At 37.1% G+C, this 121896-nt stretch overlaps 6 protein-coding genes and 1 long non-coding RNA gene across 11 annotated transcripts; 1 reads left to right on the top strand and 6 right to left on the bottom strand.

Moving 5' to 3' along the window:
• Positions 1-42867: 42867 nt before the first annotated feature.
• On the bottom strand, positions 42868-44464 carry LOC113056910 (uncharacterized). Its single transcript, XR_003277764.1, has 3 exons — positions 44409-44464; positions 43341-43602; positions 42868-43224 (listed from the first exon to the last, which is right to left on the bottom strand). It is a non-coding gene; the product is annotated as an uncharacterized LOC113056910 (long non-coding RNA).
• A 3394-nt stretch (positions 44465-47858) lies between these two features.
• LOC113056909 (potassium voltage-gated channel subfamily S member 3-like) lies at positions 47859-51400 on the bottom strand. The gene is made up of 2 exons (XM_026223831.1): positions 51266-51400; positions 47859-50246 (listed from the first exon to the last, which is right to left on the bottom strand). Exon 2 carries the CDS (start codon positions 50165-50167, stop codon positions 48659-48661), a length of 1509 nt encoding a protein of 502 aa, XP_026079616.1. The 5' UTR covers positions 50168-50246; positions 51266-51400; the 3' UTR covers positions 47859-48658.
• A 1324-nt stretch (positions 51401-52724) lies between these two features.
• LOC113056908 (WD repeat-containing protein 35) lies at positions 52725-72467 on the bottom strand. 2 transcript variants are annotated; one of them, XM_026223829.1, is made up of 29 exons: positions 72218-72241; positions 71893-72010; positions 71682-71753; positions 71493-71585; positions 71232-71360; positions 68896-69029; positions 68561-68726; positions 68333-68481; positions 67618-67743; positions 67355-67540; positions 67188-67232; positions 66110-66166; positions 65935-65995; positions 65210-65354; positions 63982-64051; positions 63620-63673; positions 63429-63538; positions 63090-63306; positions 62520-62600; positions 62086-62222; positions 60379-60582; positions 57658-57804; positions 57259-57391; positions 57017-57127; positions 55745-55909; positions 55441-55581; positions 55031-55187; positions 54039-54279; positions 52725-52988 (listed from the first exon to the last, which is right to left on the bottom strand). In XM_026223829.1, exons 1-29 carry the CDS (start codon positions 72239-72241, stop codon positions 52838-52840), a joined length of 3624 nt encoding a protein of 1207 aa, XP_026079614.1. In that variant the 3' UTR covers positions 52725-52837. The 2 variants fall into 2 exon arrangements, with proteins under 2 accessions (XP_026079614.1, XP_026079615.1); XM_026223830.1 differs by lacking the exon at positions 66110-66166 and having other exon boundaries at positions 52838-52988; positions 72218-72467.
• A 481-nt stretch (positions 72468-72948) lies between these two features.
• LOC113057522 (matrilin-3-like) lies at positions 72949-77763 on the bottom strand. 3 transcript variants are annotated; one of them, XM_026224945.1, is made up of 6 exons: positions 77351-77763; positions 75893-76282; positions 74531-75106; positions 74105-74236; positions 73609-73710; positions 72952-73351 (listed from the first exon to the last, which is right to left on the bottom strand). In XM_026224945.1, the coding sequence occupies exons 1-6, from the start codon at positions 77523-77525 to the stop codon at positions 73302-73304; spliced, it is 1425 nt and encodes a 474-aa protein (XP_026080730.1). In that variant the 5' UTR covers positions 77526-77763; the 3' UTR covers positions 72952-73301. The 3 variants fall into 3 exon arrangements, with proteins under 3 accessions (XP_026080731.1, XP_026080730.1, XP_026080732.1); XM_026224946.1 differs by lacking the exon at positions 74105-74236 and having other exon boundaries at positions 72949-73351; XM_026224947.1 differs by lacking the exon at positions 75893-76282 and having other exon boundaries at positions 72953-73351; positions 77351-77762.
• Positions 77764-77935: 172 nt separating this feature from the next.
• On the top strand, positions 77936-80280 carry LOC113056911 (uncharacterized protein C6orf203 homolog). The gene is made up of 4 exons (XM_026223833.1): positions 77936-78036; positions 78424-78860; positions 79113-79185; positions 79342-80280. The coding sequence occupies exons 2-4, from the start codon at positions 78433-78435 to the stop codon at positions 79522-79524; spliced, it is 684 nt and encodes a 227-aa protein (XP_026079618.1). The 5' UTR covers positions 77936-78036; positions 78424-78432; the 3' UTR covers positions 79525-80280.
• Positions 80281-82034: 1754 nt separating this feature from the next.
• LOC113056912 (BEN domain-containing protein 3-like) lies at positions 82035-87294 on the bottom strand. Of its 2 annotated transcripts, none has more exons than XM_026223835.1 (4): positions 86877-87294; positions 86134-86188; positions 84847-84998; positions 82035-84710 (listed from the first exon to the last, which is right to left on the bottom strand). In XM_026223835.1, exons 2-4 carry the CDS (start codon positions 86183-86185, stop codon positions 82458-82460), a joined length of 2457 nt encoding a protein of 818 aa, XP_026079620.1. In that variant the 5' UTR covers positions 86186-86188; positions 86877-87294; the 3' UTR covers positions 82035-82457. The 2 variants fall into 2 exon arrangements, with proteins under 2 accessions (XP_026079620.1, XP_026079619.1); XM_026223834.1 differs by having other exon boundaries at positions 82036-84710; positions 84847-85001; positions 86877-87293.
• A 1745-nt stretch (positions 87295-89039) lies between these two features.
• Positions 89040-120164, bottom strand: LOC113056913 (decaprenyl-diphosphate synthase subunit 2-like). The gene is made up of 8 exons (XM_026223836.1): positions 119938-120164; positions 110210-110344; positions 102344-102542; positions 95648-95722; positions 94096-94257; positions 93825-93953; positions 93307-93342; positions 89040-90904 (listed from the first exon to the last, which is right to left on the bottom strand). The coding sequence occupies exons 1-8, from the start codon at positions 120162-120164 to the stop codon at positions 90749-90751; spliced, it is 1119 nt and encodes a 372-aa protein (XP_026079621.1). The 3' UTR covers positions 89040-90748.
• Between the last annotated feature and the right edge of the window lie 1732 nt (positions 120165-121896).

Here is a 121896-nt window from a genome sequence, read left to right on the forward strand (position 1 = left end):
ATATTTGAAATAAAGAAAATTGGGGAAATTATGAAAAGTTAATGGCTTTAATGATGCTTTTCGAAGCGGTGCCACATCAGCGACAGAATGCCAAGCTGCTAAACAAAGTGATGCTTTGATTACTATCACATTAAGTTGTTTCACCTCCTTATTTTTTTCTATTTCGTCCTGTTTTTCCTCCTCCTGAAGACAAAATATCACTCAACAAATGCCCAAAGGTATATAGAAATTCATGGCAAAGCCCTTGTATCTTATCTCGTGGTTTGGCTTTAGGTAAAACATTTCTCCGGTTGTGCTGCTTTTCTCACCTCAGCTCTGCTTCCCTCCATGTACAAACCTGCAGCCAGCATCCTTTCCCACCGTTTAGCTAGACATCCCGTCCAACTTAAACACAGAACTCCTCTCTCGTTTATTATCGTGCGTGTTTGTTTTCTGTGATGGGGAAAGGAAGGGAGACACAAATGCATGTTATTTTTCCCAGTAAAGAGAGTTTCCAGCCTCGTGAGTGGTTGAGCAACTGAAAGCACTGCCAGGCTGATGGCACCAGAATGTCTAAAACGTTCAAAACAATTGTATGTGAACTGAATATACAAGTAAGAACGTTCATTAAAACATAAACATTGATAATATGCATTATAGAACATACCTGTAAACAAACAGTAAAGTCAATAAAACAACATGAGCCATGATGTCCGATTCTTCATCATATGACTCTTATTGGTTCTTTTTATGGATAAATATATTCATAAAAAAGTCTAGCAGTTTGAATCAGAATCACTCAATGCCTTAACTTACTGCAATCTTCGGTCATGTCCGATTCAAAATGAACTAAACCTTTTCTGTTGTAGGGTGTCCTTTTAATTAATTGCAAAGATTTACTATTTGCTAATAATATTTAACGTGCACAGATTCACTCTTAATCATGCCAAATACAGTATGTCGAAAATGCTTCCGTTAATGTTTCTTTCACGTCACATAACTTAAATTACTTAGCCATGTAAAAATTTATATTTTCAATTCGAAATTCGACACAAAGTCTAACATTAGTTTATATCAGATCATATTACTAGCAGTCGTTTGACATTTTTATTATCGTAAACATTTGTAAAATATTAAATGTTTGGCCACTTACATCCAGGCGGCAAGGAAGTCGACCGGAAGTTGAAGTCGGCCGGGTGCCGCCATCTTTTAGCAGAACTTCACTTGCGTTAGCATTCCCATTGACTCCCATTCATTTTGGCGTCACTTTGACAGCGAATAACTTTACATCTGAGGCGTTTAAAGACTTAGTTTGTCCATTATTTATTTCTAAAGATACACGACAATGTATAAAGGGCTCCATTACCTTCTATGTTACATTATGGCCCCGTAGAAACTGTTTTTGTAAAAATAGGCTAACGATTTCATAACCACTCGCGATTCTCTGTCGCATCACCGTACAGACAGGAGGAGAAGCTCGCAGGCAATTAACTTAATATGGCATACTGGCGTTACATTTTAAAATACTATACAAAATAATTAATCAGAATACTTACTCCTGCTCACTCACGCCAAAGAACTCCCCGCTCAAGCTCGCCGTCTCTGCAAGATTAACGATGGCAGTTTTCACGCACAGCTACTAGAAGATTTACATCTGTCAGACAGGTTGCTGACGTCATCAAGCTTAGTTTGAGTCTGCGCGTCAGAAACGCTTCAGATTCAGGCTAACGTTACGCCTTGTTTGATTTGACTGGCCAGTCACGTTAAAGTTGACAAATGCCATTAGAAAGCTAAAGCAGAATTTTAAACGACTTTTAAAACCTTTGTCACCTGTAATTAAATATATATATTCAAGTTTTGAATGAATTAATATTGTATAGGCTAAAAAACAGGCCTACATAATCTATAACATATGAGGTGTTTGGATGACATATTGGATACATTTTAGCACAAAGTTTTATTTTTTACTTTTGTTAACCTAAAGAATTGATTTGGTTCCTAAATATTTCATTCATTATCATAAACGGGTGTCCTGAAAAACAATGATAAAAATGCAATAGAAGGCTACTTGATACCCATAGATTAAGTGTTTTGCTAAAGGGCACAATGAAAACAGAGGGCCTGTGACTATGGTAATTCCCCACTTTCTTGGTCCTTACCTCAGATCAAACCCGTGACCTTTGTGTTTTCAGCCCAGCCTGAACCGTTCCTCCGAATGACTGCATAAAAGCTTTCAAAGCTTGAGAGAAAACACTTTCTATGGAATGAATACAGATCTCCTGGCACAGAAGCTGAGTGAGCAGTGAACAAAAACATCTTTTTAAATTTATTTATTATTCTTTATTTTAGCAGGTAATTTGATTGATTGCTTGGTCTTCTGGAGCAGTGACCTGGCCGTGGGTTCTGTGTGTACAGACGTATGGTAAAGTCTTTCCCCTGAGGTGGAGCCCTGTGTTTTGACACACTCTTCAAAACAGAAAGAGTTTTTCTCCGGGTTTAGAGAAATATTTTTGGTATGCAGCAGTATAAGGAAAACATTTCAGCATTTTTCGGCATTATTCGATCACATTATTCACACATGGAAATGATTCCTGAGGTGTAAATCTCTTCATGGGAAATGTGTAGATTTCTTGAAGCCAAACTTAAACTGATAACTCAAGACATTTCACAGATTGCACTAGTAGTTCATTTTGGATGGGTTCCTGGGGCCTGAGCATGAATTTATATGCTGACCAGACTGTTGAATCCAAGAGATTCTTGACCAGCAACAATGTAAGGTTCAAATGCTCCCTTTGGGAGTGAAGTTGACATTACAGAACGTTATTTAAAATGCAGCTCCTGAATGATGTCATCTATTTGACTTTTGCACGATATGTCGGGATTCGCTGCGCTAATCCATATTCATTGTTTTAACAGATCATCTTGAAAATCAGAAGCTAAATTATGGGTTCTGACTTTGCAACCAAACTGACCTTAGAATCTCTACAGCCTGGATTAAATAAAGTGGAAGTTACCCCTGACAGTGTAAGTGATGTGAGTCAGTGATGGATTCACAGCAGAAATTCAATCTAATAAAAAATGTAGCAAATCATGAATAATCATGGATTATATATGAGAGACCACTTTATAATTGAATGCTTATCTGCATCCAAACCTCTCATCAGAACTGCTAGGAGATTATTATGATCCCGTATGGTACAGTAGAGATGAACTGTCACACAGACCTCTGAGTTGAGTGCGGGGGGAAAAAATTGTCAAGGATCGAAACATAATTTTACAGGAAACTCTTAATATCGCTCGATCAAGTGCTCTAAAGTGAGGTCCGAGCCATTAATGTAAACTCTGGGGCTCCATTTTGTCATGATTTACAAATGCTGAACATTGCTGAAGATAGAAATGTGGAAGGCAGGATGGGTGTTTTCCGTCCAAGTGCTTGTGAGAGTAAAAACATACGAAGCCTCCAAAACAAGCACAACTTAAGTTTTAAATCTCACTCTGAGAATAGTTCGAGCAGTGCATGAGAATGAAAGAATGAATTTCAGATTCTCTATGTGGTTTTGGTTGAGTGCATGACCAAGATGTTTGTAGATAAGAAAAGGGATGGACTGGTCATATTGTAGGGAGCCTCGGGACTTTTCAGGGTGGCCCAGTCAACGCATGGGCCAGCTTGCCGAACCCAAATTTATGTAATGCAAATATACAAAAATTTAAAGAGAGAAAACGTTTGTGCAGTTGTAGGTCTTGGAATAGACAAAAACATAGGATTTCTCTATGGGGTGGCCAAGGATTCATACAGGTCAAAGTTAAGCAAAGTATAATTGCAGGCACCTTGCTATTTAGTTTACCAAAAAAAAAAAAAAAAAAAAAATCAAACTTTTTGTTGCATATTAACATTTTAAAATATTTTGTTTGTGTTAGCACAGCAAAAATAAACTAAGTGGCAATGTTGAGTCTAAAATGTGCATTACTTAATATTATTTAATTGTTTCATAAATGCAATGTAATATTGTGTTCTTTTTTCCCAAATATCACAGCTGTGGACTGTGCTGTAAGCTCAAGACTGAACACATTATTATTGTGATTTTTCCATTACGTTAAATGGACTGCAGTTCCCCCATCAGCCCTATGGGGTACTCAAACAAAACAAGGGCCCTACCTTGTCACTTTCCTACCTCACTGCTAGAGTGGCTGTGGCATTTTGGGTCAAAGTGGCAGATGACATGCTTCTGAAGGCATTCAGTGTGACTGCAGCAAGCTGTACTCATCCTGTGCATGATGATACAAAGCGTCTCTCTATAGGACATAAAACAGAGGCACTTCAAACCCAAGCAGGATCCTGGACATGGGCCGCAGCTGCTGTGGGAATGAGCTCTGACATGGGATAAATTACAGACGGTGAATGAAAAGCCTAATGGAATGCTGTCTATTGCAAAGATTTAAAGCACAACACATGAAAGCAGACCTGAGAAGAGTCCCACATGCCATGCACAGGAAAGAGAACTTCTTTATGTCATGATTTTTATTAAAATTCACAGATTCCTTTTTAAAAATATGTATTTGTTTTCTACATTGAAAGTCACATTAAATTACATTTTCTTTTCGAATTTAGAGTATAGAATCTTATTTAGTCTAAAGAATTTAATGTATAGTCTAATGAATTCTATAAATCCAAAACTATATGATAGTAATGGGAAGTCATGGCCTAGTGTTTAGAGAGCTAACTCCTAACCCTAGGGTTGTGGGTTTGAATCTCGGGCCGCAATACCCCGACTTATAGGTGCCCTTGAGCAAGGCATTGAACTCCCAACTGCTCCCCGGGCGCCGCAGCATAAATGGCTGCCCACTGCTCTGGGTGTGTGTTCACGAGTGTGTGTGTGTGTGTGTGTGCGTGTGTGTGTGTTCACTGCTCTGTGTGTGTGCACTTTGGATGGGTTAAATGCAGAACCAAATTCTGAGTAAGGGTCACCATACTTGGCTGAATGTCATGTCACTTTAATATGAATTTAAAAACGATGAAATTAACATTTGCAATGAAGATGTATTAATGTATACTTTATATTATGGTAATCTAATTTCGGTTATGCTTTTGATTTCCACCTCAATGATTACAATTCCACTGTGTACTGGGTATTATTTTTTTTTTTTTAAAGGTAACTTACACATACTATACTCACACACACACATATGGCATGGGTGATATATACAGTATAGAAAGCGAGAAAGACAGAGAGAGACACCCATATGTATTTGCAATTATTGTCGTATTAACGCAATGCAGAAGGTGCAGCAAACCCAGAATGGTAAATGAGTCATGAAATATTTATTTTTGTACAGGTAAGATTTGTGCATTCACAGTCATCAATTTGGCTAGGTTTCTCCTTTTTGTGGAAAACAGTTTGGAACCACAATATTGTAGTTTAGTATCTCAAAATAACTCCATGAAATAGACTCATAGACCAACAGGCTCCTCTGAAAACCACAAAGTCTCTGAAAAGAAGCAATATCTGTGAGCAGCTCAATGCGTGCGGCTTATCACACTGTGGAGCCGCTGCGTCCTGCCAGACAGAATCCACGTTCCACTGAAATCGTGAATTACACCATCAGAAAAGCCAGAGGTGGTCAGGGCTGCAGATTAGGAGCAAAATTGGTAGCAGGTTTGAGGAAACGCTCCTAAACACCAGCTGTGGGTGGTCTTGTGTTTCTATGTTGAGCTTCGCTGCACTACCTCAAATTCCTTGCGTTACAATGTGAACTGTTTAGTGTTCAAAACTGTCAGATACTGCCCTAAAAAGAGCTATTTTGTTGTTGTTTCAGCTTCTGTTGTCTTGGATGGAGCAGATCTCCATCATTCTGTAGAAGCATTCCCTGTCATCTGCCTCATTCACGCCTTTTCTTACTTTCCTTTCTCTACTGACTCGTTTGGCCTTTCTCTCATTCTATGATTAATGTTCCGGTTATTTATCTCTGTCTGTCATCATCTCTCTTAATGTGTCCTGGCCATAAGCCAGATCCATCTCGAGGAGAATGAGAGAGTTAGAGACAGCCGAGGCATGTTTGGTTTGGCCCCATGTCCTTCTCTCTTCCACCATCCCTCTCCGAAGCACCCAGAAGATTCTCCCAGCTGAACTCCTCGACCTTTGGCCATGTTCACAACAAATTACCCCTCTCTGCCGTTTCTCATGTCCTTATTGCAGCTCAGTGTTGGGTGGCCATTAATAAAAGAGAGGGTTAAAGTAGACCCCCTCGCTGAGTGATAGGAGCGCTAAAGCTCAGATCAGCTAAGCGAGGAGTACTCCACATCCTACAGATGCATGTGGACACACACGCGCTTTCCTCTCACACAGATAAGATGCACACAACCATCCAAGAGAAATTAAATGCGTGCCACAGAAAAAGTGAGCAGGGTTTTTTTTTTTTTTTTTGATTTCTTTTCAGTCAGCTAGTCCAATTGATACACTAGCCTGAATTTGGCTAAACTGAATTCTTAATTGACTAATAATTTTGAACAAAGTCTCAAAAAGTACCAATGTTAAAACAAACACTGGCATGACTATATATATACAGTGGGGATCGAAAGTTTGGGCACCCCTTGCAGAATCTGTGAAAATATGAGTAATTTTCAAAAAATAAGAGAGATCATACTAAATGCATGTTATTTTTTATTTAGTACTGTCCTGAGTAAGATATTGTACATAAAAGATATTAACATTTAGTCCACAAGACAAAAGAATTGCTGAAATTATTTAAATAACCATACTCAAAAGTTTGGGAACCCTTGGTTCTTAATACTGTGTGCTGTTACCTGATGATCCTCGGCTGTCTTTCTGTTTTGTGATGGTTGTGCATGAGTCCCTTGTTTGTTCTGAACAGTTAAACTGAGCAGCGTTCTTGAGAAAAATCTTTAAGCTCCTGCAGATTCTTCAGTTTTCCAGCATCTTTGCATATTTGAACCCTTTCCAGCAGTGACTGTATGATTTTGAGATGCATCTTTTCAGACTGAGGACATTTGAGGGACTCGAACACAACTATTTCAAAAGATTCAAACATTCTCTGATGCTCCAGAAGGAAACAAGATGCATTAAGAGCTTGAAGATCAAGGTAAATTTTACTTAATCTGTGTACCGGGAAACATACAAGTATCTTCTGTTGCTTACGAAGGGCAGAACTAAATGAAAAACGATATTTCAACAAAATAAGAAAAATTTGGCCATCTTCATCGTGTTCAAAAGTTTTCACCCCCCAGCTCTTAATGCATCTTGTTTCCTTCTGGAGCATCATTGAATGTTTGAATCTTTTTAAATAGTTGTGTTTGAGTCCCTCAAATGTCCTCAGTCTGAAAAGATGTATCTCAAAATCATACAGTCACTGCTTGAAAAGGTTCAAATATGCAAAGATGCTGGAAAACTGAAGAATCTGCAGGAGCTTAAAGATTTTTCTGAAGAACGCTGCTCAGTTTAACTGTTCAGAACAAACAAGGGACTCATGCACAACCATCACAAAACAGAAAGACAGCCGAGGATCATCAGGTAACAGCACACAGTATTAAGAACCAAGGGTTCCCAAACTTTTGAGTAGGGTTATTTTAAAAATTTCAGCAATTCTTTTGTCTTGTGGACTAAATGTTAATATCTTTTATGTACAATATCTTACTCAGGACAGTACTAAATAAAAAATAACATGCATTTAGTTTGATCTCTCTTATTTTTTGAAAATTACTCATATTTTCACAGATTCTGCAAGGGGTGCCCAAACTTTCGATCCCCACTGTATATATCCCTAGTAACTTAGAAAGTTACTGTTTGTTGCATTTTTTCTACAAAAATTAAATTCATTAAACAAAAAAAGCTACAAAAAAATTTTTTCTACAAAAATGACGAATAAAGAATGCACATTCAGTGTATTATGCTCTTTTATACTTTTGTGTTTTATTTTATTTAGGTGCTGTAAACTGAATTATGTACTCTATCATAATTGTACAATACTATTGTATTTAGTACATGCAATTTAGTTTTATTGAGTTTTAAAGAAAATTCAGAATTTTCCATTAATAACATTGTGGTGCAGTTCATCTGCATTCAGTTTGTAAATATAAAATAATATTAACTGTGATTGAGCACTTCAAATGTCAGCAAACTGCATTTGCTGTAAGTGGTTTTTGACCAGAATGCAATGTGGACTTTATGCGAAGATGTTAATTATTTTTAAGATGTAAAACGATCACATTTTGAAAAAGAAATGTACTCACCCTCAGGTAATTCAAGATGTAGATAATTGTTTCTTCATCAGAAAAGATTTGGAGAAATTTTGTTTTATATCACTTGCTCATCAGTGGATCCTCTGCAGTAAATGGGTGCCGTCAGAATTAAAGTCCAAACAGCTGAAAAAAAACAGCACAATAATATACAAGAAGTCCACATGACTCCAGTTCAGAAAAATCTGTGTGTTTGTAATGAATAACAAATCCGTAATAAAGATATTTTTAACTTCATCGCTTTCAGCTAAAATAATGCTTTCTCCAGGGAAAAGTTGTCACATCTGAATCAGTAGAGAAATGTGCACAGATCAAGGACCATTTACAAGCAAAAAACAGTTCTGAACAAATATTTTAGTGTAGTTTGAGGTAAGAACACAACAGGGGATGGATTTTTTCACTGGAGGAGCAATTATTATGGATTTGTATTTTGGTCAGAAGCGACAATTTAAATTAAAATGCTTTAATAATGGTTTCGTTTCTAATAACCATGCATGTTTCCACTTCACAAGACACTGGTTTACTGGAGTTGTTTGGATTACTTGAGGATTAGTTTGATGTCCTCGTTCTGACGGCACCCATTCACTGCAAAGGATCCATTGGTGAGCAATCAATGTAAATGCATTTTCTCATCTTTCATTCTTTTTTCTAATCTTTCTTTTTTTTTTCTTTTCGAAATGGGATATATGCATGCATTCATCCTGAAACACACACTTACACATATATTACATTGCTGTCTCTTTTGCACTCTCCAGAAACACACACATGCATTAATCTTCGTCCGCCTGCTGAAAGGTCTCCTCTGCGTCCTGATGCACTGAAGCAGGCCTAATGTTTAAAAGGAGAACAGAGGAAAGACTGAGTCTCATTCGCAGATCACTGGAATTAATCAGCACGAAGAAACAGAAAGCAGAAAAACACAGAGAGAGCCTCTGGGAACAGAACAACAGACCAGATGCCATCAGAGTCACTTATGATGGGACTCAGAGGATCTAAGAGCAGCAGGATGCGAGAATATGTGTGTGTGTTTGAAGAGGGAGGAGGGAGTCTTTGATCCCTGACATCAGCAGCTTCAAACACTGGAAACACTGCAGTACGAGTCTGTCAGTGTCTCTGTACACGAAATCCACAGGATAAACTGGTTGTTTTGCCCCTTAGGGAGCAGTACACAGCTGCTAGCTGCAGGTCTCACGGTATCAAACTGAGCCGCACTCACTGCTTATTTATCAATAATACTCAAGCTTCATCCTCTCGGTCACACTGAGCATCACTGAACTGTATTTATTATTAGTCACAGTTAGATTCGGGCTGTCAGGGGGCCTGACTTCACTAAACCACAGCAGCCTGCTTAGTGTCTTTGTCCCCAGAACACTGCACAGAGGAGCCAGAGCTCCATACATCACAGAAGACAGATGAGCGGAGAGGGAGTGCTCTCTTTAAATGTTTAACTAAATGTGCATCTGTATGTGCTTTCTTTGGTTTACATTTGACTTTTTAATGCTCAGATTTCTAAATTCAAAGCTCAATAATGTATTTGGACACCTAAGCCACAATTACAAATGAAAATTCGTATTTCATCATTTACCCGCACACTGTTGTTCCAAACCTGTATGACTTTCTTTCCCCTTAAGCAAATTAAATATGATCTCGAGAAAAAGTCAACTCTTTGATTATCAACATTTTCCAAATATCCTATTTTGCATTCCACAAAAGAAACATGCAAATGCAAATTCGGAACAACATGAGGGTGATAAATTACGACAGGTTTTATATTATCGGGTAAACTAACTGTTAAAAAGTCAGAATGTCACTGCATTAGACTAGTAAGTCTGTTGAAGACCCTAAGCAATAAAAAGTTTTGACTTGTCATACCATATGTACTGTAGACACACAAGACACGTACTGAACACCCAACAGAATCAAAGAGAACCCATTATAATTAGTGGTATAAACTGTGTACACTGGATTCGGCCTGGCGTGACGAGACACCGACAGTAAATTGATGTCCTGTTCTATTTCAGACGTACTCCATATGCTTGCATACTTCCATTACTTTGCATTAATGGCGGAAACGGGAAGGTTTCTTTTTTTATGAATTTTGCAAACAATCACAACATTATTTTTATTAAACAAATAAGCGTTAGGATTTCAAAATCATTTGATGAGTGTCCACCTTAAATTATTCAGAAAAAAAAAATGTTCAACGAACAATTTTTTGTGCTATCCTTTTGATAATGTTAAAAATAACAGCTATCAGTGTCACTAAAAATAACAGAGCCTGAACAATAGGCAAAGAGAATGTTAAGCAAACATTAGTTGTAAAGATAATGTCCAACATAGACATAACTTTATACATGATTTTGTTGCAATATATTATAAAATGTACACAGATAACTGACTAAAAGAATCAAACAATGGCTGCTCTATTTGAAATGTCAGACTGCTCTCTCTGCTGTCGCTGCACTTGCCACACTGAGACGGGAGACGAAAAGGTTAAAAAGGTTTTCACCGAGCTTTTCAGGAGACCTTCACACATCAACAAATTCAGTCTTGCCAAACCGAGTTGAGATGTGTTTGTTACTCACGGTACATATACCACGATATATGGCTAAGTCTGAGAGTCGCACACTGTGGTTTCGCCGTGGAAACATAAACAAGCAGCTAATAAACCTTTGGCTACAGCATGTAAAACGCTAGCTTCACTCTTAGCTTCCTAAATCATTTGCTGAATCATTTTGCACTCTCAAAGAGTATAAAAACACATCAACAAAAAAACATAAATCCAAAGCAATTAAAAGCTTGAATAAATCTCAACTGCATCAAACCTTGATTATCTTGTCAGTCTGATTAATGTTTCAATGTAGAACCTACCTGGAGTCAATGGTTCATTTATTGCCATATTTGTCAAGATCTGAATGGATAAATTGCTGGTAATCAAATTCTACAGTGATTTTTCACCTGCAATCACCATGTTTAATCCTCCAAATCACTCTTATTGAAAGCTGTGTATCTTCAATCACAGATACCTCAGTTCAGGGCATGCACCTTTCCTCTACAAACACATAGGATCCGGTTGCAGCCAAAGTAAATGAGGTCACTAACCACTTACAAAACAAGTTGGAGAGGCATGGCGATGAGAGGAACCTCTTTTCTTGTTTTGCTTATCTTTGAAGATTTATTTTGGGATTTTTTTTTTTTTTCTTAACGCTTCTCTGTTGACTCCTGCAGATGTTTCCAGTTTACGGAGCAGAGGGTAGGCACAGTGTCGGGCAGCAGACTGACCTCCCGCCTGTGGTTTTGACCTTTGCCCTTTGCGAGGCATAACACCTGATGACCTGACCTCTTTGCAAGCAGTGTGACGTCATGATTGCGGTAGGAAGCTGGAGGGAGCAGCTGAAGTCGATTTGATGTCTGAGAACATTTACTGTACAGCCAAGGCCAAAAGTTTTGGAAGTGATTTTGTGTTTTGCAAAGTTTACTCCTTAAGCTATTGTGGTGTTCATGCACATCGTCTCTAGATTATTGTGTAGAATTATCAGATGCATTTTAAATAAGTGCTGAAAGCGTCATTGGCCAAAAAATGAACTGTTTTTGGTTCTGACACAAAACAATCAGCTTACATTAATTGACTAATCATATCAGCAGCATATGTGAAAGTGTGAAATGAGTACTAGTCAGATGTCATACTAATTAGATTGAAAGAGCAGACTGATTGCTATAAAAGGAGGGAAGACTACAAAGTGAACACTACGAGTCCTATGTTGTGCCAACAGTGAAGCATCCTGAGACCATCCATGTGTGGAGTTGCTTTTCAACCAAGGGCATGGGCTCTCTCTTAATTCTGCCCTAAAACACTGCCATAAATTAAGAATGGTATAAACGTCCTGCAAGAGCGACTTCTTTGATCCATGAACAATTTGGTGATGATCTGTGCATCTTCCAGCATGATGGAGCACCATGTCACAAAGCAAGAGTGATAAAGAAGTGGCTCAAATATCATTACATTGAAATTTTGGATCCGTGGCCATGCAACTCCCTGGATCTTAATCCCATAGAGAACCAGTGGTCAGTCCTCAAAAGATGAGTGGACAACCAGAAGCCCACAAATTGTGATCAGCTCTGAGAACTAATAAGGCAAGAATAGATCACTATGAATTGATCAGCTAATATTCAGCATGCCAGAGCGAAAGTCTTTAAAATAAAAGCCTTTAAAACTTGTGATATGTTTATCATTGTTTTTCAGTATAGCATAGAAACGTTTGGGGAAATCATCTACAAATACTGAAGCAGCAAACTTTGCAAAACAATGTATGTCCCTGCCAGAACTTTTGACCACGACTGTACACAAACACACCTCGGAGCTCGTATGCGCAAATCTGGGCATGTGGCACCCCCTGCAGGTAAGAGAAACAATGTGAATCTAAAATGCAAACTAAAAGTTTGAGAAAATGGATGTAACATTTTAAACTACAGTATTGTAATTAACCTGAGGGAACACATTAGGGAAAAGTATTGCTTGAGATAAGAGCAGGTGTTTTTTCATTTTTTTTTTCTTTTTTGAGTTGTGAGTATATCAGGGATATTTAGGTAGGTAGGTAGGTAGGTAGGTAGGTAGGTAGGTAGGTAGGTAGGTAGGTAGGGGTAGGTAGGGGTAGGTAGGTAGGTAGGTAGGTAGGTAGGTAGGTAGGTAGGTAGGTAGGTAGGTAGGGGTAGGTAGGGGTAGGTAGGTAGGTAGGTAGGTAGGTAGGTAGGTAGGTAGGTAGGTAGGTAGATAATATGAGAAGGTGATTTTGTATTATTTTTGGAAAGAAAATAAAAATAGCCTAATATTTTTAAGAGATGAGTTTTTAAATACATTTAAAGCCATTTTTATAAACAGGATTTTTTTTAACTAAAGAATTGAATGGGGGAAAAAAATGTATCATCAAGATTAAAATTATAAGAGACGTTAGCTTGTATGCAACAGACTTTAGTTCACATATATTACAAAGATTTAATGTAATATTACACAGAATTTCCCCACAAAATCAGCACTGAAAAAAAAGTCATGGTCAGATAACATCTGGGTCTATTTATGTCTAAAACCAAATAGTGAGAATAGACTTATTAATACAGACAATTCTGTTCACACACACAGCAGACAATAAAAACCTAGCACATCTTACCTCTTAACCAGACCCTGAGGGATATTAGAAGAACAACCTCTGTCTCTGTTCTGCCTAAGGAATGAAAATCAGATCGTGCAGATGGAAAGAAACACCTCATTTTTTCCATGAAATCATCACTCACGTACGTGCCAGAGAATTCTGATTATTTGTTTATGACATGAACAAGAACAAGACCCGAAAAAGGGTCTTGGCATGTTGTTGAGTAAATATGTGGTCTAATAAAGAACAGAATGACTCTTGAGTGTGAGTGGCATGTCTGCTGGTCTGACACCAGTTTAACTGTGTGATGTGAGGCTAAATACTCAGACTTCAGTAAGAGAAACCGGTCCTAGACCAGTGTAAACACAGTTTCTGTCTCTCCTAACAGGTTGGGATGGGCTCCAGGCCAATAGTATTAGCATTAAAGTGGCTGTAAAAGAACATGCTAGTTTAATGACTTGGATTTGGCCCAGTGCACCTGCAAAACAGAGCATAAAACACTAACAATCATACTTATATATAATTAAACACACTAAACACATGGTGTTTGAGACATGGTCTGTTAGGCTGAGGTATGTACTGGAGTAGCATGTGTGTTGTTCTCCTTGCAATGTTGCAACAGCGCTACCATTCATGCCAATGTCAATGACACATTTATTAGTTTTTGAGCAGTGTCCTGTCAGCAAAATGCAGTGTGTGTTGTACAATTTTATTGCTCTGAAAAATGGTTTCACACCACAACTGGCCGTCTATCAGTATCGTTCTCTCTCCCTTTCCGTTTCTGATTTATTTTCTGTTTTCATAAGCATAAAATCTGGACCATCAGTTGTTACACTCTTCTGCTGCCAAACATCTAAACTCACAACATATGCAGCTAAACAGCACTCTTCCCTTTACTGTACAGCACAAACTAATTCAGGCCTGCACGTAAATGCTCAACTTTGAACGTACACACACGTGCAACTCTGCACAAACACACATTCCTTGGGATATAAACACTTACACACGAACACATACTCACACATACTTTCAGAAAAGAGTGTAAAAAGAAAAAACAAGTAAAGATCTTTCCTGGATTTTGTGACGCATTGTCTGTACATGATTTCATAATAAGCCTTTATTTATTATTGTACCTTATAATCATGAGGGATTTAAACAATTCTGAAATATTTATTATTTAAATTGTATATAATATTTAGGATTTATTAAATAAAACACTTAATTTATTTTACTTCCACATTCTGCCATATTTTTCAATATTGGTCAGTTGTTTAGGTCTATTTTTCTCATTTTTAATCAATTTACTTTTCCTGAAGCAGAATTTTTTTAATCACTTTTCTTTGTTTTTCTATATATGATTTCATAATGAGCCAGTATTTTACTGGATTTCACATTTCTGTCTTTTTCATGTTTATTAACTTATTTTTCGAAAGAGGATTTTTTTTAAATCTTTAGTTTTTTGTTGCCATGTTCATAATAAGTGAGCATTTATTATTGTGCTGATTAATTAGGATTGTGATAGATGGGTTATTGCTAAAGATGACTTGAGTTTGTTTTTACATAATGCCCTGAAAGTCTCAAATGAATTGATGGCTCTTATATATACTATAAAATTTGCACATTTCCTTCTTCATTCAGACAGGCAGAACTTGAAGGTAACACTAACAGTAAAATGATGAGTCAGGAAAGGCAACAAGAGACAATGACAGATTAAGAGTTCACTGCAGTACATTTGCTTCTAATTGATGGAGGTCTAGGCAGCTTCTGATGCTTTATCTGACAGCACCACTGCAGACTTTTTGTGTTTCACAGTGCTGTACTGTCATCTAGTGGATGTACATGATAGAAGTAACACAATTTGAGGGCAAGAGACATAAATACTGTATAGACGTTAATAAATCATATCAAATATTTTATGTGTGTGTGTGTTATAACATCACCTCTGAAGACTAGACAGAAGGACACAGGGAAAACCCCCGAGATTGATGATTCAGTTAAGTTATAATAAACTATTACCATCTGTGACATTTACTGCTTATGAGAATTCAGACCTGCAGCCACATGAGATTTAATGGTAATGAAGCAGGAAAAATGAACTGATGAACAATTAATAAATCTGGACTCTACAACACAGTATTCGTCCAGAACAGAATGTGATGTTCTCTGGATGATTAAGCACACTGTTAACTAAAATACATAACTCAGCCCTTTATTCACACTTTTATCAGTTATTTAATATTTTGGTGGTTTTAAACAACTCTCTGTCTCCCTCTCTCTCTCTTATAACAGTCATAGATGGAGCAAATATCACTGCTTATCTTATATAACAAGGCCACATATTAAGGTCTGGGTAGATTAGATGGTAAGCAAACAATTAGTTCTTGTAATCAATGTATTAGATCCAGGAGAAATGGTCAGGAATAAAGATCGAAAGAATTTTGACGAGGGCAAAATTGTCACGGCGTGCCAACTGGGTCAGAGTATCTCCGAAACGACAAGGCTTGTGGGTTGCTCCCGGTCAGCCGTGGTGAGAAGGTACAAAGCACAAAGACGTGACAGAGTGTTGGGCTCTCAAGGTCATTCAGTGCACAAGAGCAATGAAAGCTAGCCGTCTGGTCGGAGTCAACAGAAGGACTTACTGTGGCACAAGTGGCCTAAACATTGTTGCAGACCAGTTAAACCCCTTCATGACAATAGTGTTCCCTGGTGGAAGTGGCCTCTTTCACCTCATAATGCACACTTCCACTCTGCACACATTGTTTAGGAATGGTTTGAAGAACATGATGAAGAGTTGCCCTGGTCTACAAATTCCCCAGATCTGTGGAATGTGCTGCACCAACAAGCTTTTGATCCACGGCGGCTCCAGCTTGCAACCTAGTAAAACTATGTCTAATTAAAATTGTTTATATGTGTGTACAATATATATTTATACCGTATATATCCAAATAACTAGTTTTTTTAACATCCAAATAACCATTAAGTAAACACATTATTCTTCTTTAGTATTCTTCTTAGCTTACACGAGTGCTTTTTGATACTGTACTGTATGTACAAGTGCTGGGTTTTCTCTTTCCTCATGCATTGTTCTCCCCAGTTTTCTCCTCTTCTTTCCTTTTCTGTCTCTCTGGGATTTAATTAGTCACTAATATCAGTTTTCAATTTACTTTTCCTTTCTCTTGCTATCCTCTCTCCACTGCTGATATTTGTTAAACGGCTCTCTTAAGGCTTCCAGAGTCAGTCACCTGCACTACAGCGTGAAGTGTGTACTCAGCATGTAATAAATTTCTTCTGAATAAAAACACACCACAGAGATCAGCTCATCCTCTTAAAGCAGCTCCAGGGCTCATACAGCATGAATATATTAAACTCAGAGTCAAATATGCATTTACTGTGTGTGGATACCAACAATGTCGTTCAAGATAATCAAAAGCAATTTAATGATTACATTATACATACACTGAGGCATAGCTTTTTCTTTATTTATTTTTTTTTTTTTAAGTTTTTCATCCTGTGAGCTGTTTTTGAGCACGAGTGATGGAGAAAGAGAAACTACCTTTTCTTCCATGACTCTTTTTTTTCATTCTTTCACTTCTGCCACTATTCCCCATCCTTTCCATTCCTTAAGCCAAGATCCTGGGGGCACTGCTCTGATAAGAAATTGTAAATTGTAATTGTAAAATTATATGCACTATTATAATTAAAGAGTGATTTGTATACACATCTGCACTCACACACCACATCCTTTTTAAGGATATCTTTCAAGAACTTTCTATATATCTTTCTATAATGACAGCCATGATATTGCCCGTGAAGGCAGTACTGTCACCCTCTATCAATGTGCAACACACTTTTACCTGACATGTGATCATAGAGCGTGGTATTTATTTTTAGGGTGCTATATTAATGTGCACTGACATGTGTGTCCTGCAACCACACATGCACACAAACATACCCATAGTCTCTTAAGTAATTACTCTGTGGGCTGTGAAGGTCAAGGACACACTGATCAATCAAAGCAAAGATGTAAACCATTCCACACACCTTTAATATAACCATTTCTCGTTGCTAATACACCTCTGTGTCATTTTCCAAGATGCCCTCTGATGTAATATTACATTTCCATTTTAATATACTGTCATGGCATAATCACACTCATACAGCTCTTTGGTCTTAATTGGTAACCAACTGAAATAGATTATGCAGGACATTCATATATTCTTCAATATTAACACAGTATTTGAGAGTTATATCAGAAGTGGAATTAATCAATATTTAATATGTTAGAAAATCCAGTGTCAGCAAACAATAAAGAAACGGTTCATCCAAAAATGTAATTTGCTGAAAATGTATTCAACCTCAGGTATTTTATCAGCTGTCTGACCGCTTGCTGTGACGGCACCCATTTACTGCAGAGGATCCATTGGTGAGCAAGTGATGCAATACTAAATCTCTCCAAATCTGTTTTGATGAAGAAACTTCTAGATGGCCTCAGGGTGAGTGAATTATCTGCAAATATTCATTTTTGGGTGAATTATTCATTTAACGGGCGAAATGACTGACAGGTAGAAGGCGTTTCTGATGAGAAGTGTGGGCTGTTCTTTTTAGGCTGTCTCAGGAGCAACACATATTTCAGTGATTTCTGTCATGTGGGACAAAAGCATATCAATTATGAAATATCGCCTACAAGTTTGATATTGGTTTCTCAGCTTAGAGGAGTGATTGGAAGAGAATGGAAGTCCAAATATTAATAATTATTCATCCTATAAGGTGGCAGCAATATCTAAAAAAAACATGTGTATACCATATTATAGTAGATTTATGTGTATATTACAAGACACTTGCTCTTTACAAGCACACGAAGAGACAGAATGTGAGAAAGAAATAGTGATGTTGCCTACCTTGCCAGAAGATCTGAATAAGGCAAACCATTAGTCAGTTCTGCTGAACTGCATTTTTCCTTTTACACTTCAACACACACGCACAAACACAGAGAAAATATTACTCTGGGTTGCTACTTTCTTTGTATAAGTCAGATGGGTTTGTATTGTGGGAGGAAGGTTGAGATAAGTAAGGTTGAGTGATAGAGTGGCTCTTTCATTCATCAGATCTTGCTGCTTTGCAATTTGTTCTGCAGTGAAAAATAAGTCAGTTACATTTATGTTACATTATATATATATATATATATATATATATATATATATATATATATATATATATATATATATATATATACACACACACACATTTAGGCCTACTTAAGTCTTAATTTTGATAAAATGAAGAGAACATTAAAATAGTATAAATATAAAGAACTTTGTCATTACATGGTTTTATCTTTTATTATTTTCAAACTGACAATGTTAATATCTTGAACTAATGTCAAGTGTCAAAGTTCAATGCACAATGTAGGCTAATTTAACAGTGAGGAAACGCGGTTATTTTAAACAAATTCCTCTCTATAACTCACCCTCATAACATAAACTATGAAACATCGTTTGGATATAAATGTTATTGTTATTAGCATCACCTTTAACTTCCGGTCCAGATCTTGAACGTGACGGGAATGACTGGATTCGAGTCGCCTGCCATAACTGAGCAGCACTGCATTCGCCTTTCTCGAGACATAAATAAGAGTTTATAGCTCGAGCAGGGGGAAGAGGTCTTTTATGTTATTAAGATGATGAAATACGCCGCGACACTTGAGACAAACTGCACTGTAAGTGCTGTCTAAGTGCGCTAAACGGATGCGACAAGCGGGGACTCGTTTGAGAGGGAGGTCGATAGAGTCGTGACAGAGATCGTCGTTTGCTGATTGAGTTTTAGTCGGAACTAACAGCACACGATTTGGCACACGCGCTGTTCTTTTCTCTCCGCTTGCGTATAAATTCACTGCGGGCGGAGATTAAGAGCAGTCGATCATCTTAACATCTTCTCATATAGGGATAGTAAAGGAGATCAGAGAGCAGGGGACCCTGACTGTCTTTTTTTTTAAAAGGAGGCAAAATCAACACAGCGCGCACGCGTTATGATGATCCTGCAGGTTTCCACATGAATAATGCACTGCCATTATTTTTAGAGATCGACCATCTCAGTGACATTTTGCTGAGATCTGCAAAGATGTATCAACTCATCACTCTTTCACGGGCATATACACCTCTTCTCCCTCCCTCCCTCTCTCTTTCTCTAGGTCATTACCATATCGTTACCGTGACTAATATCCCGGTGTGACATTTTTTTTTTTTTTTTAAATATATGTGTTCATGTATCTTGTATGGCTTGACTGTATTTTTTAATGTTCTGATCTCTGATAAATGTTCACCCGTATGAAAAAAGGTTTCACCTGTAGGCTTGTGCATCAAAGTCACTCCTGCTAAAGCTACTGTAGGTTGGCTTTGAATGAGTGTAGCCTATGTTAAAGTATGTATGCTCTTCAAAGTTTACTCCATTTAGAAGTGTGTGTGAACAGCCTCTAGACACATGCGCACTAGAAAGATTCATCCTCGTCTAGTGTCTCTGTATTTTCTCTCCAAAGGTTATAAGCAATTTAATGCTTTGCACTCATCAATGTGGATAGCTATTGTTTTTGCTACTGTTTTCTTTATTTTGTTATGTTATGTTTTTTTTCTGACTACAAAACAACTGGCCAGTTCAGTATTGCCACCAAGTGAAAATATTTAATAGTGCAAATAAAGAAATTCACAGGATGTAGGAGTGAAGGCCTTAAGAAAATTTGTGTTGCATGCGGTCTATGCTGAAGATGAAATTCATGTCACGCACACTTGTACATAAAGTATATCACTGTATAAGCTTAGCATAAAAAACTGAATTGAACTTTGCTCTTTAAAAACTGTCAACATTGTTGACTCTTGTATAAGTTACTCATGATGGTTATCATTTGTAAGTCACATTGTAAGGTTCTCCTTCTTAATGACCAAATGTAAATGTAATGCAAATTTTGCACTTGTGTGATGAGTAATCATTAAGACTTCAACTTCACATGCATGACTCATCAGTTCTCTAACAGGAACCCTATAGCGGTCAATGCTTAATTTACCACCATCTTACTCTACATACATTTTTATGCTGACTGGAAAAAAAGATTGGATTGGAGGTACAATTCACTCCTTCTCTAAAATCTACATGGATGTGCAACATCCAAGCCAAAGAACAAGTATTCAGTACAGACAGTACAGTACAGTACAGTACAGGAGAATACAATTTAAGTGCATCATAATTTGTTGATGTCTACTATGAAGCTAAAGTTGACTGATGTAATAGACCATGTCAGATGCAACTTTTTTCCCCTAATTGCAATTTGAGTGAAGAAAAAGCACCTGAAAGTGAAGCAAAGATAAGAAACCGCTCACACAGAGCACACTGTTCTTTTGAAATTTCTAAGGATGCTTGAACCCCCATGAGGCAACAGTAAGGGCCAAAGATCTCAGAACAGTATGCTAATAAAGGTATGAGAGGAAGAAGAGGAACCCAGCAGCTGTCTAAACCACTCAGCTATCTCAGAAAGACAACTCACTCTCTTCTGAACAATATCTGAACACTTATGTAAAGTATGAAAGAAGAAAACAAAGAACAATTTTAACGATAAGTCTTAAGTGCATTATGTATATATATATATATACCCCCCCAAAGGTTGCTAGTTTATCTGGATATATTATTTTGATCTATTGTGTTATTCTTATTGGATGGACATCACAGTGAACTTTGATTTGTTACAAAACTGGACACCATTCCTGTCAAAAGCAATCAAACAAGGAGATTTATTTTTTGTTCCCTTTGCCAAAAAGTGTCCAGTTGCTGGTGTCAAGGAGGCCGAGAGCTGTTACTATGACACACGACTGAAGCCTGAGGCATCCTAAGAACTGGATACGGATGGAATAGACATTTTTACTGTGAGATGACACAGTGATTATGAAAGACAGATGTGGGTTGCTGTGCCCTTTTGTAAAAAAAATTCCAGCACTACTCGTGATCCATCCATCAATTTATCAAACTCAGGGACATTGTGCCCTAACCCTTCCCTCTTCCATAGCTTATATTACAGGTAAAATTTCGTAATTTTTCCAAAAGCCTAATAAATGACACCATTAACAGTTGAATTAGTGTTGTCACTTGAACATTCCCCCAATATGCCCCCAACCATGGAAAAGACCTTCAAAGATATGCCATAACTGTGTCTTAAATAACATTACATGTCATCTCATGTCACCCCAGGGAAATTACATTAAAAGCTCAGTAAAAGCATACAGGGACTGGGTTTTTCCTTAACATTACAGGAAACAGTATTAAACGAATAGGAATAGTTTGCCCGAACATGACAGTTCTGTCATTACTCACCCTAAAGGTGCTCCCAAACTTTTCTCTGATAAACTGTGAAAACAAGGAAAAAACACTGCTTAAGTTGTGGATGATTCACTTAGGTTCTGCAAAAAGTGATTTCCGAGAGTTCTAACACCGCTTTTTCCAGTTTTCTTTTTGAATCCGATGAGCTTTAATCTAGATCTGCTTTTAAGTGACGGGTGGATTTATATATTTTTCTCTTGAGAATATGTGTGTGAACCTACATTGATTGATAAACTTTGTTCAACAAAACTCCATAACTCCTTTGTACATCATAAACTTTTTTTTCAGATGCCAGTTGGGTTTGTGAATGCTGCACTGTCCATAGAGTACATTAGCAGCTCAGTCCAACTGTCCTTTGATGTGCTTGAAAAATCGATCATGTCACAGTTGATGGCTTGTACAGAGAATGTACACGAATTTGCTTTTTGAAAGACATTGAATAAAGTGACAGGAAAGGTGGGAAAGGACAGAACAAAGACAACACTTTGACTAAAGCAAAACTAAACTGTATTTTTAGCTAACAATTACAGAGAATTTTTTTTCTTCTGTGAACTCTTCTAAGAGTTTTAAATTTATACAGAAAATTAATCAAAATGTTGATGACTCATCCTACACTACAATTTTTTGTCAAATCAAATGCTCTGAAAGCCTCTCCATAATACCACCTGCTATACTAGCAAGAATCAAATCTGTGACATAATTCTGTCCTGTGGGATATTTGGGGGACAATCACTCCAAACCAAACATTTCATTAGGAAATACATCAAAAGAAAGAATTTTCTCTCATCAAATAACATAATATATCTAAATAATATATATATGACAATTTATGGTTGAGCTGATTTTTAAACATTGTCAGTTGACTGGTTGACACATGCTGGATTATATCAAGAGGGCACATACTGGATCAGTACACACTCTTTACTTTAGTTCCATACAATTCCTTTTTCGGATACGACAAATGAAACTACAATTCAAACTTTAGTCAATTTCAAAAAAGTTGGGTTGTTTACTAGAAGGAGAGCGGATTGTGTTGTGAGCTCTTGAAGCTCTTCCAGACAGAAACAATGAGGGCATCTGCATATGCTCTGTTACCTTGGTTACCAAACAATGACAGGAAGGAGAAAACAGCTGCTTTAGGCAGATACAGACTAGACTTTTTGCCCAAATTTGCCCAGTTACTTTACTTTTGTAAAATACCTAAATAATCTAAAACATCAAGAAAGTAAGCAGCATTCCAACTAATTTGTGTATATATAGTATTGAGAAATTGTAACTACTAACAATTACAAATAAACATTTTTTATTAATTATAAATGTAATAATTATATATTATAATAAATATTTAAAATGCATTCATATTTGTTAGAAATGCATATGCACACACATATCGTACAGAGTATATTGGTAATCTGAAATTAGTCCTACAAATAGTGCTACTGTAATAACCACCAGAGTTCAGAATAAAGGATACTTAGACCTGCTTTTAATTCTGAACATTGTTCTCTGAGCGCTTTTCAAGCGGACCATTGAAAATCTATAATGTTTCATTAACAGCAGTGCAGAGCTAATCAATCCACCCTGCTGCTCTCTGCATCCAAGAGTTCTTGCAAATAAGTCTATAGACATACTGCATCAGATACTCCACAAGCCCCTTCTGACAGAGCTGAATCAGCAAATCTTTATGCAAGCTTGTTGCACAAACAGGTCAAATTGTTAGTGAAAAAAGGAATTCTTCCATTTAAAACCAGGCTAAGAATAATGTTCACCTCTGGGTAACCTTAGCTGGAGGCTCATAGGAGAATTCACCAAGAATTAATTGCATTATTTATTTGCATGCACTAGGTTTCCTGTTTTAGTGGTCAATTCACTAAAGGAATTATGCTAATTAAGTACATGCAAAATGCAAATGTGTCCACTAGAATCTGCATTAAATGCAGTTTGCACAATATCACACATATTTTTAATTTCTTTTTAGATTTATTTATTTATTTTTTGTATTAAAAAGGACTACAAAAACTGTTGCGGAGAGCTGAAATATATTACTATTAATAGTTGGTGAGCTGACAAAATGTATTTTTTAATTTATGGGAAAGACTGTGATTAAGGTCTGAGTGTGACTGCTTCCCACAGATTTATCTGTTCTGGTCATGTATTACCTCTCTAATCTTAATGAGGGTAGCAAATACCGCACCTTCTCTTTCTCTCTCTAATATTGTGTAGCACCGAGGCGCCATATCTGTCACATTTACTGCCTCCAGTGTTCATTTGTGCCACTAAAAGCCATTCTAATTGACCCTGCAGGTCTGAAGAGCTCAGAAATGCTGTTAAATCTGATCTAATAATCACGTGGCACCTATTGTGGGACCGAGGTTCTTATAACAACTATAAAAATTTCTTTGGAATTATCTCAGAACATATCTGTGCTTAAGATAATGACTTAATCAGGCTTAATACATTTTGCAGGCATATGGTTCTGCATATTTCTAAGCTTCTTCTATGACGTTTGTTCTTAAAACAGACAATAGGTTAAATCAGTCCTCAAAGAAGGCTGGTACTTACATATTTAATGCTGGTTTTCCACAGGAGAGGAATGATTTTTCAGTATCAGCAACTCTTCTAAACTGCTGACTATCCACTCAAGACAAGACAAAGACTGTGCAAACATTTATTCTAGATACATATGCAAAATTAAGAGAAGCACCGACACAATTTTTCCCTTGTTTCAAATCTTGGCAGTGGATATTTGGCAGACTGTCATAAAGGTCACTAAGACCTCAAGCTCTGGATGTTCTCCATTCATACATTATATGTAACAGGACAGATTCCGCTATATCTAAGTAAATAAAATGAGCTGATGACTTATTCTCTCTCTACTGACAAAAAAATTAAAAATCTGGTTTGTTTTCACAAGATTAAAAATTCAGGGCAAGACCTCCTTGTTCAAAAGTCATTAAAAAAGATTGTTCAAATTCAAAATGTTCTGTGAGGAAAATTAACTTTCTCTATATCTGATCTTGTTGAATGGAGCCATTGTCTATGTTCCTGAGATATTATAGCAATTACAACACTAAATAATTTTTATGGTTAACTCTGCATTGAGATAAATGCCCTGAGAATAGGAAATGATAATGAAGAAAACTCCGTAGGAATTTTATCTCTAAAACAGCTAAATGTATCTGAGGCAAACCCAAATGAATGCTTAATGAGGGGGGCAATAATTATGGAATAATTTACAATGGAAAAAGTAAGTAATAAAGTAAAAGGAAAGAAAAAATACAAGCAACCACATTACATTTTTGCAGATGTCAGATTCATACGCTCATTGCTGTCATTTATAGCATTAATATACTATCTTGTCCATTGCTGTCAAAAGTTTGGTATGAAAATATTCTTTATATATATTTCTGAAGGAAGTTTATCTTATGCTGAATTTATTTGACCAAAAATAAAGTAAAAACAGATATATTGTGAAATATTATTACAATTTCAAAGAGTTTTCTATTTGAATATATTACACAAGTCTTCAGTGTCACATGATCCTACAGAAATCATGCTAGTATGTGAAACATGTTGATGTATTTAAAACCTTCAAGGACAAGGTGTAGTTGTATGAATGTTGAATAAATCTTTACTTTGAACAAGAGGAGCTGGGCAAGCAGATTTATCACTAGCTTGATTCAGAGGGACTTATGCTCTTTGTGTAATGTGGGTTTAGGCCACACTGTTTTACTCTTGTAATTAGATTGTGCAAGCAGCTTTTCATTATCCACCCTGAATTCAATGGAAATGGCTTTTACCTCACACAGGTGATTCTTCAGTGGTGTCCCATTAAATTATCTCTTGCAGAAAGCCTGCAGATGCCTGTGTCACAGGACAGTATAGAAAGGATGTGCACTTATGCATGTTCCTAAAAGAAAACAAAACGTTTGTACAATTAACCCAAATATCAAACATGCAAGTAATTAGCATTGAATCAATCTACATCTGGCCGTTTTCACCAACAGGGAGGATGTTCAGCTTGAATGAGGATGAAGATTTTGCCTTGTGCTGACTGAGACTTATTCCCACATGCAAGGTGACTGACAGCCTCTTATCTCTGCGCTGTACAGAAAGACGTTTTTGTTCAGAGTTAATGAAGAGAGCGTTTCAATACATCTGTCATTCAATACACTAACACACACACACACACACACACACACACACAAAAACAATAACAAAGCCACTGATTTTATCAGATCCATAACATAATGATTCACTCTCACAGAATGCTTCTCCACTTGGGCCAGAACTACATAAAAATCAGTGTTAATTATGTCTGGCCACAGAAAACAAATAAAGCAGATTGAAAAGAGTTTATGTAATTGCAACTCTAAATCACCTTTCTGACCCAAATTACCCTCCCACACCTCTCATTCCCACCCTATTTAAAAAGACTATCCAAATGACATACGGTTGTGTTTTCAGACTGCATAGACAATTACACTGAAGATATATACGGCTATAATGTTTGGATGGGAATACTTGTAAAATGGGGACAAGATATTGTTTCTAAGAGAACAATGAAACAGCACATCAGCTCAGGCAGAGGTAAAGACACAGCTTAGCATATAGCACAGATTCAGCAAACTATAATTCAAGGACAGAGGGTGAATTCTGATGGCAAAAACTTAGTCTGCCTCTTACTGCAGTTGATTCTGGCTGACTTTTCACCAAAGTGACTATCCACAGTTAGTTTTGTTTTTATGTGTCATTTAGGTGCAGGATGAATGGATGGAGAGAACAGCAAAATGATGGATGGTTAGATGAATTGATAGACAGACAAATGGATCTATAGGATGGATGGGCAGAAGAGAGATAAATAGATTTCCTAATGCAAAGCTTAGTCCAGGATGAACAAATATGTTTAATCCAGAAAGTAACAAGCAAAAGCTTTAAAGAGCCAGTAAGATGAAAATTCTAAGCTTCCTATCACTGTTTATAAGTCCTGTACAATAGGTTTAAATCCATCCAAGGTTAAAAAACATTGTCATTTTGTCAAAATATCATTTTAAAATGACCTCAATTCTCAGAGATCCCCAAACGGTTCGCGTGAAGCTGTTCAAAAAGATTCAGTTTCCTTAAACCCCACCTTTCGGTAGCATCATGTGTTCTCATTGGTCAACTAACATAGTCAGGTTTGATTGGTTGTTCCGCACACTACATCATGGTAAACAATGCGTTAGCATCTTTTTGGGGTGAATTATGTCTTATTCCTCTCATCGTGAAGCAAACAGTAAAATAAAAAAACTTGAACAGTCTCGCTGCTTTTTCTTCTGTGTGGGTGTATTCAAGCTGCGCGCTTCAGTTTGAATCTGAATAGCACGTTCAGTGCGGGGGCGTGGTCACATTAGATATAACGAAGGGAGACATGAAAAACAGACATCACGTTGTTTTCATATGGATTACTTTATCACAGAATATCTGTTAGCAGCACTTGTTACACTTCATTTTAATGACGTGTTTGTTAATGAAGATCAGCGCAGACAGGCTGCAGACAGCACACAAACTGATAAGACGCTCGGGAGAAAACAAACACATAACTTCATAATCATACTTCGCGTTGTGATTCGGAGATGCTCGTTGGTCTAAATAAAGTTGGTAATGAACCCTCTTTTATGGCCAGATGCTTTGAAAATCCCGCCTTGTACTCACCGAGATTAGAAAAGCAGTCATCAGTGAAATGTTGTGAACACAACAAAAGGGATTTGTTGCACTGCTCTGTTATTGTGGTGAAAATGAATTTTAGTCATTGGTTCTTCTGATCTTCATTCTTTGGCAGTGAAAATAAAACAAACTTGCCTTTACAATTAAAGACACACTGTCTCCTCGACATGACGCTCTCACACCAACCAGAGCGTCTGTGTGGGGGGTGGGGCAGGTCAGAGTTTTGTTTCTCCCAAGACGGTAGGCGGAGATTATTATGCAAAGTGTCCCTAGTGACGTACATAGAGATGGGCAAAAGATTTGAAATCTATAAAGACTCGTTTCAGCGATTCAGAGTCGACCCCTTACTTTAGAAGCCAATAACTTTATAATCGTGTACTTTTTGGTTGAATTACTTTACACATCGTTTACACTGATGGACAGCTACATCATACACTGTAATACAGGTAATTTTTGATTTCCCATCTGTGTGGCTCTTTAAGTATCTCTGGCACTAGGGTGGATAAACATCACTTCATACATACTGTACACAGCCCCAAACATAGCTACTCACATTCCCAGACTGCATTCTCTTAAAAACTATTAAAAACCACTGGGTATCTTTAAGATGTGCAGCTTTTTAAAGAAAACAACAGCTCCTTTTTATCTCTGATGAACATTTCAGAAAAGAAATGAGACATTAGGGACTAGAAGGCTACCGTAAGTGAATTTAGTGTCTCGCACAGGTGATTTTATCCCATTTTCAAACAGTTATGTTTGCATGGGGAGAAGCTGAGGCGTTGTGTGCTGTACTAGTAGTAATATTGTAAGATATATGTCTATAGTTTAATAAGCTGAGAGGGAATTTCCTGGACCACTCCTTCCAATGACAGGATGGAGAGGTTGTTTATAGAATATTAATGTCCCTTTTTCCCCCACACCGCAATATCATACACTAGTCATACTCTGTTTTAACACCTGAAATGGCCACGGACTCAAACAGCCACAGTAAAGCAATGATTTTCTGTCTCATTCTGGTCAATTGGGTCCATCTCATTTCTCTTTATGGCTTCTGTCACTGCTGGGATGCTCTGTCGTGTGAATACAAAAGAACATGTATTAGAATTCAGCAAAAGAGCAGTACTGAGGGAAATGTGTGCACATGTGTGCGTTTAAGAGCTTGATTCGTATCAATATGCAGGAGCTTACACCTCTCTCAAAGTAACGACCCAGAGACCTTCATACATCTGATTCACCTGCCATTATCTCCACCTCATAAGTCTTACAGCGTACACTCCATCACACACACACACACACACACACACACACAGAGACAGATAGAGAGAGAGGGAGAGATAGAGAAGGGGTAAGATATTGAGATAAAGAGAGAGCACCTCAGGCACATGTGACAATATCAGAAAATATTCAGAAGTGAAAGGCAACAAATGAGGAAAATCACAGAGAAAACTCTGAATACTAGTGAGTCCTCAGTAGAAACAGATATGTAATACATATATATATATATATATATATATATATATATATATATATATATATATATATATATATATACATACATATATCATTCTCCATATAAGTCAAGTTCAATCTCACTTAAAGGACATGCAGAATAGACAATACTGACATACTGCTTAAAGTCATCTTGAAACAAAAATTACAGTCTATTTTCAAAATGCATGTTATAGATCTTATTGTAATTTTTACAAAACTGTTCTGTTTTGTTTTTTTTTTTTTGGGGGGGGGGGGGGTTGCAACATTTAAGTAGCATTAGTTCACAAAAAAAAATTAAATAATAGTGGACATGTATAAATAATAGACCATAGATTGGGAATTGGCAGGAGACAGACTATGAGCTAATACACAAAGCAGATATTGGAAATGGTGTCCAACTAATGAGGAAAATAATAGAACAAAAGTACATGTCTACAAAGACAAATGGCCAGTTGAATTTGATGGTTTACTTAGGGGAAATTATCTGTCATTGATTACATTAGTTCAGCACTTTTCTGTAAAACTTGTTAGACAATCACTATATGCTCTGAGCCAAAGCAAATGCCATCTAAAACAATGTGACCTACACAGTGCTATGAACATTTGTTTTCAGTGAAAGAGTGAAGGTAATAGCCTGTCAGAGCATTTTCCTTGGGGCAAGAGAAACAACAGCGATGTTTATTTGCACTCCAAAACAAAGGGCAGGAATCCCCTTAATGAAAGTTATGTAAAATGTGAAAGAGTCAGAAAGAGAAAGTCACACAGCAACAGATTTTAATATTTTTAAACCCTTTGAAGGGTGATATATTCGCTTAGCTTATCTGCTGTATACATTTAGGCTATATGAGAAATATGGATTTGCATATATGGATAAAACTGTTTCTAACCAACCGTTGTTTTCCATCATCCAGAAATGTAATTCTTGTTACTCCCCCCAGACAAAACCTGAGGAGTTAGATTAAAGCTATAAATTCTTTATATGACCGCCCCACCCCACTTTCTCACTGGACACCTGTTCACCAACCAACCTCGTGGAGCATTTTACACTTACACGCTAAAATATGCTGAGATACATTCAGCTCTGCACTTGGTAAAATATGGACAAACCAAGTGAATGGGTTACAGTTGGGTTCAATGTTTAACCCAGCCTTCTGCGCAATAACCCAACCACTGGGTTGGTTCATATTTTACCCAGTGCTGGGTTGTGTTTAAACCAGGTATTTTTTTTTTTTTGTAAGTGTAGGAATTACTAGCACTATTGTGAGCACATCTGAACCATTTTGTGACCTCTAACACAGCTTAGAACAGTATAGTCTAGCACCAAATTAAGAGTCCAGTAGAGTGAGTGAGAGACTAAGTGAGTGAATCAGAAAAGTTACATTGTACCATTTTTATGATGACACTGTGGCTGGAGTGACCATATTTAGCCATCAGAGGTCAGATGAGGTTACCCTCAAACATCCTCGAAGCTCTGACAGGGCTTTTTGACTGGTCGATACATTGCCTGCCAGGGACCTGACCTGAGATGCACTGCAACTGTGACTTTATAATGCACCAACCAGAACAGCTCACAACAGTCTCAATATAAAAAGACAGACAGAAAACTTTTTATGCATTTTGGCTGCTCATTTACATGACAACAGGGACTGAAAAAAAAGTTTTTTCTAAGTCAAAGTTTTGGAAAACAATCCCATTTTTGTAAAAACTACAAAAACAAGAATTTGAAAATGGTGACGTCATGCACATGTTTATTCAATAGGTGTGCGAGCAGGCACGCTCAAAAAAGAACTAGTTAGGATCAGGCCTTAAAAGCCATCCTAGAACCATTTTTCAAAGTGCCTTAATACAAAAATACTCTGTTAAGCCATTGACTGACTCGACTGACAGCCTATAAATGTGTATAAATCCAATAAATGCCTTTTTTCTCAAAATGTGTTTTCCAGTAAAGATGCAGCCTCATTCAGACGGTCAAATGTCATTAAACTGCAGAGCTGGTTTATAAATATGATTCTCATTGTACAAACTGATAAAACACTGCTCTTACTAAATAAGCAGTTTTAAAACACAGGTTTCAATGCTGTAGCCACATTCTGGGGACAGTAAAATAAATATTACACTCAATTTCCAATATGTTGTCAGTATACCCTTTTAATTTAGACTGTTGCGCTATTATGAACTATTGTCTTACACGCTGATCTTTTATTATGGCATCATCGATTTCACATTTACCTGCCCATAAATATCCTGGCCAAAACATGCTGATGTGCATCAGAATTCACAAAGTCTGGCTCTCCAAAATGACTTTAGTATTAGGCACATAAATCTTGAATAAATGTAAATATGCCACGTTTATAAGTACAATGTGAAACAGGCCAGAGCACACATTTGGACATGACACAAAAGCCATTACTGTGTTTATATTTATGAACTCATTCCGCAGAGGCAGAAAAAAACAAACCTTTCAGAATATGGCAGCAGCTGACTAATCTCTCTTTCTGTTGCTCTCACACATTTTTAACAACTCTAGTAAAAGCTTTATCTCAATTTCAAACAATTGTTCACCGTAGCTCTTCATCAGTGCACACCTGTGTAAGATTTATCATTACACACAACTGCAATCTCTCTTTCTCTCTCTCAATCATTATGATCAGCGACCCAGAAAATAGGTTTTTATAGAGGCATTTTACCCCAATAAATACGTAGGTTACATGGAGTAGTGCAATGGTGAAAGTGGTGTAATTTTCATGTGAAATGTAATCATTTTCTTTATAAAACTTGTCTAAAAGTTTTAGTCCACATTAATTGTATTTGTATTTGTAATTCTGCCTATGATGATACACAGAAGAACGACATGAAAGTTTGAATATGATGACTGAACTTTTATTTCTATACCCTCCTGAGACCTAAAGGAAAAAACTTGTTTTTTTTTTCTATATCATTACACTGGAACATAACATCAAATGAAAAAAAGATAAAATTATTTCTAAGTATGCTATTGCTATGTGCATCAGTACTCAGTTATTAAGAAAATGATAAGACACTATAGGTAATAATCATTTATATTTGTTCATTAACAAATACATTTTTAGGTGGATTTTCATGAGACTTTGTACAGAGAGGATCATATACTATTTTATGGAATATACTACAGATTGGTTTGATATATTATATATATATATTATACTTTACACAATATGTGTGAAAACATTATCTTTCTATGTGTTGTATATACAGGTGCATCTCAATAAATTAGAATGTCGTGGAAAAGTTCATTTATTTCAGTAATTCAATGCAAATTGTGAAACTTTTGTTTTATTGGTCTTATGAAGAATTCTAATTTGTTGAGATAGTGAATTGTTAGGTTTTTGTTAAATGTGAGCTAAAATCTTCACAATTAAAAGAACCAAAGACTTAAACTACTTCAGTTTGTGTGCATTGAAATTATTTCATACAAAAGTTTCACAATTTGAGTTAAATTACTAAAATAAATGAACTTTTCCACGACATTCTAATTTATTGATATGCACGTGTATACTGTACATTTTATGTAATATGCATATTAATATGCTATTGAGGCAAAATGTTATAAAAAAATAATAATAAGTGCGATACTAAGAATAACAACCTGGCATAATTTTCATAAGAATATCTAATATTTAATAGAAATACTTATAAAAGTTCTTTCCCTATTCACTTTCCCTATTCACTATCTCATAAACATTCTGTATGTCCTGGTGTACAGAGTACATGAAATGGCCTGTTTCGTAACAGAAAAACATATTCTAAATTAAATGGTAATTACAAAAAAAAAAATATATATATATATATATAGAGCGCTTAATTCAATCAAATAGTCATTTTTTAATACCAAGTACGGTAGAGGGAAATTTCATGGTCAAACCTGAATGAGCTCTTTGCAGTCCAGACTTAAAACTGTAATATGTATGGTCTCAAAGAAATATGCTAAAATCTTCTACACAGGAAAAAAGTCTATGGCTGGGTCTCAGGAGGACATATTTAATGTCCATCTTGTACCACATTGTCCATTTTAGGACTAGTTCAAACATAAAAATCTTCAGTAGAATTTGTACTTGTTTTTCAAAGTAATTTAATACTTGATGTGATGAATTATGCTGATGCTGTCACCATATTCATCAGCATCACTGGCAAAGAGAAGCTTCTTCTGAATAATGAATTACATTCTCTATTCATGCTGCTGTTTACACTCTGAGTAATGAGGAAAGCAGGAGGAGATATTAGGACATGGTGGCTGAGCTATATTTCTACTTCACTTACTGACAGAATTTATGATTCATATTTCCAGAAAAAAAGCTAATGCAATCTAATCTCTTGCTCCTGTCCTTATTTAACACAGTCAGCCAAGAAGCATTTAAAGTTGGCGATGTCTAATTATTTCATGTTAAAATACTTTAACCCCATGAACCTGACATGGGAACACTGCATGAACCAATGGCGTGAGTTTGGGCCTGAACTGAACTGAATTGGGCAACCCTGATCCCTGAAATCATTCAACCCTGATATTTGCAAGCTATCAAGCCTTTATTGTGATCCAGGACAGCAGCCATACTATTGCTGCATTATCATTCATGTGTTGTAAAATATGCTTTAAGAATCTCTAGCGCAAATCAAGCTGAAACATAAATCTCGTCTCTTCAGTATAAATTTGACAGACAGAACGGCCAATTAATCCAACTAATTAATGTTTGTTTTGGCGATTCACAGAATTTGCTCATAAATTAGATCCATAACTCTGATTAAACAAGCCTCATTATCAGCCCTCAGGGACAAAATTAATGTGTCTTGTATTTCCTATAATCTTTCACTCTGAGGCCTTAAAAGCAAATATGAACTTCTCTTTTTTTTTAACAAAATTAGATGTTTGAATCACTGGGATGACAGATGACTACAGTTTTACTGGGTTTGTTTACAGTGCATTGTTTCTATATTGTGGAGTCTTTCATGCAACCCAGAATACTCTTCATCTGACCAATCCCACCAACACAGGCTCTCATTTTCTTTATATGGTCATGATGTTCTGTATTACAGCGAGAACACAGTCACTTTAAATTCACAACAGACACATCAAGCTTTTAAAAGAAACCATGTCACATAAAATGATCTCCTAAATAAGCATAATATGTAAATATGCAAGCATTTACCATAAGGGTCCAGAGGTCTGGGATTTTTTAATAAAAAACTAAAATAATATGATTATTTTTTTAATCAGTAAGATTATCAAAGCATAACCCTTACGAAAGGAAAATATATTTACCTATATATTACTATTAATATATTTTTTTACTTAAATCCCACCTGAATCCACACATATAGGTTTACACACATCCTCTATTAATGACTAAGTAAAATAAAAAAAACCTGTCATTTTAGAAAACAAATCCCATCTGAATAGTTCTATGATGCTGTTCAGTAGTGCGATACAAGGTCCTGGTTTTTACATTAGTTTTACACATACTCTTGTTCTTAGCTCATTACACAGTCAACCAAGAACAAACACAATTATAGGAGAATACGGGATTAAAAAGATGTTTAAAATTAAGATTGAAACAGAGACCAATTTTTTTTGACGTCCTAATTCAAAATCCACAATCTTTAAGCACTCTATATCAAGTAGAATGTCACTGATTTTCAGTTATGTGGCTGGTGAATCATGGTTAAGAATTGACTTGGTCATTCTTGGTCAAATGAAGAAGAAATGGGAATAAACTTGGGACTGCAATTGTTTTAAAAAATAAGAAGCCTCCTTTAGAGCTGCATTATGATAGATTACAACATTTCTACATTGCTGAAATGCAATAACATTGCTCTTGATTGAATAGAGCAACTCTTAGGACAATACATTATGGAAAAATCCAATAATTTATGATGAAACCACTAAACCACATCTAAAAGTTATCTGTGGCTTCAGAATAGATTATTTCATCATTACAAAGCAGCCAGAGGCTCAGAGACATCTATGAACTAAAAAGTGATCACTCTGAGAGAATAGTGAGTGTGTGTGTGTGTGTGTGTGTACTTGTTTTTCTATTCTGGTGGGGACTTAAACCTGAATACACACAGACTCATGGGGACTCGTGTCACGTTGGGGACCTAAATTGAGGTCCCCACGGGTAAACAAGCTAATAAATTACACAGAATGAAGTTTCTTGGAAATCTAAAAATGCAGAAAATTTCCTGTGAGGGATAGGGTTAGGGGTAGGGTTGGTGTAGGGCGATAGAAAATACGGTCTGTACAGTATAAAAACCATTACACCTATGGAGAGTCCCCACAAGGATAGCTGACCAGACATGTGTGTGTGTGTGTGTGTGTGTGTGTTTGCTGTTACTACTACTGCATTGCAGCACTGCCTGCTCCCGAATGACCAATCATGATCTAAAGCTTTTACTGAGAAAAGTGCAACCCATCTGTAAAGCTGAAACGCTGAGTAACATCATTAAACTTGATAGGAGTACATTACATGAGTAGCTGCTAATTACACTGGGCAGTGTCTCTCTACCGCCTCGCTGACTCAGAACCAGGCTCATATTCTAACAGGCAAATAACTGTATTTCAACACTGATTGCTGATCCAAGACCAGTTTATTCAGCAAACCATTTTCTGCTAACACCATTAATTAAACATTGTATATTTTACAGTCTGTGCTATTCTGCAGTTCTTTGATCCAACCTTATGGAATAGAATTTGTGTGATGCTTAAATGCTCACTGTAAACCTGTGTGGACATCACAATAAAAAGTTAAGCTTTTATAAACGGCATTAAAAATAATATCTTGTCAGTGACTAGCAATATGGCAGTTTTGCTTTTATACAATCCAATGATTAATTAATGCCAAATGAAATGCAATGCATCTTGAAACGTAAAGCACTCAGCTATATTGCACTCTATTGTGTGACGCTTTGCACTTGGCATGCTAAATATTAAGTACAAATAATTTTTTTGAGAGATGACGTCCATTGCATTACATTTCAGTCTAAACAGAAATTGTGCCACAATGAACTGAATTCATTATCCAATCACCAGCCTGTGCAGAACTGGGAGGCATGACAGACATAAAGTAATCATATCATGTCCACTGAAAATTTTCAACTTGTACTTGATGGGATGTCACTTGTGACTGACCTGTCATATATGATATAGCTATTATTCAGTCATAAATATGTATATACACATAAAGTATATAAATGACCTATAAGTAAGCCCCGCCATCCTTAGTTACTGTTGCTTACTCAGACAAACAAACAGAGTTGCTACTGTGACAGCTTGTGTACTTATGCTTGTATGTTAGCATTGACTCACTTTTAGGGTATGAGCCGAAACACTCTGTTTATGTGTATTTCCCCTTTAAATGAAAATGAGCTGGTGTACCTGCCTCCCTTCCAGTGTTGCCAAGTCCATGGTTTTCCCGCGGAATTTGGCTACTTTAAAACTGTTGCCGTGGGTTGCTTTTCATGTCCGTGGGAGGGTTTTGCTGCAAAATCCTGGCAACCCTGCTACCTTCTCATAAGAGTGAAAAGCTTCAAGAGCTCAAGCTTGCGGGTATACAAGTGTTACAGTGACCGTGATACTGACCTCACACATTGCTTCCAAATGCAATTTTTAACTACCACATTCCTATTCATGATCATTCTGGTACCACATGAAAGCAGAATTTGTGAAAACAGGCATTGACAATGGTAGCTTCAGCAACATAAGCCTTACAGAGAGCCAAGAATCTCTTTTGGAAAACAAAATATGATGCGTGATGCTTACTTTGTCTGGAGTCTGGACGTTTGTGCACAAAGCGTTGGTATCGATCCCTCTTTCAGAAGCAATCATTGCACAACTCCAGCACTGAACTGACCCTCATTTGTGAGGCAGTCCAAGGTAAAATGTTAGCACAAAGTATCCACCTTTTTCCTTACGTAACAATGGGCACTGCCATTTGTAAATTCTATGGGTCCAGCTTCTGGTCTCATTTGTGTCCAGCTATTTTTAGCTTTACAAAACAGTTCGTTTTGCTGCTTGATATTGACAATTGATGTGTCCTATCATATAATTTTAATCTGTTACCTTAATTAAGAACACACTGGTTCGTACTGCAAACAGTTTTACGGTTTACTGCATGTTGTTCTTCTCCTCGTTATTTACCCATAGCAGTTAATGAAGCGGAAGTCTCACCCATAGGCTTACTTCTGTGTTGAGGAAAAAGGTGGATAGGAATTTTCAGTTGTGTTCTCAGTGGTCTATGGAGACTCCTATGTTCATTGGTGCATCCCAACACACAACACATTTTTAATTGCTCTTTGGCGCTAACATATTTCCAGCAAGAGAACAGTAATGGCAGAATGCAGCTTCTAACTCTGGGATGTGTATATGCTAATAGGGTGGAAAGCGTCACAAATGAGCAAAACTTTCACCATAGTCTGGAACTGCTTGTGTGGAGAGACTGTTTATGATTTTTTTGGAAATATAAAACAATAAGTGAGATGATTTTTACCATTATAGGCTGGTTGTTTTCACACACTGCTGCCACACAACTGTCTTCAAACAGCAGATGAAGCAGATGAGCAGATGAAAATTGTAACTAAATAAATATGGCAACCAGAAAATTAATGTTTTCATTTTCATTGGGATTGGGGTTGAATGCTTAGGGACATTTTTGCTTTGTTTTGTTTGAGTTTAGGAACTGTTATGAAATAAATTCTATTGCCCATCCTCTCACGATACCTGTAATCAGTGTTACAAGTACCCCAGGCCATAGGAATTCCATCTGAGGGTTGTGCCCCCTAAAAATATGATTAAAAACCACGCTGTGTATTGTAAATAACAATGTTTTATTCATTAGAAACATTTTGCCTGCTTTCCTTTTTTATATCACCTACATACACACAAGTCCACTGAGAGAGAACAAAGTCAATAGTTGTGGAATTCCAGTAAGGCTGTCTAGGCTATTTTATTCACTTAAATATCGGATCATGTGAATATTTTCTCTTTAGTACAGATTATACTAATGTATTTTTCGATGAGCCTGCTATGTTAACAATAAATTACCTGCTTGAGGGATATGACCGCTGTCACGGTGCGACCACAACAGCTTGAAGTTATCTAATTTGGCACACTCCCTGTTACACTAATAGTAGTAAGGCTTCTCTGTGTACCCTTACAAGTACAATTCTAGCTATATTATTTGTGTCCCCTTTAAAAATTTATCTTGAGAAAGAGTTTGTTGCCCTCTCCAACAGTTTTTTCCCAGGCAGATCGTTTTTCCATTTTTGTTGCATAAACATCATCAAACCAATGAAAGCTTCGGATCTTCCAGTGTTTCTCTATGGCGCTGAAACCTAAAGATGTCCGAGTTCCGGTCCCCATACAAATGATACTCGACTACCATTGGCTCCTTTGCATTCGAGGGGAGGGGCTTACCTATAGGTCAATTGGAACATTGTTCATTGATGGAGTTGACAAGCTAGTGATCTGAATGAGAGAGAGAGAGAACAGAGCAGGGCGTTTGCAGAGCAGGGGGACGCGAGGATCAGGATTAAGAACATTGATTTTGAAACTTGTGAATCCATTAGAATCGTTGGCCTTGCCCCCTTTGTTGGATGTTCCCGGGGGTAGGGTATATGCAAACTTCAGGGTTTGTGATGTCACCAACCCAGCAAGAAGCTTGTTTTGGTTCCTACTAGCTGTTTTTGTAGGCATTAGACTGCCATCAATTTAACAAACAAAATATCTCCATTTGCATTGAACTTTCAGTGTTGAAACCTTCAGATTCTGTTTATGCTCAAACAGCAACATTACACACTAACTAGATCATCTATGTGGTATCAGTTATGACACTGATCTACAGCAGTGAGAGGAAGTGACAATAATGTGTGTATAAAGCACTGCAGAGACACTGGCACCTGGCCAAAAGGCATTATATTGACCTTTTCAGCAGTAGCCTATAATTGGTTTAGACAGAATGAAGCAATCACTTTTGTTTGTGTTTACAGGACACAGCATTTTATTTAATCATATTCTTGAGGGGAATATCTCCATTTGTATCTCAAGTTTCAGTGATTTGAATTAATAGATTAAAACAAGCATTTTGTGTGTACAAATGTCTCCAAGGAGACAAAAAAAAAACTGCATTCAAAATAAAAACTGCACCCCCTTGAGGAAGATTCATAAGAAACTGACAACATTTGCTGCACAATGATTTGGCAGGGCCTTCATTCATCTGATAAAGCAGAAATCGATTACTCTGTCCTTACAGAACTTCTTTGACATCGCTCACTGGCTAACCATCAAAACACTCGACTCTGATCAATTCAGGCATTCATATATCTTGAAACAAACTTCTCTAAATTCCTGGCAAAGCATAGACAGGAAATGTTTTTTTTTTGCCTTTGTATGTATGTGTGTGTGTGTGTGTGTGTGTGTGTGTGTGATAGTCCTGCCAATTCATCTTCAACCCACATTCACTTTATTACTGAGGCCTTAATCTGAAGCCTGAGAAAGAAACTATTTACACAGATGAGCCCGATCCCTTCCTGTTTTTGGTTCACTCCTACTGTATCCAGTGGTAATCCAGTCCCTTAAAGTCCGGTCATGTTTTAGATGGTATGTGCAGGCAGGTCTATTTGTCAGGACGCGAATGCACATGCAGTGTGTGGTAATGAGGTTGACAGCTTGACGGTGAGTGCTTCAGAGAGTGAGTGCTGTGTTAGTGAGTAAGACAGAAAATGTTAATTTCAGATCTCATGAGAGTTTAGAACTGAATTTCTGATGACCATCTCACCCGTGCTCATCAGAACAAACACAACAGAACAGCAAATAATTACATCAGTCACACCTCACGTAAGAAAGAGTGTGGGAGAGAGATTCTGGCACAAATGTAATAATAATAATTATTATAATTAATGATACTTCTACTACTAATAATAATACCACTAATAATAATAATAATAACACTTGCCTTATAGACTATAGTGTTTCTCCAGAGCACTCAGTAAAACACATATACTTAATAATAACAATAATAATAATAATGAAAATAATAATAATTATTATTATTACAACTAAAAAACTACAAAACTAATAAAACATGGGGAAAAGTAGTTCTTATTGAAGCACTGAAACTACATCAATCAATCAATCAAGAAATTTGAAAGAAAGATTAAGTTGCTACTGTCATAGTTAACATAGCAGTCGATACAAGCATCACTAAGTAAATCTTTATTGATTGTGTCCTCTGACCCTGAACTATGTGGTTATGACTACATCCAACAGCTTCAGCAGCCTCCAATATTCAGAATTATTGATCAGAATACTTCACATGATCTAATGAACACAAACTGACAATAGTGCCATGTCATCAAACAGCAGCAAAACACACATATAGCTCATTCACATCATTGCCATCTAAATAGCACACGTATCTCTGTCAGGACTACTTTGTGCAGATAACATGTAGAGAGCAAGTGCAGAGCAGCTGTGTTGTGTGCCGTCAGCATTTATTTGCTCCTGAAGGTGAAAGACTGATTTATAGAGCTGCCGGACCACCAGAAAGCATCAGTCAGGCAGTAGGTCATTTAGCTTCATGTCCAATTTGGTTAGTGATGTACATTATATCCACTTTGCTTGAGTGTGTTTGTATGCATGTGTAAGACCTAAAGTCCAGCTGGATTTGTGCACAGGGAAAAAACTCTCAACTAACCTTCTTATATCCTCATCATACTAGTGCAAGATGGAACTCAATGCAGCGAGGAGAGCATCTGGATTGACCTGGTCATCATTTGACAGTGACTCATCCTCACTACCATTGAAGACAGAGACAAAACATGCTGACAAAGTGATGCCACACTTACGTGAGATTTAAGTGGTACAACCTTCGCTTCATCCTGACCGCTGTTTCACTCACCTGCTTGCCTGAACAGTTTCTGCAAAGTAATGCAAAGTTTGCCTGCCAAAAGATGTGTCCTCCTGCAAATGAGCACCTGAAACATAGAAATGTCAAAACATAATTCAATCTGACGGTTTGATATTTCTGTGGAATATGACTACTGACCTAGAGATCTTTTGTTTGTTTCTGGAGCCATCATTTACTCACCTTTAGCCTGTTTATAATAAATAGTAATAGTAAAATAGTAATAAATGTTATTTCACAAAATGTCTGTTTTTACTGTTACTTTTTTTTCTCCTCAAATAAATGCAACCTTGATGAAAATAAAACACTTTTTTCAATAACTTTAAAGTATCTATATCATTTAAGCAGCATACTTATTAAATGATTAAAGGAAAACTCCTCTGCATTGAATTAAAAAACCGAATGAGAGCTTTGCTGACTTAAACAATTAGTCTATTATCATTGTTATCATTATCATTAGATTTTCCATTTGATTGTGTTGCTGCTGTCCTAAAAACACAATCAAGTGAATAAAAACAAAAGGCCTTCTCTGATTTCTCCATCAAAGCAAGAAACATTCCATTAATGCATCTCTCGCTTTCTCTTTCTCTCTGACTTTGCGGAAAGCAAGGATTTAAAAACACAGAGCACTCAGAAAGCTCAAAAGAACCATTAAAACGAATGTTTGCGGCATTCATCCCTAAAGATTCGAAGCTTGGGTTAAAAGCAGTGTCAGAAGTCTGTCAAAGATAAGATCAATACTTGTACTGCACATATTACTGGAATTAATGCTTAGAAATCTTCAGCAAGGAAACTTCTTAGACCATAAGTGAAGATACTGATTTTAACTCATTTCCTATTAGAAAACCACACCATCCTTAATTCTTATTTTCACTGGCAATCTAAATGAAATTCTGGACGATTATTCAGAGTCCAAAATGGCAAGTTAATGCATCACACCACACTTGAATTCAGAGCAAAACAATATTGGTTCTTGCTTCTGTTGTTACCAAAAATGCCATGACAGTTTAACATGTGGAATAGAGAATGAGATGCAAGGAAAGATTTTCAAAGCTTTCATATATGTCATCCAAAATATATAGGCCTACTACTTTCTAAGGTTCCTGGTATTTTGTTGTTTTGTGGAGCTCCACAGTGTGATTTCACACAACAAGGAAAATGCAATGTTATTACAGAAGGACAAACATCTATCCTGAAACATTCACATGTGTATAAAGCAACACAAGCAAAGATCTACAAAAGCAACAGAGCGTTTCCCCTCTAGAGACATGATTTGTGCTCTTAATTAGAGTCAAGTCATCCAAGCAGTGTAGCATTATGAAAAACCTCACACACACCGCAGAACACGCAGTCTGCAATAATGCCAGCAGCTGCAGAAGTGACGTGGCCGTAAAGAAAGAGAAAGTGTTAGTCATCAGTAACCATTTCACATGTGTGTGCACTTCACATTGAGCGTTAACAACTTTCAGACCCTAATTAAATGGGAATTGATCTCAGGAGTGCAGGGGGAAGAGGAAGAGTGCTGTGAGATGCATACTGTATGAGCTTAACATTCACAAGAACCAGTGACCTTTTGTCATTACTCACATACAAACTCATACACATACTAGTATGATTACATCAAACAAGACATTTAATGTTCACCTTTAAAACAATACATTATTTTCAGGCCGTACTGTGAGTGTGTGCAAGACTAAAGGTGAATATCCACCAAGGGGGTACATTTTGATAAACTGTAAATTATCAAAATGAATGCAATAATAAGTATTTTCAATGAGGTTACATTATTAGACTCATACCTTCAAACATCAAACATTTAAAGGAAATGTGGAGTAGCATTAACAAATTACTTTCTAAATACTTTTTATTTTCATAGCAATATTATTATTGCAATAGAATATTATTATTTTTCATATTGTTACAGAATACGAAGAAAAGCTCATTCAGTCAAACTGATGGTTAAGGATTATTTGTTGCACAATTTTTTGGTTTGAAATTATTAGAATTTTTCAGCGGAAACTTCCCAAACCGGAAGTGCCTCCTAAATCGCAGTAGGCTAAAATGATGCAGAATTAATAATGCAGCTCACGTACACACACTGACAGATGCAAGAGAAACCAACAAACATTCACACTAATTTCCATGTCCATATTTTGATTGAAACTGTCATCACACTGAAGAAAAATGCTTACTGTTATTCATTTCACAGCCCATTACCTGTTTGAAATGGAATAAACTGGAGAACCCTAACCCCCATCTGCTGGGGCCGACAGGTTTTCCCTCTCTTTCTCTTTCCGGCCAGACCTCAAGATCATTCCTCATCATTCTCTGAAGGTTATGAAGGAAACTCTGGGATATTTCTCTGAAGGAGACTGAAAGTTAACGTGTGAACATGCAACCTGGTGTCACGCAGACACACATTCCCCAATTCTCACTTTGTAAAACAAGGTGCGGATAGCACAGTTACCCAGCTCTCACTTTTCAGAGTGTGAATCTCTTCAGGAACTACTGTTCAGCACGCCATTGATTTGATACACACACACCTACACCTGCTTTTGGGTGTTTGTGTCAGTGAGTTCTTTGCTGTGTCCTCTGCCATGTTCTTCTTATCAGATATTGGCTGACATTGTTGATGTTTGGCTGTGATCGGCCGTTCTCTGATCTTTGCCTCAGATAAACAAACACAGGCTGCTGATAAAGCAAATATTGGATTCTGATGCCATCATCTTCCTCACCTTCACTAGAAAAGAAGCAAAGGCACAGTGTGAGCATTAACAAATGACCTACAGTTTTTACTGTAGAACCATTCAGTCAAAGGTACTGTAAAGAACCATCTCTTTCTTGCCTTTTTATAATCTGAAGAACCCTTTGGGAAACAGAAAGGTTCTTCAGATGTTAAAGGTTCTTTATAGAACCATTTAGACAAAAAGGGTTTTTCTATGGCACTGTGAAACACTTTTATTATTAATAGTGTAGGCCTAATTTATTCAGAATTAGGACACACATTGAAACGTTTAAAGTTTTCAAAAGTGGCATTAAAGACAGAACAATTATTTGAAATACATGTTGTTCTGAAGGATCATGTGACACTGAAGACTAATAATAATAACTAAATAAAAATTCAGCTTTGCATAACAGGAATAGATTACATATTAACGTATATTAAAATGGAAAACATTGAAGTTACAATATTACTGTTTCACTGTATATTAATTAAATAAATGCACCCTTGGTAGACATACGAGACTTAAAAAAATAAAAAAGATATTATATTAAACTGGCATCTAACTTTTCTTTGGCTTTTTCCTATTAAATTAAAACAGTTCCCCAAAATGAATATTTGTATCATCAATTACTTGCTTGGCAGTATAAACCACCATCCACAGTGTTACATGGAGAGAAAAAAATCTCTAAAATCTTGCGTAACAAAAGAAAATGATAAAGGCTGGAATGACACTATAGGTTGAGTAAATGATGAATAACTTCTGAGTGAATTATACTGTTAAGCATTGAAAACAAGGCAATAAGATCAATACATATACATACTATGTGGACAGGTGACCTCCAGTTGATGAGAACACTGTGAAGTGTAGATCCGCCCAGCTGAAGGCCAAAGGGGGAGATGGAACACTGGCCAAGCATGTGACCTCTTCAACATTCCAAATTCAATTCTAGAACTCCAGATGATTGAACACAACATCACACCAGCCTTTGCCAGAGATCCATAACATCCAACATCAGGCAGCCTTGCGGAACAGAAGGGTTTGGCTTTAGTAAAGTGGTCTGACGGCTGACAGGCAATCTTCAGATTGTGAGAAACAGGACTGTTTTGAGCTGTAAGTACAGCTTCAGCAGGAGTTGGAATGCCGTCACTGGATCAGTTTCATCGATCAACAAGACGACTGGGAATGGCGCTTTCAGGGTAGCTGTATTGATCTTGTCATGTCACAGATTTTATTGAATCATTCAGTTTACCTTAAAGATAACATGAACCACTTGTTTACATATCTATTATATATACACACTTTTGATCAGTATTGTTATGCTGGTGTCTAAATCAACATGATGTCTTTTGTGAATCATTGAAAAAATGACATTACTTTTCCAAATGGTTAGTGAGTCAAGTCATTATGTTGGCGTGTTCCCTATTGATACTTATTGTACCTATTGTAAAAAAAAATATCACCTCTCCGTTTTCCCCAAAGATTCAGAAATTTCTTCTCACGGCCTTTTTACAGCCACTGACAGATGTTTCCATCCAATTTCCTATGTGTGAGGTTAGAAAGAGAAGAAGAAAATGCAAGAGACAAGAGAAATGGAGAGAGAGAGAGAGAGAGAGAGAGAGAGAGCAGGATGTGAACTGACCCAAGTAGAGGAGGTGGTAAATTGCTTGAGACAGGACTTTATTCAGCATTGAAGATGTTATGCTTCCAAACTCACCTGTTACACTGTCATTCGGCTGGAGATTTATGCTCAAGTTGGATCATAATCATATATTAAAAAGCAGTTTAACTGGACATTTATAGGTGCTGTTAAACCGGTTTATCACCCGAACAAACAAATACGTTTTATGACCAGCCATCAACATAAATAAGCAGCTTAAAGTTCTTATGTGTAATTTCTACGTAAATATGAAAATATCACTGCTAGATTATTGTATTAACAAACAGTACACTAACAAAATTTTTGAAGAAAAAAGTCTAGAAACAATATTACTGTTCCAAATAATCTAATCATGTCTTAGTCCTGCTTGCTACTTGCTACTACTAACTAAAATTAAATGCAGTTTTAAACTGACAAAAATACTGACCAAATGTAAATTTACATGCTCAAAAGTTTGGGGTCACTAAGATTTTTAATGTCTCTTATTCTCGTTAAGGCTGCATTACTTTTCTTTTGACATTTTTAATATATATATATATATATATATATATATATATATATATATTAGTTTTTTTATTAAATGTATTCCTCTGATGGCAAAACTCACATGATCTTTCAGAAATCATTCTAATATGCTGATTTGGTGCTCAAGAAACTCAAGAAATTTATTTTTTATGCTGCTTAATATATTTGTATTTTATATATATATTTTATATATATATATATATATATATAAAATATATATATTTTATATATATATATATATATAAAATATATATATTTTATATATATATATATATATATATATATATATATATATATATATATATATATATATATATATATATATATATATATATATATATATATAAAAATATATATTTTGTAACATTATAAATGTCTTTCCTGCCACTTTTAATGAATTAAATGAATCTTTGCTGAATAAAAAAGCATTCATTAATTTAAAAAGATCTCAATCATCCCAAACTTTTGAATGGCAGTGTATTTCTGGCACAAGACAAAAACCAAACATCTTTCTCCAAGTAACAGAAAAATGGGGAGTCTTGAGTATTTGTTTTTGCAATTGTTCTTGGTGCCAAGTAGTGATGCAGCAATTGCACATCTCACTTCTTAAGTTCTTCAGGCTCAAGTGCCATATTCACTGAGATGTGGGAACTTGCTGGTTTGTGGGTTTTGCTTTCCCATGGGTGAAAACCCACATCCTAAAACACCAGCTCATATTGTAACAGAACAGATCGAAGATAACACCGGAGGAACAGTGCTGTGATTGGGTATATATTTTTTCAAACAACATGCTCAGGTTTGTGTGAGTTGTCCAAACCAATGGTTTGAACAAGAAATGTGACTCTTTGCGGTGGCCTCATATTTCTGGCTTGGAGGAGGGAGAGGAGTCACCCTGCCACTGTACACGGCCTGTAATCAATCTCTAAAAGGAAATTATTTCTTCAAACCTTTTCCTATATACTAACAAACAAAAACCACATTTCACTCTGTATTTTTCAAGCACTTTAGAATTGCAAAATCACTAAAGACACTGCAAAGCCCCAATATAAATATAAGAGTGTGTATGAGAGTGTAATGAAGGACATTTCTCCATTTCCAGTAACGATTCCCTTGAAACTTGACCAAATCTCTGAATTTCCTGAAGCTGAAAAGGGGCAGTTGCACCATTCGTGTAACGCATGAGACATTCAGGTCTGCCCTGCAAGTGTGACGTATTGATCAATGGGCACGTCTCAAACAGAGACCAATCTATCCAAGTTAAAGCCACTTGCCAAACGGATGCCGTTTCAGCAGTAATACATCCCCTGTGGCAGACAGCTCTAACATTTGGACCTCTGCTAATACAGTCTACTGACATAAGCCACTCCAAAAAAATGAGAGAGCCAGCAAGATGGAGAGAGAATGCCCTGCGTGCAGAAGACAGAGGATAGCTCAACCTGATGCTCAATAAGACATTATTGATAATACACGCATAAGGCATTACTCATGAGACACATGAGGAGGTGGGACAAACTCACTGTAAAGTAACACTTGATTAACAAGATTCAAATGTAAAAGATTTAAGCTAAAGTTCACTTAAAAATGATCTTTTACTTACTTTTACTCATGTCATTCCAAGGCCACATGACTTTCATTCTTCTGTGGAACGAAAATATATATATATTTTTTTAAATCATGCAGGTCTTTTCAGAAAGTTCCTTTTCAGTCAGTTCTTTCCATTGAGCTTGTATACAAATCATTCTGATTCTTTTACAAATCAGGAATCAACTTACTGACGTCAATTAAGGTTCTCAAATCAAAAGTCCACTTTCAAAAAATAACAAAAATTTAGTCTGATGACATATTACAGCTTCAGAAGATTTAGAGAATAGTGCACAACTCCTATGAACTACTCTCACGTTGTTCATTAACTTGTGTTTAAGCGCCTTATGAAGCCAGGCGTTTTTATAGTGGTCACTATAAACTGCATTATACTGAAGCTGTAGAGTGCTTCACATCAAAATAACAGACTACAAGTCTCAAACGACATGAGGTTTTGTAGATAATAACAATTTTCATTTTGGGGTGAACCATTTCTTTTAAGACCCTCCATCTCTCTGCAGACCCATGCAGTGATTTCAGAACAAAGAGCAGAAACTTAAATCTACTGTATATAAACACTTTATTCAACTGTAACATCACTTTCCTGCTTTCTTCTCCCCTCTCTCTTGTGGCCTCTCCTCTCTCCTGTTGAAATATGCATGCACTCTTTCCATCCTTCCGTCTCTGGTGGACACATTAGGAAGGATGGTATATACCAACATGCCATCTGAAGTCCAGCATTTTAGATGCTGTCATTGCCTATAAAACATTTAAGCATAGTCCTTTTCCCACAGGCACTGCAGAAAGGCTTGTAATTAAATGAACAGCTTGTCGGAAGAATAAAAAAAAACACCTGTCAATCAGTGCTGTTAATTGGGTATAGACCATTAGTGTTACTGCTAGCCTGTTGTATAGATTAGTGTCCATAACAGGTTCTGTAAATAATGGAAAGCTTGAGATATTTTCACCCTGAGAACTAAAGAGAAATAGTGCTTTTGACTGAAGGTCCAGGAGTAGCTCGGTAAGAAAGAGCCTTGAGTCTTAGGGTTCTGTTGTGTTTCATCAACGTGTGCTGCAGATCTAAGCAAGGAAGTTTATTTTTGTTTCTTCACGCTCTATTCATTTGAGGTTGTGCATATAATCATTTGTATCAGGGTTCCTCAAATATTGCTCTGGAGGGCCAATGCCCTGCATAGTTTAGCTCCAACCATAAACAAACACATCTCACCAAGGTCTTCAAGATCACTGGTTTGAGCTAAACTCTGCAAAGCAGTGGCCGTCCAAGACCAGATTTGAAGAACCCAGATTTATGTTGCTTTGTCAGCCTGTGGCATCCCAGTAGGGCAGACAATTTCAACATCCTGAATGCTGGAAGCATCAGTGACGCCTCCCTCACTCCCCGCACTACTCTTGGAGGACGTGCTACGCACCAGAGAAGTCATCTTTTGTCCGTAGAGGTCTCCTATGTAAAGAAAAGGCATGCTGAGATTTGGCAGTTTTTCGTCCTCTGGTTGAAGCTGCTCAGAGTCCACCAGGGCTTTCTGTCTCTGGTAGTACTTGGAGAACTTGTTGAAGATGATAGTGATTGGAAGGGCGACTACAAGCAGGCCGCAAATGATGCACAAGGTGGCGATGAGTTTCCCAGCCAACGTGATGGGATACGTGTCGCCGTATCCCACCGTGGTCATGCTGATCGTCGCCCACCACCAGCCCACCGGTATGGTCTGCAATTCCGACTCATCGTCCTCCCTCTCCACAAAATAGATGAGCACTGAGAAAATGGAGATTCCCACGGAAAGGAAGAGGATGAGGAGTCCGACCTCATGGTAGCTGTGACGGAGCGTTGCCCCAAGCGAACGCAGCCCGACCGAATGCCGTGCCAGTTTGAGGATGCGAAAGATACGCATGAGGCGGAGGATTTGCACGACCCTTCCCACGTTCTCAAGCTCCTCGCTTTCCTCAGCATCCATGGTTTCAAACGCCAACGTGGCATAAAATGGAACTATAGAGGCGAAATCGATGATGTTTAGCACATTGCTTAGGAATTTGCGCATACATGGTGTGACTGCTAACCGTAGGATGAACTCGAGAGAAAACCAGAGGACGCAAAAGGTCTCGAACACAGCCAACACTGGGTCCTCCACTTCTTTGTCATTAACGTCCAGCCTTTGGAACTCAGGCATGCTATGAACGCACATGGCCACAATACTCATCAGTACCACACTCAGTGAAAACACTGCCATTATTTTTGCGGAGCACGAATATCCCGGGTTTTCCAGTCGCAGCCAGAGTTCCTTACGCTTCTCGGAGCACCAGGTGCCCTCAAACTTTTCCAGGTCTTTGTCAAATGCTGACAGTTCCTCCATAGATGAATCTAAGCTGTCCTGTAGTTGGTTCTGCAGGTCATCGTCATTTCCCCAGTCGTGATCTCCTGTGTACTCTTTCTGTTCTTGAAATCTGTCGCTGCAGCAAGCGTCCAGGTGAAGCTCCTTGATGCCCCAATATTCCAACTCCTGGCTGAAACTAAACACACACAACTCTTCCATCAGGTGGATCTTTCCGGTATGATAGAAATTGAGCACATAGCGGAAAAAACACGGATTTCGGTCAAAATAATACTCGCGTTCGGATGCTGCATAGTCGTCGCAAAGCTGGAGAATAGCAGCCTCTGAGCTGCAGTAGAGAAGTTTGGCCAATCGTGTGTGGGGGAAGCGTTGGAGCACCATTCGTTCCACTTGCTGCTTAAAGCCGCCGACGTTGAGGTTGATGAAGCTCTCCTCGGGGCCTTGGCGGTGCAGGACCTGCCCATACACCATGATGGATGTCAGAACATGAAGGAGTAAGTGGATCTGTTGGGCTAAGCAGTTTTGGAGAGCCTCATCTATGGCTGCATGCCTATAATGCAGGAAGAGAAAAGCCCGATTAGCACTGACCTGTTGCTATTGATACCTGCTCATCAAAACCATGCAATCTTTTTTTTTCTCAGTACTCCTTGCCACAATTCACTGTACTGTACTCCACTGTATGGCAAGACAAAAACATAATCAGATTTAAATATGCAGACAGAAAGACAGCTAATCTATTATATACTGCTTCTAACTGTAACAATCATGATGGGATAAAAGCATTCTGGAGCCCAGATCAGCTTTTATAGCTGCCAATGGATATTGATTTTGTACACTGTCATAAAAAAAAACCTTTTTGATTTTGTGATCATTATGAGCATTTTAATAGTAATTCTGACTTTCTTTTCCAGCAGTACGGCAGGGTACAAAGTCATGTCAAGGTTTCAGGACATTCAGTGAGCACTTGACAGTTCTAATTAGCAGTGCTTTTATAAAGTTTGAAAAATTTATATTTTTATTGTGAGATGATGAAACCTCTACAATTTACAATGACCATTAATGAAAATTATTGTAGTTTGCTTTATTTTTATTAAATAAGTAAAAAAAAAAAAAAAAAAGTTCATCTTGTCATTCAATAGAAACTGTCTGTACATAGAGACATGCTTATTTGATTGGTGACCTATAAATTGTGCAAAAACTTATACATTTCCTCTTTAATGTCCTATCATTTTCTTTTTGAATGTATTATTTCAAGTTTTTAGTTAAGACTTTCAACTCCAGATTTTCAATACGGCTCAGACTTTTACACCTGTGTATGTATGTAATAATTAAACTTGCAATACATACAACGTAAATAAAATCTGACAGCAACAAAAGGAACTATAGAAAAACGAAATTACTTTTGGGTACAACATCAAATTTCTAAATGACATATTTGAGTTTCTGCGAGGTGTGTGCAAATCCACGTGCTCTGCCTGATGGAAATCCAGCACCAAGGACAGCACTGAAGTTAAGTTCAAAAGAAACACTGCGGAACAAAAACTACAAACAAGCAATGTCACAGTTTACCTGTTTTCCTTTCTTTTCAGACGGCATCAGTGCACTGCAAAGACGTTCGGTGTGGATATTGCCATCTTCCAGCGCCTTCCTTGGTAGAGTAGAGCCCGGTGTGCGCTCGTTTGCAGCGTTTGCCCCATGTCCCGCAGCAGACTGTGTCGGGTGGGACACTTGGCACACAGTGTGCCGCAAACGCACTCGCGGTGCCTCGGGGCAGCTGTGCGTCCGTGCGTCACTGGCCCGTGGCAACTGAAACGCGCTTGCGCTTCGCGTTACTGGACGCGCCTCCACATGCTCCAAGGAGGAACAATGATTGAGAGAAAAACCAGGGCTAGAGAGCGACTCTTTGACCACCCGTGAAGACCAGTTAAAGGATTAGAAAACTAATAAAAGACTGAGATTATAGATCCCTGGAGTTACTGCTTAGGAAGAAAGCAGAGGTCGGATGGATTTTGTGAAAATAAAAGAAATATAGCCTACTTAAAAGCAGCAACGATTCTTTTCCCTCAAACTTTTAAGAGCATCATGTGTGTAATTTTAATAAAAGCGAATGTCATCATCGACGGAGGATACTGCAGTTACGTTAAAGAATGTTAAGTTATCATACCATGTAAAGAGCGAGTGGTTTGTCAACACATTCACTTTCTTCGGTCAAAGTATTTCTCCCTGACGCAGCACCTGTCGCACGTGCAGACAGGAATTGACAGATGATGCCCTCTAGAGGCCGTCAAGAGTACGCCGGTTTAATCTTACTCTTTACAGTATGTATTTTTAAATACGTTGTTCAACTTAATAAAGAAAAAATATATATATTCTTGTCCAATAAAGAACAACACTGTCACTTATGCTCAGCGAAACACTATAAATGTTTTAAACATATGCAATAAGTAACATTATACACTGTCAGAAGCGTCAGTTCTCGAGAGCGACTGCAGAGGGCAGCATTGCGTGGCATACGACGGATACTATCTCTAAAGGTTTCACTGAACAGGTGCCTAAAATTAAATATGTAAACTCTCAATTCAAATCAGATTACTGACAAAAGTGAACAGCAACGTCTGAGAGATTTGAGATTTTTTTTTTAATAATATCTTTATCTTTTTGTAAATATAGGAACATTTATTTTTGTTTGCAAGGCAAATTTGTGTTCTATTCAATCAATGGCAAAATAACATAATACACTGAATCCATTTTTTTTCTTACTAAAAAACGTCTCAAATACACACATACAGTTATTAGTCAGATTATTAATTCCTAATTTTGCGAATGTTTGCGAAAAATGTTTAACTCATTTTTGTTTAAATTGTCAAATTGGGTAGAATGTGATGATTCACATAAAAATGCCTTTGTTTTGTGCAGAACTTTGTTAGATAAAGTAAAATAATGTAATTATATAAGTACATGAAAATGCCATATATATATATATATATATATATATATATATATATATATGATAATTTGAACATCCAAATTACACAGATTAATAAGCCTTCTACTTTTGTGGCAGTTTGTGTCCCACAGTACATAAAAAAAAACTGACATTTGATGGAGCAAGAGCTGAGCTTGGGAAAGAGATGGGAAAATCTATCCCACTGGGGAGTGACAGAGAGGACAGAAGTTGTGTTGTGTGATCTCCTGCTCCACAGCACAGTGCTTACACACACTGCACATCCAGAACTGGAACTCCGATATCACTCTTCCTGTCACTATACAGGTAGGCAACTTGCCCTCTGGCCTGAGAAAGAAAAGAAAGATAAAAGAGAGAAAAAAAGAGAGAGAAAAAGAGATTAATTCATCAAGTCGGAACGCATCATCACACATGCTAGTTTAACAAACATAATTGGGACAGTTATTTCGGTGACTCATATTTAAGTTTTGTGCTGATTACTAATTACTGGAAATAACTTTACTCCAGAAAACTTTCCCCTGTAAATGTGTGTGATGCGTATATGTGCTTTCTGGGGTTTGCAAAGAATTAATTATAATGGACAGCTTCAATGAGACAAAGAAGATACAATATTGTTGAAAATTTTGGAGTCGGTAAGATTTTTTTTTTTTTAAGAAATTAATACTTTTATTCAGCAATGATGCATCAAGTGACAGTAAAGGCATTTCTAATGTAACAAAAATTATTTAAAATAAATGCTGTTCTCATGAACTTTCTACTCCTGAAAAACAAATATATCACAGTTTCCACTAAAATACGTTGATAACATAAGCAATGTTACCTGGGCACCAAATCAGCATATTTGAATGATTTCTGAAAGCTCATGTGACACTGAAGACTGGAGTAATGATGCTGAAAACCAGCTGTGCAATCACAGGAATAAATTACATTTTAAAATAAATTCTAATAGAAAACTGATACTTTCAACTGAAATAATATTTCACAAAAATACTGTATTTTTTTTATCAAATAAATGTAGCCTTGGTAAGGATAAGAAACTTCTTTCTAAAACAAAAAAAATCTTACCGTCTCCAAACTTTTCAATGGTAGTGTATTCAATACTCTTCCCTCTGTTTTACTACCCTTTAAAGGAGGAACTGTGCTGATGTAATGTTTTGAATGGTCTGGAAATGTCCAATCACCAGGCACACTGCAGTGATTCGGGTCTACATCATGCGTGCTGATCTTTACGTCACTCATCTCACACTACTTTACACTTGCGTCACTATGACCTCACAGCTCTGTCTACCAGCTGTAATGAAGGATCCGCCTCAGTTATCGGTTAAACGAGGCCTGAGAATGTTTCCAGTGCTTCTGGCTATTGTGTTCCTGTCTTACCCATCAGTGAGACTGTCTCGCTGGCTTTGCCGGGTGTCTCGAGGGCTGTGTTTGGTGAAGATCTCCAGGGCCAGGTCTTCATAAAGCTGCCTCTGATCTGGAGTCAGTGTTTCCAGAGACTCCAGCTTAATAAAGGCGCGCGAGCAAGTACCAAACGCACAGTTGGCAGATGAGCAGATGGCTAGCAGAGAGTAAATCTCCACAGCAGGGATGATATCCTCATAGTCACGGAGATGGAGAGCTGGAAACAGAAAATAAAGAAATGATTGCATTTCTTCACATTTGAAGAACAAGATTTTAATAAGAAACACCTCTGCTGCTCACTGAAAGTTCATTTTCATACTGTGGTGCCTAAATTCACTTGTAGCATTTTAAACTGCTGCGATATGTGTTTTTACAGTTTTTACAGAATTTTTATATTAATACTTTAGATTTTATATATCCCTAACTTAAATAGCTTTTATTAAATAATTTTAAGATTTTAATATTAGTATGCCATGAAAACATTGCTAACTGAAAGACAGAGACATTAACCCGCACACATACATGCATGCATGCACACCTCTTGTCCAGGTGGTCCTGGATATGATGTCATCTGTGGTTTAAACATCTTGTCTAGACCTTCATGTAAGCAAACGTTTTTTGCAAGTGTCTATGTGTAGACTGAATGCTATAAAGACTTCACTTTGAGTTTGTTTTCTCAGTTCAGGTAAGCGATTTAACACTTTATGTTCGCAGACCAGACATACCACGCATGCATTCACTCACACACACACTCACACACACAGAAACCTATGGATAATTATATTACGGTGATCATTATAATTTTCTGCAAATGTATAATTCTGGGTAAATATCAACATACTGCACCCAAAAAATACAGACAGGAAATCATTGAAAAATTCAAACCTCTCTGATTGACTTAACAATGTAATAATATTCTAATAGTAAGTGTGTATATGCTATTTATTGCATGGGGTTGTAAGTGTTACCTGTCCTCATGGCTGCGTCCACCTTGCCTTCGTATAGCTGTCTCTGCGCAAGCAGGAAGAAATGATAGGCCTCTGCCCCACGCCAGGCGTCATCCAGGATACGGCTGTCTGAAGACGACTCATCTTCCTCTAACAGCCCTGCTAATGCACTGGTAGCCTGAAATAAATCACACACACAAATTACCCACCACTAGGCTGTAAATGAGCCCTTTATCACAACTGATTTCCTGTCGGACTCTGAGTCAGGCTGCAGCTGCACACCACAGCGCCAACAGTTACCAACTACCACAGCTCTGTCCAAAGATCCCAAATGATAATAAACCTGTACTTGGTTAGACCTGTACTAAATCTAAACTACACCCATCACCTGGAAACAGGTAACAAGAGTTTAGAACATCTACTTTGAGTACCTCGGATTTCTTGCCCTTGATTTTGCTTTGCTGTGAACTTTTGATCTGGGTGTGGAAGTTCTCCACCAGCAGGGCAGCAAGCACATACAACTTCTTCACTCGCAGCGGTCGTGTTCTCCTTTTCGCCTCTTCTTCTGCGATCTAAGGTGAAATAAAGTGTGTCATTAAAAGTATTTAACATTTACAAAATAACCAGGCTTTAAATGTGAAGAGTGTACATTGTTGCAATTCAATCATCACTAGTTTCATAACCTGAGGATCCCAATTGACAATGTTTTTTTTACACAAACTGATACTAACATACCTTAAACATGAGTTTGGCAGCATCCAGGAAGTGATGGGCTTTTCTGTAGAGCTCTACGGCCTCTAGAGTTTTGTTTTTCTCCAGCAGATGCGAGGCGTATTTGGACAGCAGAGGGCCAATTTCCTTCATACTGTGGTCTTTGGCAAGTTCAACAGCTTTGTTCCACTGAAATGTGCACACAATTGAAATGTATTTATGCTGTTGTATATTTTTTACCATCATCAAACATCTAAACATTCGTCACAGACAGGTTTCAGGAGCAGATGAGAGTGATGACGTTATAGCTGCATCTGGATCTTTGAGTAGAACTGATGATGAGCACTGTGATCTCTCTGAACCTCTCATTTAAACTAATGACAGAAGCATCATTATCTCTAAATGGCCCAAAAAAAGCCAAAGAAAAGGCAATGAGTCAGAATGCATTCAGTGAAGAGAGGGAGAAAGAGTTCTTTTGAGAAATGCATATTAAATAGGGCTGTCAAAGTCTTTAACGCAGATATCGGATAATAATTATTTCATTCATTGTGTGATTTCTAAAGACTGATCATAAATTTTACAAAAGAAACAGCACAAGTGTGTGTCTGTGAGTTGTTTTTCAGATCAGTACTTGTTGGAGAAAATACCTTCTTTATTGAAAAATTTATTTAGAAATGATATCCAGAGAAGTTTAACAAATGAAAAGCTTTATGCAAATCAAATCAAATTAATTTATGAGACTAAAAAAATCTTAAATTTCACCTGCAAGCATGACTCTTAGATAAACCTCTTAGATAAATATATGTATGAATTAATCTATAAAAGTATCCAGAAAATTACTATATTATTTAATATTATTTTCTGCTTAGATGTGAGAAATATATATTCTGAGTACTGAGTACTGATGTTCTTTGTCTTTATCTTTGCTCAGTGTCTTTATTTTTTTTCTTGTTAAAAAGGATACAGATACTTTAACTACAATGAACAGATTCATCAGAATTACTTTTTTAAATCAACTGACAGCCCTTGCAGACTGTAATATTAATATAATTGATACGAGTAACCCTCTCAGGCTCAAATTAAGTTTTAGTAACTTAGTAACTTTAGTAACCTTTAGTCAAATTTTTAGTACTCCAGATACATAAAATATGTATCTGGAGTAATAAGGTTTTTAGTTTTTAACTGTTGCAAATCAGCAACGTCTGCCTTGAGAGGGTTAATATATTATTAACACATTATACCTATAACATTCATATCATATCAAATCCATACAACAAGTGGTGTATAAACCCTCACCTGGTTTAGATGCACACAGGCATCCACAGCTGCTTTGGGCTGGTTACATTTCAGAAATGCACTGACGGCCTGCTCACACATTCCCACGGTAACAAACATCTGGCCAATGTCCTACACACACACAATAAAGCACAGGTCAAGCCATTAACACAACCTGAACCAAACAGTACTGCTTGGTCTGTTTTGAAAGAATTGGAAAGAGAGAGAGAGAGAGAGAGAGAGAGAGAAGAGAAAGCACCCACTGGTAGCAGTTTATGGTTTTCTGGTAGCGAGTTTGCAAGTCTCTCCAGACCATCATAGTCCTCCAGCATATAATAACATTCAGCCAGACGCTCCTGATTACGACCCTGAAGGTAATACTGTACTGCATTCAACCTGTGGAACACACACACTTCCAATGTCTGTCAACATGCAAATAATACAATTTATCAAGTAAAAGAAAACAGTCAAAAATTTGGACACACTGAAATGAATTTACTTATCTTAAAGACCTTTTGGTTTAATGGCTTATGCCTAAATAAGTGTTTTACACTGAAACAGATTTTACTTACAGTTCAGTTGTGTGGCTTTTGACACACACACACACACACACACACACACATTTATAAACACTTATGCATAGCCGCACTTAAACAGCCTACCATTTCTGTCTGTCTGCAAAATAGTCTCCAATGGCGTTGTAGGCCTGCTCCAGAAGAGCATCATCAGAGTCACCTGATCCGGTCTTTAACAACTGCAGAACCCTGAACCAGTCACCGAGCTTTATACGCAAACCTATTGCCAAATCCCTAGAGACCAGAGGGAGAAAGATGAAAGATGAGCATTCAAAATAAATTGATTTCTGTTGCTTTTTTCAATTTAGTTAATTAAAATGTTGGCCATAACCGCATTAAAAAAAAAAAAATACAGATCCAAACCAGAGACACTTTTGGAAATTAATTTGAGTGTGTTTTTTTTCCCAATCTAAAAATCATCCATCCCTGTACTTTATCTAATTTAGTACTCAGTTAAATTAAAATATGGTAATTTCTTGTTGTATGCCAGAAGAAATATTAATTGCTTTGTTTGGTAAAATTTTTTATAAAAAAAGTATATAATGTAGAATAAATCAATAAGCCCCAAGAAGCCGTAGTTTACAGTGAATTTATAACAGCATTGTGAAAACCCCCTTAGCTATTATAAATTCAGTGTAAACCACAGCTTCACATGACTTATTGCTTTCATAAAACAGTTATTCCATATATGTAGCAAGGTTTCAAAAAATAAAACAAAGCAAATAAAATGTAATGATATTAATAAAAACATTATTCTTCCGCCAAACAATGTAGTTCCTCAGAAACAGTTGTGGTTGCAACAAAGTGGTAGCTGAGCAACACACAGATGTAACCAAAGGTGTATGTTCATAGGCTGTATCTGAAAACTTGGGTAGCTTACTTGCTGCTTCCATATGAGGCAATGACTTTGAGGGAAGCACTTTTGCACAAAGGATTGAGGGGTAACAATGGCAGTGAAGGATACATCTATGCTGCCTTCAAAATTCGATCAGAAGAAAATACCTCCAGAGACAGGAAGTAAAGCAGAATCTGTATTCGGACATGCCTTGATGCCTTCCTGCCTTGGAATGCTGCCTTTAGAGCTTTCGGACTCAGCTATAGAGTAATTTACAACAGCTTCGAACACGGCTCAACCAATCATAATCAAGGACATTTGTAACATTTGTAAAACAGTGTTAAAGTAGAGACTTTACCAAAGCATGTAGTTTTAGTGAGGTGAACACTGAATGTGTAGCATGTGGTGCTTGTTAATTTGAATCCTGCTCAGTCTTATATTTTCAGTGTTACTATTTATAAACTATTATATTTCTGAATATTTTAAAGGGGGGGTGAAATGCTCATTTTCACTCAATATCCTGTTAATCTTGAGTACCTATAGAGTAGTACTGCATCCTTCATAACTCCAAAAAGTCTTTAGTTTTATTATATTCATAAGAGAAATATAGTCTGTACCGATTTTTCCTGGAAAAACACGACCGGCTGGAGGCGTGACGTGTGGGCGGAGCTAAAGAATCACGAGCGCGAGTAAGCTTTTGCCTTGAGAGCGTTTGGAAGCTGTGACATTACCGTGAGGAAAAAAACATCCAAAACAAACCATGGCTAACAGTCAGATTCAGATGTATATTTATGATCCAGAATCAGATCCAGAGGCTGAAATTTAACAAGAGCAGCATCAGCAACGACGTCTCTATGTGGTATGTACTGAAACTGTATATATTTGCTTAGCAGTTTTGGAAAATGACTAAGTTCCACTTTATGTCGTCTTTTTTTTTTTAAGCTGTAAATGTGGAAAGTGCAGTTTGATGACAACATCGCATGTTGTTTACTTGATGTGCTTACGCGCCGATAGCTAAGTTAACAACACAGAGATATTTGAAGCAGTTTTACTCACCGCCTGCGGTTTCAACACACGATCGTGACCCTTTTTCGTTGGGACTGCATTATCCTTAAGAAATAAACGATGTGCAAATCCATGGGTCAAACTGGGCCTTGTGAACAAGCATCTTCGAAATGCAGGGAACAAACAAAAACACTTGCACAACTCCGTTGATGCTCTGTAAAAATAAACTCCATCCACTGGTCCCTTAATGCTGTTTCTCTTTTGGTAATCTGTGCAGGGTTGTCTTGCCCTGGCAACCAAAAACACACTTCTTTTGTGACATTTCGCAACGCTCTCGCTCTGATCAGTGAATGAATGTCTGTGCTCTCACTCAGTGCTCTGCTATACGGGAGCGCGCACTCTTCCGGCAGAAGTGCCCTTAAGACCCATATAAGAAAATTCTGCTCCATCTAACGTCACACAGACCCATACTCGAAAAAAACTTTCCGAAACTTGTGACAAACCGGAAGGAGTATTTTAGGGGAAAAAATACTCCTTCAAACGTACAACTTAATTTTTGAAACTTTGTCCATGTTTAGCATGGGATTCCAACTCTTTAACAGTGTAAAAAACTCAGTATGCATGAAATAGCATTTCACCCCCCCCCCCTTAAATTAGTTTTTCAGTTTTAGCAATGTCATTATGTGCTTTTGTTATTTTTATTAGTTTCTTTTTTAATATTTTATTATTCATCTTCAATTTATTTTTCAGTTTTAGCTTTAGCAAATTAAAAATTAAGCTTTTAATTTTATATGTATGTATTCTTTCTATTTTTGAAACAGTAGTTTTAGTTAACAGCAACACAATTCAACCAAATTAATTTAACAGTGCTATTTTTTAAGTGAAGTGTTCTTGTCTACACAGATTTCGCACAGGATATGAATCTCCTCGAGGTTTGTGTATGACAGCATGCATATGTCTGTGTGTACCTGCGGTCCATGTCCAGGTACATCCTCTCTGCCTCCTCAAACCTGCTAAAGTAAGCAGCTACCTCGGCTTGTTTCATGGCTTCACTTTGTAGGTTGCTCAGTCTCTTGACAAATTCAATGCCCTGGTAGTCTCTACAGCGCACAAACGCCTGTTCAGCCATCTTCAAATCCAGCTTCTGCAGTGCTGCTTCTGCCAACAGACGCCTGGAAGTGCATGCACAGATACAACTGACTGAATGTTCAACCGTCAAATACTGGAGGTCTGAAAACTTCACACTAACTCCCGTATTTGAGATTACATGGCATCTAGTATATGATACACTAGCACTAACAAAATTATTTGATCAGAGTATTTGGATCATATTTGATCTCAACAAAGACAAATCTGGACATTAACAAAATGACACTGATAATGTTTCAGCTGCATTTAGTTAAATCTGTTTGACTGATGACACCCTGGACAGTTTTAGAGAACTGAACCACAAAAAGTGACCAAGGATTGTGAAGTGACTGTGTCCAGGATCTTTGCATGCACTCATGGAAAGCTAAGAAAACCTTTGACCTCTGACATGTTGGCATGTTAAGGATGAGTAAAATCAAACAACAGAGCCTTTGAGCTCTCACGCTCGTATTAAAGCAAACACACCCAAACTGAAAGAGAGAGCTGACACAGCTCTTTTTTTCTTTACACCATATTCCTGTAGGATTCCTTCTCCAGTTCCCGTCTGACAGTATTAACAGCAACTCCCTTGACAATGCACTAAAAGGTGAATCTACTTTTCCTTTTTACTCCAAAATCAAAGAAAGAGAAAAGAAACCTATATTTAAACATGTAGATTAGAGACAGCATAGCAAATACTAATAAACAAAAAAAGACTTCAATATAATTAATATGATTTTAGCAAGATACAGTCATTTATTGATATTTTTTCTAGATTATGGGGTTAAACGTGATCTGGATGTGGCCTTAACTAGTTTTGAGAGATCCACTTCTAAATTATTCAACAACTGGTAAAACTGTGAAGAGTCCAGTCAATGTATGTTAGATCTCTGGGTTTACCTCCCTGCTTGTGTAGCAAGAGTCCGATCTGAAATTCCTCCTTGTGCTGTGAGAACTGACAGAGCCACTAAAACTCCAGTGGTTTGTTAAATCAATAGAGCCACTCCAAGACTGCTTTGCTTTATGACTACAGGTAACATCATTCTCTCTTTCATCACAGTCTTAGAAAACCATAAATAATTACACAGTAACGTGCCTGTTTACGTTAATTTATTTGATTCCACTCTATCCGGGTTTCCCTTTCTTAAATGGCCAGACAGATACTGAAAGACAAAGCTCTCCAGGAACCAGAAGTGTGCTGTCTTATTGGTTTCATTTTGTCCTGCCAGTGCCAGGATCATCATTCAGATCATAAAACTGTAGCTCACAATTCATTCAGAGTATAAATTTGGACCACATACTTTCCACTTCCAGGAAACGCACACATTGCCAAGTTGCAAACTCTTAAATCTCTAAAATCTAAAACAAACACAGTCCTGCTAAACACATACACAAATACACAAACCCACACAGTATGTTTTGACACACTGTTCCGTACTGCCTATGCCTATGCTTTCATTCATGTATTCCTCTTTCCGTATGCAGGTTTGCTTGAATAAATTAACCAAACCGCCCCATTTATTGTGTGGAATGAGTGTGTGCCTCACCAGAGACGTGGATGGGGATTGTCCTCAATAAACTGAGAAGCATCTTCAATTCCAACCTTCTCAATAAGTGCCCTGCTGTCCCTCAGCGAGCGGATCTCGAAGTTTATTAAATAATCTTTATTTGGAACCTCTGGATCCTGAAAGATTATTATTATTTTAAAAAATTATATTCAGGATTCACAAAACTTAATTAAGATATTAAAATGTAAATAACATTTAAAAATTAATGATAATAATAATAATAATTTTATAGAAATTATAACAATTTAGCAGAGCACAGCTAATATATATAGGCTTTGTTTTAGGATTTTGGTCATTTCCAATATACGATTATGTTATTTTTCAGCCCTGAAAATCTCAATTTAAAAATTCACTGAATAATTTTAAACAAACTCAAACTCAGCTACGAATTATTCCAATATATTCCAACCAACCCTCATGATCTCATCCAGAAGAACAGATTTGATCTCCAGATCCTCAAAGTGGCAGATGAAGCCAGACGTTTGAATCGGTTCCTGTGTTCAAAACACAACACACATAAGAACTTGTCAGGAGAATGTTCCCACTAATACCGCTGCAAATTAAAACAACTGAAGTAACAGAATTTGTTGTATGGAAGTTAAAACTGATTAATTATGATTATATATATATATATATATATATATATATATATATATATATATAATATTTGTGTGAATATTGCTTATAATGTGTGAACTGGACCCGTAAGCTACCTGCTCTCTTTCTGAGAATGAAGAAAAAAGCTCTGCTGAATCTCTACAGTGGGTGGTCTGATCTACAGGCCATGTGCTCTGTGATTTACTGAAGCTGGCATGTGTGTGTGTGTGTGTGTGTGTGTGTGTGTGTGCGTGTGTGTGCGTTTGTTTGAAAACGGCTGCACTTTCTGAAAAGTGCATTAGCTCTGACAAAACTATCACTCTTTCTAGCCACAACACTCAACATATATGTATATATGAATAATTAACTCTTTCTCTATGCCTCACCTCTGGGTCCAGGTTTCTAAAGACATACATTCTGGTTTTCTCCATCATGGAGAACAGATCTGGGTTGTCATTAGCCCATTTCATATCCCAGACATCCTTGCGCTCAAATTTGGATGGATCTCCAGCTGTGGACCCGCCCTCTGCATCCCCTGACGAAGCCCGTGTCTCTACGTCCAAAAACGTCAACACACCCGTAATGTCTATAATAGCCAGCCGGCTAGAAAAAGACAATTATTTTAAAACAAACTCTCGCTATACAAGCAGGAAAAACGAGCGAGTAGTCTGATCTAATATTACAATTGGATAAAAACTGAGACAAAAAAAAGAGAGAAATCAGACCTGGAGTTACAATTGAGGGACAGCTGATACGGTCTGGAGGTCAGGGAATATTTCTGCAGGAGGGTGATGTTGGGCAGGCTGTATCTCTGTAGGATACCAGACTCACGGCCCTGCAGACATCACAACCTCATATAAATAACGCAGAAACTTTGTGATGAAAAAGCATGTGTCCTTGTGTAAATCAGACGTACCACTAGAAGCACTCTGTCTGATGCTGTAATGCAGCAGATCGGATCTCTTGTGGCCTGAAACAAACAAACAAACAAAAACATCTCACTGTCATGACAATTTTCTCAGGGCAGTCATATGAAAAAGTAGACTGCAGCCTCCATACTTATTGTAAATACAAGTTTAGATGACAACTGGATCACTTAGAAGCGTCTTATGTGAACCATGTCACATAAAAATGTGTGGATCAAGGAAAACATAGCACAACTATGAAATAATTCATAAGCAGACTAGCGGAGCAGTGTTCTATGACAGTTTTTCCCACTAATCCTCTCACGAGAGGCTAATAGAGCCACATGTAAGTGTCTGTGCTGAGTGTACTCACTGTGAAGGCTTTGGCAAAGTTCAGTGTCCCATCTGATGTTCCGCTTGGACTGTCATCGATGTGATAAACCCTAGAGAAAAGAGTCAGCAAGACAGAGTGAAAAGAGACAGTGTGCAGGTAAAGTGAGGAAGAATAAGCAAGAGAGGCAACGCCTTAGTGTATTTCTATCATGTTGAAGGGAAACAGAACACTGGGTCCCGTTCCAGAGTGTGGGTCGCAGGATTTCATCACACAGCCTTGAACAGAACTTTTTCAAGTGCTGCCGTCAGCGAGCACACCCTCACACTATCCCGAGAGACAGACAGGCAGACAGACTGCCCACAGACTGTACGCCACAATAAGGAACATCACTTCATCTGATGAAAGCTTACGTATTACACAGAGCTGCTTTTTTCATTCAGCCACTGAGACTGAGACATGGGACAAAGCATGTACAACAAATTCTGAAATAAATCTTAATATTAGTTAATATGTTCTTAAAACAAAAGTAAAATTTTCTTTTTTTTTTTTTAAATTATGACATGATCACTATGTCCTCCTTGTATACTTAGCAAAAAATAAAATGATTACTGCATTTAATACTTGTGTATTTGTTGCTGACTGACAATGCTGAATGGCAGGCAAAGTAAAAATTGAAATTAATTAATACATTCATTGAGCATGCATTAAATTGATCAAAAGTGGGGAAAAAAACCTGTATTATTATATGTTTTTATAGAGGCATTATGTTTATAGCAAGATTTCTATTCACCAAAAATTCCTGGAAAAATTAATCACAGTCTCCACAAAAAATAGTGTATTAAGCAGTGCAAAAACAGTTCTTATTATCATCAATGTTAAAAACAATCTAACACTGATAATACGTTGAAAAAATGATTTCTGAAGAATCATGAGTCAAAACTAGGGTATTGATGAAGAAAATTCACTGGGATAAAAATATATATATTTAAATATTATTATAAATTGCAATAATACATTTCATCTTTCTGATCAAATAAATGCAGCCTTTGTGAGCATAAGAGATTCAAATTCATGAAAATCTTACCAACACTAAACTTTAAATTGTAAAAGATGATAAAAGTGCAGATTTCAACAAAAAATATTTTAAGGCTTGGAACAACATGAAGGTGAGTAATTAATGACAGAATTTTTTATTTTGGGTTGAACTATCCCTTTAAATCCCTCTCTAAGCACTGGTGACCCACTACTGGTGACCTTTGACCCTCACCTCTCTCGACCTTCCTTTCTTGTCTTGGCGACCTGGTTGATTTCAAGAGCAGTGAGTTTCTTAGCAACACGATACTGCCAAACATAAAATGCTTCCTTAGATGCAGCAATCACGTGAGTCTTCGTCATAGTGACAAACAGAGGGTCTGTATCAGCAAACAGAGAGTAACAAAAATTGTGAAGGAACAGATAGAATGTATTAATTTCACTCTGTGGAAAGTGAAGAATGAGAAATTACAGTTACATCATTATTTAAAAACAAACAAACAGGTGACATTAGCTTATCTAAACATCAAAGCTATCTGTTGAAGGTTTGTGCGATTTCAAAAGGCTGTTGAAAATCACACAACCTTTATTCAGAGCAGGATTCAAAGACAGATTTCGCATAAAAATATGTTTTTCTATGAATAACTACAGATTCTGTTGTGTGTTGCTGTTCCGACTCTGAAATCTGTTCAGAAAGATCAGGCTGAATCTCTGGAACAGATCTGCTCTCTCAACCAGGAGAGGAATTTAGCGGGATACCTATGGGAGTGGCAGGAAAGGAGCCGGGATTCCCACCGCAGCTTTCATACTGTTTAAGTTTGTTTAAGCTAAGTTGTGCATTTATATATTTATTTGCTTCTGGGTCTTCATAACCCTTGCTTAGAGTTTATTTTGCAATAATGAACTTCTGAATCTGCATGATCCCTTCCATATAGAAATAGTAAAAACTCTTTTACCCACCGATGTCAATATATTTAGAGTCCTGTGGTGTTCCAATGGAGTTACACAACACCAGAGCATACTGTGAACAAAGGATAGACAGGCATCTCTTTACTACATGGATACACTTCCTAAAACAGCATTACGGAAATATCTGAAAGTTTTTTTGTTTTTTTTTTGCTGATGTTCATAATACCTTTCTCCTCTTAGACCGATCCTTTGAGGTGTTTTGATTGGACAGCTCATTAAATGCCTGTGGTAAAGTGTTGCATCTGGTGCTTAAGAACAGCTTTCTCAGGTTTAGCATAATTAAATTCTACATTACATCATCTTTCCACTGTCCTCTGTCCTACTAAATTTAGATCTGGTTCAGAGTTGTTAGTTGTTTAGTTCTTACTTTGTAAAATGTCATGATACAGTCACATCTGTAAGTTTGATCAGGTTTCTCATGGTCTAAGAAAACAGCTACAGTCATGCATTACTGTAAAAGGGATACTCCACTCCAAAATGAACATTTTGTCATTAATCACTTAATAAAAACCATGTCGTTCCAAACCCATAAAAGCTTTATTCGTCTTCGGAACACGATATTTTAGATGAAAACCAGGAGGCTTGTGACTGTCCCATAGACTGCCAAGTAAATTACACTGTCACGGTCCAGAAAACTATGAAAGACATTGTCAGAATAGTCCGTCTACCATCAGTGGTTCAACCGTTACATTATGAAGCCACATCAATCAAACTGCATATGCTCTTGTGTCAGCCGCACACAAGGATGTGCTGTTTTCTTTCAAATAAAAGCATAAATACACATAGAAACAGCGCATCCTTGTGGTGGCAGTTTGAGTGATGTGGAGAGATACAGAGGAGACTGTTAACAAAGGACTGTTGAATAAAGTCGTTATTTTTGTTTTATTCGTGTACAAAAAGTATTCTCCTTGCTTTATAATGTTACAGTTGAACCACTTATGGCAGATGGACTATTTATGACGATGCTCTTCATACTTTTCTGGACTGTGACAGTGTAACTTACTTGGCAGTCTATGGGACAGTCACAAGCCTTCCGGTTTTCATCCAAAATATCTTAAATTGTGATCCGAAGATGAACAAAGCTTTGATGGGTTTGGAACGTCACTAATGACAAAGATTTCATTTTGGGGTGGAGTATCCCTTTAAACCTCTCCTGTCTGTTACTTTCTGGTATCTGTGATCAGATACATATGGAAATATTTCATTGTTTTTTAACTACATTGGGATATAAGAGGTGTCTTTACCGTAGCTGATCCAGTAGCTGATCCAGCCTCAGTCTCAGTGTCCTCCTGAAAAATAAATAAAAAAAGATATGTAACAGATATGACTTTTGATTTGATGTAAAACAATATTCTTACTTACAATATCCCTCTTCATCAGAAAAAAGCTGAACAGATCCCCGTTTTAGTACCTGTGGATGTGTGTCGTCTGCTTTGGTGGCCAAAATGCAAAAATCTCCACATGTGGTGATGGACATGAGACTCTTGACGTATTTCACAAACTTCTCATTATTCTTAGTGTCCCAGAACACCACACTGTACTCCAGTCTATCAGGCCGTGTGTATGCATACACCACTGTGTTACTGCAGTAACCCCACTACAGAAACAGAGTAAGATGTTATCTCAGAGAGCGGGGAAAAAATATTTTATAGCCATTATTTCCAGCTAAATTACCTTGTAATCTGGCCGAATGTTAGCAAAATAAATGTAAGAATCTACAGCTAGGCCAATTCGTAGTCCTCCACCTTCCCATGATACAGCAGTCATCTGCTTGCCCGGAACCTTCAGAGTCCGTAAGTGCTAGACACGTGATGACATCAGATATAAGTGCATCAGCAGTAACAAGTTTGGGATGAGTTTGATTTTTTTTAGTTTAAGGAAATAATACTTTTAATCAGAAAGAATGCATTAAATTGATCAAAAAATACAATAAAGACATTTATATTGTTACAACATATTTCTATTTGTATCTCAAATAAATGCAGTTCTTTTGAACTAGTCATCAATAAGGGTATCACAGTTTCCACAAAAAATAAAGTGGAAATTGTTTTAACATTGATAATAATAAAAAATGTTTCTTGAGCAACAAATCAACATATTAAATTATTTCTGAAGGATCATGTGACACTGAGGACTGGAGCGACAGCTTCCAATAATGCAGCGTTGCCATGACAGGAATACATTTCATTGTAAAATAAATTAAAATAGAAAACAGGTTATTCATATTTGTAATAATCTTTCAAAATATTGCTTATTTTACTATACTTTTAAGAGACTTTTTCAAAAACATGACAAAAGTCTTAGTGAACAATTGTTTATGACAAGATATATTATCTTTTGTAGAACCTGAAATATGTCTGTATGAAGCATGTGTGTGATCAGTACTCGCCTCTCCAAACGGTGTGTAGAACTGAACAGCATTTATGTCTTTCTCTGCTCCGCTGTTTCTGAGTGATCCTGCTATAGCTAGAACACTGCCACAGTGATTCCACTGGATACTGGCCACATGCCACATACCCGTCTCGATGATCACAGGACCTTCACACATACGCACACACAGGTCTGAATGAATGTCACTTAGTATGCACAAAGAGACATAAAGGATGCATAAACTCACTTTCATCACTCTCGTGCCTCATCACTTGGCAGTGCCCGTTAGTGAAGCAAACAGCTAGGCAGGGACAGTCTGGCTCCAGATACCCCTCTGTGCCGGGGTACCAGTGAATACCTGATATGCTGAGGGCACCTGTTGCATTGGCCAAACAACTCATGGTCATCTTCATCTGGGCATAAACACACACAATAAGAGCAAATTTGTGTTTTGAATAGCAGTACTACTCAAACTGACTGGATAATATTGAAAAACTCAGGACCCCAGAGGAAAACTAGTAAAAGTAGCTGAATAAAAACACAATGATGAACAGAGAGTGTTTCCAGTGTCTCAGCACTCACAATGAAGTTTCCCTGGTTGTCGTAGATGTGGATCTCTCCATTGGCCATCCCAAACAGCAGGATCTTACTGTCTGGAGACCAGGCCACATGTGCCAACTGGGTACCCTTAAGTTCTTTACCCCAGATCCTGTTACCTGCAAGATCACAAAACAAACACACACACACACACACCTTTATATTCACACTAATACAATTTACAAGCATGAAAAGTCAAAACTATATAATAAAACAACAAACACCTATATCTTGATGGATTTGTTGCTTTTTAATAAATAAGAAAATAATTTTATATTACAATCAAATATAAAAAAAGTAAAACACCAGGTGAACAGGGTAAAATAATGAATAGATGTCACCACACTTCACCAGTTTATTACATTAAAAATAACATAATATGGATGACAAGTTTTCTTAACTGTTATGTTTGTATATGTTAATTATAAACTGTCAATTTAAATATGTTCTAATTTGTATGTATTTCTAGGACAGAACTCTTAACATTGGACAAGCCAGGTTTAAAATTCTTGTTTGATTTTGTTGACATGTAAGAGTTACCTTATTTTATTTTGTATATCTATTTTCATCATTCCTTAATAAAAAAATAAAAAATACAGTCAACAGCCAGAAAAATAATTAAGGAATTAATGTCTTTTTAGAATGAAACGTTGCATTAAAAAACAATTATATATAAACAAACCTCTCTTTATAAAACTTCAGAGTATAATCTAGTGTATGTATTCCCTCAACATTTAGACAGGATCATATAACCCCACTACTTAAGAAACCCACCCTCAACCCATCTCTTTTAGAGAGCTACAGACTAGTTTCCCTTCTTCCTTCATTGCTAAAACACTTGAACGAGCTGTGTTCAACCAAGTCTCTCTCTTTCTCACATAGAACAAACTCCTTGACACCAACCAATCTGGCTTCAGAAGTGGACATTCAACCTTGCTCTCAGTTGTTGAAGTCTTAAGACTGGCAAAACTGTATTTAAAATCATCAATACTCATTCTTGCTTGATCTGTCAGCTTCTTTTGATACGGTTAACCAACAGATCCTCCTGTCAACCATATTGGCAAAGGGCATCTTAGGAACCGCACTCCAGTTTGAGTTCTACCAATCAGATAGGTCCTTCAAAGTATCTTGGAATGGTGAGGTGTCCAATTACTGGGGTGCCCCAGGGCTCAGTTCTTGGACCCCTTCTCTTCTATGTCTACATGGCATCATTAGGTTCTGTCATTTAGAAACAAGGCTTTTCATACCACTGCTATGCTAATGACACTCAACTCTACCTCTCATTCCATCTGATGATCCAACGGTAGCTACTCGCATCTCAGCTTGTCTAACAGACATTTCTTGCTGGATGAAGGACCATCACCTCAACTCAACCTTGCTAAGACAGAACTGCTTGTGGTTCCAGTAAACCCATTGTTTCGTCACAATTTCACCATCCAGTTATGCACATCAACCATAACTCCTTCAAAAACAGCCAGAAACCCTGGAGTTGTGACTGATTATCGGCTGACTTTCTCAGACCACATTGCTAAAACTGTCCGGTCCTGCAGATTTGCTTTATTCAACATAAAGAGGATAAGGCCTTTTCTTTTGGAACATGCTGCACAACTCCTTGTCCAAGCTCTTGTTCTGTCCAGGCTGGACTATTGCAATGCTCTCTTTGCAGGTCTTCCAGCCAGTTCTACCAAACCATTACAATTAATCTTTTTGTTTTCTAGCTGTTTTATTTTCATCTATTATACAATTAAAAACAGCAACAACAAAAAAAATACCTCTAACACTAGCTTGCTCTATTCTTCTTCTATTCTATCTGTTTTCTTTGTATTCATTATATTTAAAAAAAAAAAAAAAAAAAGCCCTTGCTATGTGTACTGCCTTAAGCTGACTGAGACTTGTTATAGCACTTGTATATCATTGCACTTTTGTTGATTTTGATTGCTTACATTGTTCTCATTTGTAAGTCGCTTTGGATAAAAGAGTCTGCTAAATGACTAAATGTAAATGTAAACATATGTGACTGCTACTGAAGTTGAGATTTCTGGCTCAGTGCAGTAGAAAAAAAAATATTTTGAGACAATGGCATTTAAAGATATGTAGTGCAATTGAAATCTACATACACAAATGAATATATTGCATGTAAATCTTTTTTCATGTAAAGTTTATTTTGGATGTTTTCTTTTCACTGTTCTTAAAATCATATGAAACCCAAAAAATACAAAATCACAAATGTGTCCAGTGTACAAAAAATGATTTGCCGTAGTGTTTTGACTTAAAAATAAGAAAATGAATAATAATTATAATTAAAACAGTCCTGTGCTCACCATCCACCGAGCCCACAATCACAGCACCGTCCTCATACACAATACAGATCTTCAGACCATCAGCATTCCAGCTCATGCTCCTCACCACAGATTTATTCCTGTTATTAATCATTTCTTCATACCATGAACCTGTTTGACACACAAAATTACAAAACAAAATGTGTCACACAAGTGTATTGGCTGGAGTTTTATATTCATCATATATTACTGTATTTTCTATATGGTTTATAGTTATATATCTATGGTTTATATGATGTTTACCTTTGTAAAGCATCCAGACAATAATGAGCCCATTCTGGTCACTGGTGGTCAGTTTCTGGTATTGTTCATTCCAAGTCACAACCTGAACTGCACCTGCATAGCAAAATTAAAACTCAGAGAGTAAGAACACACAGAAACTAAAACAAACACACAGACATTGAGCTGACACATCTCCTCTATCTTTCTTACCACTGTGTCCCTCCAGTGTCTGATTCATAGAGAGGTTGCTGGGAGCTGCCAAGCCTTTCAGTTTGGCATCATCTAAGAAAAATAAATGTACTTTTGGTTGATTGATGGATTTCGTTCAAAGTCCTATTTTTAATATATAGAAGTTAATCATTCACATTGGTGTTCATATTTTGTCTGTACATGTAGAAGTACTGGCAGTTCAGGTTCTCACCTGTATAAGTCTCAAGTTTGAGAACTTTTAAAAGGCCATCCTCTCCTCCGCATGCGATGAAACCTTGGTCTTTGTTCCAAGACACACACTTTAAAACGGTATTGTTTGGAATCGCAATCTGAGAACACACAACAAAGCCAACGGCCCTGATAAACAAATTGTATACGCAGAAGCAGCTATCATTATGATTAAAACGAATGAAAATTACTAACAGCAAACCCTTAAAACAATCACGCGTTCAATCAGAGAAAAATATTAATACAGCAGTAATATTTTTATAATGCTAGCAGTAAATTAATAGTTACGATGCAATATTTCACGTTACCTTCTTACTGAGATAAATAAACATCTTTGCTTTAGCTTAGCTTGCTAGCCTGCCTCAGCGTTATGAAACAAATTTCTCTAGGTGTTTAGGGGAGTGCTAAAAGTTGTTTGGTCCCGATGACTGTTTTGGATTTCACCGTTGTCTTCTTTTAAATAAAATGTTTCATAAACCCGTTCTTCAAGGCATTTGAATTATCGGTCTATGTTCCATGCATGTACGCTGCTGTAAAACGGTTTGCTTGGTTTCTAGGTAACCGAAACCCGGAAATGATGTTTGGTTAAGGCGTTCATGGTATTTGTAGTTCTAATTCTCTACTCATCATGAAACATTTTTAACTGAATCCTTTGTAATAACAAAATTTTTTTATGAATTCCTAATAAATTCTAAAATTATCTTGATTAATTTTTAGGCATAATTATGATTATAGGTAGCTGACATGAAATACATTATGGAAAGTTGCCATTTCCTGCACATTGACATGTTTAACTACATCCCAAAGTAATTCAAACAGCATTTTGGTATTTATTCAAAGTATTAATTAGCTAGTTACAAAGAGTAGGCTAAGAAAAAAACTTTTTCAATAGTTTACAGTCACTGTCACACCAAGCACAACTAATATAATATGTTAGCCTTTAATGCAAATATAACACAAAAAAGAAAATAACATCAAAGAATATTTTTATTTGTTAGAATTTGTTAATGTGTGTGGGTGTGTGTGTGTGTGTGCAAGTAATTAAAATAGGCAACAAAATAAAATGAAAATGATGTGTTTTCTTTACATTTTATTATTACATTTACTATTTTTTTCCCAAAACAAAAGGAAATTTATTTAAAACATGTAACACTTTGGGTCAGCAAAGTGAATTTGATTTATGATGATAACTCAAATATCATACTCAGAATATAACAGAATCTACAATAATTATAAGCAGAATATGAAGTAGCCTAAGATTAAACAATCAAAATGGGGAATACATGGGATACATTGTAGGCAGCTAATGAGAGATTAAATTGTTGTTGTTTTTTTCTTCTTTTGCTTCTTCTTTCTTTTTAGAACAAGCTGTTTACAGTCCCATCCTCCTCTCTAGGCACGACGGAGATCAAACTGCTGCACTCTGTTTGAGATGTCATCCAGTAAGTAACAGTTAAGAAAAACATCACCCGTCATGATCATCAGGATTACTATTTGGATTGATTTCCTGATGAACACCAGCTTTGGAGAGAAACCAATATGACTATTAAAACATCATAAACCCTGTCCACTATGTGACTGCTGCAAAAAAAATAAAACAAAAAATAAAACTCTCAGGACATGGAAAGTTTATCAGACTGAGAGAGTTATTCAATTAGGATAGGTGGCAAACAAATGCTGTATTAATCTGAAAGGATATGTCTGCTGGTGAGAGATTGTATACTGTTCTGGATCTTCCTCTGAAATGCGATCTGAGCTTCACACATGCAGGCATTCTCAGTCAGATCTCCTCTTGCCTCTTCTGTAAAAGAAACAGACATGTTTTACTGTGAACTTAAAATGCTACCAATCTTTTCTTCACTCCTCAATTTATAGCCGTCATCATTGGCATACATGTAAGTATTATCACTGCATGTATAATGACAATTTTAAAAACAAACTATTAGAGCACATAAACATAAACATTCCAGGGCACTCCATTAAACATTCCATTAAACACATTGATTTATAATTCAGATAAAATGTCTGATTTCAATGGCATTTTTATTTGAAATATATTATTACTTATTTTCATCCAAAAAGCATTTCTGTGCACAAAAGTTACTGGATGCATTTCTTCAGAATGCATCAAAAAATATATTCTTCATGATATGCATCAAATTTTCTAATGATTTGATGCATATTTTTTGACAAACCATTGGTCTGCTTAGAGCACGTTTTCTTGTCAGAGTTGATTACATATCCCTCTCTGCACTTGCAGAAATAAGAGGCATTGTTGTTGACACAAATATGTTGGCAGTTGTGCCCAAGCGCACAAGCATCGAAACCTGTAAATTCAACGGAATCAGCAAAAAACACATCACTATTGACCAACCAAAAAAAAAATTCAATATTACATATGAAATAATATTATATATTAAAATATTTATTATATTAAACATTATTGATCAGTCAGTGAGGAATTTGTTTAATTTCAAATTAAATGTATTTATAGAAATATAATTTAAATAATTACAGTTGAGATATTTTTATAATACAATTTTTTTTATTATTAAATTAAAACATGATCTAATTGATTATAAACAGTTTTCCCCAACAAAATAGGATCTTTATTCTCTTACCACAGAGTGTCTCCCTGAACTTAGATGTTAGTTTCTCGATCACTCCATATGTCTCCACATAGAACACATGGTCATCCAGAGGCTGACTGGCCATCTGTTTAAGAGACCGCATATCTGCTCTGTCCACTCCGACAGCATATATTTCAATTCCAGAAGCCCTTGCTGCTGCTGCCACCTCTTCAACTTTATCTTGCGGCCTTCCATCGGTCACAATGATGGCCACCTTACCGATGTTCTTTTTTAGTGGCCGGGCCCCAGCACCCTCTGTAAAAACCTGCTCCATGGCGGTTTTGATAGCCAGGCCAGTCATAGTTCCTGTTGAGAGTGGATCAATACGGGAGAAGGCCTGCTTGACCTCGGCCTTACTGAAGAACTTTTTCAGAAGGAACTCAATGTTGACAGTGCTGGCGTAGTTGACCAGGGCAACTCGTGTGGCATCGGTTCCGATATCAAGAGAATCAACCATTTCAGAGAGGAAGATTTTGACCTTTTCGAACTCTGCAGGACGGACGCTACGAGAACTGTCAATGATAAAAACCAGGTCTAGAGGACGGCTCTTGCAGAGCTGTGCTGGAGCTGTAAGACATAAGTAATTCATTGAAAAATTGTGTCACATTATCATTAAAATGATTAAAAAGTGCAAAGTCTGATGCTGAAAGAAAAAAAGAGAGAGAGAGGCTCCTCAGTTAGTGCAGAGCTGTAAATAAAAAAAGAAATAAACTGAGTTAATCCCATTTGTGCTAAACAATTGCATTTCTGTTGACGATAAGCTTGGCATTAGCAAAAATGGCCTCATTAATGCCATTTGTCCTGCTTGTTCAATGCTAAATGACCAGAGGTATAACAACATATCGCAATACAAAAATGCAACATGTATGATGGATAGTGACAATTTTGTGTATAATAAAGAAAAATAATGCAATAGAAGACTTGCATTCTGACGGCACCCATTCATTGCTGAGGATCGACTGGTGAGCAAGTAATGCAAAATTTCTCACAATATGTTCTGTTAAAAAAACAAACTCATCTACATCTTGGATGGTCAGAGGATGGGTAACTTTTAACAAATCTTGAACGATTTTCTTTTATCATACATCTTAGAAGTAATAAATAAAAAACTGTACAACTTTAACTGATTGTGATACTACAAGTATTGAGAGAGCATCATATTGTAAAATCAGTGTTGTGTATCAAACTGAATTGTGGCATGAATATATTGTTATAACCCTATAAATGACCATTCACTTGTTTATGATTTCCCCTTGAAAAGAGAGAGAGAAAGAAAAGAAGAGTAATATTATTAAGAGGGACTTAAGAGGACCAGACTGGTCGTCTGCACCCGGTGGGGTGGGATTGGTCTACCTGGGTCAGTGGAAGGTTCGGCAGGGGCAGGTGTGCCATGAGGGGTACTGACCGGCTCTGGAGTGGTTGCTGTGGTTGTTGTGGTTGTTGTGATTGCTGTGGTTGTTGTGGTTGCTGTGGTTGTAGTGGTTGTAGTCTGTGTTGGAGGTGGAGGGGGTAGGGTGGCTACCTTGGTGAGTGGCATGGGCACTGTAGGGACAGGTAGCACCACCAGAATTCTGGGAGGTGTGGGCACAACTGACCGGACAGGATGGACAGGTGAGATGGGTCGGACTGGTAAGACAGGACGGTGGTAGATAAAGGGAGGCCCTTTCCAGGGCGGCCGCTGGGGATGATGCTGATGAGGGTTGCGATGATGATAGCTGTAAAACCTGTGATTAAAGCCATGAGCTTTGTTTGGTTATAGAGAAAGTGAGCGAAAGAGAGGGTAAACAGAAACATAGAAATACAAAGAGTAAAAAGAGAGAAAAAGCGGAGAATCCATAGACAGATGAAAAGTAAAAAACAAAGGAGAAAGACAAGGTGGGAGCATGAAAAGGAGAATTAGAATAAGAAAGGAGGGAGAGAAGCATTAAAGTAAGCCATTACTATTGGTTTAAAGCAAAATGATATTGATGTGGGTTTAAGGTGACACTTTTTGGTTGTTAGCAAAAGCATTTTCAAGCAGTGAGGCAAGGTCAATTGCCTGTTCAGAGGTTCTCTGTGAATGACTGCAACATTAACATGTCAACCTGAAGGAAAAACACATTGTAGCTCCAGATCCACTTCTAATTAAAAAATAATAATAATAATAAATATTGTATTTAAGGGACAGAAGTATTTAGCATTGCTACATTAATGATTTCAGTTAAAAGATATTACACAAATTTAAGGAAAAAGAATGAATGTAGTACAGTTCTGAAAGAATTTTCTTAAAGCTCACAAATCATCTAGAGCCATCATTTTGCGAAGTCAATTAAACAAGTAACATTAATACGATTTTTAATGAACAATAGAAAACAAGATTTTTATGCTTTAATTATTACTGTAATGCAATAGCTTCTAGAATCACTGTTCCCAAGGTTTTAGAAGTCTAAAGGTCTCTGATCTATCATTAAGCAATCATTGAGAAAGACAAAAAAAAAACAACGCTAATAATAGGCCTACTGTAAAATAGAAAGTCCAGCTGTGTGTAGATTACATAATTTTACAGGATTAAAGTATGCTACAGTAGGTTAGTTTTTGTTCCTGAAGAGCACTAATGCCATTAAAAAAAGAAGTTCTGCTTTTCACTATTTTACTCTAGTTTTAAATTTTTTTATTTATTATAATACTCATATTTTAACTATTAATTTCAATCAAGGCTTAAAAATAATTACAAGTGTAGATTTCACATTATTTTAATAATAATAATAATAATAATAATAATAAAGTGACCTATAACCGTATAATAAATAAAATAATTATTATTATCATTACCTCCAAAGTTGATGGAATTGCCGTGTCCAGGAACAGGCACATTGGGGGTGAAGTGAGATCTCTGTCGGTCTCCGTAAAGCTGGTTATGGTTCCTTAAGTAAGGGCCATATGTACCCTGCGCCTCCATTAAAAATGCAGACAAACAAAAGACAGAAATGCAAATAAAGCATGTCATGTTGATGAAGATGGATGCAGGAATCTCTGTTCTTGTGTTTATTCCGACCCACTGTGAGAGTTTCGACAGGAGGAGGCGCTCACATGATGTTTTAAAGCCGTTGGCCCCCAGACATCCAACGCGAGCCACCAATCCAGAGAAACAAGTGCGTTTGACTGGGCGGGCGTTTAGGTCTTCTATAGATGTAGTGCAGAATAGCCAACCACTAGAACTGCATAGATAGTACACATTGTGCCCAAAGGATTCTGGAAATTCTGGACCCTTTATTATTTTATATAAACAACTTTATATTTCTAAAACCCTAATGCTAAAATATAATTAAATATATATTATAACAACGCAGAAGCATAATTCTGCATTGTGTATAATAATTCATCCCGACTCTAGGGGGCGCTGTAGAATTGCACTACTACTACCACAGAAGCGGCTGCTGGTTTGTGGTTTGTTTTTACTGTGCTCGTTGGTCAACTCGAAATTAGAGAGTCAAGGGGAGATCTCTCAACTCAGTTAGGTAAAATTATCTTTTTTAAGTCGTTGTTAACTAAACAAGTGTTGCTTTTGCATTTGTTGATAGTGAATCCTCCTTAAGTTTTATCGTGAGCAGTGGTTTGTGGTACAAACACATTATGAGTTGCTGTCTATGCAATGTCTAATGATATTGTCCTCATGAGAATATGTCAGATTTTCACATATTATATCATGCTTTTCCTTATGTCTGTAACGTTACTTAAATATCATTGACATTTCCCTCCTTAAATCAGTTTCTGGAGAAGGATACGCAGTGTTGGTTTAAAATACGTCCAGAGCATTTAGAGCTGAATCTTGGTAACGTTACTTTGAAGAATGTGAAGTGTGCGTGCATGTCAACAGTTCGCTCTTTTCTCGTGTCTGTGTTCAGTGTTCCAGTATGCAGAGTCTGTCAGTGCAGGCGCTGGCCCTGCGGCAGCTAGGCAGACTGAACTCCCTGCAGCTGCTCACACCGTGCCAAGCCTCTGGTCTCAGCATGTGGTGCCCGCGAACATTACACGCGCGTCAGTTATGGGGTTCAGACACACCCCAGACACACCGGACAGCTATGTGGCTGAAATCATGGGACACTCGGCAGAGCTGGTCTCTCCATCAGACCCGGCTCAAGAGCACGAGAAAGAAAGGGAAGCAGAAAGCAGTGCAGCAGGAGGAGGAGGAGGAGGAACAGGAAGATGCAGAGGCTAGTGATTATGAGGATGAGCTTCCAGATGACCCAGGCCTGCCAAAAGACTATAAAGACCATGAGAAAACTGTGCAGTCTCTACGTTTCGATCTGGTTTTGAAGACTGGATTGGACATTGCACGAAAGTAAGTCGGAGAAACTGTCCATCATGTTCAGACATTAATTCTGCCACACTGATGAGTTGCAAACTAATGTTTTCAGTTCAAATTGCAGATGTAACTCCTAGTTTTTACCTCATAGAACCTGATCAGAGAATGGCTTGATGACGTTCGTATTTAATCTTTGCTCAAATTACTCTCTCCTTTTTCTCAGGCTGTACATTTAGTTTGTGGTGTTTTGACCATTGGCAGTGACTAACACATGTATGTCATTTACAGTGGTGTGGAGGATGCTTTCTATAACCTCAAATTAAGACTGAATGGTCAGAAACTCACCAAGAAGAGCAAAATGGTGAGTCAGCACCCTCTAGTGGAATAATCAAAGAACTTTCTTCAAAAATATGTAAGACTAGCTGAACAAATTCTGGATGTCTTCCCATTACTCAATTAATCTGAGTGCTGATTAGAATAAGCACCTTAATTTAACATTATATTTTGCCTCCTACAGGTTAAAGTTGGGGATACACTGGATCTGATCCTAAATGAGGACAAGGAAATGGACACAATCTTGCTGAAGAGAGTGATCTTAAAAAAGGTGGTCGGGGAGACTAGAGATGCAGAAAAGCAGAGAGTCCTTCTAAGAACCTGGAAACACCTACAACTTCCCAGAAAGGATGTGTACAAGCAGTAAAGATTAATTTCCGTGACTAGTTTGAGACGTGAAAGATCAGAAAATAGGACAAAACTGGTATTTCTTATTCCACTCTCCAACCATTTGATTCTGAAACTGCAGATTGAGGATTTAATGAGATGTTTTCTATGCCCAAAAAATGAAATGATGTCTTTCTCACATCTATTCACTTGACAGTAGCTCTACTGTTTCATACTACTTAAAGGAGTTTTTTTAACTTTACAGGTCACAAATGGAACACTTATTATTTAGCAGTGGTTTTGGTTATATTTATTTTTTTATTTTTTTCCTAATACTTACTTGATTCGCAAAATAACATTGTGGGATGAATCAGATAGTGTTTGGGATATCGGTTGTTTTCTGATCCCTTATTTCGTTTTCATCATTATCTTTATGACATTGGTAGGTTTTCAGTGAGCAGTTTTCAGAAAGGGCACAGAGTCCCTTTGTATACAACTGCACTTAGATTACCAGACAAAAATGGGAAATGTTAAAAGGTTTTTGCAGAGCATTTATGCCGAAAATAAATTTAAAAAATGTGTCAAAACAAATACAGTTTCTAAACTGTATTTATTTCTTTTTTTCTTCATTATAATGGTCAGTGGTGGATTATTCAAAGAACATACATTTATTCTTGAAAAACATCAAAGATAAAATCTTCCCTTAGGTATTTTTATGAATTTCTCTGACTGTAAAAGGCTCCTATTGTCCCTCACTTGTGTATCTGAAGTCAAATAAAAAGGAACATGTAACACATCTTGGCTAGAAAGTGAATTTTTATTAAAAAATATATAACATATAACCTGGTGCTATAGTTAAGTAAGATTTACTTCCTATATACTTCAGTATGTTGATAATCAGGAAAAAGTCAGTGCTGCAACATTGCTACAACTTAAAACATATATATATATATATATATATATATATACAGTCTTGTTCAAAATAATAGCAGTACAATGTGACTAACCAGAATAATCAAGGTTTTTAGTATATTTTTTATTGCTACGTGGCAAACAAGTTACCAGTAGGTTCAGTAGATTGTCAGAAAACAAACAAGACCCAGCATTCATGATATGCACGCTCTTAAGGCTGTGCAATTGGCCAATTAGTTGAAAGGGGTGTGTTCAAAAAAATAGCAGTGTCTACCTTTGACTGTACAAACTCAAAACTATTTTGTACAAACATTTTTTTTTCTGGGATTTAGCAATCCTGTGAATCACTAAACTAATATTTAGTTGTATGACCACAGTTTTTTAAAACTGCTTGACATCTGTGTGGCATGGAGTCAACCAACTTGTGGCACCTCTCAGCTGTTATTCCACTCCATGATTCTTTAACAACATTCCACAATTCATTCACATTTCTTGGTTTTGCTTCAGAAACAGCATTTTTGATATCACCCCACAAGTTCTCAATTGGATTAAGGTCTGGAGATTGGGCTGGCCACTCCATAACATTAATTTTGTTGGTTTGGAACCAAGACTTTGCCCGTTTACTAGTGTGTTTTGGGTCATTGTCTTGTTGAAACAACCATTTCAAGGGCATGTCCTCTTCAGCATAGGGCAACATGACCTCTTCAAGTATTTTAACATATGCAAACTGATCCATGATCCCTGGTATGCGATAAATAGGCCCAACACCATAGTAGGAGAAACATGCCCATATCATGATGCTTGCACCTCCATGCTTCACTGTCTTCACTGTGTACTGTGGCTTGAATTCAGAGTTTGGGGGTCGTCTCACAAACTGCCTGTGGCCCTTGGACCCAAAAAGAACAATTTTACTCTCATCAGTCCACAAAATGTTCCTCCATTTCTCTTTAGGCCAGTTGATGTGTTCTTTGGCAAATTGTAACCTCTTCTGCACATGCCTTTTTTTTAACAGAGGGACTTTGCGGGGGATTCTTGAAAATAGATTAGCTTCCCACAGACGTCTTCTAACTGTCACAGTACTTACAGGTAACTCCAGACTGTCTTTGATCATCCTGGAGGTGATCATTGGCTGAGCCTTTGCCATTCTGGTTATTCTTCTATCCATTTTGATGGTTGTCTTCCGTTTTCTTCCACGTCTCTCTGGTTTTGCTCTCCATTTTAAGGCATTGGAGATCATTTTAGCTGAACAGCCTATCATTTTTTGCACCTCTTTATAGGTTTTCCCCTCTCTAATCAACTTTTTAATCAAAGTACGCTGTTATTCTGAACAATGTCTTGAACGACCCATTTTCCTCAGCTTTCAAATGCATGTTCAACAAGTGTTGGCTTCATCCTTAAATAGGGGCCACCTGATTCACACCGGTTTCTTCACAAAATTGATGACCTCAGTGATTGAATGCCACACTGCTATTTTTTTGAACACACCCCTTTCAACTAATTCAACTAATTGCCCAATTGCACAGCCTTAAGAGCGTGCATATCATGAATGCTGGGTCTCATTTGTTTTCTGACAATCTACTGAACCTACTGGTAACTTGTTTGCCACGTAGCAATAAAAAAATATACGAAAAACCTTGATTATTCTGGTTAGTCACATTGTACTGCTATTATTTTGAACAAGACTGTATATATATAAATCATCTCTGCCCTCACCTGAAACTAAAGTGACCTATTCTTTTTAAAAACTAAATGTTTCCATTTAAGTTGATTAAGGCTAACCTTAGCTTATCTATTAATTAGACATTAGAATAATATCAATAATATTTTGGCATATAAATAGTAACACTAATATTTCACTGTCATGTGATAGTGGCTTCAATCACCAACTTTGTCACCTTACAAACCATCCTGTTTAAGGCCATGGATGTGAACTCGACCAGCCGACCTAGACCTTTTAAACAAGAAAAAGTTTCAATATGCTTCAGCTCATGGACTTGTGCAAATAACAGGTATGTTGTGTAAAATATAGTAAAACAGGTCTGCGTTTAGCAGGAACATTGTCTAAGTATAAGTCACAGTGTTGTTTGATCTCTTTGCCTTCTTAAGAATGTCACATTTCTTGCGATTGGGGCGCCTGCAGCGCTCGTCGATGCTTGGCACGCATTCGTAGTGCCACACTTCCTCCATTTTGTCAACTGGGTAGACAGCCTCCACGTAATGCCGGATGAGTTGAAGACGCACAGGGTCCAGCTGTTTCTTGTTGCAGGCCCCAGAGTGGTTGTACTGCAGCCGTAAATTTTCCTGCGTGAAAAGTTCTGGGAAAAGACGGACGAGAAGGCGAGCAGCAAAATTCCCCACAGACAGACTCTGTTGGACAATTTCCCTCACTTCAGCATCCGTGAGCAGGTACTCAGAAGGCACTGGGAAGTCTGGGGCTGACACTGAAAGGTCCTCCAGAGGAATTTTGCAGAAGTCCTTGCTGCTTTTCTCCAGAGGTGAAGAGAGGACTTCAAAGTCCTCTTTTAGTCGATCTGAACTGAGAACATTGATTTGCCCAGCTGTTAGCAGCGAGTCTTTTGGGTCAGGCTCTTGGTCAGGTGAACAGGCCTTCCGTTGTTGCTGGTATGAACGTCGTTGGTCAGTATCCCGTCGCCTACAGCGCTCATCAAGTTTGCCGACAAACTCAAGGGTCCACACACGGTCGTTCTTAGCTTGTGGGTAAAGCAGCTGGACGTAATGCCGGATGAGACTGATTCGTAGGGGATCCAGCTGTTTCTTTCCTAGAGAGCCACTGCAGTTGTAGTATTTTCGTGCATTCTCATAAGTAAAGAGCTCAGGGAACATGAGAACCAGGAGTCGAGATGCAAAGTTCCCAATTGATAAACTGCTTTCATAGTTATTCTTCAGCTGTTCCTTAGTAAGTAAATACTCCTGAGGAACTTTAAAGTCCGGAGGAGGAATCTCCAGTTTGTCAAAATCCACAGGCTCCAGCCACGATTTCTTAGACCTGCGATTTGGTTTCTCGTAATCACACAGATCACTGATCTTAACAATGGAGATGTTATCAGGTAGACGAGTGATGTCATACATTTCTCGGTTGTCACAACTGCTGCCATTGACTGAAGCATTCTCCAGTGCTTCCTCCATTCGTTGTACGCACAGCTGCAGCCAGGTTTCTTCTGGGATATCAGGGAAATTGGCCTCCATGTATTTGCGTATAATTTCTAGTCTGTCTGAGTCCGTGATCAACTGTCCAATGCTGGTGTGGCCCTCTGGCAACTTGCCCTCCTCAAACACCTCCGGAAAGAGTCTGTTCAACAAAAACACAACAAGCTCCTTCGGCGAAGTCAAGTCTTCAGAGTCTGCCTCATGTTGGTCAAACACTACATCTGAACTGACATTGAGATGAACATCGTTGTTCTCTCCAGAGTTGAGGGAAAGAGTCTCATCCTGGGTTTCTTCATTGATGAAATTACAAGCATGATTGGGTTCCGGGTCAAACCCGACAAGCACTGGAGCCTGTTTGTCACACATATGACCACTCTCCATGTCCTTCTGAGCCCAGAAACGATTCAAGAAATCATTGATCTGTAGCAAGCACTCCGTCTGCCAGACGTTTTCATTTTTCACCAGCGGGTAGCAGACTTCCACATAGTTACGTATTAGCTGAAGGTGCAATGAATCTAATGTCCGTTTGGTTGTAAGGCTGCAAGTGCTGCAGCCGTGTGCGCATTCTTTTGCTGTGAAACGTTCTGGGAACAGTTGAACGAGGAGTCTGCAGCCGAGATCTCCCGCAGTGGACGTTTGCTCCATCAACTGGGTGAGTTCTTCGCTTGTCAGCTGGTATTCAGGAGGAGGCTGAAATTCCATAACCATCTCGGAGGGCTTCATCTGCTTTTTGATGCGCGTCACTTCAAGCGAGAGCAAATCCACCTTACTGTGCAGCTGGGTCATGCTGGAATTCAGCGTGTTCAGGAGGAAGAACATCTTCTCGATGAGTGGGTAGAGGTGAGAATCCAAGGCAGCAGGAGACCCTGTGACCCCCACATTAGTGGAAGCCTTAAACATGTGCTGCTTTCTAGAGTTCCCCAGTTTTTGTAAGTGAACACCATTATGGCTTGCTCTGACTCCATTGTGGGCTCCGTGCTGGTCCAGATTGGATGCAGTTTTACGCTCAGAAATGCGATGTGTGATGCTGTAGAGTGGTTTCCTGTATGAAGAGATGGGAATCTTCTCCTGTGGAGATAATCTGTGACTGTGAGAACATGACCTGCTTCCATTATCTGAACTGCTGTCAAGGAGATGTTCTCCTGCCTGGAAAGTAAGTGTGAGATGTTGCAGAAGAAAAATCAGACCAGACCTAACCTGCTCTTCAGCAAATTAAGCCATTAGAAAAATAAAGTTTTGATTGAAACAAATGTTCCTTTTCATTATAGGCACTTCATCTTACCTGTGTTGTCACCTTGACCCTCTTTCCGCTACTAGGCCCTTCCACCTCAGAGACTGCGTGTGTTGCTGATCTTTTTGTAATGCACTTAAAGAAGCTATCCATCTTCCCCTCTGTGTTTTCAATAACATCCTCTGCATCTTTCTCGACTTTAACTTCTGGAGAAAAGCCAAGTGTTCAAAACTATCAAGAATGCTGAGGAACACCGAAAGACATCATCTCACAAATCTGTATAACTGTAATGAGGAAGCCGAAAACTCTGACCAAATTTTTTTATCTGGTATCTGTCTCAGTTGATCTGAAATGATCAGCCAAGACATTTGCAACTGGTAGTAACATGCATCATCGGTGACCCTTTGCCTTTTTCTCTCTTTATGTTATTTTATCTTTCTGCTATTTACAAATGTGATGATTTGACAAGAATTCAAGTTGTTTTAGTGAAGCACCTCTATAAATTGGACTATTGAAAGTGTTTCAAATGATCTTTGCTAATGCATATTGATATCAGGCAAACGAGAAAAAAAAAGTTTGTTGAAGTGTGAATGTACACAAATCCTCTTTTCATGCTTTTTCACTATTGTCAGCATGAATTTGAAATTCTGATTGCTTTGTCTTCCTGTAGAGTGCAATGGCTTCTTGAACGCAAAAAAATATATAGGGCGGTACTTGATTTTGTCCACAGAGAATTGATTGGAGCATTGTCACTTGTTAACTGCTGTGGATTGATGTGGAGTCACAGGTTGCTGGAAAGTGTGCTGGAGCACAAGTCATTAGAAAATACATATCATGGCAAGGGAAGTTAATATTTTCGATGTAAAGATCATGTGGGCACACTATACATAAAATTTTGTGCACGGATAAATTATTTAGAATAAACATGGCAACATTCCATACAAAATAAGAAAGGTGTCTTCAAAGATGAATATATAACCAGCTGCAAATTACAACCATTGTTTTATGGCAGTGGTTGATTTTACAGTTAAGTATTTACACCACAAATGCAATGTCATGTCTTTTTAACAACATCTGATGTTCTGTCTCTCCTAAATGTTATTTATACCTGTATTTAGTGCTGATTTCGGTTTCATGTGATTCAATCACCAGTGATCCTAATAGCAGGTAAATACTTTAAATAAATCTTCATTTGCTGTTAAGGCTAGTCAGTTCAATTCACTGGATAAGTTTATTTGGACTGTTTGTTTCAATGTGATGCATGTTACTAGACAGAAATATTGTGATGTTTAACTAAAGTCGTGAGAATGATTTTAGTGTGAATCGGTATTTACATACTTTTATCAGGCACTTGTCCGTCTGCATTAACCCTGCACACAGAAGAGCTCATGTCCTGGGAAGAGACACACAAGACTGATATTACCTGATAGTCACACATCTAATATGACCACATATATTTCTTATATACTCCTATCTTAATGCACTTGTCGGTAATAACAGCTGTTCGGGGAATGGCTGACTGTCAAATCGATAAAATAATAATTTGTTTTAAAAAGGAAACATGTGTCCTGCTTAAAGACAGTGAAGACCGTGTCACAAACGACTGCACACAAACGTCATGGCAAGCGTGTAAAACTTTATTCTCAGAGTTCTTCAGGGTGAAGTTCTGTGAGATTCTTTTCCTATTTGGTTTTCATGTCTTGCACCGTGAAGTCTCGCCAGAGCACCGGAGCGGCGCTGCTTCACCGTGCCGACCCCGTCCACCGGCTCCACTTCCTCATTCTTCCAGTGGAAACCCCACGGATCGGTACAACCGCGGAGACAGACGGACAAGAGGCTCCCTACTGCGTTCCTTCTTGTGGACTGCACGTCTTAAGAAAATGACCTACTCTTTTTGTTGTTGTTTTTGCTGTAATAACGGACTGCTGCCCTTCTGTCTCGTGTTTCCCCTCCCTCCGTCCACCGTGCGCAACTCTCCCTCTTGCGTGACGCGGCAAGAAAAACATCCACCGATGAGTTTTCGCTCCGTCTCCCGCATCACGGCACGCATAAACTACCTGCTCGGTGGAAATCAAACTCACCTTTTCGACTCCGGGCAGCCGTGTGCAGTAGGTTATGAGGCATTAGCCATGCTCGCGTCTTTAAATCCAGTGGATTTGTCCACGGGAACTGTTGTCCGTGTTTCTCTCCGCAGCTTTTTTTTTTTTCTCTAGTCAGTGCCCTCTCGCGTGACGTGACGGTAGACTACTGTGTCATTTCCGCACAGCTGTGGGTTTGCTGTGTGTTTTTGTCAGCCCACCCCACGTGAATCTCTGAGCTGCTGCGCCGTGGCAGTGAAACACGCGGAGTGCGCTATGTGGCGTGGGACTTCTCGTGACACACTAGTCATTCCCTCGAGTCGCGCGCCTGAGATCCACGAGTGTAAAATCACCAGCGTCAGACTCCTGTGACCACAGAGCAGTAACATTATGGAGTTGAATTTGTTTTAGAAAACTTGTAATAACCATGCTTTATGTATAAAAAAACAAAAACCTTTTAAATAATAATTAATAAATATGAGATTTTAAATATATTAGGAAATATATATATTTACCTTTTATAGTGCATTTTGTTTTTATATTCTAAAACATTATTGATTTGAAGGTGGTACAGTTAAATAAATGACCAATTCTGAGTAATGACATTGGAAATGTAAGCAACACCAAGAAAACCAAACGATAGGCTACCACGAATTGTTTGGATGTACTTTGTTCTCACAGAAGGTTTTTTGCATTTAATAATATTTGGTTTTCAGTTTATATATTTATATATATATATTTTTATATATATTAAGTATTAGTTGATTAATGACTTACGAGTTTTCTTTCTCCCCTTTTTCTTTCTTTCTTTCAAAAAAATTAAGTTAATCTCACCTATAACATTTAGGCCTAAAATGCATGATTCTCATTATAAAAAAAAAGAAAAAATAAAAAGTGATAAATCAGTAGTAGCTAGCTATACATTTTAATACTAATCTCACAAGCATTATTAAATGCATGATTCTAAATAGTTTCCCCCTAAAGTTCATTTAGATTAAGGTTATCACTTCTCAGTTCAAAATTGCTGTCTGTATTCTTGCTACCCGTCCATGATAGATAAAACTATCCAACAACATAAAAATATAGTTTAATTAAACTGTAACTGCACCAGTGTCTGCACTTTTATGTTTACAGCCAGTTTACTAATGAACTGCCGTCTAGTGGATATGACAAGTACTGCAGGGCAAAGTTGCGTGTGTGACACGTTTTGCTGTCAAATATTTACTTTTATTCAAATTTACTATATAAATTGACATTGTTTTTTATGAACGCATTTTTTTTTATTAAAAACTTATTTTTATTGTTTGTTTGTTTATTTTATTCTTGGGAGCAAAACAATCATGCCAATAAAGTAGCCTACATTGAAATGAAAAAATAAAATTAATTAATATCCATATACACATCAAGGAGGTGTAATTCAACTTTATACAGTAGCCTATATTAATAGGTGATGATCTATTTATGGGTGAAGTAGGCTACATGGTTACAAACCCAAACTAAAACACACTATACGCAGCAACACTAAAGCAGCAAATGAGTGAATAAGTCCAGTTCTGCACTCTCACTCTCTCTCTCTCTCTCTCTCTCTCTCTCTCGAGACTGTTCTCAGACACTCATCAGCGGCACACGATGTGGCCAATATCCCGTAACGCGCATTAGTGATGTCTGCATTAAGTCAGGGAGCCGTGGCGAGATGTGGGTGTGATGAGCCACCGGTCATTATTCAGGTAATGTGGGCTGTTTGATCCTTCACGCGCTCATGCGATGACGCTAGCGCGCGCAGTGAACTGAGAGTCTCGCGCTGCTCGTTAAAGACTCATTTCAACATGGGCTCATCTCATTTTTTATCTCAAGAAAGAAAGAATTGCATGTGTCAAATCCAGAGAGGATATTTTAGTGGTGCATTTGTGCCAAAATAAAACTACTAAAGACATTTTAAAAGTAGGCTACATTAAATCCATTGTCAGGTATTCTGTCCTCCATGTTTAAACTAAAAAACAAACGGTTGGATAAACACAAAAAGAAAAGAAAATCAAACTGACAGTTCACTGTAGGATTCCTATTAGTGCATTATGCATAGTGGATATTACAATACGAGTCGCATGCAAAACAAGAGCGCTTCCTATTCATTTTATTATTAAAATCAACGACATTAAAATTTAGTTTCAATGCACAGAGACCAGATCTAGGTGACTGATCTCGGACCACAGTCTCCTCCAGTTCTGAAATAACTCACACAGACCCAAACACATAAAGGAGGCGGAGAGTCGCCTGTCTGTATGGAATAAATGAGTGTTGTAACAGTTATGAGCTGTGCTGAAGTGGAGCTGCTATCATACACACACTGTCTAGCTTGTTCCACTGGGTAACCATGTCTTCAGGGGATCGGATTGCCACACTGTTAGAAATCGCTGTAGATTTTGAATCACATTACAGTAAAAATTTTTACAGTATATTTTAGTGTTGTTGTAACCTTGCTGTAGCCTGGCTATAATATGGCACGCAATAATAATAAAAAGGACGAGGACGTAAATGGTTTTTACAAATCAGAATGTAAAATTATGGTACTTATTTCAGGCCAGGTCACTGAAAGACACGTAACAAACAAAGCCGGCAATGATAAACTAACGAAATACATTGATTTCTTCCAGGCTATGAAGTGTTGGCTTTGATTAAATGAAAAAGGCTTCCACACAACGAATTAAATTGTGAGTCGAACAATCTCAAGAGGTAGAGACCCAAAACCCACGATCTCCTTAAAACAAAAGATCAAAAGACCTCTCATGACCTTTCATATTGTTCTTTTATGCTTAGTTTGATAGTTGGATCTGTGATAAGGAATTCAGATCACAGTGACACTAATAATAAAGTCTGAACAAAGTCTGATCAGGGCAAGACAGCACAAAAAGTTTGCCTCTGACAGGTGTCTTCGTAGGTTTTCATGGCGAGTTTTCTCAGGTCTGCTTGAGGCCAAAATGAATCTTTCATGAATGACCAGAGGGCTGTCCCGCTTTTACCAAAAAAAACTTAGTGTAATATCGTGCCTACATTTCCGAGGCCAGAGAGAGACATGGGAGGAACTCAGCTACTGATGTTCCTGCATGCATGTTCTTCCCTTTCTGTCCTTCAAGCAATTCAAGTGTGTATGTGCGTGTATGTGTGGCCTGGCAGCTTTCGGCGGTGACCGTCACTCGCCTACGCCCCACTTCACACCCTAGTCGTCCCCCCCGTGGTCACCCGGGAAACCACAGGCTGCCCAGGCTGGCGCCAGTCCTCTCGCTGAGCTGATCAATACTGCAGCATTTCCTGCCCATTCACTCAGGTCACACACTCACCTCATTAATTATTACTGCCAACACTGCTGCTGGAGCACCCCGGGCACCCACAACACACACACACACTCACTCACAAACTGTCATTGGTTTTTGGACAAACATTTAGATTAATGCCACCCCCTATAACACCAATACATTTCTCTATGGTCACGAATCAACTTACAGCGATATCAATAATGTTTGTTTGTCTTCTTTAAAGTGGTGTATAGAGATACTGTCTTCTGTGAAATACTTCAGGGAATTGTAGAAATTTTAGACTAAAGAGAGACATTGATTTGTTTCAAAAAGACAACTCATTTTATTTTAAAAGATGACGTTGATTTGTTGGAGTCCAGTTAACTTGAATGTGTGCGACACTCATCAGTTCCACATATAAATCATCATCTGTAGAGCAGGTGGGAGCCGCAAACACTCCAACGCAAGTCGTCTAAAAACAGCACCCGAAAAAAATCATGATCAACCTCCAGGCAGGCTCAAGCATTAATCAACTGCATCAAACGAAATTGGATTCAGATATATACATCCAGATCGAAACCATCTTCAGAACTTGGTGACCGCGCATGCCATGTTTTCCAGTGCTGACCGAGCTTCTGAGGATGGGAAGCACTTCATGGCTTCTAAGGCCTTGTTGCCGTGGTAACTGCACAGGTCAAGGGCCTGGCTCACGCCTCTCTCCGTCTTTATCAGGCCCCGGAGCTGGAGAACATGCAAGGAGGAGGAAACAGTTTAATATCACTCCATCAAACTGATGAAACTGCTGTAGGAAATGTAATGTTCTTTTAACCAAATTTAGAGGCAAGCGTCTGCTTGTGAAATAAATGATAGTAACACTATAATAAGGCATAATAACATGTTTGGCATCATGAACTAAAAATAAATACTTATTTATAATATTTCAAAATATATCAATTAAAATGAGTTAATGTAGAATGTGAGAACATAAATTAACTGAGCAATAATACATTTATAAATTAAGATGAACTTAGATTAATAAACAGTGTAAAAATGTTGTTCAGTGTTAGTTCATGATACCTTTTGCATAAACTAATGTTAACAAATATAATCTCTTATTTAAATTAAGAATACACTAATATTAAAAAAATTGGGGGTCAGTAAGATATTTCGATTTTTTTTTAAATTGTGATGCTTTTTTGAAAGATTCTATCATTGTAAAAAAAATTCTATGATCAATATGTCGTAAGTAAAATACCGAAATATCACAATAATAAAATAAAATGCAACTGAAATGAGAAGAAAACCCAGAATATTCCACACTCTTCCTCACTTAAATGGTCTTGTAGTCCTCCACTGTCACATACAAGCATGTTTAGCTGGAGGCCATTTTGCTAAATGAATTCTGGGATGTGTTGTGCTAAGAAGCCCTTGGGGGCCTCGAGTTAAAAACAGCAGAAGAGACCTGCTTTCACTAATGTGCATAAGAGGAAGCCAAAAACAGGGAGACAGAGAGAGACGTGGATGTGGGGAAGGTAGACGATGACATCAACTGATTTCTGTAATTTTTTGTTTGTATATCCACAGTTTTCTTTGACGTCAATATGCTAAACAGAATATTTTCAGGTTGACAGACAGAGATATGACCTCGTGACCCCCCCAAGACAAATGTACAAAAAAAAACCCAAACCAGACAGGAAATACTGGAGAGATTAATGTCGCATTTATGTGCTGATAACAGAGATATGTGATGTGTGTGTGTGTGGGGGGGGGGGGGGGGTGATGTGTCTGTCTGTGCCCTGTTGAAGGAGAATCTTGTGTGATGCTGCTGTCAAACCGTCTCTCTGTCTCCTCTACAAATAAACCTGCCACTCTATCCCCTAATATCCTGTTTCTACGGCGACCCGAGCTGCTTGTGCCCTCCTCCTCTTCCTGCCCCCTCCACACCGCCTCTAACTGTTCTCCCCTTCTTTCTTGCTTTCTGTCTTTCTTCTCCTTCTGACTTTGGAAATCAAATTTCTAAACTTGCTATCAGTTACAGAGAACAAACACTTCCTATTCACAGCACTGGTCGATCAATGAGGGTTTTTCACCTACCGATTCTTCAATTTTTATTTAGTATGCCTCAGATTCACACTTGATTACATTAACTTACGCACATAAAATGTAATTTTTTTTTATATGCTGGCCCAGAGTTTTTTTTATTTACCTCTACTGTTTTTATAGTTAACTAACACTGAAACTAAGATTAAAACCATTAAAACTACTTGAAATAAAACAAGTCAACTGAAATAAAATCAAATATACTGTAAAAAAAAAAAAAAAAAAAAACGCATTTTCATTTCAGCAAATTTCTAATTAGTTAATAATAGTTTAATTAATAAATAATTTTATTTAGTATACTTGATGTATTATATATTTATACATACACACGCACACACACACACACACACACACACACACACATATATATATATATATATATATATATATATATATATATGGACGCATATAAAAAAATTATACAAATTACAAAAACTTTAACTAAAATTAAAATGATTACAAAAAACAGAAACATAATAACAGGATCAAGATAAATTACACTGATACTAAGCTAATGGTATTTTCTATTCCCTAACCCTTTTTTTTGTTTGCTTGTTTGCTTTTTTAGACTTTCATCAAGATATTATTTAGTATGTTTATTAAGTTCTTTTCCTGTTTTTTTTTCCTGTTTTTGTCATATTAATAGGCGATTTAAAGTTTCACCAACATGAACAACTTCAAATGTATTTTTTTTTTTTAGTAATCATACATTAATTCACTACAGTATTTCTGTTTGTTTGTAAACATTCACATACACACCGGGGACCCTGGGAATGATTTCATGACTCCCGGGGAATCGATTTGTGTCATAAATGTATAAATGTTTCATCGGAAGGATTGTGGCTGAAATCATTGATTAGTGGTTTGACCAGGAGGATTGATTTCTCTTGAATTCAATTGACAATCTCACTTCTTCATTGGCTTAATGACAATAATCAACTGATTAAGTCACTTTTACAGTGAAACACAAGTTGTCTGAATAAGTATGAGGCACTCGTTACTTTGTTTTCCCTCTCCCTTAATCAAAAACAGGAGTCGCTTACCTTTGTGTAATCAATCTGTCTAGCCATATTTTGAACCTGAAATGAAGAGAGAAAAATGTGAATCCAGAGAACGTCATGCTGACACAGCGAAATCTGAACCGTAACGGTTTTATGCTACCAGTCTAGAGGCTAAAATCTTATTGAATCACTTCAATTAATGATAAATACTGTCTGCTCCGTTAGAATATCAAACATAATACAGTAAAACTGCTAGATGCCTTGAGACATCACATATCTCACATTTACTACAGTTCAAAAGTTTGTGTTAGTAACGTTGTGTTATGTTTTTGAAAGAAGCATCTTATGTTTACCGAGGCTATATTTATTTGATCAAAAATGCAGTAAAATAACTCTTTTCTATTTAATATATTCTATTCTATTTAAAAATGTTATTATAATGTAAAGTATTCTTGTGATGGCAAAGCTGTTTTTCAATTGACATTTTAGTAGTGAATTACAGTATGTGAGATTCACCAGGTTATTTCACAGATCACACAGCAGCAAGTGTTCTGATTTACCTGTTTTAGCTGGTGCCGCCATCTCTCAGGTCCAACGATCTGTCTGTGGAAGACTACAGGAGCCGAGTCCAAACTAAACACCGCCGGTTCTGACCCGCTCTTCACGAATGGCTGAAGATCCGAATTCAGCTACAAAACACACATGCATCACCCACATTTTTTGAAATGAGCTTTCTACACAAAGCAGAAATAGGAGAGTGTAACTTGATGAGGCGGCATACAGATAAACAGCTTGTGCCCACAATGCACTTATGTGACTGTGCGTACACACCTTGTGTCCCAGAGCGAGGTGTTTTCCGTACAGAAAAGCCAAATTCTGAGCCTCGTTACCATGTCTGGCCAGCTTCATCGCTGCCTGACAACTCTTGGCAAGCAAAGCACCATGGGACAGGAATGTCTGGTCTTCCCAGGATGCAACTGTTAGACTCCCCTCCTTCAGAATACAGAAACACTCAATTAAATAAGCATTAATGTATTATAAATACTGGGATGTACACTATTCTTCAAAAGCCTGGGGTCATTAAGTTTTATTTTTATAAATGCAATAAATAGATCAAACTTAATCAGTGAGAGTCAAGATATTTACAAAAGATTTATATTCCAAATAAATTATTTGGATTCCACAAATATAATAAGCAGAACAACTGTTTTCAACATTGATAATAATGTAAAAGACTTCTGGGTAATGAAAATTATGCTTTAGCATCAAATAAATTAAAAACATCATAAAATATGTATATAGAAAAGAGTTATTTAAAATGGCAATATTTTACAATATTACTTTTTAATGTTTTCTTGTGATCAAGGGACTACACTTAAAAACGCACATTTTTTGAAATGGTGTTGTTTATCGAGATTATTTGGAGAGTTGAAATGGACCATAAACAAACCTCAAAAGCACAGAAAACTAGAACACATTGAGACTGTTCAAATCCCAAGCAAGCAGAAAGTTTCTAGAAAATTCAAGGATTTAAATCAAACAAGAGAATAAAAAAGACGGTGGTATGGTGGTGGGGGGGGGGTGAAACTGAAGGAGGGAAGGCGATGCAAACATCTGCTCGGAAACGTCTCCTCTAAAAAGGGTAAAAGAAACTTGAATCTCTCTCTCTCTCACACATAAACGTGGCCTTCTCCATCACTTTTCCTCCTCCTCGCCTCACACAGGAAACTTTGTCATTCATTATTTACTGGGAGCGGTTTGCAGATGTTTTAAGTCAGTCTGTGTTTCGCTTGTTTGGAGATGTTTTGCTTGTCCAGTCTCAGCTTGTTTTGAAAGCTTTGAATATGAAACATTAAACACTAAAAGGATTCCTCTGGTACTCAATTTTAATTAATTTATGAGGAAAATAAAGCCTAATCTTAGGCAATGACACATATCACGTCTCATAGATGGCACATGTTTATTAAAGCAATAAACCAGAGAGGTTGTGCTTTACAGTATTTCACATGACTTTGAGTGTTTGCTTTTATAAAATAGGTGACAGTATAATAAAAGACAATGTTTCATAAACAGATGTTTTTCTGTTCTGCAATGTTTTTTAAAAGAAGTCTCTAATGCTCTCCAAGGGTGCATTTATTTGAATAAAAAAACTGTTAAATATTGTGAAATATTACTACAACTTTTATATATTTTAAAATAGAATTTATTAATGTGATGGCAAAGCTGAATTTTTCAGTGTCACATGTTCTTTCAGAAATTGTAATAAGCTGATTTAGAGCTTAAGAAACTTTTTTCTTGTTGTTTCTTTGGTCAATACAGTTTGTTTCCCACAGAATGCGACTGGTGGCTATATGTGGTGAATGCAGTCGGCTGAACGTCGTACCTCTGCAGAAGTGGAGCTCTCGTGATAGATTCCTTGCACCACATCTCCGATTGCACTGGAGATCAGCTCCACGACCTAGAACAAACATAACATTATAACACTTGGGCTAAATAAATATTTTCCACAAATACGAACACTCTCCGAATAAGAATGGTGATTACGGATCAGCCCCATCTGTTCAGAAATTCGTATTTATTAGGACATGAGCTGTTTGGGAATATGGGAAGACTATTTTCCCCATCCACTCATTCTGAAAGAGCATCTGAGGGACAGATAGAATAAGCAACATTTCAAATATTAAACAGATGGCCAGTCAAAACAGTGCAATGTCCAGAGGATACAGACTTTAATGAGGACTCTGACATCTGCACAAGATTTTTAATTCTGTTCCACTCTTTAATACACACAACCACAGTCTACTCGTCTCCCAGCACAAAAAATGCACAACACGTACAGTAGAGAAAAATGATCTGATAGTTGAGTATTGATTGGTCTGTTCTCTTGAACTACAAATATGTACATGCAACACATAAATATAGCAATTTACATCCCTTTTTAAAAAACTACTTATTTAACCTCATGATGTTTTAAAGAATAAAAAGACCAATCCTAAAGGATCTCAGAAATGTTTTCATATACTTTAATTCCTACATAAAGCGAAAAAAGTGATATTTTTAATGAGTTTTTTGAAAACAGGACAGCTAATTACAATAGTCCTTATTGGAGAAGTGCATTTTAAAAGATCCCATTTTTGCTTTATGTTGAAATTACAGTATATGGAAACATTTATATACCCTGTTGCTTATTATAAAACAAAAACTGAATAAATAAATAAATAAATTATATATATATATATGTATATGTATATATATATATATATATATGTATATATATATATATATATATATATATATATATATATATATATATATACACACACACACACACACACACACACACACACACATACAATTACTTCTTCGTATAACAAATAATAATAATAATTTAAAAAACGATAAAAAGGAATTAATAAAAAAAAATCAACATTTTCAACTTCATATATTAATGGAAGTTTGTAAAGTAACAATTGAAAATTAATCATTCTTTTGATTCAGATCTTTAAAATTAATCAGAAATAAATCTAAATGATCTGTTTGTAAATTGGAAGATTATTAGTGAATAGCCACTTAAATTTTAGTTATACTAATACAAGTCAAAAAACTTTGGTAGTGTTTTTGCACTTTTGTAAGCTCATAGCATTATTCACCACTGAGTACAATTAAAAAGAGCCAATACAATACTTCAAATTACATTTTTTGTGTTCCCCAGAAGGTAAGTCATAAAGTTTTGGAACTGCATGAGACTGGATAAATAATGTCTGAATTTTAAATGTTTTGCTTTAAAGTATCCTTTAGTTCATGTAGTAACTATAGTGCTCCTGAGGGGGGTGCTACCCCGTTACATCTACTCCACAACAGTCAGCTGGACAGTCACTGACAGCTCTTTCTATCATTCAATCACATGCTTTCCTATCCCTTCCATCCATCGCCCTAGGCAACATTCTCCACCTCTTTTTCACCCTTCTTCATTCTTTTTCCTCGTGTCCCGAAAGGCCTGCCTGTTGAATCATAAGACCACAGGCAGAATCTCCAGGGAACTAGAATAGCAGAGGCCTTCCATCCAGACACTCAGCTATTCCTCATATTTAATATTATGTTACTCCTCTCCGTTCCCCAAACTTTCTCTCTCAAACTTTGTTTTTCTCACTCTTTCCTTCTCTCTCTTTTTCTCTCTGCCCTCTGAGTAACCAGATCTTTGAGGAAACAGTGAGGAACTTGACTCCTCTACCCAAAGCCCAGAGAAGACAGAGAGCCCCTATAGCGCAGCCAGATGTGCGGCTTCACGATGAAAGCGCGAAAGCGTGCACGTGTGAGTGTGTGTGAGAGAATGCATGTGTGTTTGAACTGTGTGTTTGTGTACGTCTGTGTCTTTCTTGTGAGTTTGTGTATGTGTGTGTGTGTGTGTCTGTGTTAGAGAGAAGTGGTGGTGGGGGGGCTTTTTTTGGAAAGTATCAGATAAACTGCCCTCCCTCCGTCTCGTCTCATTCCCAAATCCAGCCGGAGTCGTGTTTCGCCGACAAATCTGTGAGGAGAAGAAAGAGGAGACAGCCGCTCGCGGATCCCTTTACCGTTTATACTAGTGTTGAGCCAGAATCCCACTCTCTCTCACTCTCACACACACACACACACACACACACACACACACACACAGTCTACTAAGTCAGGATCCCACTCAAGGCCGCGATACATAATACAGATCAATCAGGGGGGAAAAGCGCTTTGCTGTGGAGAGGGAACGTCTGATTTCCACCGCTAATGCGCTCACGCTAACTGAACCGCTAATGCAAAGGGGCCTCGCCCTCATTTACATAGACAGAAGCTTTAAGAGGAAGATGCGTTCAGGCGGTTCTGGCTGGATGAATGTCAGTTACATCAAGGGACTATTAAAAACGGAGCACTTAAAATATATTTTTAATCACTTTTGCTAATTGTAAATTCATCTGTGGAAGTTTGACTGGCAGCAAAAGAGATGATCTCTGATTGGCTGGGCATCCTGTCAGTCAGTCACTACTCCAGTGGGTCAGAACAGAGCGTGTGTGGCTTTAAACATGCTTCGCTGAACAACAGGTTCAGTTTCACACAAGAAAAGGATTTTTACTCACACTCTCTTCAGTATATGTGTGTGTGTGTGTGTGTGTGTGTGTGTGTGTTCACAAAAAATGAGGCTCAAAATGACCTTTTGTCCACACGTGCTAATTGCGACTGAATTTAAAAAATATATCACACTTATATTTCTAGCGACACTGAAACTAAATTTTGCATATTATTTCTTTTTAATTAAATGTATAGAATTAGTACTTAGTATTAGTGTTAGTGTATATATAACATTGTGTGAAAGTTTGGGGTTGGTAAGAACACTTGCTTATTAACATGCCTATTAATAACATATTGACTGTTTATTAGTATTTATAAAACACATATTCTGCATGACCATTAATAACTATTAACAACTATTAAAAAACATCTGTTTTGTGGCAAATATTATATTTTTGTCAGGATTCTTTGATGAATAGAAAGTTCAAAAGAACAGCATTTATTTCAATTAGAAATATTTAGTTATATTATAAATGTAATCCTTGCAGAATAAAAGCTTATTTCTCTAAAACACACACACACACACAATTACTGATCACAAACTTTTAAACTGTAGTATACATGTCTTTATCTGTCAGGTACAAAAAAGTTTGCATTAGCAAGGTTCAAACCATCATTGTTACAGTGTCAATTTGTGACAAATTGAGCCAAAATATATCTTAATGTGATATTTAAATCACAGATTTAGACAGAACCAGATAAAAAAGTTAAAGATTCAAATAATAATAAACCTACAACTTTCTTAAATCCTTAAACTAGAATTGAGGCGGACATTGAGGAATCAAAATACACTAAACGGATGAGAGAGTTCCACTGTCTTCCAGCAGGAGGTGCTATAGAACACACCAATACTTACTCTTACTCCTAAACCCACTATACTACACCACACCATCTACATAAAGAAAATGTGTTTTAAACACTCAGACAAAATCAGGTGTGTATGAATCCCAACTAAGATGTCTGGCTGTCTGAATGCTGAGCTCCTCTTAAGCAAAAAAAAACACAGAATCTGTTATTTATATTAGTCGCAAAAATCTGCTGATCATCTGAATGCCTTGCAGTCATTTCCATGTCCGCTCATGCACGCATTAAAGTGAGCTCGGGTGTGCGTGTGTATGTCTGAGGCTATGCAGAAGGAAAAGAGTTTGTTTTCCTCCATGGGGAGAGCTGCATTCTAGAGCCGCACTTGGTGACAGATCCTGTCAGCATACTCCCGCTTAGTGCATCTGAGTGTGTCTGTGTGTGTTACCCAGACATAGAGAGATGAAATGTTAGGGTTTGTAGTGCAAATCCCTTTTTACTTAGTCAGTTAATATTATGATATGACAAGTGATTTCCTCTAAAACCGTGAATCCCAGTGTAGGTGTCCTTAAGCAAGTTTTGGAAGGATTTTGCTTTAGCTTGGTAAATCTATAAAATGTTAGAATCAAATGATGTGAGAAGGTTGATTAATTATACTACTGTTCAAAACTTAGGGATCAGTATATTTTCTTTTCTATTTTCTAACAAAACTCATACTTTTACTCAGCAAGAATGCATTACATTAATCAAAAATCTACACCAATAAACGATATTGTCTGTTTTTAAGCGCAAGGGCATCTGACGCTTTAAATTCTTGAGCTCGTTACAGCAGGACGGATTCTGATTGGCTGTCAATTTTTTATCGTTCGTTGGCTGGTGAAAAATAGTTTTGAAAGTGATTCCAATGATATAATTTCTCTTCGTCTTTTTCGTTATAGTTGTAGTGTGGATTCTGCTATTCTTTAATATTGAGAACGATTTTTAGAACTACAGTATATCTTGATCGTTATCTTTACAGTTATCGTCCTTAGTGTGAACGGGCCTTAATGTCCTAATTCTGAGGGTGAATAAAGACTGAAAAGTTCTAAGTATTGAGAGTTTATATCTCACAATTCTGACTTTACTCGTAATTGCATGTTATAAAGTCACAGCTGAGGCATCTAAACTCACATTTCTGAGAAAAAAGTCTGAATTGCGAGATGTAAACTTGCAACTGCGAGAAAAAAAAACTGAATTGTCAGATAAAAAGTTACAATTACCCTTTTTATTTTATTTTTTTATTATTCAGCTATTATTTTGTGGAGTATATATATAAACAACTTATGTGAAATATCTTATTCAGGACAGTACTAAATAAAACATTTTCAAGATCCCTTATTTTGTTTCAATTATTAACATTTTGCACATTCGGAAAGGGGTATGTAAACTTATGAGTAAAACTGTATATTAAAATAGAATACTATTATTAATATTGTGATAATATTGTTAATGTTTTTACAGTTACAGTCAAATCTTACCAATCACAAACCTTTGAACAGTAATGTACACTTTCATTCATGCTTTACTGAAATGTAGTTTAAACTATGAAAAATATATAAGCACCCAATATATTATTTACCCAATATTATGCATTTATCCCTTAATTAAGTCAAAGCTCTTGTGACATTTGTATGATGCATATTGTTGCTGCCTATGTAGTGCATTTTAATTCAGTAACCTAGGATGGTCTTTTTTAATTTCGAGCCCAGCCTAAGTAGCAAGCAGCTAGAACAGCACCTATGAGTTAAAAGTAACAACCTTTCAGAGGTATTTGACCAAAGTCAATAGGACTCTAGGGGTATATAACACAAAATAGGCTGGGAAATGCTGCTCTCAAATGTCCTGATGTTTTGTACTGGTCATTCATAAGACCGTAAGATATTCAAAAAGATGCTCTAGTGAGATGCTGTAACCCTGAGCGCGGCGAGGCAGTGGGGCTGCTGGCCGCATGCAGTTAGACGCTGCTTTGACTGCGACTCTAATTAGAGCTGGAGGAGAACACTGACACTTAATGAGGGGTGTAGGAGACATATGCTCACACACTCGCGCACACACATATAAAGAGCGCCAGAGAATGAGGGAGAATGCAAGTGTATGGAAATTAGCAAGAGAGGACACACACACAGGGTACAGCGTGGAGAACAAAGTCTTTGAGAAGGATGTCAGATGCCAGTGAATTTTTTTTGTCTTTTGCATAAAAACACAAATGTGATGGAAAAAAGTGGCTCACACCTCCAGCATGAAGAGATGTGTTTATTTAAATATTTGGTACAGAAATATTAGTAAGCTAAATCTGACAAAACCTCTATATGGGGATTATAGGAATGTTCTCAGTTGCATAAATTATTCATAGTAATAATTTCTTAATCCTTCAAATACTAAATGAATAAATAAAAAAAAAAACACAAGTAAATAAAAACACTTCCCTTGTCTTTTAGAAATAATGGACGGTCCACGTTTATATTTTTTTAAAATACCGTATATTGTTAATAACAACTGAAATCTATGTCCTCATCTTCACTACAGTACAACTGAAAAGTTTTTTTTTTTTTTTAAGAAAACATGTTCACTAACTTAAAATTAATTTGGTCAAACATACAATAGCAATATTTATAAATATTATTACAATTTTGAATAAATGTTTTCTATTTCTAATAACTATTTTAATTTTCCTTTGATGGCAAAGTTGAAATTTCCTGTCACGCGATCCTTTAGAAATCATTTGAATTTGCTCATTTGGTGCTTAAGAAACTGTTTTTATTATCATCTATGTAGAATTATTTTTTGTGGTGCTTCAAATTTTTTTCTAGAAACCTTGATACATTGTTTCAAGATTCTTGATGTTATTGAAAGTTCAAAAGCAAAGCATTTATTTGAAACAGAGATATTTTAAAACGTTACAAATGTCTTCAAATGATCAATTTAATGTAATCCTGCTGAATAAAAGCATTAATTCATGATTATTATTTTTTTATCTTACTATTCTCAACCCTTTAAATGATAATGTTAATACTGTCGCTAGGAAAATGTGTGCTGATTATTATTTTGGCTCAAATTTTACAACAGCAAACTCAAAGCAGGGTTTCTTTCAGTACTGGGCATGGAACAAGCGAAGAGACTTCTCACAGCATTCATTTAGTACCTTGGTGTCATTGAGCTGGGCCAATCCCGTGCAGGCATTGGCCAACAGGAAATCGCCACTCAGAACAGCCATCTTGTTCCCAAACTGCATGTCTTTGAGGGGGCCATCGGAGTTTGTCCACTCCTTCAGATTCACAATCCCACGATGCACCAGGAAGGCCGTGTGAATCAGCTCCGTGATCTCAGCCAAGTTCCTCTGACTGACATAGAGACAGAAAGAGAGAAATATTGTGATTCTGAGAGGGTATTAGATCTATAAACAGTCCCAGATGCTACAGCACACTTTATATGGAAAGGGAGTGATTTTAGCCCAAACGTTCTTCTGCAGAACAAATAGACCAGAGAGAGTGTCAAGTGTCCTGGTGACCATAATGCACTTCACAAAATACCAACTGCCTCTGATTATCAGACGAGCCCAATTATCACAGCGCCATCACACAGACGTTATAATCAAATGTTGATTTGCTGGATTCAGGACCATAATCAGCTTGGACCATCGAGGTCTCAGCGATAACCACCTTCCAGACACAAGAGAGAGACGTTAGTGCTGATGACCACTTACCCCTCCCTGAGAGCGAGAGAAATGGGAAGAAAAGAGGGTGAGAGACTGAAGAAAAAGCATCTTTGATGAAGGGATTCTCTTGAATTTGGCAATGTGAGAGAATCACTGTGGCCGTTTCTGCTCACACACACACACAGTCGATGCTTGGGTAATTACAAAGCACTGCAATAATTCTTGTTGTCATTAAATGCTGTTCTGTAATGGGCCATCTCCTGGGCTCAATCATCCCTATTGTGCAGAGCTCTCTTGTCCACGCAGCCACCGATCCCGGTCAGTTTCACTTCAGCTGACACGGGTACAAACAGATCTGAGATGTCGATGTGGATTACAATGGATGAGGATTACTGGGGAAACTCAAACATACTTTAAAGAAGTGTAATTGTATTTATCTATCATCTCAGGTCAAGAGTTGCAGGGTTCTTACTTGTCTTTTTTATCTTGGTAAATATTAAACATCTACTTTTTGCAAACCTAATCAAATTTTGATGGATGCAGTGAAGTCCATCCCAACATTTTGCTCAATGAATATCCTGTTAAACTCAGAAATGCATCTGATTCTGGAAGCAAAATGCATAGTGAATAATGAATGGCATTTTATGTTGACTATAAATACATATCAAAAGTTGTTTTCTAGAACAGGTTTGTGATCTCAGACCTTGAAAAAGTTTTCAGGGCTATGTACACACAGGGACACGGTTCTGTTTTTTTTCATATGTAACATTCTTAATTAAAATGAAAAAGGACTAAAAACAAAATAAATCATTTAAAAATACTGCCCTAAAGTGCTTTAAATGTGTAAAAAAAAGATATATATATATATTATTTTTTAATTAACTAAATTTAAAAACTGAAAAATAAACTAAATTAAAAAGAACAAATAAATAAAAAGATATTTAAAATACAACATGAACAGCACAAAGTACATGAAATTTTAATTCAGCTTTATAAAATAGTAAACTGATGAATTAATTACAAATACAAAAATAAAATGTAATCACAAAATTAGGAATACAAAAAAAAATAGAATGCAGTGTGAACAGTCTAATATAATACAGGTTTTATCATTCTTAATCATTCACTATCAGTGACATGCTTCATTTCCATTAGTGTGGAAGACAATGAGTCCACAGAATGCCAATAATACAATTTAGGCCCTTGTCCGCCTCCTCGCCCTTGTTCTTAATTGATGTATAATTTCACGGCAGCCTCCACGGAACATCAGGTTCATGATAATTGACTCCATTTATTTAGTTAAGATTAGCATGCCAAGTTTGACTATTTTAATGCCACGTTTAAAAGTTCTCATCAGTCCCTTTAGCTGCAATGTGAATGTGGCCAAGGCGCGTGTGTGTGTGTGTCTGTGTGTCCTTCTCAACACCTTGCAGCTGCCAGTATTGAGTTGCTGATTTGGCCACTCATTAGTAATAGTGGTGATATTTGTAACTAGTGTTTTTGAATGAATAGTTTTCTATAGTCTTTGTCTCCTTCATTCTTGGACTGGCTGCAGTGTTTTGGCTGTGTGCAGACAGCCGGAGTTGAATCGAAATCTAATTTTCCCCCAAATCTGCAGCTATGCCGTCTACGGTTTTTTTGAAGTCAGTGGGAGGGGCAGCAAAGGGAGTATAAATAGCCTCAGAACTCAGTTGCATAGCAACCGATGCCATGGCGCAGAGGGGTTCCTCCCCCTGACACGCCCCCTTTCTCTGTCTGCTCCATTTTCTCTGCCAATTTAACCCTGAAGCTCAGTGGAGCGTGTGCCTGCAAGCTCACAGCAGATCACCTTGGAGGTCAAGATGTCAGTTGACCAAAAGCATCACTAAAGCTGTCACACTGTCACTATCTAGGCCAGAAGATGTTTTAATGAAAGATCAGAGATGGCTTTACTTCTAAACTCGTTATAATGTGAGTTCAGCTCTTAACACAGGACACACACACACACACACACACAACACCACAGAAACCACCTATATAACTACCAGCACTAAATAAGACTCTTTTTCTGTTCAGTCTGCGCTATTCAGTTTACAGTATGACATATATATTAAAAATGAAAACCATTCAAAATTATGGGGGTTCGGTAAGATTTTTTATACTTTTGAAAGCGGTCTCTAAATTCGAAATTCTCGTCCAATATTTTAGCTGAATAAAATAAGTAATATTGTTAAAAAACTGTAAAAAAAAAAAAAAAAAAAAAAAGTGTATGATTTCATTTGTAGTGAAACATCTGCTCTCATAAATTGAATTAGATTATGTCTGAATTATGTCAGAAATCTGAATATTGCAAAAAAATCCATCTCTTTAAGGGAATTTGGTGCAAAAAAAAAAGAAATTCTCTGAAGCAAATCTTAGATTTGTTGTTTTTCCATCATAGTATATGTGCATTTCTTCTAATTAATCAATGTAACCATCTTACATTTTTCATTCACTTTTTATGTTGGTCTTTCCATTCAGCATTTTTTTTTTATCCTAAAATTTGCATTAAGACTTGTGAATGGAAACCCAGATAGTGACTAAACATGTTGCATTTTGCATGTACCACCTTAAGAACGAGACAGGCTTCCAGGATACCATGATAACTAATGATCTAAAACAAATTCAAGGGGGACTTTAGGAGATAACCGAGCAAACATGGACACTGTACAATGCTTATTTTCAGCTTTCAGACACAGCCAAAGTCTGCTGAATGTCACACTCTTGTTCCACACATCCCTTAGAAGAACTGTCGAGCAATCATTCAAACAGACGTCTCTCTCAGCGAGATGCACTCATGCATTTATGCGATCATACACACACCCCCAAACCATGAGCATTTCTGTCAGAAGTGAACAGAACTGTGTGTGTGTGTGTGTGTGTGTGTGTGTGTGTACATGAGAGAGAGAGAGAGAGAGAGAGAGAGAGAAAGTGCCTTGATGGGACATTTTACAAATGCTGCATGTCAAGGAGGAGGAGAGCAGCACAGCAATTCATCCATCACCACCGTCAAACACACCTCTAACCAGGAACGAGAGAGCGAAAGGTGTCATCGGAGCAGAGAGGGAAGGGAGAAGTTGAAAGGAAAGAGAGACAACCGACAAAGAAAGAGAAAAATACAGACAGGGAGGAAGAAGAAAGCTCTATATGTCAGAAAGAGAAAACTACCACAGACATGTTTCTTTTTTACTCATCCTCATGTCATTTCAAATCAAAACTTCTGTTTTTCTGCTGAAGACACAAAGAGAAACTTTAACATTTCTTCTGCTTGAAAGAACAATAATCATGAAGCGGTCCAGTTAATGTGTGCTTCATCTTTAAATTCCCCTCTAGTAAACCATTAACTGGATCACGGAGTTTAACAGTTCAGTCCAATTGTAATAATTCATTGAAAAAATAAGATTGGAAAGAATCTCGGATTCTTTAAATATTTATCAGTAAATGAAATGGTTCAATCCGAATATAAATGAATCATTCACTGTGAACCAGATCAGCTGAATCAAAAGATTTGATTCAGAAGAATGTCTGGTTCATGAACAAATCCTTGCTACTTCTTTATTGAATTTTTTATCTATTTGTCAGTTAGTCAAACAGTTTAGTCAGACTGTAAATGTATCATTCATTGTAAACCAAATCAACTGATACAATAAAAAGGTCTGATTTATAAGAACGTCTGATCCATGAACAAAGAGTTACTACTGCTCTCTTAAATCTTTATCAATGAATCAGTGAACTGAACAGAATGATTCATTCAGAACGATTCATCCATAAACTAGTTCAAGTGATTCATTGAAAAAGATCAGATTCAGAAGAATGTCGGATTAATTCAGATGTATGTTTGACATCATTCTCTTCTCTTTTAAATTTGGGACTACTTAGATGATTTAGAAGACATGCTGTCATGGACAGTCATGGACGACCTGTTATGCTTTTTAGTGGATTTTCTAGAGCTTCACAGGCTGAGTTCTAATTGATGTCAATTAAATTAAAAAGAACAACCATAATTTTTTTCACAAATTCACTTTTTCCACAGAAGAGAAAAGTCAAACAGGAGTAAATAATGCAATTTTGGGGTAAAATATCCCTTTAAATGTGGGTAATTGTGTGTGTGCATGTTTCACCATCAATCACCTCACCCTTTTTAACACACACACAACCACAATGGGTCAGCCTTGACTCTTACAAGTCTCAGGGCAACTACATCGCCATCTTGTTTCCATGACACCCACTTCCCAGCTGTGGAAGTATGATGTCACATCCTGTTTAGAGGGAAACGTGGGGATGTAGAAGCAAGAAAACGCGCAGAAAAAAACAGAGAAGTATAGCGAAGTATAGCCGGTCCCCTCCTCTCACTTGCTTTGACAATCTCTTTCCCTGCTCAGCGAGAGAGAAAGAGTTCATTCAGACAGCTTGCGCACACACACACACACACACACTGCCAAGTACAACAGCCGCTTCTGGTAACTCCCTGGCACTGCAGCCAAAGAACTCATACACACACACACACACACCAGCCTGTTTAGAGCAAGAGTCTTTCTGAGGCACAGCGGTGGAAGTGGATGCACAAGTGTGTGTGCTGCGTGTGTGTCAATTTCTTGTCCTTACTGGACATAATTTACTCTACACACTTTCATATCCTGTTTCCGATGATCTGACTATGCAACACGGTTACCATAGATCTTGTTTTCCAATAAACCTTGTTCTCTCCGAGTTCAATGCTACCTTTTTAAAACAAATGTCATGCTCTTTTTTTCCACTTTCACTTATGGAAAGAGAAAAAGGCTAGATTTATAATTGGCCTCAGGTGAAATGTGAACCCCTTTGTTTCCGAAATAAAATCTTCAGCAGCCTGTAGCTTTCAAGGTGTCCAAATGAAAAACTTCTCTAAACCTGATGCCTGGAGATTTTTTACATTTTTTTTATTCATCTTTCTCCACCTTTCCCACCTTTCCCACCTTTCCCACCTCCGAACACACACAACCAAACACTTATATGCTGCTGACATTGAATACTTTTGGGAAATTGACATGTCCTGCGGTGTGACATGCTATACTCCTAAAACTGACATGCTATCCTATATCTAAAACTGACGGCGGGCTTTAAAACAGTGTAATTGAGGTATGATAATAAAACGGCTATATTAAAATACAGCCACAACTTTATAAAATCACAACTAATGCATTGCGGCTAGAAGATCCTTCATCAGGGTGTGGATTTCAGCAGACAAACTTTATTTAAAGAGTTGAAGACAACTTTAACAAACAGTGTCCACTGTAATGTAATACCTCACAAGTGTATTAGATTTGTTTCATGGACTGCGAAGCGTTCTCCGCAGAGCAGCAGAGAAGGTAATGGTATATTTTTTGATTGCATTCCTTTGAAATTAGTATGACTTTCCATGACCTTGAGAGACTGCATGGAATATTTGTATTTTGACCTGATCATTTACAATTATCTACTGAGGGAAAACTGAACCCTGTAAAGCATTTGGACACAGGCACAATCATTATTATTTTAGCTGCTGACCAAAACATATTCAACTTACAGTTATATAATGAATGGGCTTAAAGTGCACACCCTTTAATTTGAGGGTATTCTCATCAAAATTGGAGGAAAGGTTAAGAAACTACTGCTCTTTAATATGTACCTCCCCCCTTTTTCAAGGGACCAGAAGTAATTGGACAGTTGACTCAAAAGCTGTGTCATGGACAGTCGTGGGCTATTCTTTCCTTATTTCTACATAAATTAAGCAGGTAAAAGGTCTGGAGTTGATTCTGAGTGTAATATTTGCATTTGGAAGCTGTTGCTGTGAATCCACATTATTCAGTCAAAGGAGATCTCCTTGCAAGCGAAAAAAAACAATTGTTAGGCTGCAAAATCAAAACAAATCCATTAGAGAGATAGCAGGAACATTAGGAGTGGCCAAATCAACAGTTTGTTCTGAGAAAAAAAAAAAGGCCTGGATGTCCATCAGTCCACAACAGTGGCGGATGATCAGAGGATCCTCTCCATGATAAAGAAAAACCCTTTTACAACATCCATCCAAGTGAAGAACAATCTCCAGGAGGCAGCCATGTCACTGTCAAAGTCTACAATCAAGAGAAGACTTTACCAGAGCAAATACAGTGGGTTCACCCCAAGCTGCAAACCAGCCCAGATTAGATTTTCCCAAAAAAGAAGAAGAAGAAGAAGAAGAAGAAGCCTGACCGCTTCTGGAAAAGCATTCTTTGGACGGCTGAAATGAAGATCAACCTGTAAAATAATGACAGGAAGAAAAAAGTATGGAGAAGGCTTGGAACAGATCATGTATTGTATAGGGATATACTCAATCTGATATGCCCAGATTCAGCCAAATACACAAAGTTGATTGGATGGCGCATCATAGTACACACATGGACGATGACCCAAACCGTACAGCAAGAAGCAGTTAAAAAAAACTGAATATTCTGCAATGGCCAAGTCAGTCTCCTGATCTCAACCCGATTGAGCGTGCATTGCACTTGCTGGAGACAAAACTAAATGCAGAAAGACCAATAAAAAAACAACAACAACTGAAGTCAGACTTAACGCAGTCATTGCTTGCAAAGGAGTCAAAGGGTATAAAAATGGTTGTAATTCCAAAGCATATGGTTATATTTTTGTTCAACCCCTTGAATTAAAGCTTAAAGTCTGCACTTCAATTTCATCTTGATTGTTTTTTTTTTATTCAATTCTGGTGGCATACAGAGACGAAATTATGAAAATTGTGTCAGTATCTAAATATATACAGTATGGACAATTTTATATATAGATGTGTTTTATATCATTTTCGAGACATCAGGATTTCATGGTATACTGTACTATGATTTAGTGAACGTGTAGCTGACATTCGAGGAGGAACAAATTTTCAAACTACAAACATTTGTACAAAGTATGTATTCATTATTAAACAGAGGGCAGGATACATATAGAAGATTGTGTGCAGCAAAGTTAGGTGTTTAGTAGGTGTTTCAGCAAAGTTTTAAATATGTTGATAATTTGGAAACCTAGAAGCTCATGAATCAAATTTTGTTTCATAGACTGCAAAAACATTGAAGTCTAAGGACTTATGTGTAAACTAGCTATGTCCATACATAACACAAACAGTCCTTGTCCTCTCCATATTTTTTCTCTTGCTGTCTTTCAAACATCTTTCTGGCTGTTCTCCCTACCGCTCTCATTTTCTCTAAGCCTGTGTGTGGTAGCAGTAATGTCTCATTAATGGCCAAAGCTACAAACTGTTAGAGTCCCATGACCCTGAGAAAAAAACTGGAAAAATCAAAAGAAAGAAAAAAAGAGAAAGAAAGGTATTGTTACCTTGGGTAGATGCCGCTGACCATACTGTCATGAATCGGGTCACTGGTACTGGGACATGGACCGGCTGCTTTTGACATCAGCAACACAATGAGACCTCGCATCTGTAGATTATTCCGGCTGTCGTACACAAATCCTCTATCAAAAAAAAAAAAAAAAAACACATAAAATGTAATATCACAAAACATATAGTAGTACTTGTGTACGTGTGTGTGTGTTTGTGTGTGTGTGTGTTTGTGTGTGTGTGTGTGTGTGTGTGTATATATATATATATATATATACATACATACATATATACACACACACACACATACATATATATATATATATATAGACTAAAATACTTATATAGTTATTTTTCTTAAGTGCAGATGCAATATTTAAAAGAACAACTTCCTGTAGTTTTTCCAAAAAACATGTAAGTGTTCCAAGAAAACAACATCAGCTGCACATTTTCACTGAGTCATATGTGAAATCCATTAATGAGTCAGGCTAACTATTGGTCAGAACTCTGTGCTGATGGCCATGACTCCCCATCAGACCCTTCAGAATAAGAAATAATGGTGCCATGAAGAGCAGAAATGTGATTCATCAGCTAACTGAAGAGATATAATGATCAAAAGCAGCTAGAGATTGCAGAGTTCCACCAGGATCTGCTTTAAAGCAGTGTTCTGCTCACTGCTGATGAGACACACTGAATTACTGAAATGATACACGCACTTAAGGCATGTATAAAAAAGTAAATGTTTTCATTTATATATGTTATTCTATAAATCAAGTCCATATATTTCTTCCTAACTGCCTAAAAATTACACTGAACTCCAAATTTATGGTAGAAGGTCAACATGGGTCTGGATCTGAACCTTTTGATAAAAAAAAAGACTTGCATTGAAGGAGCGACTCCAGATGTATCTAAGGATCAGAGAATATTCACACAGTTTAGCATTGATAACAGTATTTACTGGCAGATGTGGTATCTTGTTCCTGGCCAGGAACAGCTTGCATACGGTCTGTGTGAAAGAATTAATAAAGTATATCCCCATAGCCATTAATACCACCTGTAACCATAGTAACAGTGATGAAATACATTTTCATAACCAAATTTTGATGGAATTTGGTGGAAACTTTTATATTTAGAAGTCACTTCAGTGAGCATATTAAATGCTTGAGTGGATTGTCAACTGTATTATGTCATTAGAATGCAACCACAGAGGATCACATGGACTGCTATAAGCAACTACCCAGAAGTCCCTAGCAAATGTAGTAGTGCCCCAAAAACACTTGCAATTAATATGAGATTTTACATAGAAACACACACACACAACAAAAACACTCAGAACACCTTAGCAACCACATAGCAGTGCCCTAGCAGCCACCTTCAACAACTAGTGAGTTCTGCACATGCAAGAACCAAAAACCACTAACATTTCTTTACAAAATATTTAAAAAAATCTAGTTCAATAAAAGGGTTATTCACACAGAACACATTTTTTCAGGTAGTGAAATGAAAGATTGCAAGGTCTAAAGTTGATCTTTTAATTTGTGTGTGTTTTTAAAATGCCATGTCTTGCACAAGACAAGAATGCATCAGTTAAAGACATCCATTTGGAGCGTTTTTACATAGAGAAACAAAACAGCAGCGCAGTGGAATGCAAAAACATATTCTGTTTGAACGCTCTCTACAACTACAACTTGACTAATACGGTCATCTGGCTACTTTATGAAAATAAAAGTTTCTAGTATGTGTGTGTGACCGTCCAGACTCACCATATCCTAATTGTGTTTAAATGAAATGCACAATGTCATATTAACGAGCCAGCATGTCGTTCCAATACAATCTCGCCCTCTTTTCACCTCCCATCCCTCCATCTTTCACTGTCTCTCTCTCGCTCTACGGAGGAGGAAACAGACACACAAAGACACTCGCTGGCTTGTTAATCACAGTTCCACGAGGGGGTCTTGGAGACAGAGGTCATCGCTGTTATGAGCTAGTCTGCCTTTCAACATCATGATTAATTTGCATCTGCATGACAGTTGCTGGTTGGTTCTGTGCAAAGGCGTCCAGCCCCACAGACCCTTTACCTGGCTCTATTATCAGTTTAAAATATACATATAATACAAATAATTTCTTATAATTGCAAAAATGCTTCCTCTGAAACAAATATTCTGCATTTTGATCATTTTAGAGACATTTAATAAAGATTTCATTTTCAACTGACAATTCCCTTGCATAAAGTACCACTTTTAAAAAACCAACTTCATTTTTAAAGTAAAGTGAGAAAACAGCCGACTACCCATAATATAAAACTTAAATGTATACATTTTCCTTTTAAATGAGCGCCCTCCAATCCTTTTATATTTCAAACAAAATTAAATTAAAGTAATATTTACTGCAAAAATATATCTGTTGTAGATATACTACATTTTACAACAAGGTGTAATATCAAAAACAGTGACCTTAAAACTTACCTTTTAACATTGCTATCAAAAAAGAACACAGTAAGAGACCATTCAACAACCTGTTATACTGTAAAGTACTTCAATTAATTTGTTGTGGTAATTCTATAGTTGCTTTGGTAATATAACAACTATGGTAATACATACAAATCACTTTACCCAATACTGTACTTAGTTTATATTTTATATTATACTATAATACACTACAGTTAACTGTTGTAAAAACTAAAGTACAATACAGTAGTTATAACAGTTTATCAGTTCACTGTAGTTAGTGTATCCTGTAGCATTAATTAAAAAGTGTTGTACGTACTATAATATATACAGTATAATACAATTTATTATAGATACCGGGATATCCCAACAGTATGTTCAAGACATGGTTATGGCCTTCAGAGACATTTCAAAATATGCACGATTGAAGAATTTAAAAGCAGCACAGTAAAATGCAAAAATTGTGTTTTGTGTGAACAGCCCACTGAGGAATTATTCACTTAAAACACATTTTTGATTTTAAAAACACAAGGTGCTGGACAAGTTGCATTTTTCTCACTTGAGCGCCATATGTTTTTAGAACGTGTAAAAAAAAAAGTACACAATACACATAAGCACAAAGGTGGAATCCACTGCAATGGAATCCAAAAACGTGTTCTTTGTAAAGGCCCTTATAGTTTTATGATAGCCTACTGTTCAGTGATTGATAGTCATCTGAGCTGTATCAACTAGGAAGTGAATTGTCTGATAAACAGAGTCATTAAAATGCACTAACTGAGAGTTCCATTGGAAAATTGTGTGCACAGTGAAGACAAAGCAATAGAAAGTTTAAATCCAGACTGATAATAATCTAATATAGGGGTGCAGGTCATAGAGGATGTACACATCACAAGCGTTCCAGGGCTACAATCGTCTCTGGTTGCCGGGCAATGAGGCACAATGCAGTTCCAGTGACGACAAGGGCTGTAATCCCGTCTCCAGGCAGAGAGTCACTTGTCATGAATCACAACTGTGGTAATCGAGATGAGATGACACCCAGACACGCCCACTACCAAACAGCCCAGCGAGAGAGAGAGAGAGAGAGAGAGAGAGAGAGAGGGGTGGGCACGACATATCATGACAGAATGATAGAATAAAGAAGAGACTGGAGACATATAAGGTACAAACGAGGAATATATCCGAGATTGGATGGAAATATATAAAAGTGGCTGATAACTGGAGAATCAATGAGTGTGGTTACATATATCATCTTACATAGATTATGCTTAATAATAACCCAATACTGTTCAGGTCATGTAAACCCCTTAAAATGTATTCTTATCAGGTAAAGGTTATAAATGGTTTAAGCGAAACCTGATCAGCACACCCCCATTACTCAGATTTCAGTGGCCAGTATATTTATATATTATTATAGTATTTACTTATTATGTAGTATTTTTATCTTGTGTATGTATCATTTCTTTTTGCATGTCTGTTTATGTTTTAAAAAAGGTTATTTCAAAATCTCACGTAAACATGTTTTTCCATATGTTGTTGGTTTTTTTATAATGAGCTGATTTTTGATTTCTCGCACTCAATGTAAATGCAGTGCTCATTTATACCATATGAAGGACCCCTTAACCATCAGGTTTTTAACATCCTCCTGTCCACCAGCCCAAAAAGGCTTCACCTAACATTTAAAAAATATACTGACACAAAGGTCAAACTACAGCGATCGCATCCAAATAATCTAGTCACATCCACCACCCAGAAACACACACACCATTACTCAATCAGACAGAAACTGCATCTCAAAACATGCACACAAACACACACATCATTAAATCACAAACTCACTACTGCAAAGGGAGGAGCAGGGAGTCATTAAAACAAGACGAGTGGTGATAAGAAATGATTGGAAAGAGGGAATAAAAGAGTGATGGAACCTTACAGACCAGCTGGAAAGTGTTTATGACCCTCACGAATAAGGAGTGTGCAGTGAAGTACACTTAATATGTGTGAAACATTCAAAGGGGCTGTTCACACACAACACTGTTTTTTGATTAGCCAATGAAAACATGTGTCTTTGTCCCCTACGGGGCTTTTTTATGGGGCTTTTTCCCCCGCATCTTCCACTGTGAGCAGTGCATTTCTAAGTTGCTATGTGAGGTTAAAACATTTTTTTTTTTTGACACCAGATACAGGTGGATGAATGTCTGTGCATAAATGTAAATGGGCCACTCAGATGACTGGATGAGCATATTAGCATATTTATAAGCATATGTACATGTTTACAGACAAGCATTTTGAATAGTTTTAATTCACAATCAGTGTTTAGGAGATAAAGTCTTTTTTTTAAATAAGCTGAACTCAACTAATAACTAAGAAAACAAAGAAGCTGTAATTATCAATCAAAACGCCACAGCGAATGATGTCATCAGGAAAATGTGACATTACATCACTGCACTCTGTTCGCCTGGAATATTATGTGTGTATGCAGCTGGGTTGTCACTTTACACATAGACTGGGACAAAATTATTACAGGTGGCCCTAATAAGTACCAAAGAGCAGAGGTTTACAAAGTGAGGGTCTGTAAAAACATTTTGGAGGAAAAAAATATATAAAAAAGGATATTTAAATAAAGTAAATAAATAAAAAATAATACAGTGCAGTATTATAAGAAGTATGTTTTTTTTTAATTACATAATTTCAGAATAAATTTATTTTATTCATTTATACAATACATTTATTATGTTCATTTTTCATATAAGAAACCATATAGATGCCTTTTAAATTTAGGATGGGGTGTCCCTGACATGAGAATGATTATATTTGGGGTCCGTATATAAACGACTGAAAAACCCTGCCATAAAGGACCTCAGTGAGAACACCTGTCACAGGGCCTCTGTATGTGTGTGGAACTGTGAAGGTCTTCCCCTGACGTGTCACGGACATCTCCGCAAGATCTTACCGCAACCGCAAACTGCTCTGAACTTCGCTGAGGTCTGTGTTTTTTTTTAAGAATGAACAGAAAGGCGAAGCGGAACGTGAGCTGGCACTGGCTGACTCGCCAGCCTGCAATTGTGCATATAAATATCTTTGGCGCGTCTTAGGAGACGGCTGAATCTGCACTGACGCTGAGGGGAGAAGACAGGGTCCCCTCCCAAATGGATTGTCATATCAGATTTAGGTGTATAGGTTATTACACCCTTGGGCTACTGTTTCCAACACTGTCGTCTGGATGGGCCGGATTGGGTTCCCAAACTCGTCTCTCTCTCTAAAACCAAACGCACACACACACAAACACTCAGTCTTTATTTCCTCTTAAAACTTTCTGTATGTCATTCAGTTGGACAGCGCTCAGGTGAAAAAAAGTTCAAGGGGTAGTTCAACCAAAAAATGAAAATTGTGTCAACATTTACTCACCCTCATGTTGTTCCAAACCTGTATGACCTTATTTTTCTAAAGAGCATAAAAGATGATGTTTATGTGTTTTCATCCATACAATGGAACCTAACGGTCACCAAAACTGTTTGGTTAACAACTTCAAAAAAGTCATCTTTTGTGTTCCACATAAGAAATAAAGTCATACGAGTTTGAAACGAGTAAACGATGACAGAATTTTACATTTGGTTGAACAAGATATTTTTTTTTTGTTTGTTTATTTATTTTAATTTGTAAATCCTATTTTTTGTTTGCAGGTCAATTTTGGCTCAGAAAAAAAATCCATTTATGTCCAATGATTCTGACTGTTAAAAACTGTATTGTCACTGAAAACTAATCAGAATATGATCAGATATTTACACAAAAACATCATAGCATAATGCATGGACTTTATGTATAGCAACAAAGTACAGCTCACAGCAGTATAAAAAGCAGACATAGTGCTATAATAAAGAAAAGTCCAGAAACGCACTTGATCTTCAGTATGACAGAGTGGGCTGGCTGTCTGTCTCTGGAACTGTAAAGGGCAGCCACTGGGGGGAGACAGCTTTGATTTGGCCATTTAATTTGGCTAGTTAAAAAAAAAGTGCCTTTTAAGTATTTTACTTCCAGGGTCAATCTCCTTGAAGTAACGTAGGGGTTAAAGGGATAGTTCATCCAAAAATGAAAATCCTGCCATTAATTTCTCACCCTCAAGTCGTTCCAAACCTGTAAGACCTTCGTTTATCTTCAGAACACAAAGTAAGATATTTTTGATGCATTCCGAGAGCTCTTTGACCCTCCCACTGACAGCAAGGGTACTACCACAATCAATGGCCAGAAATGTAGTAAAGACATCAGTAAAATAGTCCATGTGACATCAGTAGTTCAACTGTAATTTTACGAAGCTGCAAGATAACTTTTTTTGCTCAAAGAAACCAAAAATAACAACTTTGTTCAACAATTCTTCTCCTCCTCATCCAGTCTGCTGAGACTCGCCTCCATTTTGGAGAGGACCACAATGCATGTGTGCTCTTCCACCTCGTGTAAACAATGCATGCGCATTGAGCTGCTGTTTACGTCAACACGGTCATGCGTCAGCATAGTGATACTACCCAAAATGGAAGCAAGACTACAGCAGATTGAATGAGGAGGAGAAGAATTGTTGAAAAAAGTTGTTCTTTTTGTTTTCTTTGTGCACAAAAAAATATATTCTTGTAGTTTCGTAAAATTACGGTTGAACTACTGATGGACTATTTTACTGATGTCTTTACTACATTTCTGGACCCTGATTGTGGTAGTGCCCTTGCTGTCAATGGAAGGGTCAAAGAGCTCTCGGAATGTATCAAAAATATCTTAATTTGTGTTCCAAAGATGAAAGAAGGTCTTACGGTAAGGGAAGGGCGATTTAGCAAAAAAACTTGAAAATCAACTTGAAAATGCAACTACAACATGATTCAATATACTTTTTCTTTATTTACCCACTAGTTAAAGAAAATTATATTCCAAATGCTGCACACATTAAATGTTAAACAAATAACTATATTTTAGATTTAGTCCGAGAGCTCTCAGTCCCTCCATTGAAGCTGTGTGTACGGTATACTGTCCATTTCCAGAAAGGTAAGAAAAACATCATCAGAGTAGTCCATGTGACATCAGAGGGTCAGTTAGAATCAGTTGAAGCATAGAAAATACATTTTGGTCCAAAAATAAAAAAAATTATGACTTTATTCAGCATTGTCTTCTCTTCCGAGTCTGTTGTGAGCGCGTTCACAACACTGCTGTGACTGTTGACGTACGACGCTGCTGACGTGTTATCTTTGTTATAGGGCGCACACTCACAACAGACCCGGAAGAAGGTATTTTCGATGCTTCAACTAATTCTAACCGACTCTCTGATGTCACATGGACTACTTTGATGATGTTTTTTTTTACCTTTCTGGACATGGACAGTATACCGTACAAAGTTTCAATAGAGGGACAGAAAGCTCTCGGACTAAGTCTAAAATATCTTAAACTGTGTTCCGATGATGAATGGAGGTCTTACGGGTTTAAAATGACACGAGGATGAGTCATTAATGACATAATTATCATTTTTTGGTGAACTAACCCTTTAAGCCTTACAAGCTCAATGAATGTACTTTAACTGGGCTAGTCTGAAAAGTACAATTTGTACAATTTGTACAAACACTTTCATTTAAATGCAATCCTTTCACTTTTCATTAACCTACTTAAAAAAAGGTGCATGGGGGTGCCACAAAGATGTATTGACTTGCACTAAAAACACTTTTGCTTCAATAAAACAGCTTTAAATATAGGACTATATTGAGAGGGATTACAAGAAAACATAAACCATCCTATTGATTTATTAAAGCGACTTGACTTGTATTGTTTCTCAATAAACAAACTGAACAGGTCGGGACTGCAGATTACCCAGCAGTTCCTGCAGGGTGTAATCTCACCAAGACTATAAAGGTCCATGTGGTCTTTTAATTTATCCTCTGAGAGCTGCTTATGTTAATGATCTGCATCACTATAAGCAGGTGATATTCAAGTGAGTGAATATTGAATACAAAATTATGAATCATGAATATTGATCAGGTTATGTTAGAAAGAACTGATCGGCTGAAGTGCAAATGATAGCATACTGGCACTAGTCTGGAAATCAGTTAAGAAATGCTACTATGCTGAAAGCTTGGTTTCATTAACATAAATTGGGTCACATGCCAGATTATTCTAAAGAGGTTACCCAGCAATTTCAGTGTGACCTTATCAATAATCATTAACTAACTCTTATCCATGTAAAGAAAAAAAACTGGCCTCATTAACACTAGATATGTTACAAGGAAACTAGATACATAGATAGTTACTATAAATCCAATTTAATTCCGTGAACTGGTTCATTTGAACAAAGAAAATTGTTTCACGTCACTTCATGGTCGCTGACACTGGAATGGCATATTTATGTGCTCTAAAAAAATCAAAATAAGTTAAACAGCATTTTTAGTCCCATTTCAGTTTCTTGCAGTTTCTTATTATGTGCATTTACAGTAAAGCACTAAAATTAATATCTTACCTGAAAAATGTTTGAACTTTGTAATAATATTCCTATTTATTACAATCAGTTCGGTTTCATTTGTGTGTTGATAAAACTGTCCAGATTACAGATCAAAAGTTTGGGGTTGTTATTTTTTTTTATTACTTATATATATATATATATATATATATATATATATATATATATATATATATATATATATATATATATTAGTTTCTTATGCTCAGCTCTATTTGGTTAAAATTGTTAAAAATGCAATAAAATAGAAGTACTGTCAGATATAATTTTTATATTGATACTTTAAATATTATTTTAAAGCAGTTTAATGCAGTTTCCTATTTGAATACATTTTGAACTGTACTTTATTCCTGTGATGGTAAAGCTGAATTTTCAGCAGTCATTATTCCAGTCCAGTCTGTCACATGATCCTTCACAAATCATTCTAATGATGGTTTGGTGCTCAAACATTTATAAGCCTATTACTGCACGTTATAATAATATGCAGTTTATTACAACTCGTTTCACATGCTTGTCAATAAAACTGTCGTATGGTTCCAGTATGTTTTTTATTTGTAGCATTTGTTTTATTTGTAACATTTATTTGTGATAACCAGCTATTAATGTAACTAATGTTTAAATTAACAATCTGGTCTCAGTTTAATGAGTCAACTAACTTAAGAATCACTTGAACTGATTTATGATCAAATTGTTCAGACTTGTTTTGTAAACCAGTTTGACAGATTCATTTAATAGATCCGACTAAACAGAAGGAATCACACCTAGATATCAGAAAAGACATGCTGTAAATGTAACCCAGTACCTGGCGGTGTTGAGCAGAGGGTGTTTTGTTCCCACCAGCTTCCTGACATGCATGGCCACATTGCTGAGCTCGTCACTGAGTAAACAGCGCAAACTCATGAATGAAGTTGGATATCCTACGATCTTTTCAGCATCAGACACCACTTTAGTCCAGTTAGACGGAGATGGGTTGGAAAAAATACTTAGATGCCTCCATCCAATGTAAGAGAGCCGTGACCTCCAAGCCATTTTAAAAACAAAACCCCAAAAATGATAGACCAGTTATTTAAATGTATGAATGTTCATAGATACTTTCAGATTGAAGTTCACACCAGAGATCTGACACGCTCTTTTACTTATTTAGTGTCAAATCCAGCAGCCTCTGTCCTCCCAATGTCACCTCCTTAGGGAAGAAAACATCGTCTTCTTTTACACAGAAGTCGCCTCCACTGATCGAGCGATGGTCTTTAGTCAATGCAAGTGCATTAGTCCAAACCGATAGTCCGTGCAGGTTTCTGGGTGTCTAGTTGTACAACACTAAACTCTCACGTTTTGACAGCTGTACCGGGTCGCCATCTTTTACGCATCAGTTTACGGCTTGTCGTAAAGAATGCGCGGTTAACCCCTTCGTCACCAAAGCCCGAATAACAAACTGAAGGAAAAGTGAAAACGTGAAAACCAGTCTGTTTGAAAATCAGAAACTACATTTATTTTATTTTATTAGTCGACTGAAACAGCAGATCTTTGTTCTCATCATAGGTTTTTTTATTTATTTATGTATTTATTTTTTGGCAAAGTCACAGACACAGTCAACTTTTCTAACCTGACATCTGCCAAATTGTGTTTGTGTCACAAAAACTTGCATCAGAATGCTGCAAAATACTTGAATTACACTCACAGCTTTTGATAAATGGAAATTAGAGTTTTCTTCTGCCTTTTAAAGGTTGATAAGCCATCCTAAATATGTGTGATTGCATGGTTAGTTGAGTTTTAGATTTGCATTATGTTAGTCTGTTGTGCACGACCCTATTAGAACAGACATGTGACCCATTTTTTGGGTTGTGACCCACCGGTTGAGAAACACTACTCTGTATTGCATGTTGTAGTGTGATTATTCTGGATTTGTGATAATCCCCATACTGAGATCACGTCAGTCAAATGAATACCATGGAATAACAATGTTGACTTCAGCTTTATCAGATATTAAAAGCCAGGAGGGAATTTCACTTAAGTGCAAGAAACGTAATGATGTCAAACGTTACTGTTTACACAGTCTGAATTGTGTAATCGATGGATAATGTTCTTATTTTGACACTGCAGCCTTTGTTGTGAAATTCACATTTTCAAGCCTATCACAGATGGTGACACTGTTGTTGGGCACAATGTTACCAATTAGACAGAACTTACTTTTCAGGGTTACTCTGTTTGAAGCAGAAAGGAGTTGACACAATTCAATTTGAAAAGTCTTTATGATTATGTACAGTACTTTACAACTGAACTCAATAGTGGGCTTACATGAGGTTAACATGTTAAGACCATTAGCCCAGTTCAATCTGTTAAACTGTTTGGGTCTTGGGTCAAACTAGTAAATATGTACTATCATATTTGACTCTATTGCAGTGCATCTTTCATTACATCTCTTGAGGCTGATCAAGATTCTGAAAACTCGTACACCGTAAAAAAAATAATAATAATAATTTTAACAGTAATAGATTTACTGGAATGCTAAGTTTTTACGTTTTCTAACTTATACAGTACAGACCAAAAGTTTGGACACACCTTCTCATTCAAAGAGTTGTCTTTATTTTCATGAATATGGTGAAAAACTGTAATAAATCTAAAAGGATATTTAGTGTGATTTTCACAAACTTTTAGAAGTGAAAAAGAAACAAGTCATATTATCTTTATCTGTGAGAAACTGTAAATTGACATTGCCAGAAATTCCTTTATATTTGTTGGGTTTTAAATTATATCTTCTTAA

Source organism: Carassius auratus, chromosome 38 (genome assembly GCF_003368295.1).
Source record: "Carassius auratus strain Wakin chromosome 38, ASM336829v1, whole genome shotgun sequence".
In the NCBI taxonomy this organism is placed as follows: domain Eukaryota; kingdom Metazoa; phylum Chordata; class Actinopteri; order Cypriniformes; family Cyprinidae; genus Carassius; species Carassius auratus.

Excerpts from the sequence above, each read along its gene's own strand:
- LOC113056912 (XM_026223834.1), bottom strand. The coding sequence starts at position 86,185 with ATGAGCTCTTCTGTGTGCAGGGTTAATGCAGACGGACAAGTGCCTGAT. Across the intron at positions 85,002-86,133 it reads CGGACAAGTGCCTGATAAAA|AAGTTAAAGTCGAGAAAGAT; the intron begins GTATGTAAATAC and ends GCTTTTCTCCAG. Across the intron at positions 84,711-84,846 it reads GGGTCAAGGTGACAACACAG|GCAGGAGAACATCTCCTTGA; the intron begins GTAAGATGAAGT and ends CTTACTTTCCAG.
- LOC113056909 (XM_026223831.1), bottom strand. The coding sequence starts at position 50,167 with ATGGTGTATGGGCAGGTCCTGCACCGCCAAGGCCCCGAGGAGAGCTTC.
- LOC113056911 (XM_026223833.1), top strand. The coding sequence starts at position 78,433 with ATGCAGAGTCTGTCAGTGCAGGCGCTGGCCCTGCGGCAGCTAGGCAGA. Across the intron at positions 78,861-79,112 it reads GGATTGGACATTGCACGAAA|TGGTGTGGAGGATGCTTTCT; the intron begins GTAAGTCGGAGA and ends TGTCATTTACAG. Across the intron at positions 79,186-79,341 it reads TCACCAAGAAGAGCAAAATG|GTTAAAGTTGGGGATACACT; the intron begins GTGAGTCAGCAC and ends TGCCTCCTACAG.
- LOC113056913 (XM_026223836.1), bottom strand. The coding sequence starts at position 120,164 with ATGGCTTGGAGGTCACGGCTCTCTTACATTGGATGGAGGCATCTAAGT. Across the intron at positions 102,543-110,209 it reads GTCAGCGGCATCTACCCAAG|TCAGAGGAACTTGGCTGAGA; the intron begins GTAACAATACCT and ends TCTCTATGTCAG. Across the intron at positions 94,258-95,647 it reads AGAGCTCCACTTCTGCAGAG|GAGGGGAGTCTAACAGTTGC; the intron begins GTACGACGTTCA and ends TGTATTCTGAAG.
- LOC113056908 (XM_026223829.1), bottom strand. The coding sequence starts at position 72,241 with ATGTTTATTTATCTCAGTAAGAAG. Across the intron at positions 64,052-65,209 it reads AGAAAGGAAGGTCGAGAGAG|GGTTTATCACATCGATGACA; the intron begins GTGAGGGTCAAA and ends TCTTTTCTCTAG. Across the intron at positions 55,910-57,016 it reads CCTGTGTGCATCTAAACCAG|TGGAACAAAGCTGTTGAACT; the intron begins GTGAGGGTTTAT and ends TGCACATTTCAG.
- LOC113057522 (XM_026224945.1), bottom strand. The coding sequence starts at position 77,525 with ATGACATGCTTTATTTGCATTTCTGTCTTTTGTTTGTCTGCATTTTTA. Across the intron at positions 73,711-74,104 it reads GTGCTCTAAGCAGACCAATG|AAGAGGCAAGAGGAGATCTG; the intron begins GTTTGTCAAAAA and ends TTTCTTTTACAG. Across the intron at positions 73,352-73,608 it reads ACAATCTCTCACCAGCAGAC|TGGATGACATCTCAAACAGA; the intron begins ATATCCTTTCAG and ends ACTGTTACTTAC.